The following is a 121,896-nucleotide window of genomic DNA, read 5'->3' as shown; positions in this document are numbered from 1 at the left end:
GTGGTGATTTGATTAATTAGAAAAGTTACTTTCTTGGTTTCTTGTTAATATCCAACAATGTCAGCTAATATCGCTTCAGAAATTAGGAGACTTTTGTTTTTTGTTTTATATTAATAAAAATCAAGTATATATCATATATTACATATCAATTAACAGGTACTATAGCTTAAAAAATGGGGAGTCACTTTTTTCCTTGAAAATGCATCATGTATTTCTTGAAAAATCAAGCAAAAACATCAATGGTAACATATCCAGCGCCCCACACAGTGGTTACACCAGACACCCCTGCATACACAAGCAAGAAGGACTAGCATATCCGCCTTGGCACCCGCTTGGAGAGAATAGCCATTCTAGCAGCGATCTGAATAGCCAAATCTGTTCTGAAAAGAGAGACTTGCCAGGGTGAAAGATATGCTAGCATTATAAAAAGTGGCATGATGGCCAAATCTCCATAAGAAAGAAATCCCAGTTACCAAATACTCCACCCAGCTTGTCGGATGATCCACTTGTCCCCAAGCACAATCATCATTTACAAGGCATTGCTCGATTTTGGAATGATTATTATTGCAATGTGTCACAGGTGGGTCTATCAAGCATTGCCTTCCCAGTTTTTTAGGTAGTTTTATGCCATGGGATAATCAAAGTGGAAAACAAACATCAACAGACATAATCACCTAAATATCAAAGTGATGATGCTCCTTTGTCAGTAATATATTTACCAGAGAGGAAGAAGTTACTGACCAGTGACATCTACCACATTTTGTGCGTCCAAATGGACTCAAATTATTTTCCAAGGGAACTCCCTACCTCCCAAACAAATAGTTCTACGAGCAGCATTCTATTACCCTTAACCAGTTAGATACAAGCTTCAGTGTTAGATAAGCAATTTCTGGTTGCTTAGAAAACAAATTAAAATCACAGTTGTTCTGAGGAGGCTTCTCTATTATATGGTTCTATTCGCATCAGCACATTCAGATTCCAATTCCCCAAATCCCCAGAAGTCATCATCATCTTCATTTATCAAGGATGTTGGCATTTTCCAATAATCCGCTAGCTCATTACTTTGACCTTCTATCAATAACTGTAACACCTGAACGGAAAAATCAACAACATTGCCAAGTGGAAAATCAATATCAATATTGCCAAGAGTTGAAATAATTTAAAGAAAAGATATAAGATAACAAATCCGGGTGTGCCAACGAGAACTTGAATTCTGAAAGATGAATCAAAACACCTCATTCATTGATGGCCGCCAGATAGCTGAATGTCTTACGCAGAGTGAAGCAGTTAACACCATTCTCTGCATCTGATGAGTGTCATATTGACCTTGAAGCCGTGGATCTACTAGTTCATGAATGTTTCCAGACTCCATTAAGGGTTTGGCCTGGACCAAATGCAGTCAAACTTGGCATAAATCCACTTATCCACCAACTATCTTTTGTTGCTTTTGATTTATTCGGTCAATTATATTCAACAAAGACGTTCAATGGTATTAAGAAGAATCCAAGTACTGAAACCCCTCAACTTGATTTTTCAATGCAAACAAATGAATTTGACACAGATATTATTATGATTTAATCTTCATTGTATTAGGCCATCACATGTCACAACTATACATGCGCACGTCCATGGGTTAGTAAATGGCCTTCTATGCAGAACTAGATAGTTAACTAGGAAAGGCATCTATCTTTTGATGGGGCATGCTTTTGTTGAGTTTGTGGGTAAAACATAGATGCTTACAGACAAACAATTGTACTCACCCAAGACAATATGTTCTGCTCAGAAGCATCAACTGGTCTACGACCTGAGATAATCTCAAGTAATAGCACCCCAAATGAAAAGACATCAGTTTTCTCATCGACAATCCCATGCAGGAAATACTCAGGTGCCAAGTACCTGTTAGAGAAATTTATCGCATTATATCACAACCCTGTAAAGAAAACAAGCCATTATGGGCATTAGTAATGTAAGATTGAGGTAGAGGTGGAAGACTAAAAAACTACGAACCCAACAGTTCCTTCAATTGGAGTTACAGAATGATGAGTCCACTGTTTTGGAAGCCATTTTGACAATCCAAAATCTGAAATCTGCAAAGGTCAAAACAACGATAAGATTATAAACCAAAAATTAGATATTCAAGTACTTCTACTATCAATGACAATCAGAATACAAGCATAGTTACAAGAATTATCATTCTTTGGAAACATTTTTGCATTGAGATGAAATATATACGAGTCAACAATATCCTAAACAGAGAGATATGTGCAGGTATCTTCTATTGTGCTTTTGTCCGATCAAATTGAATTTACCATGGTTTTCAAATGGGTTTCCTACCAAAAGATTGCATATGTGTTCCATTTTATTGCAAGTATACATTTGAGTTGGGTTACCTGTGGTTCAAAATCCGTGCCTAGCAAGACATTTGAAGACTTTATATCTCTATGGATGATGCGTCGCTGGCAGCATTTGTGTATATAATGCAACCCCCGTGCTGTTCCAATTGCTACCTTGTACCTAATTGACCATTCCAGCACCCTAGTCTTGGTACCTGTTTTTCATAGATAAATTTACTTTGCGATTTTAGAATACTAATGCACTGCTTGTCCATGCAATATGGTAATCAAAGTGGAGTTTCAGCAATTGATTTGAACACGAAATAAAGCTGAAAGCACTCCAAATCATGAAATTGTAAACAAAATACAAAAAAGTGTTTGTCAATTTAGGTTCTTGCTTTTCTGTTAGGAAAACCTAAACAGAAATCTAATCGGCAATGAGCTATAACTGTAAGTTTGCCCTTATAGAAAAACAATTTAAAAATGGTGGTCTCCATCTTGCGCTTCAGGAGATGATATTTTTTGTAAAACTCTGTGTAAGCTGTTGGCACGCTAGCTAGAAGCTTGATCCATCACATCTTGCCAGATTTCATGGCCATGATGGCAAGGGGCTAACATTTGCTAGGGGAGATATGACCACCATCGTTTAACCAACCAGACAAGCCTCTGTTAACTTCAGAAGATGATTTTGAATGCAATTGGAGGTTTTTCAGTAGCAGAATGAAATTAACACAACTAGTCATGCCTTGGGAAGATTGCACATCCACATCTTACAAACCATCTCAGGACAATTTGGATAATTACCATGAAGGAGCGAAGCCAAGCTACCATGTACATTGAAATGGAATATGAGATGAAGACCGTTCTCTATGCAGCACCCTATCAATGAGGCTATGTTGGGATGGCATACATGCCCAATAATTCCTAGTTCTGTTAGAAATTCGTTTTCTTTTCGTTCATCTGTGTTTGCTTTTGCCAGTCTCTTAACTGCGATCATCTGCCCATCAGATAAAACTCCTTTGTAGACCTCTGCATATCCACCTCTGCCCACCAAGTTATCTGCAGATACAAATACAGGAGTAAGACTTAATATTTTCTACAAGGATTTCCAATTAATAAAGCTTAATCTTCTTAATAATGCTTTCTAATCAGCCAAAGACATCTAACAAGCATATGTAAACTTCGACAGTAAACCAAGATAAGAAAGTTGATATTATTTGGAAGACCTCATGTCAGCGATCTTATAGCAGCAATATCTGTATTAAAATCTTTTTTGCAAAAATCAAAAGAATTGAATGATCTGGGATCTTTTCTTGATTGATGTTTTCAGAATTGCATGAAAAAGCATGTATGCAAACACTTAAAGAAGAAGCAATATAAAGGAGATCCTAGAGACAATGCACACAATATTTGATAATGGAGTTTGTCCAATGTGGACTACATCTCCGGGCCCTACTTCGATAGTGGGGAGGACGCTTCATTCATCTCAAGCAAAAGTGAAAATGAGTACATGGCAAAATACATCATTATACCTCCAATACTGGGAGTGACTTGAAAATGGGCTACTCAGATCCACAAACAAACTACACTAGTGAAATCCTCTCAAAATTCCAAGTAATTTGAGTATAAACTTGACTATATTCTATCACTGTCAACTCAGGCCCCTCAAAGAAGTTTTTAGATTCCACCGCAGATTCCTTCTAGGGATATTCCCCTAGGAATATTCTCTCAAAATTTGTGCCGCAAGGTTCTGCCCCTGGCCTAGTTCCGTCGCGCACAGGGTTCCTAACTGTTCTGGTTCAACAGCCTCCCGCCAGTCCTCTATTATGTTCGAATGAAATGAACGAGTTTAAATAATCCATGATTGGTAGACTAACCAAAGCCCTGGCGTTTGGACTCTCAGTTGGCATATGATATGTTAAAATGGTTTGTTGGCGGAGGTCGCGGGTTCAAACCCCACGGACCCCCATTTTGGTGTACACCCATTTGCTATATATATATATAGATATATATATCCGTCGAACAATATTACATAATAGTTTGGAACCCACCAAATTAAACTGTTGTTTAAACAAATTCAAATCGTTGGACCATTGTACCATAACAGTTAACCAAATTATTTTTTTGTTGGGCACATATTTTGATCTCGCAGCATAACCTTATGCACTAACCATTCATAAAACATTGTGTGGCATCCATTGGGCAGGGGTCCCAACGTCAAACCGACGGGCCTCCAACCCCAATTTTTTATTTTAAAAATACTCCAAACGACCCCTTAAAATATTTGTTCGACCACCCTATCTTTGACAATGAAGTTGTTGGCGCAATGGTCAGTAGTTCAGTTGGTTTGGAATGGTGTCGACAAGGTTGGGGGTTCGACCCCGTCCGTTACTCCTCTTTTTATAATTGGTCGACCTGAGTGGCTAACCACGAGGTGCATGTGGCACCCGATGATTGGGCCACATGGCGATCGCTGGTTAGTCCACATCACTGCCACCATGTGCCACTGAGGTCAACAAGTGGTGCCATGTGGCGTTGCTGGATGGTGCAATATCAATTTGTACTCCCTGTTGTGCTGCTGACAGGGCTGCCATGTGGCAACCTGAGGGAATGCCACGTGGCACCATGTTGTACCAATATGCAATTTTTTTTACTGTTTGTTTCAAACTTCAGATGGGCGTAACTTTCTCATATGAAGTTGGATTGAGGCGCCATTTGCGTCGTTGGATTCCTTGTGACGAGCTCTTAAACTTGGTATTGGTTTCCCTGAATTTTGAAGACTTTGTCTTTTGGGCCATTAGGGATACTCCTAGATCATTCCTCCCCACGAAAGGACTTTTGGTCCTCTAAAAGTATAAACAGTACTGCAATCTTGATCTGCATAACAAATGTCTCTGACAGACCACCTTTTCTTTCCTTCACCTTTATACTTTGGAACCAAGAATGATGAAGTCGACACCTATATCCATATGCAAATCTGTATCTGCCAATACATGTCCAACTTGCAAGATTCCAAACAAGACCATACTTGCCAAGATTTTATAAAGCACTCATGGTCAAGTTTTTACAATAGAACCCATACCCTTTGCAATCCAACTAAAGGCCAAAATATCACTATGTTGCATTCATAAGTGATGTTATACACCTCATCACTTTTACAAGTTTTTTCCCATCTATGGGGTTTTTAAAAGCAACATGTGATTTACAATGGTGGCCATACTCAACTACTTAAAAATGCTACCCATATCTTACCTAACCAAGATAATGGGCTTTCTTCTTGTTGTTGGCTTCCTTGTTGAACTACTTCATCGGCTGGTTCCTTCACAGGTGCTTTCATATGCTCTCGGTCCTTCTTTGGGCATATCTAGATGGAGCTTCCAACATGTGGATTTTTTATGTCCACCCCTGTTGCAATGCCTTTTCTTCCTCCAGACTTTCTTGACCTTCTTTTGTGTCTGCTTCTTGGGTGACATATCCTTCCTTGAACGGATGTCTTTGGTGCAAGCCCAATTGGGAGAACTTGCCTTAGCACTTCCCTTGAAATGCTCACTATCACTAGAATGTTGTGATGTGCTTTCAACATCTTGTACTGACTCAGCCTTGTCACTTGAAGATTCCCGTCTCCGTGGGTTTGGAATGTCTTTCAAGTTCCTCTCTGACATAGCCCAATCCTGCATATCAAGGTAGTTCCACCACTTGGATGGGATTCACAATATCTTGGCCATTAACTCCTAGGCCCTTTCGCTCATATCCCATCTTCTTTATTACCTTTGAACCAATGCTTGTAGTGTGCTTTTCAAATGCACCAAAATCATCATCATTATAATGAGAACATGAAACTAAAAAATCACTGACATTGTTTACCTCAGTTGCCAATTCTAAAGCAGGTGATGATGGCTTCACTAAGCCTTCATTGCACTTCAACTTTTCCAAGGCCTCCTTTGTGGCTTGTAATTGAAGTTGCAATCCCTGCTTCTCCTCTTCTGCTTCTTGTAGAAGTCTTCTTAGTTCAACATTCTCTACTTGAATGCTTTGGTTGATCTCCTCAAGTTCTTGGAGCCATGCATTCTTTGATGTTCTGCCCATCATTGGTCCAACACCTACAATCCCAACAGCTGTGATCTTCATCTCATCGCCTGAATCAAAACCCAGGTCATGTTGCACTATAGCAACAATTTTATACTTCCCTTTGCCACCATACTTCTTAGGCTTCAATTCTGGATGCAGTTTCCAACAATGCTCCTCATCATGCCCTTCTTTCTTACAGTGAGTGCAAGAGGGTTTTTCTTCCTTTTTCTTGGTTGTCGTTGTCTTTTGTGCATGGTCGTCTTGTTCATGCTTTCCCTATTTTCAAGGTGAATAGCTTTCACACTAGCTTCATCAAGAGTAGTGGATTCAAACATCAACAATGAATGCCAAAGGTAACTATGTAAATAGCCAATATATTTCATCAAAGTATCATGTGAGTCTATAGTAATATTTAATGTTAATGCTTGTTTCCTAAACTCTTTTGTGAAACTTTGAACAATCTAGCCTTTATCTTGTCTTAAATGTTGCCATCCATCATGTCTTTTTGTCGGTATCCCAATGGATAAAATTGCCCTTTTAATGCAGAAACAAATTCCAACCAAGAAAAGATGAGTTTACCCATATGCTTGCTACCTTTCTGAAGTTTGCTCTCCCACCATACAAGAGTGGTGTCTCGCAGTCAAAGAGATGCTAACTGGATCTTTGCCTCATCCTCTTTGATCTATTGTATTCGACAATATACTTCAATCTATCTGATCCAATTGTTTAGCTTTTCTGTATTAGATTCTCTGTTAAACATGGGCAAATCAAATTTTACATCCAACTTTATAAAAGGCTTTTTGGTGTTGAGATATCAATACTAGTAGGATTTAAGGTTTGATTCCTCTTTCCTGATAATTACTTGTGAATTATGTTGGCCTCTTTTACTTCTTAATTAGTTTATCTTTCATCAAGCAATTACCAAATTATATGTGTATGAAGATCACAAAAACAAGAGACACAAGATGTAGGCGCATAGCCAGGGCAAAACCCCTATAAGGGGAAAAACCAATAAATAACTCTTCCTTAGTAGATTCAATTCAAGATGAGACACTTCCAAACTTCTTAGACCTAGACAAAGACCTCCTCCAACCACCAAGTCAGCCCTTCCCTGCAATAGATGATCTTCACAAAATACTCCAAGTGACAGCTCCCCAACAACAACTTCAGTTCAAAATTTCGGCCCCCCAGCAACAGAACTTCGACCCCAGCAACAGAATTTCGGACCTGTAGTAAACATAGATTTTCGGCCCCAAAAACTATGCACGTGTGAGAGATAGATAACCTAGAAACTTTGATTTAGGTCTTCCCAGCAACTTCATCCTCTTCCAGCTACTTCACACTCTTTTTCTGCTTCACTTGCTTGAAGATCGAACTTGTTAAATGAATGTGACAAATAGGCCGAATCACCTTTCTGCTGGTCGAATTGCCCTTATGTAGGCCGACTTCTTGGGGACAAGGTCGACTTGGTGTGGAGGTGACAAATTACCTTTTTGACTCAAAAATAATTCTTTTTACATGATACAAAAGCCCAAGAAGGGTCTAATAAAAATGACAATGACTCTAATGACTCAAGACAAAACCTAGAAGCCTTCAATGGAGGCTTTGACCTAGAAAACTTTGACCCAAGCATGAAACCCATGCTTTAATAAGTCATTTTCTTTAATAATAAATTTTATTTTTAACAAGTACAATTATGAAGACCGAAGCTAGTTACATTCTTCAACACTCCCTCTTAACTAGGGAGGTATTCATAATTACATATATAAGAGTACATGGAAGATTTCAAAATGAAATGAACTACGAAGAGTTCTAGCACACTCAGTGCTACGGACTAGATTCCTGACCAGGGTAACCTATCCGGGTTCTTGACTAGGGTAATCTATCCTAGTGGGGCTACGATGGACTAAAGCTTTCATCCAGTCTAAGTACCATCACGCTTACTTGCTAACCATCAACCCAGGGATCTAGGTGCATATCCAAGGTCAGAGCTCCAAGACCAACACCACCCTCCCTCTTTAGGATCTAGAAATCAACACATAGGCTGTCCAGATGTCCTCCCAAGCATCCACCATTAGATGCTTTATCTCTCCCTAATAAACTAGATATATCCATTTGTCCAAGCATGCTTCCAAAGTATTCAACCTTCTTGTGGAGAGATTTACCTATACAAACACAAACCCCAATCAACAATAAACTTTCAAATATACATACAAGTAAACACAAACCTTCGGGGTCCTCAATCATCCTGATGCCACTTATTCATATACAAATTGTCGGAAGCTTTCTTCTTCTTTCACTTCTTTAGCAACATCAAATACATCCTCAGTACATTGCAAATCTATTTTGTAGTCCTTTCATTCATTCTTCGATTTCTTCTTCAAGGTATCCATCATGACTATCATAATATGCCCTCCCTCTCAACTGGGGAGATGTACTCTTTCTTCTATCCAGGCTCCCTCTCAACTTAGGGAGATTAACAACTTCATAACATTGGAGAAACTTCATTCTTTCAAGGCTTCATCTTTCTTATGGCATCAAGGTCATCTTGATCATCATCATTCTTATAGCTTCCTTTCATCATGCTCATTATTATAAACATCTTCAATCACAAACATCTTCAACATCTTGAAGATTGTGTACCTGCAACACATTTAACAACAAGTACAACCAAATACAAACATACAAAAGCATGAAGTTAACTATATCAAAGTCATATTACTATAATGGAATCATTTTGACTTTAGACACCAAATACCTAAACCTAGTTAGGTTCATAATTGATAAGAGACACATCTTTTACATACTAAACTTCAACTTCTTGCTAGGGTTTTGTCATAAACCCTAGACTCCATCTTTGAGACACAGAGCCTTAGATATCAGTAATTCAATCAAATAACAATTCTACTATACATCTAAGGTTTCAACACTATGCTTTTACATGTCAGACTTCTACTAGGGTTAGTTGCAAACCCTAGATTTTATCATCAAAACTAAATCATATCAAAAATTAAAAACAACATCATCATCTCCTAGAATATCAATCTCTACTAGAGTTTTACAGACTCTAGATTTTACAAACTAAAACATGAGTATCAACAATTAGGTTATCATACTCGCATATACATATCTAGGATTTCATGCACTAACATCTCATATCAACATTCATATGAACTAGGTAAACCCAGGACACAAACATCAATACATCAAAGTTAGATATACAACAATTTTATTCAGACTAGGGTTTCGAATATATACCTAGGGTTTCATTCCTAGGATCTTACTATAAAGGTTTTGTTCACGAACCCTAAATCACCAAACCCTAAAAATATAGGGTTTCATTATATAACCTAGACATTAACAGCAAACCCTAAAGGACTAGGGTTTTTACCAAGACATTATCAAAACCCTAAACTTTTAAAAGAATAGGATATGTTCTAGACTTTATCAACAACCCTTAAGTAGACAAGGGTTTCAATATTAGCATCGATATACCCTTAGGTTAGGGTTTTACAGTGAACCCTAAGAGTTCGAGTTCCACAATAATGATCAAATGATAATATAATGAGGGTAAATTCAATCTAATGACTAATCACCCTAACAACAATCTTTACTATTCAAAACCCTAGACATAAGGATAACGGTAATGTAAAGAAATTTTCAAAAGAGAATGAACATACCTTTTCTATGAAGATAACCTTGTAACAAAATTTGTAGGTTAATACATACCTTGAGTTGTTCTTTAACAAACTGTTATCACTTAGAAAATAGCCCGGTTGTAGAGGGAAAAAACTACGGTAACCTCTAACTGCTTTAGATTGAAAGTTGACCCTTCAATATGGAGAGTGATCACTTAGAAAAAAACCCGACTGTAGAGGGAAAAAACGAGGGTAACCTCTAACTGCTTTAGATTGAAAATTGGCCCTTCAATTTGGAGAGGGATCTCTCCTAAAACTCCACTACTCGCTGTCACTAAGCAGCAGACAATTTAGCTCATTGGCCAGATTTAGTTGGTAACACATGAACTTTGTTTCGAAGGAAGATGGACAAGGACCATTGGGCATGGAGTCTTCTGACATAAAATTTCTAGCTACAGGCTATATGAACAAGTTTAACAGAGGCAGGATAACTTTAGGTTTCTTAGACAAATCATCATCAAGTTATGATAGAAGACAGTAGGGAGTAAACATAAAAAACAGAGCAACTAGATGATTTCTATGAGTGACACTTAAGTTGAAAAACATATGAGCAATTTGGAAAATGTAAATCTGAGCTTACAGACAAAGTTCGAATTTAATCACTTATTTCCAAATGCAAAAGACTTATGAATCAGATTTATGGCTTAGAAGAAAAAGAATACACTAGAAACACTGACAAGAAACTTATCACACAAGAATCTCTGCAAATTGTACAAGTAACATTGTTCACAACAAATTCTATTATCTCAAAGGTATACTCAATATACACGGTTCTTCAAAATCTCCAACCCTTGGTCACTTGTCATTATCGGCTTTATAGAATATTACAAAACCATAACCAAGTTTTCAACAAAAACTTTAATTACAAGATTAAAAAATAGACAAGTATATCTCTAATTAAAACTACATGCATTACATTGTTTAATCATAAAACCAAAATATAAATATTTTGTATCTGAAGATCATGTTGTTGCTGGAGAGCTGGCCAAAATTAAGGATCAAACTGATGACTAATATCCTGCCAAGAATTTCCGAAAAGGCTTGCTTTATCATTATGCTCGATGTGTCAATTTCTCCCTTAACATATGGTCTTGATCCACAAAAAGGACATCTGGCAATTAGATCCTTCCATCTGGGTTGTATTTGTTCCACAATGCTTCTTGTTACCTTCAAAATAGCCTTTTCCTTCAGCACTGACGGATTTACTGACACCTTTTCAAATCGAGAGAAAAACTAGGATCGCTGACAGACTAGTTGTCAGCACTTCGTAAAAACCTATGCAAAATCGCGCTGACAATCCCACTGTCAATGCTCATAAAAAATGAAGCAGAAAAAAAACTGACAAGCTAACTGTCAAAGCCCGCTCAAGATGCCCTTGAAAACTGCTGGCAAAACAAAACTCTATTCTGAAAATGATCAGCCAAGTCTGTTGGTTGCCTTTAACAAGATACCAACCTTGCTTTGTCTCCCTTTCCTAGGTTTCTTAGCCTCTGTAGCAGGCTTCTTACTTTGCCCCCTAGGCCATCTTAGAACTGAAGGGCTTTTCTTTGTTAATGATCAAATCCTTTTGAGGTGTATCATCTACCTCAATGACCTATTCTGCCAACCTAGGGTTTTGTTTAAGTTTGATATTTAGCGTGAGTTTATTCAGGCGTCTAGTATGTGGTTTGCTTCCTTCTCTATAAATCTCAGGTAAAGTAGGCTCTACTTTCTCTGTCTCGGGTTCAGTAGCTTGAACCTATGTTTCCTCTGTTGACTTAGTGACCTCAACCTCTGCAAGAGAAGATACATGGGGAGAGGGCAAACTCTTCTTTTCTCTAAGTCTTCCACTTCTTCTTGTAAAAACCCTTTCCAATTCAGGAACTAAAGGAGGGGAGGTTTTGTTCACTTCTGGCTTCTGGCTCGAATAGATGAAGTCCCCTACTCTAGGGTTTGGGGTTGTTCAACAATTTTCTTGGTTCCTTTCTTTCTGCCTTTGGCCTTAGTCTTTGGTGTGACAGTCTCTACAAAACCCCCCAAAAGAGAAAGTGCTCCCATGTTCTATTGATTTTTCTTAAATGATTTTCAATTAACAATTTAATCAAGCCTTTGTGATAAATAAAATGAGAGGAAAATCTGGTTTTGCTCTGACCCTTGTAGACATTTGTTTAAGACTCACCAGCAAAAAGTAAGGGGCATTCATCTTGAGTTGTCCTGCAATGTGAGCGAGGAAGCGGAAATGATATAAATTGACTATGTTGAAGCGTCCCTCACATATGAAATATGACTGTGCAATCCTTAGGAGCAGGTGCCCTTCGCCCTTCAACCAATCTCTCTGTATCTCTAGAGTCTGAACGCCAGGGCCTATCCTTGTATTTGTCCTTCAAGAAAAATAGCACATCAATTCCAGCCAAAATGTGGCTTTTAAACCACCTTTCTCTGTCCATAGGGAGCCTTGTAGCCTCTGTAACCACCTCCTCTGTGATAGGGAAAGAAATCCCTCTGACAGTAACCCTCTAGCCATCAAATCCTTCAGCAAAAACCCTAACAACCCCGTCATGGTAACATGTACATCGAAAGAAAAATTCATCGCATCCAACCTCCCAAAACCGCTCTCAAGCCTCTAGATATGCTTTGAGAATGTTGAGTCCTTTGGGTTCCCCTTTGTGCAAATTTCCGCTCTTCCCCATAACCACCATCCAGAACAAAGGCAACGGAGATGGGAGTGGGATTCGATCGCAAGAATGCAGGATAACATTGTTTTACTTCGATAGATAAAACAATACAAAGGATTAACTATGCACAACTTTTAACTCATGGTAATATGATTACTTACACCATCCGGAAACATTTGAGATTTAACGTGCTAGTCAATCAGTCATACATAAACATGATGAATTACACGATTCATTTACCATAACGATTACTATCCAACAGTAAAAATATCCCCATGTGAAATTATGATATGACATGTTACCATTTGATTAGCTAGCGCTCGCTTGCGCCGTTTATCGCTCCTCTACTGACGTGTGCTTTGTGAGCGTTTGATATTGACATTTGAAAATTCAAAAGGGCATCGATACTCGAGTTGTCAGCATTTTATGTTACAAATTTAAAAATTGGCGCTGATACTCCAGTTGTGAACGCATTTTATTTTACAAATCTACAATAGGCGCTAAAAATCCATCTATCAACGCATTTTTATTTAACATTTTACAATTGGCGAGGCAACAAAGAACTCGCAGCTCCAGTGCCTGATCCATTGGGCCAACTTTTTATTCTGTACCACTACTTCAAGTAACTATTTTATTGACATGAAATAAAACTGCACACTATACTGAAACTTCAAATCAAAGTCTAACAAACACTAGTTTGGATCTTAGGGCCTTCACTCCGGGCTTCAAATCCTTTTAAGTGTTATCCACACCTGCAACTGCTTTGAAAATAAAATGGATATATACAAATGGAAAATGAACATTACTCTTTCAAGACAGGTAAGGTTTTAGAAAATGCCCATTTATTGGGCCTCCACTGATGAGCTCACCCTCTAAATCCTCCAGAATGAATGCATTCTTACCACGAAATGCAGTTATTTTGTAGGGGCCTTTCCAAAGATGATAAAACTTCTTGTGCTTCCCTTTATCTTCAATCCTAGCATCCCATCTCAAAACCATATCCTGAATTTTAAAATTGTTTGCTTTCACCTTTTTATCAAACACCTTTTTCAATTTGTCCTGGAACAACTCTGATTGATTGTATACTTCTTATCTCAATTCTTTAGCTTCAATAAGTTGATTGACTCTTCTTTAAAAGTCATTAGGCTCTGCATCATGCTCCTGCAACAACCTCATTACAGGTATACTTAAAGAAACTGGAAAAAATGCTTCAATACCATAAACTATTTGAAATGGAGAAGTGTTGATTGATCTTTTGGTACTAATTATGTCCGCCCATAAAGCAAATTTTAGCTTAGTATGCCAGGCCTTTTTGTTGTCTTCCAACAGTTTCTTAATAATTTTGATTAGGCTTTTATTAGATGACTTTGCCAAGCCATTTACCTGGGGATAGTAAGCTGTAGAATGGCCCAACTTGACATTATACTCTTCATAGAACTTGATCATCTTATGGGATTTTGAAGGCCTGAGCATTGTCTCGTATAATCTTTCTTGGGCGGCCAAATCTAGAGGAAATTTCTTTTAAAAACTGAATTACTACACTATATGTAGCTTTCCTAGTTGGAATTGCTTCAATCCACTTTATGAAGTAATCCGTAGCAGTCAAGATCCACTTATGCTGACCTGAAGAAGTTGGGTGAATTTCTCCAATGAAGTCCAATCCCCATTGTTGAAAGGGGGTTTCCACTAAGATAGGCTTGAGAGGTAATGACAATAGCTTAGCTTTTCCTTCAAAGATTTGACATTTGAAACAAGTTGCCACTTCCTTATGAACATCTGAAAATAAAGTTGGCCAATAAAAACCTGCCCTAAGGATCTTATTTATTGTAGCCTTCCAATAGTGGTGTCCTCCACAAACACCCTAATGGAAATATTTTACAACACTCTTTGCTTCATCTTCAATTAAACAATTTAGGAGAATTCATGATGGATCCTTCCAGTACAAATATCCATTGAGAGAAAAATATTTAATTGCTTTCATTTTCAGCGATCTTGCTCGGGTTTTGGTTGTCCTTGGTGGAGCCTCTAAATTCTGCAAAACGTAGATTATATCATTGTACCATGGGCATTGTTTTAGTTCATTAGACACTTTTAAACTCATCATGTCATCTGTGTCATTCGAACATATTGATAAAAAATCTATACCAAAGGAATCAACATTTGTCTCTGTCATCAGTTTTGCTAAGCCCTGGCCTTTAATCAGTTTTGTTGGCTTGATCTCCAAGTCATATTCCAATAGCTTAGCGATCCACTTACCTCTTCTTCCATCACTATTAGGCTGACTTAAAATGTCTTTAACTACGCCGTTAGGGACAGAAGCTTTAACATGAGAATGCAGAATATATACTCTAAAGTCTTTTAATGTCTTAACAAGAGTGAAGGCCTGTTTTTCCATGATATTGTACTTCAATTTTGCATCCCTTAATGATCTGTTGAAAAAAGAAATAGGTTGTTCTTGATTATCCCTGTTTTTCTGTAGCAGTACTCCAGAAATGGTATGTTTAGATGCAAAAGAAAAAACCAGAAATTTCTTTGAGAAATCTGGGCTTATTAGAATAGGAGTTTGTGTTAATGCATGTTTAATTCCATCAAATGCTTCTCGAGCTGAAGCAGTCCACTTAATCTCGTTGCCCTTTTTCAGCATGTTGGTAATTGCCTTTACAATTTCTGCAAAATTCGGAACAAACCTCCTCAGAAAATTAACCTTACCTAGGAAAGATTGTATTTCCTTTTTACTTCTTGGCAGTTCTAACTTTTTGATTGCTGCGACTCTGTCTGGATCAATTCTAATTCCCTCTTTGGAAACTATGTGACCCAATAATCTACCCTCCTGCATAGCAAAGTGTGACTTCTTTGGATTGAGAGATATGCTGAATTTTCTACACTTTAGAAAAATTTGTCTGAGATGTTTTACGTGATCTTGATCCGATGGCGAGAAAACTATTATGTCATCAAGATAAATCACTACAAACTTGATGACACCTAATCCGAAACGGATGAGGTGAAGCCGGACAGTCATCTAGAAGATGAACTGATCCGTTTTGTATTTGTATAAATAAAGTGCTAGCTAATGAATAAATAAACAATCAATGTTTTCTCTCGTTCAAATGAGGAGTTACCCTAGCCTGACATGGTATCAGAGCTCAGGTCCCAATCCCTTAAATTAGCTGTAACTCCTGCTGGCCACCTCTGCTCTCTGCGCTGCCTCTGACATACCTGTCTCTGCGCCTCTAAGCCTGAATACGCTGCCTGAGCGTTTATCTGACACACCAGCGCTGCATATGCTCTCTGCGCCCTCTGCCATTACGTTGCTGCCAATACGTACGTTGCTGCCAGTACGTTGAATCCAGCTGCAAGGCGCTTGACACTTCCTGGAAGGACGCTGCGAGACTCTTCTCATTACTGCGTGTTGGTGAAACTGAGGTATCGTTTTGTTAATGGAGGTATGAGTATGCTAAGTGCTGTGGACTGCGTTGTTTATTTGATGGACTGCGTTTTTGTAAACCAAACAATGTTGCTGTAAAATGTTTGGGCTATTGTTCAAGTGGACTGCGTTTTTTAATGGTGCGGAGTCCTTCATCCGCTGAGATAAAACACTCAGAAATTTGTTGCTGAAGACTCCTGCGTTTTTTTTTAAAGACTGTTCTAAATGGTATCGTTGCGTTTTTTAAAGACTGTTCTCGAGACTGCGTTGGATGGTCACCATACTCACTGGATATTCGTTATTGTTACATCGTCTTGGAATTAGAATAACTATTCGTTATTTACTCCGGATGTAAATTCTGTTGACTACTTTGATTCGGAACTTCAGATTTTGAGTTATAATCGTGCATGCATTTTAGACAGTCAATCAATTCAATCAAATGTTTCAATAACGCATGATAGAATGGCACTATAACAGTTGATGACAGGTTTTTATGATTTGGATGGTATGAAATGAGCATTATACTCTTCAGATTGCAGATTTCATTCCAGCATTTGTCAACAGGCAAAGACAAGGCCGAGTACTGGAGGAACCATTTCAGAGTGGGTATATACTTTAACTGAGACTGCGTTTTAAAAAAAAAAAAGAGCTGTGGGTATATACTTTAACTGAGACTGCGTTTTTTTAAAAGAGCTGTGGGTATATACTTTGACTGAGAATGCGTTTTTTAAAAAGCGCTGTGGGTATATACTTTGACCGAGACAGCGTTTTCATGTGATATATATATGATATATATGTGAGCAGTTATATGTATTTGAGCGCCCTTTGAACAGTGATATATGTGAGCAGTGAACAGTGATATATGTGAGCAGTATTTGAGCGCCCTTTGTTTTTTGAACAATGATATATATGTGAGCAGTGATATATATATATATGCTATGGAATGTTAGAAGAAAATAAAATGCATAAGGCTATCATATAAGAATTTTTTTTCCTAGCAGAAGTTTTCTATCAACAGAAGTGTTTCTGGCAGAGATTTTTTTTACAGAATGTATTCAATCATTTCTATGGTCGGAATAGTTCTCACTGGCAAGGAGAACTATTCTGAATGGTCCCGGATGGTAAAACACACCCTTATCTACAATGAACTGTGGAAAGGAGTGTGTGTTGGAGAAGAAGACAGAGACCCTGTGCAGCCCACATCAGACAAAGAACTCGCCATTTGGGAAAACAAGAACAGCAAAGCCTTTGCATTGATCGCAGCATCTGTAAATGAGGAAGTAAGTTGTCATATTTCATCCTATTCCACTGCCTTTGAAGCTTTACAAAAGCTGAAAGAACTCTATGATACACATTCTGCACTTGAAGTTGTTTAGTTCATGATTAAACTCTTCACCCTTGAACTGAAAAATAATGATCCTCTTACTCTTGCTTCTGAAATAAAGTCTATAGTGCATGATATTAAATCCACTAAGGTTGAGCTGGATATCTCTCTTATTGCCTTTCTCAAAGCACTCTATCCTACCTACTCTAACTATCTTGAGTCTTTACAAGCAAATGGAAATCTTAAATATATAACCTTTGACACTCTTGTGAAAAAGTTTGCTGAAAGAGAGAAAGCCTTTGGAAAGAAAACAGTCCCTGAATCTTCTGAAGAGACTGTTTGCCTTGCTCATAAAGAAAAGCAACCTGCTCAAGATTCTACAAGAGGAAGAGGTGGACGAAGAGGAAGAGGAAGATACTTCAGAGGCAGGGGGGGCAGACATCCTCAAGCAGAAAAGGCAGATCTGCATTGCATTCGCTGCAAACGAAATGGATCACATGATGCTTCTACATGCAAGCTACCATGGGACAAAGTTGAGCAGAGAAGAAATCAGCAGAAAGGTAAAACTGATGACACAGACAAAGGTAAAGCACCTGAATCCGCTCACTATATTGAGGCACAATGTAACATTGGAGTAAATGAAGACTTGTTTAATGCTTCACTTGCTTCTTCGAAAAATGACTGGTTGCTTGATTCAGGAGCAACCTGTCATATGACTTATAGGAAAGAATTTTTTGAAGATTTCACTAACAATGTTGATGGAGCAGTATACTTTGCAGATCAGTCAAAAATCAAGCCATCAGGGCTTGGCACAATCAGGCTTAAACTGCCTGGTCTTCCAGACTTTCTTCTGGATCATGTTCTATATCTCCCACAGCTGAAGAGAAACTTGCTGTCTCTGGTCCACATCCGCCAGCAAGGTCACTCCATTCACATGTTTGATGGCAAGCTTGAGGTAAGAAAGGCATCTGACCACTCACTTGTCATGAGGGGTATAGAAGAAGAAAGACTCCTTAAACTGCAAGGAACCTCTGCTCATGCACAACATTTTTCATATGTTTCTCATCATGATGAAAGTACACTTCCATCAAGTTTATTATGGCATGCTAGATTTGGACATTTAAACTATGATAGTCTCCGCTTATTGAAGAAAAATGGTGTTGCTGGTTTGCCTACAATTCCTAGAAAACATAAACAATGTGATGCTTGCATTCTAGGAAAGCACAACAAACAGTCTTTTCATGATTCACATTCAAGAGCACATAGGAAGCTTGAACTTATTCATTCAGATTTATGTGGTCCAATCCCTGTTTCTTCTGCAAATGGAAATAAATATATCATGACATTTATTGATGATTACACCAGAATGTGTTGGGTTTACTTATTGAAGAACAAATCTGATGCTTTTCAAACATTCAAGAATTTTCATAAGTGGATTGAAAATGATGCACAATTTCATATTGGGTCTATTCGCACTGATAATGGAAAAGAATATACATCAAATGAATTTGAACACTATCTTCGCCAACATGGGATTAAACATCAAACAACTGTGCCTTATAATCCTCAACAGAATGGTGTAGCTGAAAGAATGAACAGAACAATTTTGAATATGGTACGATCCATGCTTTTCTTCAAAAATGTAAAGACAATGTTTTGGGCTGATGCTGTTCTATGTGCTGCATATATAAATAATAGATGTCCATCTAGTGCTATAAGAAACAAGACTCCTTATGAATTGTGGTATGGACATGTTCCTTCGGTAAAACATCTCAAGATATTTGGTTCCACCTGTTATGCTTTAATACCAAAGGTACATAGAAACAAACTTGGTGCTAGAAGTCGTAAGTGTATCTTCCTGGGGTATTCAAACACATCTAAAGCATACCGCCTTTATGATGAAGTAAATAAAAAGTTTGTTTTATCTAGAGATGTCATTTTTCTTGAATCATCCAAATCTGACAGTGTTGTTGAGCGGCAACTTGATCGCTTGGATAGATTCACAAAACCAAAATCATTCCAAGAGTTTGATAATCAGATTCCACATCTTGAAGGGGGGATTCCTATACTAGATCAACATGTGGAATCTCCTTCTGAAGAACAATCTCCCCTGCATGACACTCCAACAACGGATGATGCTTTAAGTGATGTAATTGATAGAATTGGGAGACTCAATCTTGATTCAGACCCAACTCAATCAACAGAGCAGCCTGGACCATCTCAGAAAGGTCCCCCAAAGTGGCTGACAAATACACTTGAAAGTGTTCATCCTGATGAAATTGGAAAAACAGGAACCCGAAATTCAAACCGACAAGATGGAGGTGATGTAGATAACTCTAATTCACCTGTTGATATGGATGTTACTTATGATTGTGAATTGAACTTGTCTACAGATTTTGAACCAACTTCCTTCAAAGAAGCTGCTTCTCATGATGAATGGAAAGAAGCGATGCAGAAGGAGTATGATGCCCTCATAAAGAATGGCACTTGGAAGCTGGTTGATCCTCCATTTGGAACCAAACCAATTGGCTGCAAGTGGGTCTACAAGAACAAGTACAAAGCTGATGGCTCACTTGACAAGCACAAAGCTAGGCTTGTGGCAAAAGGTTTTGCACAGAAGGAAGGGGTCGATTATGAGGAAACTTTTGCTCCCACAACAAAATGGGCCACCATCCGGACACTCTTTGCACTAGCTGCTCAGAACGGTTGGAAAGTCCATCAAATGGATGTAAAAACTGCATTCTTGAATGGAGATCTAAAAGAGAATGTTTTTATGTCCCAGCCTGAAGGATTTGCTGTGAAAGGACATGAACACAAAGTATGCAAACTTGTGAAGTCCTTGTATGGCCTCAAACAAGCACCACGAGCCTGGTATGAAAAACTAACTGAGCATCTTCTGAAACTCAACTTCAATCATTTTGATCTTGATGATGCAACTTTATTTGTCAAGAAAGTTGGCAAAACAGTTGTATATCTTGTGGTATATGTAGATGATCTTTTAATGACAGGGAACAATGAAAGTTATATTGCATCCATAAAGAAAGAATTAGGAAATTTTTTTGAAATGACTGATTTGGGCTATGTTCATTACTATCTTGGCATTGAAGTAACCCAACATCCAAAGTCCATATTTCTTTCTCAAAAGAAATACATTGGAGATTTGTTATACAAATTTGGCATGACAGAGTGCAATCCCCTTTCTACTCCAATGGAACAAAACTTGAAGCTCACATCTACTGAAGGAAAGGAATTTGAGGATGCAACAAAGTATAGACAGCTTGTAGGAAGTCTCATCTACCTCACTACTACCAGACCAGACATTTCATTTGCTGTTGGAATCCTCTCCAGGTTTATGCAAAGGCCTTGTGAGGGACATTGGTTTGCTGCAAAAAGAGTTCTAAGGTACTTGAAGGGAACTCAAGACCTTGGAATCAAGTATACACAGGTGGACGACTTCAACTTGATTGGATACTCTGATTCAGACTTCGATGGAGACAAAGAAACTGGGGTATCTACTTCAGGATATGCTATGAGTCTTGGATCAGGAGCTGTCTCCTGGAGATCACGCAAACAATCAGTACTAGCAGATTCCACAACAGAAGCAGAATATGTGGCAGCAGCTGAAGCAACGAAAGAAATTGTGTGGCTCAGGAAAATTCTTGAAGATTTGCAGGTAAAACAAATACAATCAACTCCACTCATGATTGATAACACATCTGCAATAAAGTTGGCCAAGAACCCAAAGTTCCATGATCGTACTAAGCACATCAATACTAAATATCATCTGATCCGACATCATGTTGAGGCCAAAACAATCCATCTCTGTCATTGTTCCACAAACGAGCAAATTGCAGACATCTTCACCAAAGCGCTTGGAAGAGAAAAGCTTGAAAGATTCAGAATGATGCTTGGACTCACCAACATCCCTTCAGATTAAGGGGGGGAATGATGACACCTAATCCGAAACGGATGAGGTGAAGCCGGACAGTCATCTAGAAGATGAACTGATCCGTTTTGTATTTGTATAAATAAAGTGCTAGCTAATGAATAAATAAACAATCAGTGTTTTCTCTCGTTCAAATGAGGAGTTACCCTGGCCTGACAAAACTTATCTTTTTCATCTACGAATGCTATGTCCATCACCCTTTGGAATGTTGCTCCAACATTCATCAACCCAAAAGGCATTTTGGAGTACATGAAGGTGCCCCATGGCGTAGTGAATGTTGTCTTGTCTTGATCTCTCGAATTCACCAATATTTGGTTATATCCGAAAAAACCATCAAGCATGGAAATCCTCTCAGCCCCAACCACTTTCTGCAATATATATTCCATCTTGGGTAGCGGATAGTTGTCTTTCAAAGAAACCTTATTCAGATTTCTGAAATCTACACAAAGTCTGATTTCTCCACTCTTTTTCCTAACCGGAACCAGATTGGCAATCCAATTAGAAAATCTTAATGGTACAATGATCTTAGTAGCAAGTAATCTCTTAACTTCCTTTTCTATTAATGGCAGCAGCTTTGGATTGATCCTTCTAAGCTTCTGTTTGAAAGGCTTCTCATTCTCCTTGAGTGGAATAGTGTGTTGAATGATGTTCTTCTCATAAACCTTTAAATCTTCATACCTCCAGGCAAACACATCTGAAATTCCTTTAACAATTCAGCATATTGTTGCTTCTGCTCTGCCTTTAAAGAATTAGACACCTTAACTAACTTAGGATCATCTTTGTTCCTAAATTATAATCCTCCAACTCATTATCACTTGGCTGAATCCTAGGTTTTACAACTACATCATTGTTATCAAACAGTCTTTCTAGAGGGACCAAACCTCTTGGAATAAAATTGTTGCTTAGCTGAATAATTTCTTATCTAGCTATAGCATTCATCAAAACATATGATTTTTGCATTCAAGTCTGGTTCTTCATCTCCATTCTGATCAACAGGGGTATTTGTAAATTCATCAACCATCTCTAAGAATCTTTGGATATGTTGATCATCTTCAAAAATCTGCCAATGCTTGATGTTGTCTGGGATAGAGGGCCTATGCTTTACATTAATCTCATATTTTCTATTCGGATGAATGGGAATTTTAAAAGCACTAGCAACAATAGATAAGGAGTTTGCTATTGTGTTTTCTTCTCTAGAAACAGTAGAAATTTTATGTTCTAAAAATAAATTGTCAAACATATCCCATACCTCATTTCGATAAGCCCTCATCCTCAGATGTTTGGTTTGATATATGCCCAAGACCCGCTTGACAACCAACTCTGAGTATCCGAAGACACAAATCCTCTTTACTTTCTGCTCTCTCAGCAAATTTAGTCCAATGATCAGAGCTTCATACTTTGCAATGTTGTTGGTGCATTCAAAGTACAGTTTGAAAGAGTGCAGTTGACTAGTAATATTTGGAGGAATTATCCAAATACCTGCCCTTGAACCATCTTTTCTAGTAGAACCGTAAAAGTGCATGTTCCATATCTCGTCATCTTCAGCTGGTTGTATCTTCTCCTTCTTAACTTCATCTTGAATTTGATGTTGTTTCTCTTCTTCAAAGTAGAAATCATTATAGAAAATCTGAGAACCAAGCTTAGTGTCAACTGCATAAAGAGGATTTTTTTCCGGTTCAGCCTTGCTACTCACCACATATTTCATTTGGACCTCCCTGTAAAGTCTCCTTAGTTCTCCAAATACTGGGATGGATGCATAAGACATATACATCTGTAGGGTGCCTCCCAACCCAGCTGACCAAGACTGTCAAAGCAACATGCCAAACCTGGGTGGGATATTTGCTACTACCACGTCCATAACAATACTTTTCGCAGGAATTTGGGTGAGATTTACCACAAGATCTTTGATTAATCCCAAGCACTTGACCTTTCTCGAATCGAAAGAAAACAAATCTTTATAAGGCCGAGAAACCTCAAGCCCCAGATTGTCCATCACTGACTTAGGCATCAAGTTTTGTGATGATCCAGAGTCAAGCATGGCATTATGCAGGATCATGTCATGGATATTTAAACTAACATAAAATGGAGGGACATCATCATTCACACTAGTTACGTGAGGGTTGAATACAAACTCAGGAGCATCATCATTGATATTGAGAGAATCTTGTGCATTAATGTTTATCTGATCAGTCTTTGAATCCTTCACCATTGTAATGATTTGTTTCCTATATTGCTCATTCTTTAATAGTTCAGAAAAAGGAATAGGAATTTTTATTTTACCAATTTCATTCTCTAAATTAAATGATACCTAGGCCTTTTCCAACTCCTTCATATCCTTCTTGGCATCATCCACTTTTTTCAGAGCATCCTTGTTTGGGTCATCTACCTTTTTCGGAGCATCCTTCTTTGGGTCATCGACCTTCTTAAGTATGTCTCTTTTAGGCCCAGCTTGTTGTTGTCCTGTTGCAAGCTTCAGTGTTGGAGTTTTAATTGGAACATTTTTGCCCCTGAGGTTGTACTGTCTTTGAAGATCGGCCACTGCATTATTGTAACCCAACTGATAAATTTCTGAATCAAACATCAATTGACTGCCATCTTATTCTTCTACAGACTCAAAGGATTTATCATGCTCTTCTTTAGTCAAAAACACTTGAGTTTCCTGATCATCAAAACAATTAATTTGTTGATCTTCTTCTTCAGGCTTTTCATCGACAAAACTCTCAAGTAAAGGAGCTCTTACAGTCTGTTAATCTTCTGGACTTTTCTGGTCTCTTTGGCGGTTTTGAGAGCCTTGAGGTCTCCTAAAATTAGGGTTTGGGATTTGAGGCTAAGGCTTAGCCCTAGGAGGAGTTAGCTTATCCATTGTTTTCAACATAACGTAATATTTGACATCTGATGAAGAAGAGGGTTCATCTTTAATTACTACCTTCCTTTCAGTCCTCATTTTTTCCTTTTTAGCCAACAAGTTAGTTTCCACTCCTATGGCATTATTTTGCATGGCTTCCAGTGTAGCAGGGTTTCTTTCTCTTAACTGAAAAGCAAATTTTGCGTCGAAGGCACCGGGATAATGAAGAAGGGCTAGTCCAGGAGGTGGCTTGATCTCAACTGGAATAGAATTATAAACTCTGTTAAACCTAGCAGAAAATTCCTGCACTGTTTCCCCTGGGTTTCTCTTCAAATTTTCATATTCGGCTAAAATATGTAAAGGATTTTTCTTCACCTCCCATCTAGTAAGGAAACACTGCTCGAACTGTTGAAAATTTGCAATGCCTCTTGCTGGGAGTACTCTAAACCATTTTTTGACTTCTCCTGAGAAGATTTGTGCAAAAAGCCTTAATTTAACATCTTCATGATCTACCTCCTCTAAATCTATGAAGTCATTAAATTTATCCAAGTGTTGTTGAGTTGTAATGGGTCTTGTCCCATCAAACTGAAGTAAATGCTGACCACAATTCAGGGGAAAATCTTGTAGTGGAGTTGGGCGATTGAGAGGGGTGTATCTGTTAGGATATTCCGACACATAGGAAATAGTTAAGTTCAACTTGGTCTAGTATAGAGTTAGGTAAAGTGTGTTTCTTTACCGTTGTACATTTTGTAACTTACAATCCGACGGTCACGATATGTAGTGATCCGACGATTCACTCTCACCTCGGTATTACCGACACTTGATCCGTGGCTTGACACCCGATTGGTCCATGAGTTCTATTTAAAGCGCATGGAGGGTCATTGTTCGGGTAATCCGTGCATGAGAGAAGCTTATGTAAATTTTCATTCTTTGATTAATAAATTGCCTGTAGTACCCACGTTGGGACAGGCCGTGGACTGTTTCCCTCTTTGAGGGTTTTAACCACGTCAAAAATACTGGCGTATTGATCTGTGATCTGGTTGTGAGCGGTGTCCTTTTGGTGTTCTTTCCGAGGAACTTACCCTGTAAATTCCTACATGGTATCAGAGCTATTTGAGGGCCGCGTCCGTTGGTGATCCAAATCTGAAGCCGGTAGAACTGCATGCGGCTGTCGTTTCCTAGATCTGCTGTTTCTGACTGCTTTCGGGCCGGGAGGACTGCTCTGTTGCGTTCGGAGCATATGTTCCAGTGAGGAACCCCTTTCGTTTCATGCGAAAAGGTTTCTGGTAGCCCTAGCTGCGTCATTTTTCAGATCGGGAGGTATACAGTGTTTTTGCAGTTTACTGTTATTTTCTCTCTGCTTATTTCGGTTTCGGTTTATTTAGCCATTTTTTTTTAACCGGATCTATACCTTTCATTTCTGCGTATGCTCTTTGCCCTGCGACTCTGTGCGATCTGGGCAAATCAGAAACAGAAAGGAAGGATTTTTCTCATGCGTATGCTCTTTTCCCTGCACCTTAGTGTGATCTCGGAAAATCAGAAACATTGAGAAAAATATTTAGTTTTTCGGCTAAAGCTAACTTTGAGATTTTTTTTAAAATTTCTAGTTTTTTGGCTAAAGCTAACTTCGAGCCGCAAGGTTCGTTTTTCTTTGCATATTCGTGTTGGGTTTTGTGTTTTGTGTTTTGTAGGGAAAAAGAGCTTTCTCAAGGCAAGCACGCAAACCAAGGCGCCCCCCCCCCTCTCTCTCTCAAATTTTTTGTATAGATCAATTGGTTCAAAGCTATTTTAAAAGAGTAGAGGTCTTGGGTTCAAGTCTCCATTTTGTGGGGGCGGATTTTTTTTTTTTTTCATTCCCGCACATTCGCGCACTTTGCCGGCAACTTCAACAAATTTTTTTCAAAAAGCCATAACTTCTTCATCCGGAAGCCTTTTTTAGAGCCGTTTTTTTTTAAACAGCCTAATTTTTCGAGATCTATCCATTGGAACACTTACTTTCAGCATCTTCAGCTTCAGTTTTTAAAAAAAAATGGAAAGTCCATGCCAAGTCATTCTTGACAGCACTAACTACTTCCAATGGGTAGCCTACATGGAAGATTTACTTAGAAGTAAAGGTCTCTTCAGAATAGCCACAGCCCAAGAGAAGAAACCAAAAAATGAAGACAAGGCTGCAAAATGGGAAAATAGACAAGATCAAGCACGTGGTTTGATAGGGATGTCTATTTCTCCTGATCTTAGATTCCATATTGCAGAACTTGAGACTCCTCATGAAGCATTGGAAAAACTCGCTAAAGTTTTTGGGATTAAAAATGAAATTAGAGCCCATCAACTTGAAAATGAGTTGCTTACTTTGGATCCTAATAATTTTTCTTGCATTGAAGATTTCTTGTCCAAATTCAAGACCCTTAGATATCTCTTGGAAGGTGTTAAAGTTAAGAAAGAAGATGGTAACCTTATTTATTCCATCCTTACTAAGTTGGGACCAGCCTACTCTGTATTTGTTTCCACTTTCCATTCTACAAGGGAAGCTTTCATTTGTTAAGGAAAAGACTACAAGGCCCCTTCCTTTGACTCCTTTTGTGATTCCTTAATAAGAGAACAAGAAAAACTCTTACACCTTGGTCTTCTCAATCTTGGAAACTCTTCCACGAAAGCGTTAGCCGCCCAGCAGCAACCAAATTCAAAGAATCCTAAGAAGTCATATCCTCAAAAGAATGGTCCTAAACCAACTCAGCATCAAAATGAAAGATCATTTCAGCAAAATGATAAGACCAATAAAAACAAATGGAAGAAGACTGATAGACATTGTAACTTTTGTAATCGAGATGGCCACTTAGAATCTAAATGCTTTAAGAAGATGGAAGCCTTGGAAGCCGCAATGAAGAAACATAACATCCATGTGGAGCCTACTTCAACTTCAACTTTCGGAATGGCACTTTCTGCATGTCGTTGTCAATCATCTCAGTCTGGTTATGCATTAAATGTATCTTCTTCCTCTCCTTCTCATGAGTGGCTCATTGATTCTGGAGCCTCTTATCACATGGCCAAAAACCAAGCCATGTTTTCTTCTTTAAATGATTGTAACACCAAAAATATATATGTTGGTGATGATAGATCTCTTAATGTTGTCGGGACTGGAACTGTTCATCTAGACAATGGTCAGTTTAATGATGTATTATGTGTTCCAACCTTATCCTGCAACCTTCTATCTGTATATCAGATAACTCATTCAGGTGAAGGTAAAATTGTTGAATTTTCACCTCATGATGTTGTAATCAAGGATCTAAGAGATCCTAAACAGATTCTAGCTACTGGTATTGCTGATGATTCCACAAGGTTGTATAAGTTTCACAACTTTGGGTCATCAAATCTTCCCTCAGTATTTGTTGCTCATAATGATGAAGTGAGCAAACTTTGGCATGAGCGATTTGGTCACTTAAACTATCGCTCCCTTCAGCATCTATGTAAAGAAAATATGGTGACAGGTCTTCCTATGGTATCTTGCAGAGATGGTGTTTGTTCCGGATGTGTACTCGGAAAACATCATCGGGACAGTTTTGACAAACGTGCCTCTTGGCACGCCTCAGCCCCTTTACAACTTGTGCACAGTGATTTATGTGGTCCTCTTCCTGTTGCTTCATTCTCTGGCTGCAAGTATTTCTTAACTTTCATTGATGATTTCTCCAGATGCACTTGGGTATACTTCTTAAAACTCAAGAGCGAAGTATTTAACACATTTTTGGCCTTCAAAGCCTTTGTTGAAAAACAATCTGGACATCAAATTCTTAACCTAAGAACTGATAATGGTGGAGAATATGTTAAAAACACATTCATCAACTTTTGCACCGAAAATGGAATTCAAATGCAACATACCGCTTCCATACACTCCACAACAAAATGGTGTAGCTGAAAGAAAAAATCGCACCTTAAAGGAAATGGCTAATTGTATGCTGCAATCTAAAGGACTCAGTCTTAGTTTTTGGGCCGAAGCAATTAATTGTGCAAATTATATAATCAATCGCACTCCTACTAAAGTTCTAGAGAATATCACTCCAGAAGAAGCTTGGAGTTCCATTAAACCAGATGTAAGTCACTTTCGTGTTTTTGGAAGTGAAGCATGGGCCCATATTCCAGATGAAAAGCATAAAGCTTTAGAACCTAAGAGTGAGAAATGTACTTTTGTTGGATATTCTGAAGATGTAAAAGGTTATAGACTTATTCCATTTAAGTCCAAAAATGTTATCATTAGAAGAGATGTAAAATTTGATGAAAATAAATCGGCCTGCGAGCCTAGTCCGGCGGATGTGCCACCTCTTCCTCTCTCTTCTACTTTTGAAAACATTTCTTCTTCAGATGATGAAAGTGAGGATGATAATCCTCCCCCACCTTCTCAGGATCCTCAACTTCCAAGATGGGTCCGTGCTACTCGGGATGCAGCAGGTGATCTTGCCGGTGATCCTACAGATCAACGACGTACACGTTCTCAGTTTGAAAGAGCCTCTTCTTTACTGGCTCAAGCTCCAGTAAATCATGATCTTGACACTTTTGCAGAAGCTTCAGGCCATCCACATTGGGAAGCAGCTATGAATGAAGAATATCATTCATTGTTGACAAATGATACATGGGATCTTGTTCCTCTACCAAAGGGACGCAAACTTGTAAGATGTAAATGGGTTTACAGAACCAAGTATGGACCAGATGAGAAAATTGATAAACATAAAGCTCGTCTTGTTGCTAAGGGCTTTTCACAGGTTGAAGGCATTGACTACACTGAAACCTTCTCCCCTGTTGCCAAAATGAACTCTATCCGCCTTGTTCTTTCCCTTGCTGCCTCTTTAAAATGGGAAGTCCATCAGATGGATGTTAAATTTGCCTTCTTGCATGGGGACTTGCAGGAAGAAATCTATATGGAACAACCCATTGGCTTCATACAAACAGACTCCAGCCTTGTTTGTCGACTTAAGAAATCCCTTTATGGTCTCAAGCAAGCTCCTCGGGCTTGGTATGCCAAAATGGATAGCTTTCTTTTAGAATCTGGCTTTTCTAGGTGTCATTCTGACAATACTGTCTACACCAAGAAAGTGGGCAACTCTCTTATCATCCTTGTTCTTTATGTTGATGATCTTATCCTTACTGGTAGTGATCCCAACCTTATAAACCATGTGAAGTCTAGCCTCAAAAAGAAATTTGAAATGACAGACTTAGGACACTTACACTATTTTCTCGGTCTTCAAGTCTTGCAATCCAAGGAGGGTATTTCCCTTTCCCAGTCCAAGTATGCTTGTGATATTCTTCGTCATTTTCACATGGAAGACTGTAAGCCAGCCCCTTCTCCCTTTCAGTCTGGAGTCAAACTTTCAGTCTCTTGTACTTCTCCTGAAGTTGATGCTACCTTATACCGTCAACTTGTAGGAAAACTCTTGTATTTAACCCATACTCGTCCTGATCTTTCCATTGTTGTTGGCCTTGTTGCTCGCTTTATGCAAAACCCCCGTGAAAGTCATTGGAAAGCAGCTATAAGAATACTTCGTTATGTTCGAGGTACAGTTCAGTTTGGGATTCATTACAGTGCCAAAGCAGCTCCTCTATTAGTTGGTTTCACTGATTCTGATTGGGCTGGTGACCCTGATGATCGGAAGTCTATTGCCGGTTATGTCTTCACTCTTGGTTCAGGACCTATTACATGGGCTTGTAAGAAACAGGCTGCCATTTCTCTTTCGTCAGCAGAAGCAGAGTATCGTGGTGCCGTGGAAGCTAGTAAGGAAGCCTTGTGGCTTCGTCAGATCCTATCAGAGTTTGGCTTTGGGCAGCAGCATCCAACCACACTTTGGTGTGATAATCAAAGTGCCATTCAGCTATGCAAAGATCCAGTCCAGCATCAGCGCAGTAAACACATTGAACTACACATGCACTTCATCAGAAAGCTCATTCATGACCATGTTCTTGAAGTGCAATATTGTTCAACAGATGATCAGGTTGCAGACATCTTCACAAAAGCTCTCACAGAGGCGAAGTTCACTAAACTTCGATATATGCTTGGAGTTCAGGAAGTTGTCACTAAGGGGGGATAGGCTCTAGTGCCTCCTTCCTTCTCCTATTGTGTCATATTTGTAAATCCTTCAATCCTATCCCAAGTTGTTCTTAAGGGGGGATGTTAGGATATTCCGACACATAGGAAATAGTTAAGTTCAACTTGGTCTAGTATAGAGTTAGGTATAGAGTTAGGTAAAGTGTATTTCTTTACCGTTGTACATTTTGTAACTTACAATCCGACGGTCACGATATGTAGTGATCCGACGATTCACTCTCACCTCGGTATTACCGACACTTGATCCGTGGCTTGACACCCGATTGGTCCATGAGTTCTATTTAAAGCGCATGGAGGGTCATTGTTCAGGTAATCCGTGCATGAGAGAAGCTTATGTAAATTTTCATTCTTTGATTAATAAATTGCCTGTAGTACCCACGTTGGGACAGGCCGTGGACTGTTTCCCTCTTTGAGGGTTTTAACCACGTCAAAAATACTGGCGTATTGATCTGTGATCTGGTTGTGAGCGGTGTCCTTTTGGTGTTCTTTCCGAGGAACTTACCCTGTAAATTCCTACAGTATCTAGCAGCCATGATTGTACGAGATGTGGGTGAAGAAAATACAACAATAGGACTTTGGAAAGGAGATGACAAAGGAAATTGAATTGTTGCTAAGACAATTGATGAAGCGAGAATATAAGATCCAATAAAGGTAGATGAGGCAGAAAAAGGTGGAACAAAATATGGAGGAATCTGAGATCCAACAGAGATAGTTGCGGCAAAAAAAGGTGGAATGGAAAATGGGAAAGTAGCAGACTTAGATGCAGCTATCTAAAGCTCATGAACTAAATGTTCCAATTTTTCAAACTGAAGCCAAATCTCTTGGTCTTTTGGTAATAAATTCAATCCTTGATAGACAAAACTAGGAATAAAGGTCTTAAATTTTGTCTCGTCAAATACAATATCTGAGAGAATAGTTTCTGACTTAGACCTAAACAGAGTTTGCTCAAAATTAATATCAAACTGTATATCATCTATGGACTCGAGTTTTTTAGGTAGGAACATGAACTTCCTAAATGAATGGTACCCGATTCTTCTGGAGATCTTCTTTTTTCTGAACAACTTCTCTAGACTTGATAAGATTTTTGGTGGATTAGGATTTGGGTTCCTCTGTGTGTACACTCCCTTATAAGCCAAAACTTACCCAGTGGGATCGCCTTAAACCTCAACAATGGAGTCGCCAGAGCAAAATCTTGTAGCCAAAACTGATGTTCAAATCCCTTTTTGCTCTCAGAGATTTGTTTTAAACAATCAAATCGTTCGAGGAGAATGTATCTTTCGTCCCCGACAACAGGGCCAAAAAGCTATCACTTAGAAAAAACTCTGGCTGTAGAGGGAAAAAACTAAGGTAACCTCTAACCGCTTTAGATTGAAAGTTGGCTCTTCAATCTAGAGAGGGATCTTTCCTTAAACTCCACTACTCACTATCACTAAGTAGCAGGCAATTTAGCTCATTGGCCAAATTTAGTTGGTAACACATAAACTTTGTTTGGGAGGAAGATGGACAAGGACCATTGGGCATGGAGTCTTCTGACATAAAATTGCTAGCTACAAGCTATATGAATAAGTTTAACAGAGGCAAGATAACTTTAGGTTTCTTAGCCAAATCATCATCAAGTTATGATAGAAGACAGTAGGGAGTAAACATAAAAAACAGAGCAACCAGATGACTTTTGTGAGTGACATTTAAGTTGAAAAACATATGAACAATTTGGAAAATGTAAACATGAGCTTACAGTCAGAGTTTGAATTTAATCACTTATTTCCAAACGCAGAAGATTTATGAATCAGATTTATGGCTTAGAAGAAAAAGCATACACTAGAAACACCGACAGAAAACTTATCACACAAGAATCTCTGCAAATTGTACAACATTGTTCACAACAAATTCTATTATCTCAGAGGTATACTCAATACACACGGTTTCTACAAAATTTCCAACCCTTGGTCACTCATTATCGACTTTATAGAATATTACAGAACCATAACCAAGTTTTCAGCAAAACTTTAATTACAAGATTCAAAAATAGACAAGTATATCTATAATTAGAACTACATACATTACATTGTTTAATCATAAAACCAAAATACAAATATATGTATCTAAAGATCATGTTGTTGCTGGAGAGATGGCCAAAATTAAGGATTAAACTGATGACTAATATCTTGCCAAGAAATTCTGAAAAGGCTTGCTTTATCATTATGCTCGATGTGTCAATTTCTCACCTAACATATGGTCTTGATCCATAAAAAGGACATCTGGAAATTAGATTCTTCCATTTGGGTTGTATCCATTCCACAATGCTTCTTGTTACCTTCAAAATAGCATTTTCCTCCAACACTGACGGATTTACAGGAACCTTTTCAAATCGAGAGAAAAACTAGGATCTCTGACAAACTAGTTGTCAGCACTTCATAAAAACCTGGGCAAAATCACACTGACAATCCCACCATCAGCGCTCACCAAAATTGAAGTAGAAAAACGCTGACAGGATAACTGTCAAAGCCCACTCAAGATGCCCTTGAAAACTGTTGGCAAAACAAAACTTTGTTTTGCAAATGATCAGCCAAGTCTGTTGGCTGCCTCTAACAAGATATCAACCTTGCTTTGTCTCCCTTTCCTGGGTTTCTTAGCCTCTATAGCAGGTTTCTTACTTTGCCTCTTAGGCCTCTTAGAACTGGTAGGTTTTTCTTTGTTTATGATCAAATCCTTTTGAGGTGTATCATCTACCTCAATGACCTGTTCTGCCAGCCTAGGGTTTTGTTTAAGTTTGATATTTAGCCTGAGTTTATTCAGCGGTCTAGTATGTGGTCTTCTTCCTTCTCTATAAATCTTAGCTAAAGTAGGCTCTACTTTCTATGTCTTTGGTTTAGTAACTTGAACCTTTGTTTCCTTTGTTGACTTAGTGACCTCAACCTCTGCAGGAGAAGATACATGGGGAGAGGGCAAACTCTTCTTTTCTCTAAGTCTTCCACTTCTTCTTGTATAAACCCTTTCCAATTCAAGAACTAAAGGAGGGGGAGGTTTAGTTCTCTTATGGCTTCTAGTTCGAATAGATGAAGTCCCATGCTCTAGGGTTTGGGGTTGTTCAACAATTTTCTTGGTTCCTTTCTTTCTACCTTTGGCTTTAGTCTTTAGTGTGACAGTCTTTACAAAACCCCTGCAAAAGAGAAAGTTCTCCCATGTTCTATTGATTTTTCTTAAATGATTTTCAATTAACAATTTAATCAAGCCTTTGTGATAAATAAAATGAGAGGAAACATCTGGTTTTTCTCTGACCCTTGCAGAGATTTGTTTAAGACTCATCAACAAAATGTAAGGGGCATTTATCCTAATATGTCCTGCAATGTGAGTGAGGAAGTGGAAATGATATAAATTGACTCTGTTGAAGCGTCCCTCACATGTGAAATATGGTTGTGCAATCCTCATAAGCAGGTGCCATTCATCCTTGAACCAATCTCTCTATATATCTGAACGCCAGGGCCTATCCTTGTATTCGTCCTTCAAGAAAAATGGCACATCAATTCCAGCCAAAATGTGGCTTTTAAACCACCGTTCTCCATCCACAGGGAGGCCTGTAGCCTCGGCAACCACCTCCTCTATGACAGGGAAAGAAATCCCTTCAAAAGTATCCCCCTGGCCATCAAATCCTTCAGCAAAAACCCTAGCAACCCCGTCATGTTAACTTGTATCGGAAGAAAAATTCATCCCATCTAACCTCACGAAACCACTCTCGAACCTCTGGATATGCTTCGAGAATGTCGAATCCTTTGGGTTCCCCTTTGTGCAACTTTCCGCTCTTCCCCATAACCACCGTCCAGAACACAGGCAACGGAGATGGGAGTGGGATTCAATCGCAAGAATGCAGGATAACACTGTTTTGCTTCGGCGGATAAAACAATACAAAGGATTAACTATGTACAACTTTTAACTCATGGCAATAAGATTACTTACACTGTCTGGAAACATTTGAGATTTAACATGCTAGTCAATCAATCATACATAAACATGATGAATTACCTTATTCATTTACCATAATGATTACCTTCCAGTGGTGAAAATATCCCCATGTGAAATTATGAAATGACATGTTACCATTCTATTAGCTAGCGCTCGCTTGAGCCATTTACCACTCCTCTGCTAACGTGTGCTCTGTGAGCGTTTGCTATTGACATTTGACAATTTAAAATTCAAAAGGGCGATGATACTCAAACTGTTAGCGTTTTATGTCACAAATTTAAAAATTGGCGCTGATACTCCAGTTGTTAGTGCATTTTATTTTACAAATCTATAATAGGCGTTGATAATCCATCTATCAACGCATTTTTATTTAACATTTTACGATTGGCGCTGACAATCCCACTGTCAACGCCTTAATTTTTTTTTTGAGTAATAATAAAAAATCGCATTGCTGAACCTAAAACTATGAAGCAAAACAGAGATAACACAAACCTTGTAGGACATCAATTATTAAAAGATTTCCTTTGCAACAAAACTTCTTCCATGCTTCAAGTCTATCCTTTGAAGTCTCCTCCATAACCTTTGTGTATTCTATAATCTTTCCTACTAAGGAAAATACAAAGAGAAGGTTATTAGCATATAATACAAACAAATATTGATATGAGAGGGAAACCAAACATAACAAAGGAAACAAAGAACAAGATACTTATCTTTTGGTAAAATGGTGGAGGCTCCCTCCTAATCTGGTCCTTATGCATTCTTCAATGGTTCTATTCTTCCTTTTTGCAATTCCATTATGCTCGAGGTTGCAGGGAACAATGAGCTCCCTCTTACTATCTGCTTTTTACAATATGCAATCAATTCTTTTGAAGTGTATTCCCTTCCATTATTGGATCTCAAGGTTTTTATCTTTCTTTCAGTTAAGGTCTCCACTTTGGATCTAAATTCCTTGAACTTTTCAAATAGAGCCATGTCTTTCTAGAGTGATCATAAATGAAGGTCACATAATAAAGATGGCCTCCAAGAGATTTGTTAGACATTGGCCCACACACATCGGAATGAATGAGATCTAAGATCTCCTTGTATTACTGCTTGTAAAAGGTTTCCTTTTATTTTTTCCCAAAGAACATCCCTTGCATACTCCTTCACGATCTTCCTTGATGTTGGGGATGCCCTTTGTTAGTGTCAGTCAGTTCTGCCTGTCACCAGTGATCAAATATGCTTTTACCAAGTTTTTTTAGGGGTCTCAAAGTCAAATTTTATCATGTCACTAGGTTTTCAGAATAAAATTTGGTCACTGGTTAGTGTGTCTAGGGTTATTTCTACTCTCTCAAGAATTTCACATGCCGGTCACTTTCATCACTCAACTAAGTGTATCATCATTAAGAGACTATCATCATCATGTTAGTCATCACCATCATGATTTCATTCAGTTTAGTGTCTCCATTAGGTCATTAGGGTTTCAAGGTCACTAAAACTTTCATTTCATGCATAAAATCGGCAGAGGAGTGGTAATAAGCAAGTCTCTTCAATAAATTTTGATTTCAAATGTAATTTTATGTTTTTATATGTAATAAGTACTTCAAAGTTCCAAAGGCTGCAATTTAGAGTTCCAAAAAGATCCAATGTTTCAAGAAAGCCAATAAAGGTACGAAGGTTCAAATTTCAAAGGTTATAAAGTGTTAAGGTTCCAAATTCGAGTTTAAAAGGATCTCCCAGTCATCATCGTGCAAAGTCAAAAAGGAGAAAACTTTGTGAAAAATCGAGGGTTTTGTTGCATTTTGGGAGAGGTGCGACCCTTCTCAGGAGGTGCGACCTTTCTGAGGAGGTGTGACCTTTCTGAGCACTACTACTCTTTGCGCGACCTTTTTGGCAGTGCGACCCAAGGAGCGACCCACAACGCGACCCTTCTGGGAAATTCACAATGTGATCATCTACACCATCATTTCAAAGAATTTCATCAAGATAAATTGATTTCTTCTCAGGGCTTTCTCCAGCAAAGATTTTAGTGAATGAAACCTAGTTTCTCTTGATTTACCACTATCATCTATCATCCATGAAACCCTAACTTAAGATCTCCTATCATTTCACTACTCATTCACCATCGATTTCATCAAACCCTAGCCTTCCACTACGTTTTCACCTTTGAGAAAACTCCCACATCATTTTTATCAACATCATCTGGCTAGGGTATTATCCTTCAACAAATTTAATGGAGAGTGAACGAGAGAGTGAAAAGAAAGTGCACAAGGGAGGACATCATTCAAGGTTTGAGCCATCCAACCTAAGAGAAATCAATGCTTCTCCATTTGTCCAAAGATGTTTCAGAAATGTTGGTTCTCATGTCCCTTTAACAAGCCTTTTTGCCCAAAATTTCAACATAGACAAGGTTGTCATAACAGGTATAGAGTTTAGTGTTTCAACAGATATTATTTCTTCAGCCACAGGTATTCCCAATCATGGTGACACTTGGTTCAAAGGCATGGAATTACACCTTGATGATTATAAGATGCTCCTAAAACCTAATGTCAAAGAGACTTCTAAACAAGTTTTTCCTTTTAGACATCTGCTTAACAAGTATGCCCCTTTAATGAAGCTTATTATGAAATATTTTACATGTGAAGGCAGATTCTCCAGATTATATAGGTATCATGTTAGGTTACTTATGCACTTCACCTCTACAAGAACACTTAATTTGTGCAACTTTCTATTTAGGAGTGTGGTGAAGATGACTGAAAAAATTCACACCAGGGGACAGCCTCATATCACCAATTTGTTTCACCATAGCCTGATCAAGATTTCAGTCAAGCAAATCACCTGGGAAACCTTTATGGATAAACTAAAAACTTCTCCTGGTATTAGCCCCACTGTTTCTCCTAGCAAAACAACACCATCAGGGTCAAGGTCCACACGACCAATGGAGCATGGTTCAACAAGCAAACAGGTAGAGGTTTCAGAGGCACCTAGACCTAAGGTAACCAAGACATATCAAAGAGGGAACATGCTTGTGTTTGCTCCACAGATTGTGGAAGGGGCCAAGCCTTCTACATCAGCACAACAGGGATCACATTTGCAGGATGAGGAGATCATCCATCATGACATACACATAGTGGACTTGGAGTCCCAAGATGATCATAAAACTCTAAAACAGGTTATCAAAGAGAAGGATGCTGAAATCAAGAACCTAAAGGATAATTTGGCAAGAGTTGAGTTCATCATTTCCTTTCTAGAACAAGAAAACAAGTAGCTGAAGGCAAAGCAACTGCTTTTAGAGAAGGACTTGTTTAAAGCTAGTATGCAAGATGTGAAAGGTAAAAAAGTGGCTACCATTGAGGACTCAAAGAAGCATGAAGGACAGATCACAAGGAAAAGACCAAGAACCATGGGTCTCAAGAAGGCATTGCAGAAGGAAAAAGAGCTAAACCCTACAGATGAAGAGCTCACTTTTGATGAAATAATTGCCAAAGAAATCAATGAAGACAAGGAATATTGGCTAAGCAGGGTCAATGATCATCTAGAGAAACTCCTTGAAAAGGCCAACAGAGATAACAAGATACATAAACTCATGGCTGCTCGCTATCAAACAAGGAATCAGATTGCACAAATCAAAATTGAGAAATTGAAAACAAGACTGAAAGAAGTCCAAGACAAGCAAAGGGAGTCAAGAAAAAGGGGTAAAAGAGTGAAATTGGTGGCTAAAACACCCTTGGATGTTTAGCCTATCATCCATAGCAGCCAAGGAGAAAATTTTGAAAATTTTGGAGCAATCTGAAATTTTGCAGGAAATAGCACATAGAAGTGCCGCGCAGAGGTGCGACCCTTTTTCCTTGGACATCCAAATGAATCTTTCCTACATGGATGAGTGCATAATGATGAGTACATGCCAAATCTCAGCTTAGTTTTGCATGAAAGCTTCCTATTTTGATCAGAAACTCAAAAAACCTCACCTTTTTCATGCTTCTGCCATTAAATCTGGATTGGCGCAGCACTTCTGAGTAAGGTTGGAAAAATCAAGTTTTGGAGGCCTTCCCATGGGTATTTTTTGGAGCTTGATGGCTCATTGGAAAGTAGACACGTGGGGCTACTTGACCCAGCTTTCAGAATGCAGAATGGACTCCTAAAAGTCTGCCAAAATCAGCTCTCAACAGACGCGACCCTTCTGAAAATTCTTGTTTTGGTGCATGCTAGTGCGACCTTTTTGTTGGTTGGTGCGACCCTTCTGGTCCTGGCGCAACCCATCTGGTCTAGTAACTTTTAGAGCATCAAATGGTGGCAAATTCGAGATATTGTGATCTATTAATTTTACGTTAGGTTTCTTAGTTGGTTTTTGGCTCACTTTATGAGGAAGTTTGTGATTAACGAGGACATATTCTCTCCTAAACTTTAGCCTAAATTGTGGAAACTGTCTCAACTATCCTAGTTTTTAGGTGAGGACTCATCAAAGCCATTTATGATGAACCTTGAATAGAATTTTTGACCTGATGAGATGTCATATGTTGTATTTTCCTATATGAGATGGGGAAGAATCATTTTCCAGAGGTTGGACTTGAGAGGAGAGAACTATTGTAGCTTGTACTTGGACATTTTCTGGAAATCAAAGGATACAGTTTGCAGCTATTATCTAGGAATTCATGTGCAGTAAGTTTGTGATGTTGTTTTTCCTCTGTTATTACTTTATATGAATGATATTTATCTTCCTTTTCCATTCATCATCTCTTCAATAGTTTTCCTTGCAGTTTATAAATAGAATTCTTTTCACTAAGCTCTATTTTGATGGAAAATTATTATATGTTATTTTCACTCCTGCTTAACGAAGTCATGCTTCATGCTCATTAAGACCTTTATGTTTCTTTTGAACACCATACTACACTGACAAAACCTAAGATCCATCACAAAAGTACTGCTACCTTGCTCCTTCATATCTTTGTTGTTGTAACCCTTTGACCCTCTGACCTAGCTACTTGGTTTTTCTCCCTTATCCAGCAACAAAACCCTAAATTTTCCAAAACCCACCTGAGCCTAGCTATCTAGCCTAAAATCCTTTACATTCCAGTCATCTCTTGACTGTGATTTCATAGAGAGAGCCCTCTCTGGTTTGGTAGGGCTAGCTACCAAACTAAAAGCTTGGTCTGTGGTTACCTCCATCGATCTCCTCGCAGCCTGGGATATTGTGGAGGATAACACCCTTTACCATTTGACTAAGTGAGGGTATTATCTTGTAATGAATCCGCCCATATCTTATATGCCAAAGTTCGATAGGATTGATCTCCATGTGAACTAGGGCTTGAGGAGATGGTGTTATAACTCTATATAGTCTTCCTTCACGAACTTCAATAATCTTTGCCTTTTCAATACTTGAATCCTTTCCCCAAACCAAAGATTTACCATCTACAAAGGCAACCCTATCTCCTTTATCTTCTAAACAAGAAATGGAAAGTAAATTCTTTTTCAAACTTGGGACATAGAGTATGTTGTTGAGGTGTAGCTTTGCTCCACTTTCTAGCTTCAATGGTGTAGATCCAAGGCCTTTGACTGCATAATTGTTGTTGTCTCCTAGCTCCACTGCATGAGATGATGGTTCCCTTGATAGAGTATGAAGTTGTCCACTTTCTCCTGTCATATGTCTTAATGCTCCACTATCAATGATCCATGTGTTGTCATCATCAAGAGTACCTGTAAGTGCAGCCAAGAATCCTTCACTCTTGACTCTCCTAAATAGATTGTAGATGATCCTTCCAATCCAGCTTCCTGCAATTCTCACGATATTGATTCCCATCTTCAAGTAACTTTCCATAGAGGGAGTAACCTTTTCTTCCAAAACTGCTTTTCCTTTCTTCAAGTAATTGCCAACAAAGTGATCTTCAACCTTCTTTGACCTTAGCTCTGATACCATGTTGAGAAATCAATACTAGTAGGATTTAGGGTTTGATTCCTCTTTCTTGATAATTACTTGTGAATTATGTTGGCCTCTTTTACTTCTTAATTAGTTGATATTTAATCAAGCAATTACCAAATTATATGTGTATGAAGATCATAAGAACAAGAGACACAAGATGTAGGTGCACGGTAAGGGCAAATCCCCTATAAGGGGAAAACCCAATCAAGAACTCTTCCTTCTGTAGATTCAATTCAAGATGAGACACTTCCAGACTTCTTAGACCTAGACAAAGACCTCCTCCAACCACCAAGTCAGCCCTTCCCTACAAAAGAGGATCTTAGGATCTTCATAAAATACTCCAAAAGACAGCTCCCCAGCAGCAGCTTTAGTTCAAAATTTTGGCCCCCCAGTAGCAGAACTTCGACCCCAGCAACAGAATTTCAGAGCTGTAGTAAACACATATTTTCAGCCGCAGCAACTGCCCAGAAACTTCGCACGTGTGAGAGATAGATAGCCCAAAAACTTCGATTTAGGTCTTCCCAGCAACTTCGTCCTCTTCCAGCTACTTCACACTCTTTTTCTGCTTCTCTTGCTTGAAGATCAAACTTGTTGAGTGAATGTGACAAATAGCTCGAATTGCCTCTCCCCTTATAGTCGTTCTGCTGGGTCGAATTGCCCTTATGTAGGTGTTGACGGTGTTGGACCCGCCAACATTCAGGGGATCTCCCTGATATGAAGTCCCAACTAGACCTCACACCGTTTGGAGTAGGAGTCCCAGCAGTGGGCGGTAATGTTATGTCTTGACTGTAATGAAGTATGGTAACTTCGATGAGAGCAAGTGTGTGACCCTGCGAAAAGTCAAATGCGATGCATGAAGGGAAAAGTAAATGCGCCCCTTGGAAGCCTGTAATAATATGCAGCTTGAAAAGAACACACGAGCATAATAACATGATGAGTTAAGATGCAGAACAGTCCACAAGTTAAAGTGATGAATTAATACAACAACACGCATTTAACAAGATTCATACAAATGCAAACGAAATAGTTCATAAGCATAAGTGTAACTTAAATAACATACATTGCAAATACAACAAGAATAGTCCTACTATATTCACAACATATGCATGAAAGCGTGTCGGCTCTGAGTTTTATTATAAGTGAAAGTTCCATTCATACATACACCATTGACGAACCACTAGCCCCAATAGTGGAACATTAAAGTCAAGAACACCTGCTCCTCCAAAGAAGTATACTCGCTCTATGCTACGGAGAAGCCAAGGCTCTTCACAATACTCCCAAGCTCCTTTTAAGCCTAAGCCTAGCCAAAAGCTTGGCTCCCAAAAGCCCCTTACATGAGTTATGAGGTTCTATTTATAACAAGAGGGGGTGACTCTTCAACTCCCCTTTGTGACCTTTGGACTACCCTCATGACTCTTCAACTTCTTTACAAAATGACTCATTACATTACATCATGACTCTTCACATTCCAATATTGACACTTGGAATTTCACTTACAACATAATTACAAATAATATTACAATTTACACTTATACAAAGTAGGGTAGAGACAACTTGACAACCTAACAAGACAAAACACTATGATGCTTGAGATTGGGAAAACTCTAGCTCAACAACTTCCACTTGATGTTTCTCGGTAACATATTGGTGCCAAGCTCAGTATTGTGTGATGACATCCCCAAACTGCGTAATGGTGTCTGGCTGGAAGCGGACTCTAGCCTCCATGGCATCCGAGTACAATGAATTGGAACTAGTTTCAACCTCATTCTAAAGCATGAGCAACATTGTTCTAATCTGGATATGACCACCAATGTAGTTCTGCATGTTCTGTCTGTTCAACTCCAAATCTTCCTTGGTGGCAATCTGTCTCAACTGCTCCAAGTACTCTTCGATCTCCTATTGGACTTGGTTCTTGGGTTTGGCTTTGGTGAGTGAACCGACTGATGGGATCTTGTGTGTTTTCACCAAGACATCCAAACTACTGAACAATTGTACATATGAGGCCTGAATGCTACCAATAAATGAGGCGAGTTGCTTGTTGTTCTGAATCAACATCCAAACTTTCGCTCTCTCTAACTCTGCCTGTGGCTTCATTTTCTTCACTAAGTCAAGCAGTGCCCCTTTGTATCACATTGTCCATTCTTGCACATAGGTAATGGCAACTTGTATGTTCTTGAGAGTTTTAACAAAATCTTTGCTCTGTTGTTGTAGGCCATGCAAACAAACAACTGCTTTATGTACGGTCACAAACCCCTCATAGAGGTTCCGCATGGTTTCTCCAAGTGTTGATACTTCAACAAGTATCGCTGCTCTCATCTCCTCCAAGTAGACTTATGCGGAAACTACATTATGTGCTGCTACGCAGAGTTGTTTTGCCTCTTGCCTAGCAGCCTGTAAGTTTTGTGCCAATCATTCTCGGTCATCAAATACTGAATGCTTGATCTCATTGCCCCTGCAAAGGCCAAGTTGGCTTCGGCAGTGGCATTTGGATTCTTCCTGGTGTCCGCCACTATCACTCTTTCTCTAACGAATGCAAGTGATGCGTGATCATCCGAAAAATGCTTTCTTCATGCTTGTACAATCCTCTTTTGGAACTCATCGAATGATAGATTGTACACATCCATTATCGGATCATCGTCAAGAGGAACGACATACCCTTCCTCGCTTGGGGCTGGCTCTGCTGCTGGATGTGGTGGAGACTGAACGATGACCTGTTGTGCGCACAACATTAGATCAACATCTTCCTTTTGCGGCTCTCGTTCCATCTCCATGTCTGTCACTTCAATCAAGTGCTCAATTTGCTGAGGCAGGTTCTGTTCCTATTCCTCAACCTATATCTGTTGACTTTTGGTAGCATTGGATGTGCTCTAGCCTTGAAATATGGAGGAAATGCTAAGGCACATGAGATCTCCAAGACCCAGAAATCGTTTTGAGAAATTCCACCCGGATAAGGATTTATTAAAATAATTATTATTTTTAATGGGTTCCTAAGTCTAAACTTAAGAAAATAAAAATATTAATGGGTATTAATAAAAATAAGGGTGAGAAGCTTCTAAGAGACGAGGATCAAGTCTGTTTTAATCTTAACCGTTGATTAGAGACTTAATATCGGTCGTTGATTCATCAACACGAAAAGTATAAGAGAAGACTTGAGGATCATTTGGAGACACACCGGCAGATACTCAGTATCTCAAGGAAAATCAATTCCCAAGAAAGAGAGATCGATTTCAGAGGGAGAGTTGCAGGGTGGAGGAAGAGGAGGGCATCAACAGCAGTGAGTGATTGAGGAGGAGGTGACGCAGGGATAATGAGAGACAGCGTAGAGAGAGACACAGTCTAGAGGAGAGACGTAGCCCTCACGCAAGCTGACGCAGAGGGACGCAAAGCCACTCAGAGCCACGCTGAGCCACGCTGAGTGACGTAGAGGTGATGCAGGAGTGGTAGAAGGGTCTCCAAAGTGTCAAAAAGTTTCAAAGGGAAAGTCTCAGGTGTTTTCTTTCAGTTTCTCTGTAAAATCATTCTTTGTAAAAGCGATTGTTGCTGAAGATTAATAAAATTATAAAACCCTCATCTGTTGCACCGGTTTTCCCGCATTGGGTCTTTTCGAGGACAATTGTCCAAAAACAATTGTGTTGATGTGATTGGTTCTTGTGCATGTATTTTCTCTGTGTAATTATGTGATAACTGCAGTAGAATTTATTTTAATATTTGCTAAAAGGATTTCGTAAATAACTTATTATGAAGAATAAGTAGGTGAAATAAATCAGTTGTTGTAGTAGAATTTCAGTTTAGAAATTTTCACATGGTATCAAAGCAGAGATCCGGCAACAGGAGAGAAGAATCGACTATGGGTCAAGAGCATGATGCAAAGGCATCAACTCAAAGGGACTCACGCAGATTTCCAGAAGAATGCACAAGGGACATGGATCACGATTATTCTATGTTAGCTTCCAAATTGGAAGAAGAAGTCGCTTGCCTAGCAAGCTCTGCCTCCTCTGAGGTTTGGTATATAGATAGTGGAGCTTCCTGGCATATGACAGGAATTCGAGAATGTTTTTCAGATTATCAGGAAGAAAGAATGAATTTTCAGATCACCATGGGAAATAAGGCAAAGTGTACCCCTATAGGAAGAGGTATTGTAGTCTTTCAAACCGAAGCAGGAGAGCGGCTTCGAGCAACCAATGTGCTGCATGTGCCAGGATTGGGGATGAACTTACTCTCCGTATCTCAACTTCAAAACAAGGGCTATGACATTTTCTTCATTAAGGAGAAAGTATATGTCAAACAACTGAGTTGGAAATGGAAGGCCCAGATTGGAATTAGAAGTAACAGGATGTACAGATTACAGCTAGAATCACCAATGGCACTGATAGGCAACAATGGAGACAAAGATTTGAATGAACTATGGCACAGGAGGATGGGACACTTACACCATGGGGCTCTGAGAATTCTCAGGAAAACAGTATCAGGAGTTCCAGAACTAAGTACCGAACGAGATGATGTAAGCAGAGGATGCGCTTTAAGCAAGTATGTCAAAGCAACGTTTTCCAGAAGTAACAATAGAGCTAAGAGAGTGCTAGGATTGACACACTCACACATCTGCGGATCGATGTCCACAAAACCTCTTAGTGGTGTTGAATACTTCATCACCTTCATCGATGACCATTCCAGGAAGACTTGGATCTACTTTTTGAAAACCAAGGATGAGGTTTTTGGTCGATTCAAAGAGTTCAAGGCTCTAGTGGAGAATCTGACAGGAAAGAAGATAAAAGTGTTGCGCTCAGACAATGGTGGAGAGTACGTTGACAAGGACTTCACCAATTTTTGCGCTAAGGAAGGCATCAGAAGAAAGTGGACAACTCCCTACAATCCGGAGTAGAATGGGGTAGCAAAAAGGAAAAATAGGACTATTGTGGAAGCAGCTAGGGCAATGTTGTATGATCAGGATATGCCCAAATCCCTTTGGGCAGATGCATGCATCATGACAGTTTATGTCCAGAACAGGACTCCTCACAGGGCATTGGGCAAAATCACTCCGAAAAGGATCTTGACTCTTAACCATGAAGACACCTGAAGTCAGTCATTTCAGGATATTTGGGAGTTTAGTGTATTGTCGTGTACTTGAAGAAAGGAGAAAGAAATTAGATCAAACTGCTGAGAAAGGATATCTTGTGGGATATAGCGAGAATGCTAAGGCATATAGAGTCTATCTTCCAAGGAGTAGGAAGGTAGTAGTTTGGCGGGATTTACAGTTCAAAGAGGACAGAGCTTACAGGAAATCTCGAGAAATGCCTTCTGTTAGTGCTTGGAATTCACCTAGGCTAAGATAGACAAACTCTCAAGGCTACATCAAACCATTTCACCTCGTAGCTAGCCCTACGAGGTATGAGAAGGCTCTCTCGGGTCAGATTCGGTAGATCTTTCAATATGATAAGCTGACCAATTAGGAATAAAGATTTTAGGCTAGTAAATTGATAAGGGAGGTTGATTTAAAGATTTTTGGGGTTTTTAATGGCAATTGGAGGGAGTGCAATTCAGGGTGCGGGGATTGGGCTCAGTTTTTGCAGGGGGATCTTTGGGGCAAGGTAGGAGTGAGTGCTGATGCCTTAATCTGAGATGGATGATCAGGAATGATAGAGGAGGAGCTAAAGAGGGCAAACAACAACTTTGAATCCTCTTTAGACAGTGGAAAACATAGATATTGAACAAAATTAAAAGCTGAGCATGGCATGCATGAATTCAAACTTTATCACTTCATCTGTTCAATTAGCAGCAAAGAAAGAGATGGAACACATAAACACACTTACAATAACATGTAGAGAACACACCATCAACACAACAATCCACAAGAATCCACAATGATGTCTGCAAAACCCTGGCCTTCCTTTTCCTTATATTGCAGTAATAGATGTACAATATACAATAATACTTCTCCCACAAGAGTCCAACCATGAAAATGAGCAAGAAAAGGCATAATATAGATGATCTAACTCCTTTCCCCACCTCTAGGGGTCGAGCTCAGCTTCCTAGGAGCAGTTTGAACTAATTCTAAACTTAGCACTAGATAATAGGCAGTCAAAACAACTTGCCTCTAAAACTTAGCTAACTCATCCATGCATTAAATATTCACTATTTACATCAAGGAAGCTTCTAGAAGGGTTAAGAGAGATTAAATCTATCAATGTGTCATGAAAATTATCCATACATACATCATTTACAAGTACAAATGATCAACCAAGGTAAAAAACAGAGTTTGCAGGCCTGAAAAGTCAAAACTGGCAATTTTAGCTCGAGTGGTCGCGCCCCCTGCTCGAGTGGTCGCGCCCCTTTGCAGCACTTTTTGAGTGGGTTCCAGTTGTCCAAATCAAGTGCAAGATGGCTCATTGGAAAGCTCTGTGTGTCTACTTTCCATCCCAAGTGGAATTTCTGGATTTGGAGTTGATTTGACCCCTCAAAAGTCAATTCTCCCAAGGTCACTTTCTGCAACTCAAAAAGTGGGCAGAAAGTCAAAATTTTGATGTATTTTGAGCTTTTGGAGGCCCAAATCTCAAAATCAAGTTGACCCCAAGTATAGGTAATTCTAGTTTTTGCATGCCCTTTCCAAAAATGTCAACTTTTTGTGATTCTGAGCAGTCCTCCCGAGTGGTCGCGCAGGGGGTGAGACCACTCCAATGGCCAAAACCTGTCAATTTCCCAAAAAATTCACAAATGACAAAATTTTCTCCAAATTTCTTGAAATTTGGGCTGGGAGTCCCCAATCAAGTACCATGCTCAGTCAAAGAGGCTTTGGCCAAAATTTGGAGTGGATCGGGCGTTTTCCTTCGTTTTTGTGCTTTGGCCAACCGTCCTTGGAGCACCTTCGTTCTCGCCGGTAGTTTTGACATTTCTCTCAAACCATGACACCTGTGTAAAAAGTGAAAGAGGTTTTTCTTCCTTGGCATGTTGTGGACAAAAACCTCTCTCAGTTTTGCAAAATTCATCTTTGATTGCTCAGAAACAGCTTTTGAGTGAAACTTGTCCCGATGTGTGAAACAAGGGATTTTGTCGAAATGGAGCGAAATGAAGGGGATAGAGGGCTTCTAAATTCTTGGGAAAATTTTTGGGAGTGGGAAGGGATGTTAGGAAGCAGGGGAAAGTGGAATCTCAGAGATTGAGTGAGGGGAAGGGGTCGAAAAGGGCAAAACACAGGCCAAACCTAGAAAATTGCCAGGTTGTAGCTAGAAACTAGGGTTTGTGCAAAAATGAGGAATTTGGAGGATCTGAGTGTTGGGAAGTGATTGATAAGGTACTTTAAGGATAGGGGAAGGTGTATGAACATCAGGATATGAGTTTTGCTGATTATTAAGCCGCCCAAGAGAAATTGCCTTCAAAACCCTAGGAGAGGGAAATGACCTTGCCTAGGTGCAACTGAAGCATGAATAAGATGTAAAATGACTCATTAGACACTGACATGATAATGACAACCCTCTGAATGATGATAGGCTCAGCTGAATGATGACATGGACTGACATTTGGGCAAACCCTAGACCTAATGCCTAGTGACCAAATTTTGGCTTGAAGACTCACTGAAATGACAAAATTTGACCTTGACACTTCAAAATCACTTTGTAAGAGCATATTTGATCACTGTAGGAAGGCTGAAAAGACTGACACTAACACCTTCCAAGGAGCAGTCAAAAGACGATCCATTGGTCCAACCACTTCGACCAGCAGAAACTAGTACCATAAATTCTCCTGAAGACAAAGCTTCAGAACAGGAGGAATCTCAAGAAGAGGAAGAGTTGATAGATGTGCCCACTACCAGTGGAAGAACGAGTCGGGAACTCCGACAAATTCTACGGGATGCAGAGGACTTCATTGGTGCACCTAGGAATAATAAAAGGGAGTGAAGACAGCTAGACAGATACCAGGCCCTAATAGCTCAGGTTGGGGAACCTTCTAGTTTTCAGGAGGTTGTTCAGCATCAAGTATGGGTAGATGTTATGGTGGAGGAATACAGTTCTATAATGGTTAATGATGTCTGGGAAGTGATACCTAGGCCTCAGGAAAGGTCAATAGTAGCTTCAAGATGGATCTACAAGGTCAAATATGTTGCAAACGACAGTGTGGAGAAATACAAAGCCAGGTTTGTGGCTAAGGGGTATGCTCAGAAGGAAGGGATAAACTATGACCCAGTAGCTAGGTATACTTCTATTAGAACCGTGATATCTCTTGCAGCACAAATGGGGTGGGAGATTCACCAGATGGATGTCAAGACGACGTTCTTGAACGGAGTAATAGAAGAGGAAGTATACATTGAACAGCCAGAGGGTTTTGAGACACATGAGAAGAAATCTCATGTATGCAAATTAAGGAAAGCCTTGTATGGGCTTAAACAGGCACCTAGAGCATGGTACGGTCGAATTGATGGCTACTTGCAGAAGATGAGGTTCGTTAAGAATGACGCAGACCCTAATCTCTATTATCTTGTCATAGAGAATGAGCCTCTAATCCTAGTGTTGTATGTGGATGATCTTTTCCTGGTAGGATCATCCAGGCTCATCAAAGACTACAAGAAGAACCTAGCCACAAAATTCAACATGAAGGATTTTGGAAAGACGCATTATTTCCTGGGGTTGGAAGTTTGACAGTAGAAGGGTGAGATCTTCCTTGGACAAGGGAGATATGCCACAAAGATCTTGAAGAGATTCGGGATGTAGGACTGTAGACCTATGGCTACTCCAATGATCACCCACTGGAAGAAGATTGATGCGTCAGAAGATAAAGACATTGATCCCACCTTGTACAGGCAGCTTATAGGGTCCTAATGTATCTGGTCAATATCAAGCCAGACATTTGTTATGCTGTGAACACCCTCAATTAGTTCATGGTGTAACCCAAGAGGGCGCACTGGGCAACAACCAAACATGTTCTTAGGTATATAGAAGGAACAGCCGAGCATGGACTATTGTACACCCAAGGCAATGACATCAGGTTGAGTGGGTTCACTGACGCAGATTGGGCTGGAAGTTCAGTAGATCGGAAAAGTACAACTGGGTATTGTTTCAACATTGGATTAGGAATGACCTCCTGGTGTAGTAGGAAACAAAAATCCGTGGCTCTGAGCTCAGCTGAAGCAAAATATATGGTAGCTAGCACAGCTTCGTGCGAAGCCATATGGCTTAGGAAATTGCTTGTGAATCTATTCAAGAGAAGGATGGAAGCAACCAGGATTTTGTGTGATAATAAAAGTTGCATCAAGCTCTCTGAGAATCCAGTATTTCATGATCGGTCGAAGCACATTGATATCAGGTGTCACTTTGTCAGAGATTGTGTCCAACAAGGAGCAGTACAATTGAGGTACACTCCTACAGGAGAACAGGTGGTAGACATACTCACCAAGGCTCTAGGAAGAACAAAGTTTGTTTATTTCAGAGAGAAGATGGGGATGGTGAAGAATCCTTTCAGTAGCAGAAATGGACGAGTGTCGGGAGTCGCAGTGCATCAATTAGCAGTGGCAGTGCTATGGGCAGCATGTTGAGAGGGATCTACAGTACAGATGTGGCAGTGGCAGTGGCAGTGGCAGTGTCATGGGCAGTAGTACAGGAAGCAACAGTGCAGGGGATGTGAGGCAGCAGGCCAAGCATCAGCACAGGTATCGATGCTAAAGATCAGTGTGATGTTTCTATGATGAAGCATTGCTAGAGCACATTCCTCGCTAAGACGGAGTGTTGATTTTTGGTAGCATTGGATGTGCTCTAGCATTGAAATTTGGAGGAAAGGCTAAGACACATGAGATCTCCAAGACCCAGAAATCGTTTTGAGAAATTCCACCCGAATAAGGAGTTATTAAAATAATTAATATTTTAATGGGTTCCTAAATCTTAAACTTAGGAAAATAAAAATATTAATGGCTATTAATAAAGATAAGGGTGAGAAGCTTCTAAGAGACAAGGATCAAGTCTGTTTTAATCTTAGCCATTGATTAGAGACTTAATTTCGGTCGTTGATTCATCAACAGGAAAAGTATAAGAGAAGACTTGATCATTCGGAGACACACTGACAGATACTCAGTATCTCAAGGAAAATCGATTCTCAAGAGGAGATCGATTTCAGAGGGAGAGTTGCAAGGTGGAGGAAGAGGAGGGCATCAGCAGCAGTCAGTGATTGAGGAGGAGGTGACACAAGGATAGTGAGAGACAGTGCAGAGAGAGACACAGTCCAAAGGAGAGACGTAGCCCTCACACAAGCTGCCACAGAGGGACGCAGAGCCACATTGAGCCACGCAGAGGTGACGCAAGAGTGGTAGAAGGGTCTCCAAAGTGTCAGAAAGTTTCAAAGGGAAAGTCTCAGGTGTTTTCTTTCAGTTTCTCTGTGAAATCATTCCTTGTAAAAGCGATTGTTGTTGAAGATTAATAAAACCCTCATCTGTTGCACTGATTTTCCCGTATTGGGTTTTTTCGGGGACAATTGTCTAAAAACAACTGTGTTGATGTGATTGGTTCTTGTGCATGTATTTTCTGTGTAATTATGTGATAACTGGAGTAGAATTTATTTTAATATTTGTTGGGATTTCGTAAATAACTTATTGTGAAGAATAAGTAGGTGAAATAAATCAGTTGTTGCAGTAGAATTTCAGTTTAGAAATTTTCACAGTATCGACATTGTTTCTTCTGCCATTGCGCCTTGCCTTTATTGTTCTTTTCTTCTTGTTCTCCCCTCCACAACTCCCATTCTTCCTTCAGCTTCTGTTTTGTTTCCTGCAACCTCGGTTTTGCTTCCTGCAACCTCTACTTTTCTCTCTTCCTCCGCTCTTCTCTCTGTATCCTCTACTTCCTCTTTGCTTCTGCTGCTAAAGTTGCTTTCATGATAATAGGATCTGCTTTCATCTTGCAACTTTGTTCTCCCTCTGGATTATCGACAATCTTCCTCTTTCCCTTGTCCTGCATGGGATTGTTCCCTTCTGTTGTTGTTTTTTCCGGAGTTGCTGTCCTCTATGGAGCAACCTGTGAAGTCCCTGCTAAACTGATCGGCTCACGAAGTTTGGAGGCATTGTAGCGATTCTTCCAAGGGTCCTCCTCTAGCTAATGAAATGCCTCGTTGATCCACAAAAAGTGAATTCTCGCACAATGGTCTTTGCAAATACCACGGGGATCATACAGATTAAAGTCTCAAGTACCGAATGCAAACCTCACTATCTCCTTTCCCTTTTTATTCGCTACTTTCAATTTCTTTATCTCGTGTAATCCAATTTGCAGAGGAAGAGTGGGCCATGGTGCTTTCTTCTCCCTGTGCAAAGTTGCTGACAAACCTGTGGCGAGATGATATGACACTTCTTGCATGACAAGCTTGTCAATGGCATACCTTGGTAAAACATGCAGAGGCTTCTCTCCACCAAAGACCCTAAGGAAGGTGCCACCTGGTAAGGCATACCAATCTGCAAACTCTGTTATTGCCTCCATTACTCCTGTACATGCAAGGTGGATCTTCTTCAAAGATGAGCTTGTAAAGCGAGATGATGAAGTGGTCAATTAGTTGTTCCATTACTCCTCGGTGACTGTAATCCGAAAGCAGCCTGCGGTAAATATGCACGGCAATTTCTCGAGGTGTCCATGTCCAGTTCATGCCAGGGAATTGATGTTGTGCACAAATTGCATGTAGTAAATATGCAAACATATAAAACCTTGCTTGCTCACCATTGGGAGGACTCCGGGCCTGTGCTACATGGGCTCTCAATTGTCGAGCCAACAGATCTAACCAGTTGAACGACTTCCCCTCATTCACAACCTAGTTCAATAAGACTGCCCACCCTTCAGGAAAGGTCTTTGTGCTCTGTTGACCATGGATCTTGAAGCTAAGATAACCAAGAGCTGGTAGGCCTTCTTGAGAGACTTTGTCTTATATGAATGGGTGGGTGTCTATCAAAACTTCGATGGCTCTTTCACCCAGCCTTTGACAATGTCTCGTGTATTCACATAGCTGTTGGTGGCATAGAAAAATGAGTCCATGAGCTTCACTAGCTCAGGCAAGTGATACATGCGTTGATAATCTTCTACCCGAAAGGTAGCAAGCTTTTGTCCACTGGCACTGCTCAATGTCATGGTCTTCTCATCAATGTGTGAGACAATCCAACTGATGACATCTGCACATGGGAAGGTTAGATATCTGCATGCAACCTTGTGTAGTCCTGACTGCCAGATATTGAGATAAACCTATCGGTCCTCTAGATCTGCCTCAAGGCTCTTTGCTGAAAGAGCTTCATTAACTTGTTGCCATGTTAGTGTTGACCCCTTTTCTATAAACAGTTGAGTGTCTACATACACTGGCAATTCTATTGATGTTTGTTCAATTGCTTCCCCAATACTGCTTTTAGTGGTCTCTTTTGAAGCAACTCTCTTTGGTGCCATGGTAGCAACGACTGTTGGATCAAAGTGCTTCACAAGTATGGTACCTATGGGACAAAAAGGACACTCATGGCAAGCAAACATTAGCTTTAGCAAATCTACCTTCAAAGCATGATCAAGCAATAAACTGGACCACTGATAGGAGGGATTACGTAATTTTCATCAACAAGCAAGGGAGACGGGCTGTGAGAACTGCGCATTGCGCAGTGCCAGCAACTAAGGTTGACGCCTAAGGCTTGAGATTATGCAATGCACAATTTAGTCTGGGCAGAGACTGGGAGAAACTGCGCATTGCACATTATCAGTGGCCAAGGTGACAGGCTGAGGGTTGGAACTGCGCAATGCGCAATTGGGCCAACCTGTATTGCGCGTTGCGCAGTTCCAGAGGCCAAGCTCTCGGCTTGAGCCTTAGGATTGCGCAGTGCCCAGCTGGGCAAGGCAAAATTTGGCCAAGGAAAGTGCAGATTTGCCCAGTGGAAGTGTGAAAAACAAGCAGAACTTAGTGATGATGTGAGATTGAGTGAAAAACTGACTAAGTATGAGTAAATCAATGTAGATCAAGTGCAAAAACTGATCAAACAGAAGGAAAATCAAGTATGTGAGGAGAGTCGCCGCAACAACGACCATCGGTGCAAAAACAAGAAAACCAATGCAACACTTGTGAAAGGCAAACGAAAACTTAAAACAACACTTCTACAAGTTAAAATAAGTTGAAACGCCAGCAACCATGAAGAGAAATAAGTAAAACAACACTCACACAAGTGAAACGACAAAAAGCGACAGAAAAAAATGGCAAAAGACGACAAAAGCGAAACTCACCTGGAAAAGCGACGACGACCGCACCGAAGGTTCCTTGATCTCCTCGAGAATGCTAGATCTCCAAGATTGAATGTGCAAATGAGCTCTAGAGGCGTCGATTAAATAGATTTGAGCGAATTAGGGTTTATGACGTGCATGCCTAAAATCAAGGAAAAAGCGACACTTGGCGGAAGTTTCTAAAAATAGCGGAAGTGTCTTCTTCGGGATACTAATAATAGATCCCTATTTTTTAAGGATGCTTTTTTGCTTTTTGGAGGACTTGCCATGCACATTGTCGGGAAAGAGTGCACAATTCTGGGGAACTGGGCAAATTTCTGGCTCAATGCACTGCGCAGTTTCTAAGCTCAGTGAGGGATTGCGTAGTTTCTCGGCTCAGTGTTGGGTTGCCTTCCATGATTGCACAATTTCTGAGCTCAAGGCCAACTGCTAGTCTAAATTGCGCAATTCCAATCATCAAGGTTGCTTACCCTCAAGGTTTGTGCAGTTTCTGGAGGCAAGCCCATAACTACTATGAGACCAAGTTGGGAGATCAGCTTGTGACTTAGAAAAATGAGTTAAGTGTGGAAACAAGCAAGCACAAGCACAAATGAAAAGATAAGTCTCAATCGAAGCATGAATACCTGAATAAGTGCAAGATAGGCTCCTATGGATAGGAAGGAAGGCTCCAAAATCAAAGGATATGCAAAATTTTGGAGGGTTGTTGTAGCCACTACAACAGTAGGCCAACTTCTTGGGAATAGGGCCGACTTGGTGTGGAGGTGACAAATTACCTTTGTGACTCAAAAATAATTCTTTTTACATGATACAAAAGCCCAAGGAGGGTTTAATAAAAATGACAAGACTCTAATGACTCAAAACAAAACCTAGAATCCTTCAATGGAGGCTTTGCCCTAGAAAACTTTTACCCAAGCATGAAACCCATGCTTTAATAAGTCAATTTCTTTAATAATAAATTTTCTTTTTGACAAGTACAATTATGAAAACCGAAGCTAGTTACATTCTTCAACGTTTGGAAGCATTTCTATGTTGTCTATTAGAATGATGAGAAGAAGATAAAGAGGTAGAACATTCACTAGAAAATAGAGATGGAGGTTCAAGAGGTTTTCCTCCATTTCCCTGATTTACCGAAGCATTGTCCTTTGCCTTCTCTTTCTTCTCCATTTCCTTCTTTAACAATTTCTTTTCATAATCTACAAACAATTTATCTACCTTATTTGCCATGTTGTAGAAAGCTTTATGAAAAGCTTGCTCATCCTCGATACAGGCATCGTCATCTTCCATTTTCCTTCTTCATGTTGCACGTTCAATCTCTGGGTCGAAAGACTTAAGTTTTCCTTCACGGTTTTTGAGCTTGGCCCTGGTTATCATTTACACTCGCAATTCACATCAACAAGAAGACCGCTCTAAAACCAACACAATCCGGTATCTTTTCTTCATTGATGTTTTCAGAATTGCATGAAAGAGAATGTAAAAACCATGAATGCAAACACTTAAAGAAGAAGCAACATAAAGGAGATCATAAAGACAATGAACAAAATATTTGATAACAGAGTTCGTCCAATGTGGAGAACGTCTCTGGGGCTTGCTTCAATAGTGGGAAGGCTGCTTCATTCATCTCAACAAAAATGAAAATGAGTACATGGAAAAATACATCATTATACCTCCAATCCTGGGAGTACCCTGAAAATGCGCTGCTCAGATCCAGAAACAGATTGCACCAATAAAATCCTTTCGAAATTTTGAGTAATTTGAGTATAAACTTGACTATATTATGTCACTGTCAACTCGGGCCCCTCATAGAATCTTTTAGATTCCAAAGCAGATTCCTTCTAGGAATATTTTGGGAATATTCCCCTAGGAATATTTTGGGAATATTCCCCTAGGAATATTCTCTCCTCGAAATTTGAGCTGCAAAGTTTTGCCTAGTCTTGATTTTGTCACGCACAAGGTTTTGAACTGTTCTGGTTTTGTGGTCTCCCGTCGGTCCTCCGGTCCGTTTGAATGAAATGAACGAGTTTAAATAATTAGTGGTTGGTGGACTAACCAAACCTGGGCGGTTGGACTCCTGGTTGGTATATGGTATGTTAAAACAGTTTGTTTGTGAGGGTCACGAGTTCAAACCCCGCAGACCCCATTTTGGTATACAACCGTTTGCTATATATATATATATATATATATATCCGTCGAACAATATTACATAATAGTTTGGAACCCGTCAAATTAAATTGTTTGTTAAACTAATTCAAGAATCAAATCGCTGCATCGTTGTACTGTAATCGTTAACCATGTTAAATTATCGTTGGGCACATTATTTTCATCTCGTAGCATAACCGTATGCATTAACCATCCATAAAATAGCGTGTGGCATCCATTGGTCGTGGGTCCCAGGGTCAAACCTGCGGGCCTCGAGTCCCCATTTTTATTTTGAAAATATTACAAATGACCCCTTAAAATATTTGTGCGAGCACCCTAACTTTGACAATGAAGTTGTTGGCGCAACGTCAATAGTTTGATTGGTTTGGAATGGTGCCAATGAGGTTGGCGATTTCAATCGTTACTCCTCTTTTTATAACTAGTCGACCTAAGTGGCCAACCCGAGGTGCCACCTGGCGCCCGGTGATTGGGCCACATGGCGACCGCTAGTTGGTCCACATCACTACCACCATTTGGCGATGTCGGATGGTGCGATGTGAATCTATATTGTCTATTGTGCTACTGAAGGGTTGTCACATGGTAGCCTGGGGGAGTGCCACGTGGCACCCTGTGGTACTAGTCTGCAATGTTTTTTACTGTTTGTCTCAAACTTTAATGGGTGTAACTTTCTCATACAGAGTCAGATTGAAGCGTCGTTTGCACCGTTGGATTCCTTCTAACGAGCTCGTCGACTTGGTCTTGGTTTCGCTGAGTTTTGAAGAATTTGATTTTTGGGCCATTAGGGATCCTCCTGGATCACTAAATAGAAGAGGAAAATTGCATCATGCACTTTTTAGTTTCAATCAATCATTTGTGGTGCTCCTTAACTATAAATATTTACCATAAGCATAAATCAATTCAACTGAATAGAAGAGGAAGGATTTTGTTTTACACTAGTATAGATCCATTTTAACTCTGGATGCATACACACCCACACTCATGACCCACAAGGCTAATGAGAGGGGATTTGAACCTCAAGCTACATACTTCGCATGCATACACACCTCCACTCATGGCCCACAAGGCTAATGAGAGGGGATTTGAATCTTGAACCACATATTTTGCAAGCACCCCCACTCATCGTCCACAAGGCTAATGAGAGGGGATTTGAATCTCGAACCACATACTTTGCAAGCATATTTAACCCCGTTCATGGCCCACAAGGCTAATGAGAAGGGATATAAACCTCAAACCACATACTTCACAAATACTTCAAATCATGACCATTGCTAATTGAGCTACCCTTGGGACATGGTAAAATAGATCTTAATTTATAACTATTATTTATATTTTATATATATTTCATATTTCTCTCTCTATATATATATAAATATTCTTATTTCTAATTACATGTTTACTAATTAAATTTATTGAAGTTTATATGATTATTAATTATTTGTTTTGAAATATCATGGTTATGAATATAAATCATTATTATTTAGATTTATTTTAACGTGATTTGCATCTTATGAATTTTTTCTAGAAAAAATTGATTGTAATTTTATTAATGAAATTAAATTCCAATATAACAAATTGAATTGAATTGATTTATTATTTTTAATACTTTAACTTTTTTTTACTTTTTGGTCAAGCCAATATTATGTTTTATTATTATTATTCTTATTTGATCTAAAGCTTCATCTAACGCACCACTACAATATCTCCCCCATACTAGACTGTGAGCGACACAATTAATATAACTATTATTATTAAACAGAAAATGAAAAAGAAATACACATAACACCTTCTAAAACCACAATGACATATTCCTAATTGAGAATATAACTACTATTGCTGTCACACAAGTATCTATTTTGATTCAGAAAATGAACAGAAATACACATAAGTTCTCCAATAACTCTCCAAAAACTTCAGCCAGTATAATCAGGAAAGTGATGCTTTCTAACCAACAGCGTTGGCAAATATAATCAGGAAAGTGATGCCTACATAAACCAATACATGATTTGTTGACATAATAAATGCATGTTCCCCAGCCAGGATTATAATGTTAAAGTTTTCTCCAACCTTGATTTCTTGCATAAGCCAATATGTTTTTAAGTTTTCAACTCATAGATGAAGAAGCCGCAGTTTCCAAGTGTTGTATGGGGTAAAAAGGTTCCAAGTGTTGAAATTTCTAAGTCTATCCGTTAGAAATTTAATCTGTATTCTTGTGGTTTATTTCTTCTACTTGTTATTTACGAACAAGTTATTTAAAACATATAAATAACGAAATAAACACAATACAGTCTCAACATCTACAGATCAACAGCTGAAAGAAAACAAACACACAAGAGACACCGTTATTTTTGGACAACTCGTCCCGGAAAAACCCAATGCGGGAAACCGGTGCAACAATTCTGAGGGTTATGTTATTATGCAGTATTTCCTTGAGTACAATTGGGTGCCAAACTGGCTCACCAGACAAAGAAAAACAACCGGTATTAATACCTCTCTATTCGGAAACAGGTATTCAGAAAACATGTCCCATGAAACCCTCTCCAGCAACTCTAAAGCACTGCGCTGACCCTTATGGCCTCTGCATCAGCCTTAGAACCCTCTGAGGCACTGCGCAGCCTCTGGAACCCTCTGCATCACTCCTGTTGCCTTCTGCGTGGATGACGTAGGCCCTCTGGCCTCTGCATTGTCTCCGTTGGGCTCTACGTGGCCTGCTCTGGCTTTTGCGTCTACCTCTCTGCCTCTGTGCTGGTCTCTCGGCACTATCTCTGCCTCCCTGTCCAGTACTCACTGCCCCTTGCTGCTAATCACTGATTTGACTTTACTTAGCAACCCCTCTCTAGTAAATCGAATGACTGATCCCTCTAGTGTATCTTCCAACTGATCCTCAAGCCTCCTCTTATACTTTTCTTGTTGATCCTTCAACGGCCGAGATTACATCTCTAATCAATGGCTAAAGATTAGATTTGGCTTGATCCATGTCCTTTAGAACCTTCTAACCCAGTTTTATATTAATACCCATTAATATTTTATTTTTCCAAAGTTTAGACTTAGGAACTCCATTAAAATATTAATTATTTTAGTATCTCCTAAACCGGGTAGAATCTGCCAAACCATTTCTGGGTCTTGGAGATCTCGTGTGCTTTAGCCTCTCCACCAATTTTCATGGCTAGAGCACATCCGATGCTACCCCAAATCAACACTCCCTCTTAGCGAGGATTGTGCTCTAGTAATACTCCTCACTGAGCATCACACTGATTATCCGGCACTGGTACCTGTGTTGATGCTAGGCCTCCCCACCCAACATCCTCTACACTGTTGCATCCTGTACTACTGCCCATGGCCCTGTCACTGCCACTGCTGCATCCGTACGACAGCTCCCTTTGCATCTGTGTTGTTGCTGGTCCATCCTCCCAACACTGAGTTGTTGAGTATACTAGGCCTGGTGACAGAGATACTATTTTTTTTGGAGCAATTTAATATGCTTGTGACTGCATGATTGTTTGTCTGGAGAAAGCAGCCAACATAAAGAATTTGTGGCCACTTGTAATATCCCTTATCAGGAATATACCTCAAACACAAGCAAACTCCAACCAAATATGTGCAAATGATATAATAACCCAGAAGTGATAAAATAATAGTGGAACAGCGTACAATAATGTAAATCGGAAATATAAGCAGATACACAAGAAATGCAGCGAGAAATGCTAAGCCATTTTATTATACTGAGCAATAAAATGAGTACAAGAGGTGATTAGACAGATGGAACCTCGACTTGCACAAGGCAAGTGAAGAAATAGTCTCAGAATGACAAGAATGGCCTCTCTACGTGGATGTTGCTGCTGCTACTGCTAGAAAACAAATGATGATTTGGGGCTGCTCCCCTCCTCGGAAAAAGCTGAAACTCTGGATTCGGGCTCTACTCAAGAAACCCAGAAAAACCCAGAAAGCTTTCCTGGAATGGTCGACCCCCAAAAAACACCCTCTTGGGGTTCTGCGCAGTTTCTCAATGCCCTGCGCTGCCACTGAAGAAAATCCCTCTAAACTCCGCCTGAAACACTGCAAAAAATCCTCCAATGAGACAAGAGCTGGACCCCTGCTCAATCTCCCAGCATAACTCCACCTGCAAAACCCCAATCCAGCACTACAACTAAAAAGAACTACGTCCCTCTCCAAGTGCTACGCAGTCCTCCAAAATGCTGATGAAACTACTGCTGAAATGCTAATAAAACTACTGCTGAAATACCGATGGAAATACCTTGCCCGAGCAGGCACTCGAAGTCCCCCGGGGCTAAGGGTGAGATCTCTGAACGGAGACACTCGATGCACTAAACAGTGCTGCAGACTAGCTATACAGCCAACGTGCTCAGAAGTTGAAACGACTAGCTCAAAATGCACGTAACTGAATGATCCAAAATGAGGGGGCTCCTCTCTATTTTATAGCCTCCACCTCTCACAATCACTAGGCTCACCTCCTCCTGTGTGCTTCTCCTCTTGCCACGTGTTCTTCCCTCCTACGCAGTGTCTCCATGTGTCTGTGTGGGCTCCATTTCTGCGTCCCCCTTTGGCCCCCTTAGCTCCCCTTTAAGTCACAACGTTGTGCTACCTAGGAAGTAACTTTTTATTCTAAAGTGAGTTATGTCCCCCTTCCTCACTTTTTTATTTACAAATAACTATAGAAGGCAAAAATTGAACAAAATTGAATATTCTAATTAGCCATAGCTAATTAGGAATATTACAGTCTCCCCCGGCAAAATGTAGAGATGGATGCTACAAGATCCTCTCACTCTCCCAAGTGGCATCCTCATCCGGCAAATTCTTCCACCTCACCAAGAATTCCCAGACCGTCCTGCTCCGCAGCTGCCTCTCCCTGGTATCAATGATAGCCTCCGGCTGCAATACCAAATGCCCCTCGTCATCCATGGGTGGTAGCTCATCTGTCACTGTCACCTGCTGCCCCAATGCCTTTTTCAGGCATGATACATGAAAAACGTTATGAATCTTGCTGCCTTGGGGCAGCTCCAGCTCATATGCAACCTGTCCAACCCTGTGTATCACCCTGTACGGCCCATAAAAGCGGGGCTTGAGCTTCTCAGCCCCCTTCTGCTTTAGTGACGACTGTCGGTATGGCTGTAATTGTAGGTAGACCATGTCCCCTACCTCGAACTGTCTCTCCACCCGACCCCTGTCGGCATACAGCTTCTGTTGATTCTGTGTTGTAGCCATGTTATCCTTAAGAGCTCGGAGAATATCCTGACTCTCTTGGATCCAAATCTTGGCTCTGGGAGCCTTGCTATCACCAAACATCACGTCAGCAAAAGATAAAGGATGATACCCATATAAGGCATAGAATGGTGACATACCAATGGACATGTGATGTGAAGTATTGTAGCAGTACTCCCCTAGATGTAGCCACCTCAACCATGCTCGCTACTGCCCACTGACATAGTTACGCAAGTAGCCCTCTAACCACTTGTTAACTATCTCTGTCTGCCCATCCGTCTGTGGGTGATAACTGGTACTCGGTGTCAACTCCGTCCCCACCAACCGAAAAAGCTCCTGCCAAAACCCGCCCATAAAACGGTTGTCCCTATCACTGACGATGGTCTTAGGAAGACCATGTAGCCTGAAGATCTCCCTGAAGAACAGCTTGGCCACCTGTGCTGCTATGTAGTGTGCGGATATGGCAAAGAAATGCGCGTACTTTGTCAGTCGGTCAACGACGACAAAGATACAATCCTTGCCCTATACCGTGGGCAATCCTGTGATAAAGTCCATCGAAATGCTCTCCCATTTCCCCTCTGGAATGGGTAGCGGCTGCAATAAACCCACGGGATGGCTCATCTCTCCCTTGTTCCGCTGGCAAACATCGCACTCCCTGATATGCTGGAGTACGTCCTCCTTGAGGCCCTTCCAGGAGAACCTCTCTAATGGCCCTGTAGGTTTTGGTAAACCCCTGATGGCCTGTCAATGGTGAATCATGTGATGCCTGGAGTATCTTCTTCTTGAGTTGAGACCCCTCAGTCAAGAAGATCTGATCCCTGTAATAGATGATCTCATCAATCACCCTGAACTTGTCATCTGCCCCCTGTCCGTCCAGAATCTCCCATGCAAACCTGTCTTTGGAGTACACTCTACTAAGAGTCGAGCCCTCCAGTCTGTATCCAAGCTCATAAGAGACAATGTGGTTGGTCTACGTGAAAGGGCATCTGCTACCACGTTGTTCTTACCCTTGACATACTCAATGTCAAAGTCATATGCTTGGATCTTATTGATCCACTTCTGTTGCCTCTCCTGCAATTGCTTCTGCTCCAAAAAGAAATTGAGGCTGTTGTGATCAGTCCTCACCCTGAACCTGTTCCCCACCAAATACTGCTGGTACTTAGCCAATGCATGCATGATGGCCAGCATCTCCTTGTCGTATATAGAATATGTTAGTGTCGGTCTTGAGCCCTCCATCGGTGATCAAAAGCTCTTTGCATGAGCATAGGTAGGTGTCTCATCAGTATCAGTTTTGCATCCCGTTAGGCATGCCATAAAACTGATGGAGGAGCTGGTCCTTGTTCCCTTCTCGGCTTTGCTGGATCAGGTCGTATCATTTAATGAGCTTGTGTTACACTTGTTTTATTTTTGTCTTGAAGTCCCAAGTCTTAGGTCTAGGGTTTTGGTCAAAAACCACTGCAAGGTCATGAGTCAGAGGTCTAATAGTCCCCAGCTAGCCGGAAGGAGGTATGTTAATATGTTCTATTGATATTTTTCATCAGGTACGGCTCATTTATACCTTGGATTTAAAAACCCTGTTTTTAAACCCAAGGTCATGTAATATTTGTAAAAAATAAGGAAAATTTCAAAAGTCTTCAAAATGCCGGCAATAACCCTGGTCTCCTCGCCAGAGTCCATCAGATGGTCAACCTGCAAAAAGAATGAAGTTAAAGCGCCTCAAAAGCTAAATTCAGGACAAAGCAACTCAAAAAGCAGTGTTAAAAGTGAATGTCAAAATAGAACATTAGAGAGTGGGTTTTGTAAATTAATTTTTTCAAATTGAACCTACAAGAGGTAAATTTCCCTCTAAACATCTTCATTATGCCTCTATGAGCTAGCAAAGAAGAGCAAGAGGGCGGAAAGAGAGAAAGAGGGCGAATTGCAGAAAAATTAAGGAGATTTCTGGTGCGCGACCACTCGGGCAGTGTGCGCGACCACTCGGAGCCTCCTCCACAGTTCAAATTTCTAACGCGCGCGACCACTCGGAGCCTGCGCGCGACCACTTGGGCTCCCACTCACAGAACCTTCCTAAATCCACTCAAATCGCGTTTTGGTTTGCTAATTGCTCGAGGTAGGCCTCTCTAATGTATTGAATGTTTGAAACATGGATGATGAGCTTGTGTTCATGCATTTTTACCATCAAAAATATGAAGAGAAATAGGTTTAGTGATTGTTTGTTCATGTAGGCAATTTTGCTAAGGTTGGTGTTTGCTTTCAAGGTTTTTAATTCCTCTTTATTCCCTCCATTACTCCTATTAGATTTACAATTTTCATAATGTGTCTCTATCTCATCACATTTGCAATGAATATCAATTCCCCATTCCCTATACCTAAAACCCTAATCCCTCTCATATGCATCCCTTAAACCCTAATTCCTTCCCCACAGCAATATTAAAAAAAATATATATATAAAAACACAGCAAGAATCAAAATAGTGATGTGTAAAAGGAAAGAGCAATTGCAATGGTAAAAATAATAAAACAAAAAAGACAAAAAACAGAGGAAAAGATTACCATGTGTAGCCAAGCCATTGCAAGAACAAAAGAAACTTATTGCTGTGCATAGTCCTCACAAATACAGTGAAAAGAAGGCTGTGTTATTCAAAGCAAAAATAAAGCAAATACAGTTGTACATATTTATTAAAGGACATGCTGCTCTGAAATATTGTTTGCAAAATAATGTTGTTGTGTCTCCAAAACCAAACCCTACGCATCCTTTTCCCTTCTATCCCCCTAATACCCTTGATGCAATGCATCTCCTTTCTCTTTTGAATTTGTTAAAGTAAAGCCCTCCTCCCCTTATGACAAATGTAAATTAATTCCTTATTTCCCCTTAGCATCAAAAGTACATCAATCCCTTGGAAAAACAGAGTATGCCTAATAATGTACAGTCAAAGGACAAAATCTAAGAGCTATCTGTTGATGCTAGTAATCAGTGCTGCCCCATCTCTTGTATTACATGCTACCCCTTACCCCCTGTTGAAAAATGTATTGTCCTTTCCCTTGGTGACCTTATTACATGTCTTCCCTAATAAAGATATTTCTTTGCAAATGATTTCCCGATGATGAGAGATGAGATAACGTTTGACATTTTGTGAATTATTCCTTAAAAGTTCCCTGTTTTTATATATTTTCCCGTTCCTTATGAAAAAGTCCCTCCCCTAACATTTCCCTCATGATTTTTTCCCCTTGAAAACAGCATACTTCTCAGCATTTTGCAGGCAGGGCAGCAGTCAACTTTGTCTATTTTCTCCACCTTGCTCAATAACACCATGTCAACCACTGAAACTAATGAGCAAGGTGATGACCGGTCTTCTTCTACGGAGGTTGAGGCATAGCAGAGGCCTCGTAGGGGTGGCAAAGGTGGTCATCATAGGAGAGAAGAGCCCACATCTTTAGCAAAATTACAGGCTTGCCCATTGGCAGTGACTTGTTTCCAATACATGTCATGTTTCCAGTTTTGCGAGAGGCTTGCCCAGATTCAGCACCACAGGGAGTTGGCCCGGCTATTTGTTTTGCGCCTTCATGATGGGCAGGTTACTCTTGCAGGGGTGAATTTTGTGTTTTCTCCTGAGATGATTTCAGAGGCTACCGGGATACCCAATGTGGGTGAGGTGTGGCCAAAGCGCAAATGGCTGGATTTTGTTTATTTTGAGCCATATGTCAGGCCAGCATTCGTACATCACTTGTCAGGGAACTTTCCTTTCAGATTCCTCCGAGAGGAGTATGCTCCGATCATGCGGCTTATCATGCGTTACTTCACATGTGAGGGAAGGTTTTCACGAGTCTTTGCTTGTCACATTCGCCTGTTGATGCACTTTACCCGAGTGAGGATGATGAACATCCCGGTTTACTTCTTCCAGGACATTCAGAGGATGGTGTCCGTGTTTCAGAGGCAGTCCCCAGCTCAGCAGTATAGGAGTTTGTGCCATCATGGTCTCATCCAGCTCATTGTTTCCCATCAGTTGAGTCAGCAGGGCATTCCATGGGCAGACTTCATTTCTCATGAGTTCTTTACAGTGCCACCACAGCCACAACCAGAGCCAGAGGCCATTCATGAGGCGGGAGGTCCATCACACCAGCCCGATATCATTGTTCCGAGACATGTTAGAGGGGTCATAGGACCTTATTTGCAGCAGGTCAGCGAGTGTTATCTCCACATCAGGTGGAAGGGGCCTCGCATTCTTCATCAGCAGAGGCAGTACGGGAGGGCAAGCAGCCCATGGTTGAGGACGAGAGAGTTGGCGATACACATCATGATTTCATTGACCTTGATGCTCGCTCCCTCACTTCAGATTTGCATGAGATCATCAGACAGAGAGAGGAGGAGAACCTCGTGTTGCAGCAGAAGCTCGAAATGGCTCAATGGACCATCACTTATCTGGAGCAGCGCAACAGACAATTAGAGGCGGAGAAAGAACTTGATGAGCTATGGAGGATCCGCGGTAATCGAGGTTTGAACCGTAGGAGGCCCGGGGACCCATTGCCTGCTGACCGGGAGTCTTTGCTCATTCAGGCAAATGCTCGCTTGGAGAAACTGTTGGAGAAAGCCAACCAAGACAAAAGGCTGCTACGGAACATGAAAACTCATTATTGGGCGAGAATGCATGTTTGCAAGGCAAAAATGAAGATACTCCAAAGGAAGTTGTCCGAGGCCCGCAAGAGGAGGAAGAAGACCAACCCGCTCCGTATCTTGGCTGAGGCCTCTCTTACTCACCATGATACTCATTAGCCTCCTCCTGGCAGCAAACTCAAGAAATTTTGAGAGTTTTGAGGCATTTTTGGCATTTTTGAGAATTTTACAGGTTTTGGCCATTGGAGTGGTCTCACCCCGCGCGCGACCACTCGTGGGGACAGCTCAGAACGGGGAAAACTCTACATTTTTGGAATTTTCATGCAAAAATACACTTTCCTATGGATGGACTTCAAATTTTATGGAGATTTGGACTTCCAAAAGCTCAAAATACATGCAAATTTTGACTTTCTGCCCCTTTTTTGAGTTGCAGAAAGCTGCCTTAGGAGAAATGACTTTTGAGGGGTTAAATCAACTCCAAATTCAGAAATTCCAGTGGGGTTGGAAAGTAGACTCATAGACCTTTCCAACAAGCTATCTTGCATCTGATTTGGACACCAGGAAGGCCTTCAAACACAGCTGCCAATGTGCGCGACCACTCCAAGGGAGGGGCGCGACCACTCAGGGAAATTTCACCATTTTGACTATTTCGGCCTGCAAAACACTGTTTTTACTTTGGTTGACTTTTGATGTATGTAAATGATGGATTGTTGGGTAATTTTCATGGCACATGGATACATTTACTCTCCTTTAACACTTCTAGAAGTTTCCTTGATGTAAATAGTGAATATTAAATGCATGGATGGGTTACCTAAGTTTTAGAGGCAAGTTGTTTTGACTGCCTATTATCTAGTGCTCAGTTTAGAATTAGTTCAAACTGCTCCTAGGAAGCTGAGCTCGACCCCTAGAGGTGGGGAAAGGAGTTAGATGATCTATATTATGCCTTCTCTTGCTCATTTTCATGGTTGGACTCTTGAGGGAGAAGCTCTATTGTATATTTTACTTGTATCTCTGCAATTTGAGGAAAAGGAAGGCCAGGGTTTTGCAGACATCATTGTGGATTCTTGTGGATTATTGTGTTGATGTTGTGTTTCCTACTTGTCATTGTAAGTGTGTTTATGTGTTCCATCTCTTATTCTATTGCTGCTAATTAAACAAAAGAAGTGATAAAGTTTGAATTCATGCATGCCATGCTCAGCTTTCAATTTTGTTTAATATTTATGTTTTCCACTGTCTAAAGAGGATTCAAACTCATTGTTTGCCCTCTTTAGCTCCCTCTCTTTCTTCCTTGATTATCCATTTCAGCTTAAGGCATCAGCACAAACTCCTTCCTTGCCCCAAAGACCCACCTGCAAAAACTGAGCTCAATCCCCACACCCTGAATTGCACTCCCTCCAATTGCCACCAAAAACCCCAAAAACTTTAAATCAACCCTCCTCATCAGTTTACTAGCCTAATATCTTTGATCCTAATTGGTCTGCTCACCCCATTGAGAAAATACCTTGAGTCTGACCGGAGAGAGCCTTCTCCTTCCTCGTAGGGCTAGCTACGAGGTGTAATGGTTTGATGTAGCCTTGAGATTTGTCTATCTCAGCCTAGGTGAAATTTCAAGCACTAACAGAATACAACCTCTCGTGCGGAAGGAGCTTCCGACTCTCAAAGGCTATAGGGTGACCTCCCTGCATCAATACTGCGTCGATCCCCTCTCCCGACACATCACACTCCAAAACAAATGGCTGTGTAAAATCTTGCAATGCAAGCACTGGGCAGCTGCTCATAACCTCCTTGAGCCTGGCAAAGGCTCGTTGTGCTATATCCGACCAACTGAATGCCCCCTTCCTCGTCAAATCTGTTAGGGGTGCAGCAAGCTGTGAGAAACCTTTGACGAACTTTCGGTAGTAAGTACAAATGCCAATGAATCCTCGAAGTTCCGTCACGTTTCTTGGCTCCGGCCAATCTCTGATGGCCCTAATCTTCTCCTCGTGGACCCTCACTCCGTCCACTCCAATGATGTGTCCCAAGTATAACATCTTCGTCAACCCGAACTCACATTTGGAGAGCTTGGCATAGAACTGCTGCTCCTCCAAGATGCGTAATACTGTCTCAATATGCTGGAGATGCTCCTCCCACGTCCTACTGTAAATGAGTATATCATCAAAGAACACCAACACAAACTTCCTCAGGTGACTACGGAAGATGTGATTCATGCAAGACTGGAATGTAGCTGGGGCGTTGGTTAGCCCGAAGGGCATCACCAAAAACTCAAAGTGCCCATAATGACATCTAAAGGCGGTCTTGGGAATGTCCTGCTCCCTCACGCGAATCTGATGGTACCCTGATCTCAAATCAATCTTTGAGAAGAACCGTGCTCCTCTCAACTCATCCATCAACTCATTGATCCTGGGTATGGGGTACCTGTTCTTCAATGTCCTCTTGTTCAAGGCCCTGTAGTCAATGCACATCCTCAATGTACCGTCCTTCTTCTTCACCAACACCACAGAAGAAGCAAAAGGACTCGTGCTCGGTTGGATGTGCCCAAGAGCAAGCAACTCCTGAATGGCCCGCTCTATCTTGTCCCAATAGGCCTTGGGATGCCTATAGGGGGTGGTGATCACTGCCTAGATGCCCTGCTCAAGCTCGATAGTGTGCTCGAACCCCCGATCCGGTGGTTGTCCTAGTGGAATCTCTCCAAACACTATGGCATACCGATCAAGGATGGACTATATCTCTGGATGTACCGTTTGCCCTGTAGTCCCTGCCTCTGATGCATGCAATTCCACTGCCCATTCTATGTCTCCCTTCCGGAAGACTACCTCCATCCGATGAGCCAAAACAGTCTGAGGCGGATATGTGTGCTGTCCCCGTATCTTCTCATGCCTCTCTGTTTTCTCATCATCCCACTCCATCTCTAGGGTCTTCCATTCTGTCGTGACCTTCCCTAGAGTGATAAGCCACTGAACACCCAGTATCATGTTGGTGTCCGGAATATCGACCACGAAAAAGTGGTCAGTCAATGTGTAGGTGCCCATCGTCACTAAAAGCTCTGGGACATAACGAGCACACGTCATGGCCTAATCTCCTAGGACCAATACTGAAAACCTATCGAAGCTCTCTGTCTGAATACCTCTCTGCTCAACCATCTGTGCATCGATGAAGTTGTGGGTTGCCCCACTGTCAACCAAAACTGATACGTGCTGGCCACGTACTGTCCCTCGTACACGTAGCGTCAGATACTTGGGAACTCCTCGCAACGCTGCAAGGGCCCCTCCAGTGGGTGCAAAAGATGCACCACCTGCTGCTGGTGGTGGAGGTGGCAAAGGTCCCTGTATGGCATGGCTATCTCCTGCCTCCACATCCTCCTTGTCATCCTCTTCTCCACTGCTCTCGGAGAAGACCTCAATGAAATGTGCCTTGCCAGCAGCACATCTATGCCCTGGTGCCCATGGCTCCTGACATGTGAAGCACAACCGCTTCTTCTTCAGCTCCCTCTTGACATCATCGTCAATCTGCACTCGTCCTGGATTCCCCTTTGGAGGTGGAATCCTCACATCCTTCCCCTTAGACTGGAAAGTCTGTCTCTGGGGGTAAGGTGTCCGGGTCCTGGGTAAGACATCCTGTAGGTCCTGGGTCCTGTTGATAGCATCCTGAAGGGTGGTCAGTCTAGCGGATTTGACTAGACCCCGAAGTGGCTCTGCTAACCCCTCAACATACATATAGATCCTCCGTGCCGTGGATAGGTCTGGCACCATCACGGAGACCCTCAAGAAATCTGCAATGTAGGTCTCTGGGCTCCCTATTTGTTTGAGCCTCATTAGCTCAACGAAATGCTGCTCTAGATCCCTCCGATCAAATCGCTCCATCAGTCTCCTGGTAAACTCGGCATACGTCGTCACTGTGGAGTGCCCCAGTGTAACCATCCCATGAAACCACCAATCCTGGGCCTCGCCATCCAAATGCAATGTTGCCACCTTGATGGCCTCTGCCTCCGACATCTGGTTAAGCTGGAAATAAATGTCCAGCTTCTCCACCCAAGACTTTGCCGAACTGTTTGATGAGCCATCAAACGTAGGCAAGTGGAATCTACTCGCTGCACGGTGGGTGTCGCCATCATGGTAATGCCGGTACCCTCTGTGATGGTCGCGAGGTCTACTATCCCGCTGGAGCTGAACAAAATCCCTGAATGAGAGGGCTTCCCTGAACTCCTACCCATAGGCCTGGGACTCTGAAAAATAATTGCCCATATGTCCGGGCTCCGCCTCCTGCTGGGCTACGGCCCCCGTGTCTACTCCTAAGAAAGTGGGCATGGTAGAGCGTGTAGGGGCATGTGACGCCACTTGTTGCGCAGTATCACGCTGCTCCGGCAAATGATGGGATGCACCTGATCCCTCACCAATCTGAAAAACTCATGGGCTCTCACGCTGTCTGGCCTCTATTGTCGTGAATCTCTGCCCCATCACCTCAATTTGCCTCGACAGATCCTACACTGATTTGAGGAGCATATCCGCAAATCTCTTCCCGTCCTCGTCGGCCATCTGTTCTGCGTCCACTACTGGCTCTCTCTGTTCTGTGTCTACCACAAGCTCCACCTGTTCTGCGTCCGCCACAGGAACACAATCTCCCTCCTCGTAGGTATTCTCCAACCTACGTCCAGTGTCTCTGTACCTCCTACCTTTGTAATAGATGTAGGGTTTTTCCCCTGGTGTCATAGATTGCTAGCTCCACAGGTTGAGCCAAATCTATGCTCTGATACCACTGTAATATCCCTTATCAGGAATATACCTCAAACACAAGCAAACTCCAACCAAATATGTGCAAATGATATAATAACCCAGAAGTGATAAAATAACAGTGGAACAGCATATAATAATGTAAACCGGAAATATAAGCAGATACACAAGAAATGCAGCGAGAAATGCTAAGCCATTTTATTATACTGAGCAATAAAATGAGTACAAGAGGTGATTAGACAGATGGCACCTCGACTTGCACAAGGCAAGTGAAGAAATACTCTCAGAATGACAAGAATGGCCTCTCTGCATGGATGTTGTTGTTGTGCTGCTGCTGCTGCTAGAAAACAAATGATGATTTGGGGCTACTCCCCTCCTCGGAAAAAGTTGAAACTCTGGATTCGGGCTCTACTCAAGAAACCCAGAAAGCTTTCCTGGAATGGCCAACCCCCGAAAAACACCCTCTTGGGGTTCTGCGCAGTTTCTCAATGCCCTGCGCTGCCACTGAAGAAAATCCCTCTAAACTCCGCCTGAAACACTGCTTGAAATCCTGCCAAAAATCCTCCAATGAGACAAGAGCTGGACCCCTGCTCAATCTCCCAGCATAACTCCAGCTGTAAAACCCCAATCCAACACTACAACTAAAAAGAACTGCGTCCCTCTCCAAGTGCTGCGCAGTCCTCCAAAATGCTGATGAAACTGCTATTGAAATGCTGATAAAACTACTACTGAAATACCGATGGAAATACCTTTCCCAAGCAGGCACTCGAAGTCCCCCGGGGCTAAGGGTGAGATCTCCGAACGGAGACACTCAAAGCACTAAACAGTGCTGCAGACTAGCTAAACAGCCAGCATGCTCAGAAGTCAAAACGACTAGCTCAAAATGCACATAACTGAATGATCCAAAATGAGGGGGCTCCTCTCTATTTTATAGCCTCCGCCTCTCACAATCCCTAGGCTCACCTCCTCCTGCGTGCTTCTCCTCTTGCCACGTGTTCTTCCCTCCTGCGCATTCTCTCCATGTGTCTGCGTGGGCTCCATTTCTGTGTCCCCCTTTGGCCCCCTTGGCTCCCCTTTAAGTCACAATGTTGTGCTACCTAGGAAGTGACTTTTTATTCTAAAGTGAGTTATGTCCCCCTTCCTCACTTTTTTATTTACAAATAACTATAGAAGGCAAAAATTGAACAAAATCGAATATTCCAATTAGCCATAGCTAATTAGGAATATAACACCACTTATAAAGGGAAAGACAATACACCTGTAGCGGATGTTGCATCCTTGTTGAATCAAATTTAAAGAAGGGTTGAGTTGGGGTCTTTCCTTGAAGGCACTTGCTCAATCTATTAATTAAAAGTACACAAGAAGTCGTGCCAAATTCTACAGAAGTATATATTTCCATTTGGATGCTTGCTCAAAGTGGTCACATTTGATAGGTCATCGACACCTTGAACGCAGAGACATTTTCAACAGTCAAAAGCCATTTCTCATATTTAATTTACATCTGGAAAGTGCTATCATCCCAAGAGGATGGGACTCATAAGGGTCCAATCTATATCTTCATCAAAGGCTGAGAACCAACGAGGACTGCGTGCCAAATAAAAGGAGGGCGAGCTTTCAGCCTTCAAGCCTGAAGATTACGCTATGGGATCTCTCATTACAAAGTCTGGATGTTGAAGTCTGCATAATGGGTTTGTTCCAGGTTCTTCTGCCTCTGTACCTAGTTCATGAAATATTTGTTTGTTTAAAGTCCTTTGCTATGCAAACTTGTGTCAATATTGTGTAAATTTTGGGCATGAGATTTGTAATATTCAGAGTATTTGTAGTGTCAACTTGAAGCACATATTCAAACATCAAAATTACTGCTACAACAAAACCCTCCACACTTATCACTTAAAATTCCATTAAACTCAAATTTGAAGTGAGGTTCAGGGGTTATCCACTTTTGTCATGTTTTTGAGTCTTTTAAAGTCAGTGTCATTATGAACTAAGTGCATTATGACACTGGCCAGGGTATTGAGAGTAGCTTGATGCATTGTCCATTGTAGTATGGCTGCTAGTTTATATGTTGTAGAAACCTGAGCGTGATGTCGTATGAGTGATGTATGCTGCCTTGTGTTAATCAAAGTTGATATGCAGAATTGTTATATTCCATAGCCTTGTATATGTTGTGAAATGATGGAGTTTTTGAAACACCTCATGAACCAGCAAAGTAATACCTCCATGGGCTGCAAGATAGACCAAAAAGCAAATCTGACTAACAAGCCTTTCTCAAAAGAGATCCACGACATTCTTACCCATGAGCAGCGAAGAGATTTGCAGAAGGAGCCAGAGATTGGACACAAGATCCTTGCGCTTGGGACAGATTTGAAGTGCATGAGGGTCACATGGAAAGTTCTTTTCAAACTGGATGAACTAGATGCACTCCTTGCTGAAGTGAACCAGTTAGAAGGGAGAAAACTGATTTGGGCGCTAAAACCAGCTATGCTTGCTCTCATACAACCCAAGTTCTTGGGGGAACCTTGTGAAGGGGTTAAACTTCCAGTTGCATCTTGTCTCAGTCACATCATGAGACTAACCGCCCCTAGAGCTCCTTACAATGATGATGTTATGAGGAGAGTTTTCAAGCTGATAGTGGACACTTTTCAGGTCTTAGACAACAGTATAGGCCCCACCTTTGGGAAGAAGCTTGAGATTTTACGAGTTATGGCCATGAAATCATGTTTGATCTTGAGTGCGATGGTTTGATCCTGCAGATGTTCCAATGCTTCTTCAGCATTAGGAAACATCATTTTGACACAGTCATAGCGCACATGCAATCCATCTTATCATCATGTATGAGAGGCCATGATGCCATATGTCGGGAGTTGCAATCTCGATTGTTGTCTGTTTGGAGGAGAGATCAGTTGGTCTCACCTGTTGCTTATGGTCTAGCTAAGAGGTTGGTTGAGCAAAACATTGGGTTGCTCAGGAGACAGTTGACCAAGGAGGAGCAGCTCAAGTTTGGGGGCTCATGCAGCAAGAATGAGATGTGGAGGAAGGCACTTTGCTTCATCTGTAAGAGACCATGGGGACCTGACCACTCATGCTTGAGTGACACTGAGGAGATGACAGCAGTAGAGCAGGGAGATATTCTCTATGTTTGTTAGGATGAGGACTCTTTGTTGGACGAGTCCATGGGTTCATACGATGATACCTTAGAGGAGCGCGAGCAGTCATATGGAGTTGATGACAATAACCCAGATATGCAACCATGTGTGGTAGAGGGATACGTGGAGCAGCTGATTGTTCCCATGTGGGAAAGAGATCAGGGAGCAGATGAGCGGCTGATGAATTAGCATAGAGAGCACATAGAGGAGCATGAGTCATGGCGAGTCATTGACATCAGGCCAAATTCATATGATGAGCAGTCTGTGGGTCCTAGGAGAGACATTCATGATGGTGTGTCACCAGTGATGAGTTAGCATGAGCAGCATATGATGGAGTGTGAGTCAACTGAGGAGGATGGGGCGCACAATATGCATGATGAGCCTTTTTGGGAGAGCCAGTTAGAGGTTCATATTGAACCCATGATGATGGAGGATGAGCATCCACCCTTGGGGTCAGTCGTTGATGAGGAGCAGACAGATGTACAGACAGCTGGCAGGGTGACGATGTCTGCTGACACTTGTCCTCAGGAGATGCTGGAGTATGACAGGACAGTTTGGCAGGAGATTGGTGGATTGGAAGAGCATGGAGTTTCCTATCAGGCGAGGGAGACGGCAGTGCATCCATCTTTTAGGTCTACCCATTGATTGGGTGCAAACAGGGGTAGTCGCAGCTAGCCGAGTTGCAACATTTTCAGATAGGAACCCTCTCCAGGAGTACATAGATAGGGCTTGCAGCGCAGGTTGGCTACTTGTACCCATTGTTGATTTGGGATAGCATCGGATGTACTCTAGCCATGAAAATTGGTGGAGAGGCTAAAGCACATGAGATCTCCAAGACCCATAAATGGTTTGGGCAGGTTCCAACCAGTTTGGGAGATATTAAAATAATTAATATTTTTAATGGAGTTCATAAGTCTAAACTTAGGAAAAATAAAATATTAATGGGTATTAATATAAAACTGGGTTAGAAGGTTCCAAAAGTCATGGATCAAGCCAAATCTAATCTTAGCCGTTGATTAGAGATTTAATCTCAGTCGTTGAAGGACCAACAGGAAAAGTATAAGAAGAGGCTTGAGGGTCAGTTGGAGAATACACTGCGGGGGACTAGTCAGTTCGATTTCTGGAGCGAGGTTAGCTGAGAAATTCGAACTAGTGGTTTGGAGAGCAGCAGGGGGCAGCAAGTGCGGATCGGAGAGTCGGGAACAGCACCAGGGGAACAGCGCAAAGGTTGAAGTGGTAGACGCGGAGCCTCTCAGGCAGATGCAGAGGCTGCAAACTGCGCAGTCACTGGAGGGCCTGCATGGGTGACACAGAGAGGCCTAGTGCTGACACAGAGAGGCAGGGGCTAACGCAGAGGTTTTGGGAGAGACGCAGAGGTCAACCAGGTTGACGCTGAGACTGGGGGAAGTGCTGAAGAATTTTCTCTCTGTTGGGTAAGCCAGTTTGGCACCTAGTTGTAATGAAGAATTGTTGAATAATAAAATCCTCCCTTGTTGCACCGGTTTTCCCACATTGGGTTTTTCTGGGGACTGATTGTCCAAAAATATTTGTGTCGATGTGTTAAATCTTGTGCATGTGTTTGTTTCTGTATTATGATGTGATATCTGCAGCAGAATTTATTTTTATGTTTACTGAAGGATTTTCATAAAAAACTTATCGGGAAATAAGTAGGTAAAATAAATCAGTTGTTGCAGTGATAGAATTTTCACATGGTATCAGAGCAAGTAATCAGAGACAGGAAGGGAAAATCAATTATGGGTTGAGACCATGATGCAAACGCATCTATGTCAAGAGACTCGCACAGATTTTCAAAAAATTGCACAAGAGAAAGTGATTTCGATTTCTCTATGTTGGCTTCCAGGCTGGAAGAAGAAGTGGCTTGTGTGACTAGCTTTGCATCATTAGAGGTATGGTATATAGACAGTGAGGCCTCTTGGCATATGACGGGAATCCGGGAATGTTTCTCAGATTATCGGGAGGAGAAGATGAACTTTCAGATCACCATGGGGAACAAGGCAAAATGTACTCTAGTAGGGAGGGGTACCATAGTTTTTCAAACAGAAATGGGAGAGCGGTTTCGTGCTACCAATGTGCTGCATGTACCAGGATTGGGGATGAACTTACTTTCCATGTCGCAACTTCAAGGCAAAGGCTATGACGTTTTCTTCATCAAAGAGAAAGTATACGTCAAACACCCACGCTGGAAAAAGAAAGTGCAGATCAGGATCAAAAGTAACAGGTTGTACAGACTACAACTAGAATCACCAATGGCACTAATAAGCAGTCATGGAGACAAGGATTTGAACGAACTATGGCACAGAAGAATGGGACATTTGCACCATGGGGCTCTGAGAATTCTCAGGAGCACTATAACAGGAGTTCCAATCTTAGTACGAAACGAGATGATGTATGCAGAGGATGTACTCTAGGAAAGTATGCCAAGGCAACATTTCCTAGAAGTAAAAACAAGCCCAAGAGTGTACTAGGATTGATACACTCAGATATCTGCAGACCCATGTCCACTAAAGCTCTTAGTGGTACCGAGTACTTCCTTACCTTCATTGATGAACACTCAAGGAAAACTTGGATTTATTTTCTAAAAACCAAGGACGAGATTTTCTATCGATTCAAAGAGTTCAAGGCTCTGGTGGAGAATCTGACTGGGAAGAAAATAAAAGTTTTGCGCTCAGATAATGGTGGAGAGTATGTCGATAAGAACTTCACTAATTTTTGCGCTAAGGAGGGTATCAGAAGAGAGTGGACAACTCCTTACAATCCGGAGCAGAATGGGGTAGCAAAAATAAAGAATAGGACTATTGTAGAAGCAGCTAGGGCCATGATGTATGATTAGGATATGCCAAAATTCATGTGGGCAGAAGCATGCAACACAGCAGTCTATGTTCAGAATAGAACTCCTCATTGGGCATTGGGCAAGATTACTCCAGAGAAAGTCTTCACAGGGAAGATGCCTGAAGTCAATCAATTCAAGATATTTGGGAGCTTAACATATTGTCGCATACCCGAGGAAAAGAGGAAGAAGCTGGATCAAACTGCAGAGAAAGGATATCTAGCGGGATATAGCAAGAACGCTAAGGCATACAGAATCTATCTTCCAGGGAGCAAGAAGGTAGTAGTTCAACAATATGTGAAGTTCATGGAAGAAAGGACTTTCAGAAAATCTCAAGAAATGCCTTCCGAGGAGCAGTCAAAAGAGGAACCGTTGGTCAAACCTCTTCAACCAACGGAAGAAAAGAATTCTTCCTCGGGTCAGGAAGAATCACAGGATGAGGAGGAGCTAACAGAAACACCTGCTGGCAAAGGAAGAACAAGCAGGGAACTTCATCAGATTCTGCGAGATGCAAAGGACTTCATCGGTGTGCCAAGGAACAATAAGAGGGAGCGAAAACAACCAGATAGATATCAGGCATTAGTAGCTCAGGATGGGGAGCTTGCCAGTTTTCAGGAGGCAGCTCAACATCAGGTTTGGCTGGATGCGATGGTAGAGGAGTACAACTCCATAATGGTGAATGATGTCTGGGAGGTAGTGCCAAGGCCTCAAGACAGATCAGTGGTAGGTTCGAGATGGATCTACAAGATTAAATACACTGCAGACGGTAGTGTTGAGAAATACAAAGCCAGGTTTGTGGCTAAGGGGTATGCTCAGAAGGAAGGAATTGACTATGAAGAGACCTTCACCCCGGTAGCCAGGTATACATCTATTAGAACCGTGATATCTCTTGCAGCACAGATGGGGTGGGAGATTCATCAGATGGATGTCAAAACGACATTTCTGAACGGTGTGATAGAAGAAGAGGTATACATTGAACAACCAGAGGGCTTTGAGACACATGAGAAGAAGTCTCATGTATGCAGATTGAAGAAAGCCTTGTATGGGTTGAAACAGGCACCTAGAGTGTGGTATGGGCGAATCGATGGCTACTTGCAAAAAATGGGATTTGTCAAGAGTGACGCAGATCCAAATCTCTAATATCTGGTTGTAGAGAATGAGCCTCTAATCTTAGTATTATATGTGGATGATCTCTTCCTGATAGGATCATCCAGGCTCATGGGGGACTGCAAGAAGAATCTAGCCATGGAGTTTGACATGAAGGATTTGGGACAAATGCATTATTTCCTAGGGTTGGAAGTTTGGCAGCAAAAGGGGGAGATCTTTCTTGGGCAAGGGAGATATGCTACAGAAATCCTGAAGAGATTCAGGATGGAGGATTGTAGACCCATGGCTACTCCAATGATAACCAACTGGAAGAAGATTGATGCATCAGAAGGCAAAGGTGTTGATCCCACCTTATACAGGCAACTCATAGGGTCCCTGATGTATCTGGTCAATACCAGGCAGACATTTGCTACGTTGTCAACACCCTCAGTCAGTTCATGGTGGAGCTGAAGAGGGCGCACTGGGCAGCAGCCAAACATGTTCTCAGGTATTTACTTGTATACCAGGGGTAAGGATATCATATTGAGTGGGTTTACTGATGCAGATTGGACAGGAAGTTCAGTGGATCGAAAAAGGACCTCTGGGTACTATTTCAACATTGGATCGGGAATGACCTCCTGGTGCAGTAGGAAACAAAAATCCGTGGCTCTGAGCTAAACTGAGGCAGAATATATGGCCGCAAGCACAGCTTCGTGCGAGGCCATAAGGCTTAGAAAACTGTTGGTGAACCTATTCAGAAGAAAGATGGAGGCAACCAGGATCATGTGTGATAATCAGAGTTGCATCAAGCTCTCTAAGAATCCAGTGTTTCACGATCGATCAAAGCATATTGATATACGGTGTCACTTTGTTAGAGACTGTGTCCAATGAAGAGTTGTACAGTTGAGCTACACTCCTACAAAAGAACAAGTGGCAGACATCCTTACCAAGGCCCTTGGAAGAACCAAGTTTGATTATTTCAAGGAGAAGATGGGGATGATAAAGAATCCATTTCAGTAGCAGAAATGGGTATGATGTTGCAGTGAAGTAGCAGTCAGCAGTAGCACGATGCAACATGATGAGAGAGAGTTGCAGTGCAGATGCAGTGTTGGGAAGATGCACCAGCAGCAGCACGGATGCAGAGGGAGCTGCAGTACAATGTAGCAGTGGCAGTGATAAAGCCATGGGCAGCAATACAGGATGAAGCAGTGCAGAGGATGTTGGGCGAGGAGGCCTAGCATCAGCACAAGGACCGGTGCCGGATAATCAGGGTGATGCTCAGTGTGGAGTATTACTAGAGCACAATCCTCGCTAAGAGGGAGTGTTGATTTGGGGTAGCATCGGATGTGCTCTGGCCATGAAAATTGGTAGAGAGGTTAAAGCACATGAGATCTCCAAGACCCAGAAATGGTTTGGGCAGATTATAACCGGTTTGGGAGATATTAAAATAATTAATATTTTTAATGGAATTCCTAAGTCTAAACTTAGGAAAAATAAAATATTAATGGGTATTAATATAAAATTGGGTTAGAAGGTTCCAAAAGTCATGGATCAAGCCAAATCTAATCTTAGCCGTTGATTAGAGATTTGATCCCAGCCGTTGAAGGACCAACAGGTTTAGTATAAGAAGAGGCTTGAGGGCCAGTTGGAGAATACACTGAGGGAGACCAGTCAGTTCGATTTCTGGGGCGAGGTTAGCTGAGAAATTCGAACTAGTGGTCTGGAGAGCAGCAAGTGCGGATCAGAGAGTCGAGAACGAGAACAACACCAGGGGAACAGCGCAGAGATTGAAGAGGCAGATGCAGAGCCTCTCAGGCAGACGCAGAGGTTGCAGACTGCGCAATCATTGGAGAGCCTGCGTGGGTGATGCAGAGAGACCCAGGGCTAACGCAGAGATACCCAGGGCTAACGCAGAGAGGCAGGGGCTTATGCAGAGAGTCTGGGAGCTACGCAGAGGTCAGCCAAGATGACGCTGACACTGGGGGAAGTGCTGAAGAATTTTCTCTCTGTTGGGTAAGCCAATTTGGCACCCAGTTGTACTGAAGAATTGTTGAATAATAAAATCCTTCCTTGTTGCACCGGTTTTCCCACATTGGGTTTTCTAGGCACTGATTGTCCAGTAATATTTGTGTCGATTTGTTAAATCTTGTGCATGTGTTTGTTTCTGTATTATGATGTGATATCTGCAACAGAATTATTTTAATGTTTACTGAAGGATTTTCATAAATAACTTATCGGGAAATAAGTAGGTAAAATAAATTAGTTGTTGCAGTGATAGAATTTTCACACCCATTTCAGGGAGAGAGGCATGACTTTCTCGATGGATATTGTTGACCAACCAGATAGGGCAGCATGAGTACCCATTACAAGGAGAGAGGCAGGACTTTCTCGATGGATATTGCTGACCAACCAGATAGGGCAGCATGAGTACCCATTACAGGGAGAGAGGCAGGACTTTCTCGATGGATATTACTGACCAACCAGATACGACAGCATCAGTACCCATTACAGGGAGAGAGGCAGGACTTTCTCGATGGATATTGTTGACCAACCAGATAGGGCAGCATGATTTGAGCATGGACTAGCATCAGCATAGTAGACTTGTTCCTTACATAGGAGTCCATGACTTAGATTAGCGGGAGATCATGAGTTGGAATCCTATTGATGGAGTATCATTCTTAGTCGAGAGCAGTGTACAGCAGGAGCCCTTAGAGGTGGGGAATATTACATGCTCCATTCGGCAGCAGAATGTGGTTTGGCCACTCATCAGTATCTCAGCGCAGCATCAGTATGGTGAGACTGACCTTGGGGTATGCCAGGGATTGGATTGGAGAGAGGTGATGAGCTGGTACATAGTTGGTAGGGTAGCGTTCACAGCCGAAGCTACAGCACAACAAGGGCCATGTAGCATTAACACTCCTTGGTGGCATTGTGATCGAGGTGGATCTACTGGCAGCAGGTTGAGTCAGAGATGGACATGGGAACCAGGTATTGGAGGATTTAGTCATGTTTCAATAGCTTGGAGACGTGACGTGGACCAGTGGTTCATATGGGATCCGGACATTGGGTTTCAGTGGCGTTAGGCCACCAGATTGGTGCACAGATTTGTATTGCTTGAGGACAAGCAATCTTGGGGCAGGAGGACTGTCATGTCCCCATTTTTATTCTTCTTCATAGTACGGCCAGGGTGGATTTCCAGGGCAGGGATGCCCAGGTTAGTGGAGTAGGTTTATGTCATCAGGGGTTCCGATGGAGTTTTGAGGAGTTTTTATGGGGTCTGATGGCATTCGCTTGGCATGTTCATCATTATGAGCAATTTCACACATCTTGTTTTTGGTTCCGTGACTTTTTGATAATTCCCGTAAAACGGAGTTATTATTGGCACAACTTAATTAATTATGCTCGAGGTGGCATTCTAGGGAGATTAATTGATGGAACACCTCAGTGTAATATCTTGTTGGAACTGAAATGGGAAGATCTACAGGATGGGATATTGAGAAGTGACTTCCAGTGGCCGAAGAGAGTATGGTGGATGATTTACCATTTTCCTTAGTTAAAAATGACTTTAATTAGTCATTTAATTAAGGAAAAATAATTAATTAGAGGAAATGGGCCAAAAGTGACTTAAGTAAAATAAAATAAAATAAAAATGGGTCACTTAAGATAAAGTCAATGGAGGAGCTTCTAGAATAATAATAAAATAAGATGCTTCTAGAGGCTTGGAGATCTATCCATCAGATCTATAAAAGGAGGAGGAGAAGATCATTTGGGACATCTTGGTTTTGACATTGTTTCTTGTATGTGAGGTTGAGAACCCAATTCTCTACTCTAGCAGTAGCCCCAGGACGGAAACCCTCGGGTGATTTAGAGAAATTGGGCGAGCACCCATCTCCCCTTGGTGGGTTCATTCAAAATCCACATGTGTAGTGATTGTTTTTTTGTTTCAATTTGGAGACCAGAGGGTCATTCCCAGCTATTGTATTGGCATCTATCTATATATAATAAAGCTGGATTTTGGTTGCTGCATTTTTCATTGTTCCTCATGTTGTGATTTTTAATGAGATTTTATGCAATTTGTGGGTTTATGGTTTCAGTCAAATTTATGGTGTTTGGGTTTCCATGGCAATTTCCTGTTAAGTGCTAGATAATTTGATTTGAAGAGTTTGTTTCAAATTTCCTGCGTTTGGGACATTACACAAGACGACCCCCTTGTGGGCAAATTAAATTATTTTTGTAATATTTTATGAATTAAAAATTACTAAGTCTCCAACTTGTGGATGATTAGTAATATTTTATTGAAGGAGAGTCCCATTAGTCGTTAACTAGTCGTTATAATTTTTTTTTATAAAGGATACACTCTTCTCAATGTAAAATTGTAGTCAATTGAGACAAGTGCTATCATAATAACAAGCTCACATTTTGCAAGCCCTTATGTAGATTTTATTTGTGCATTGTGTGGAATCATTATTGTCTTTATTTTCTTTCTTGATATATTGTTTTAGGGCAAATTAAATCTGATTGTTCTTGATGATAAATAAAATTATGCTAAGACTAGCGATTTTTCCATTGAGGATGGATCCCGTGCCCAAGACATCTACAAGATTGATAAAGATTTTAAATTATATGGTCGGAGGGATAGACCATGAGAACTTGCAATGAATGGTCTAATTCAAAAACCCATCTTTCAAAACCAGAATGGCCAGAAACAATGAGGGTTGCAGAGTCTTTGAACTAAAAAAATGGTTTAGAAGAAAAATAAAGGAAAACAAAGTTTAAACTCAGACAGTTAAGAATCTGAATTCAAACTTCTGCAGAAAGAATGGTGAAAAAGGTTAGAAATGTGAAGGGATTTCCGGCATGGTGGAGTGCCCATTAAGAGATTTAAATCAGAAATATGAGTACCAGGTCAAGGTAAATTCATAATCAAGACTTAAAAGCTCTGCTGCTACATACACTCATACCAGTAGAAGAAAACATCAATGAATGATAAAAAACATGGAAAGAGAAACAATATTGCAATGTACCCAGTGCTAGAATCAAGTTGGCTTCTTATTATTCAGTTTCTAAGAGATTTCTTCATTACATGTTTTTTAGCATTTAACAACTCCGAACCTTTACAAAGTCACTATTTTGGACTTTTATTCTTCCCCTAGTCTAACTGTCTCGATCAATAACAAAAATGATGCTTGAAATAGTTATAAAATTGTTTCCATTTTGAGGAGTTTTTAAAATAATAAAATTACAAAAATATTAATTTAATATTATATATATATATATATATATATATTAAATCAAATGTTACCCTTTTACAAAATATGTCCTATGCCCATTAGATTTTACATTGTTGTTAAATAAATTAAACCTCTACTCGAATTTACAACAAACACAACAATGTTTGAAATATCATGAATAATGGTGCGGGCCCAGGCTTTCGTGGCATCCACATCGAAGGTGAGGTGGAAGACACATTGGATCCTTTGGCGGTTGATGGTGCATGGGTTCCAGGCTAACGTCATGCACATATCGAAAACAGTGAGTGGTGTCATAGAAACTAAAAATAGCTTTGCAACACCCCTTGTGGCAGTTTTGGAAAATGTAAGGGTGGGTGTCACAATCATTACAAGCTGTTGATTTGTTGATTAGTGGTTTTGACGAAACCATTTTGCGACACCCCTCCGTCACTTAACTCTCGAGCATGTAAGCCTGTCGCATGCCATCAGATTTGGGCATGAAAAATTTTGGTCGTTGATTACTCGTCACTTCTTGCAAACCCTTCCATTTGCCAAACATTTCCTCTGCAGCCCCTCGCCTCTTTAATTCTTCTTCCAAAACCTCTGCAGGTTTCCTATGTAACTTGACCCTCTTCGACCTGACAGTTTAGTATGGGACAAAAGAGGTTGCATGCTAATGTACCAATCAATAGCACCCACCCCACCTTGGCACGCTAGGAATGCCACCAGAGACTCATTTATCTCCTCAATTGTTAAAGCATCCAACGACTAGAAAAAAATTCCAAAACGCCTCATCCTTCTTGTAGATTATCCATCTTGGACTAAAATTCTCCTTCAAGATTGTAAACGCTTGATTCTACTTGAGTGAGCTTATGTTTCACGAGCTTTCCCTGAACGTGTATGATAAGATTGATGTTACTCTCAAGGTCTTATGGATAACCCTGGATGTTAACACCATGCTTCTGATATCAAACCAAGTTAGTGATTCCCCCTCCTCCTTAGCTTGTTTAATGGCCTCTTGCTCGGTCGTGACAACGTCCGGAATCTAGGGTGTTCGGTAAGGTATTTGACGATCCATGTCAAGACACTTGTAGTCGTATCGCGTGTTGCAAAGAGGACACCAATTGCATTGTCTGCAATCTAGTCTTCATTAAGAGTTTGCCCATTTTCGTCCTGAGACTTCATCAAAATTTCCAGCAAGCCCTTCTAAACAGGCACATTAGCTGTTTGTCTCTCCTCAATAATTTTTTTCAGTATTTCTCTCAATTTCTTTCTTGTCTTGAGCGACTTAATCTTAATTGGGCGTTCATTTAATTTTATTTTGTTGGAAATGATCCCACATTGTTAAGCCGAAAGCACTCCTCGATATTTTATATACAGTATTGTTGGTAAGCTTTGTCGACGCGTTGTGCACTTATATTGGCCCCATGGTGGGCTCCTCACTTGGTTTGGCACCTTGTGTGTCGAGCTTCCTTGTGATTGTAATTGGTAGACTTCAATGGCAAAATGGCATTAGAATAAGCACTTGGAAAATGGACCTCATGTCCAATAATTTTAAAAGAACTTCTTTGCATAAAAGGCCAAGAGCGTGAAAAAACTTATAAAAACCAAATTTTTGCCCATAACTATAAATAAATAAATAAAATGGAAAATTATAAGCTCTGTGCTTCACATAAAAAGAGGTAATTTGTTAAACCAGATCCATAACATCATCAACATATGATGCTTCTAGTTTGCCAGTCTTCCCAAATTTAATGACCTTTCCTTTAATTTTGATCCCCTGTTGGATTTATCCTACAATTTTTTTTATATTTTAATTGTGCGGGATTGAGCTACAACAGAGAGGCTACTTAGTCATGAGGAGAGAGCTATTTAGGGGGCAACCCCACTTGAATTTTCTTGGTTTTGCAGGTAAATCTATCTGAGCATTTGAACCATCTCTGGAGGTAGCATCTGAGCTTCAACTTGTTTAAGGATTTTGCATCTATCGCACATAGAGATCGAAGGTTGGAGTCGCCAGTTTGAGGAGAGGTTGCCCCTAAGCAGACTTGAAAGTCACCAAGAAAGTTAAGTTTAAGCAATAGTGGGGGTGATTTCAATTTTGGACCAAACTCAATCCTTTGAAATAAACCAACTATAACGACCTACGGGGATATTGACTTCGCATTCTAGCAAAGGTGAGGCATAAGACATAGGTATTAAACAAAAAACATCCTTATTTCAAAAATAAAATCTCTTTTTTAATTTCTACAATTAGTTTAGGTTCTTTTGCTTGCTGATTTTTGTTGATTTATCTTATTTGCAGCTTTTATCTTGGGAAAAATAGAGCTAAGTGTTAGATGTTACCAAGAAAAGGTACAAGGTTTATTTCCAGTTATTTCTACACTTGTATCTAGCCTTTGGTGTTGCAGAACTGAAGTGTTTTAGGGTGTCGTGCGGGATCTGCAATTTACAATGTCTAATATTCAATGCTTATACAGTTGACAGCTAGGATATTGTCTGCTATGAAATCAGGTAAAAGATAGGAAGAATGAGCGCCATTTTTTCAGTCTTTTATAGGCAGAAAACCAAGTCTGACTTGAGCCCCACAAGCAGACTCATCTACATTATTTGACCTGCAAATCACAGTTATACTTTCATTTCAAATGTTTGACTTGGGCATAGATGATACTGCATACTATAATATTCAATGTCTATAGAGCTGACAGCTAATAACTCATTTCAAATACATAGATGATACTGCATACTATAATACCCAATGTCTATACAATTGACAGCTAGGATATAGTCTGCTATGAAATCAGGTAAAAGACAAGAAGAATGAGTACCATTTTTTCAGTCTTTTATAGGCAGAAAACCAAGTCTGACTTGAGCCCCACAAGTCAGACTCATCTATATAATTTGACCCGCAAGTCACAGTCATACTTTCATTTCAAAAGGTTGACTTGGGCATAGATGATACTGCATAATATAATATTCAATGTCTATACAGCTGATAGCTAATAAATCATTTCAAACTGCATACTATAGTACCCAATGTCAATACACTTGACAGCTAAGATATTGTCTGCTATAAAATCAGGTAAAAAATAGGAAGAATGAGTGCCATTTTTTCAGTCTTTTAGAGGCAGAAAACCAAGTCTGACTTGAGCCCCACATGTCAGACCCATCTACATAATTTGACCTGCAAGTCACAGTCATAATTTCATTTCAAAAGTTTGACTTGGGCATAGATGATACTGCGTACTATAATATTCAATGTCTATACAGCTGACAGCTAATAACTCGTTTCAAATACATAGATGATAATGCATACAATAATACCCAATGTCTATACAGTTGACAGCTAGGATATTGTCTGCTATGAAATCAGGTAAAAGATAGGAAGAATGAGTGCCATTTTTTCAGTCTTTTATAGGCAGATAACCAAGTTTGACTTGAGCCCCAAAAGTCGGAGTCATCTACATAATTTGACCGGCAAGTCACAGTCATACTTTCATTTCAAAAGTTTGACTTGGGCATAGATGATACTGCATACTATATTATTCAATGTCTTAGTATATACATCTGACAGCTAATAACTCATTTCAAATACATAGATGATACTCCATACTATAGTACCGAATGTCTATACAGTTGACAGCTGGGATATTGTCTGCTATGAAATCAGGTGAAAAATAGGAAGAATGAGTGCCAATTTTTCAGTCTTTTATAGGCAGAAAACCTAGTCTAACTTGAGCCCCACAAGTCAGACTCATCTACTTAATTTGACCTGCAAGTCACAGTCATACTTTCATTTCAAAAGTTTGACTTGGGCCTAGTCAGACTTGGAGGAGCTCTCGGTAAACTAAGTCCTGAAAACAGATCACATCTGGTTGGTTCTAAATGTTAATGAAGCTGCGATGTTTCCGCAGACATTATACAAACTGCTAAGACCGCAGAAATTGGAGAACTATGACAACTTGGTTTTCTCAAAGAGCAGAATCAAACTCTCGAGTGGAGTGGATTGGAACTAGGAAGAGTCAAAGGAATACTTGTCCACTAAAATCACCCAAAACTTACACCTGACTCCAAAACTAGAGATACTCTTGCATAGCCCGTACCAACTGTGAGAGGCAAGCAATATGCACTGACTTAGGCAGCATTTATTGCAGTATATGACAAATGTACACCATGCCATTGAATGTATATGCAGATATCCAACTCTGTAATTTGTACATATATTGCAATAAATGCTGCTTAGCTCGGTGCATATTGCTCATCGTTACAAAACCAGAGGTAGTTTATAGGGCATTACCCCCATACAAAGCTTTGTCATTCAGAAAACTGACCTTTGTGAGTGATCATCCTCCGTTCACTCCAATAACCCACTCTGCCAAGCCTAAAAATCACTCAAGATTTACACCCGACTCCAATCTGTCTTAGACTTTTCACTGAAATAATAATGACATTTAAAGGTATCTCTATGGGTTTTGAACCTACAAACCCAAGCCATCCATGCTCTAACATGCCATTTTTCCTACATACAACGTTAATATCATGAGTTTAATTTCTCGCAGAAATAAATGCCCATAAAACAAAATGAAAAAACAGAGCATTTACTATATCATTATTTACATTCATACCAGCATGAAAGTTATTGGTGGCACCAGAAATCTCATCATAAGTAAAACATCTCCATGAAGGCTTCCAGACCGGGACCGGTAGAGGGATTTCATCGATGGCTTTCACATTCAGCTCAATGTATGAATCCCCGTTGTACTTGGAACTACGACGCCCCCATAATAACTGCTTCACAGAAGTGCTGTGAATGAAATACCTCAAGCTTGTGCTCTTCCAGATGTTCAGACAGTTTTTTGCTTCAACGAAATCCTCCTCGACTTCTTCCGACAAGGAACGAGAAGTTTCGACAAGTTTACCACACACATCATGATTTTCTTTGTTGGGCTTCTCCGCTTCCCGCGACCTGGAGTGCAAGCCCATCGAAGAGGTCTTGGGATTCGAACTCGTGACAACCGATCGCCACCATTAATCGCACAATGCGTCGAATTTCACCCCGAACTTTGACACCCGCAGCGGCAACAGAGCAAGCCTGCGACGTATACACAAACATTTATGCATATACTGCGGCCATGACGTATAGGCATAAACGTATATTTCCAGTGGTTTTCATTTCACCTTGTTACTTTCACCACAACACAAAGTTAACTTCTAGTGTGTCGAAAAACTTTTGAGTGCACGAAACACTAAACGATCGGTATTTAATCATCTTTGTTGCGTAGGTAGGATGGTGGATAAAAAATTTAATAAATTAATTTCTTATAGAGGGTTTTTAATTTCTCTCTGCCTTGACCAGTGTTTAAAAAAATGAACATTGTGAAGATAAGAACTAATTCTCATGAGCTTTGAATTGAAACGTGGCTTTAGTCTATCTCTAAAACATTTTGGGATAAAAGAATTTGTCACGTTTACTATACCAAGAAGGTAGAAGATGAAAAACATTTTCTCTTGGATTCTCTTACTCATATCCTATCTCATTTCCTTAACATTTGTCATAATACCAACCTTCTTGATTTGCTACATCAGCGAAACTATTGTGATCTAGGAAAGCTTCCTTCTCTTCTTTTTGATAATATCTCTTCTTTTTGATAATAGAAATAAAAATTTAAAGGGTCTCAATTAATCCCCTATCTTTAAGTCCATATACCATATTGATTTTAGTGGACATTAATCATCATCATTAATGATTTATTAATTATAATATAAATATATATGTTACTTAACCTTTTTTTTTTAATTTATAATTTATATTTTTACAAATAAAAATAAATTAAATTTAAAAATGCTATTCTCTTACCATTATGGAGAAATAATGTTAATTGATTTTATTAAAAACATTGATATTTATTAAAAGCATTGATAATCATTATAAAGAATAATAAAGTGATGTTTTTCTTTACACATATGTAAATTTTTAAATTTACATTTCATTTTAGAATGTGAGGCATTCAAAAATATGCGGATAATATATTTAACGAGGGGTTTGTTGAGAAGCTAGGAGCATTTATTGTGAAGCTTCAAAAAAAAAACCTGAATACATCAATCAGAGGAAGAAGCAATCTATCACATAAACAATCTTTAACCTTGTACACGTTAAAATAATTTCTTTTTTTCTTTCCTTATTCATAATAAAATTATATTATATCCTTACTATAATAAAATATATATATATATAATAAATAAATAAATAAAAATACATAAATAAATTATATTATATCATCAATGTATGCATAATAAAATTATATTATATCATCATATAAATATAAAAGGTCGTTTTCACAAAAAAAATTAAATATAAATATTTAATGATTATTAAATTTTAAATTTTGATATTAATTTATTAAAAAATAAATGTAAGTAATTTTATTCCCACATAATTACATATATTCTTCATTATTTTAAATTAAAAATATTTAAATATAGATAGGATATTATTTTACACATATCATCTTATTGTGTGATGTAAGTAAACTCTTATCAAACTTTATTACTCTTAATTACAACTTCATATAAATAATAACAATGTTATGTTATTTCTTTTAAATATTTTTCTTTAAAGTATCAAACACTTAAGATATCATGAACTGGACAAATAAGATATCATTTTCCACAATCACATGTATCTCGAGTCATTGTATGACATCACAATAAGCTCGCTTCTTCACATGAAATATGTCTTCTGTTATACATAAAGCTGATCATTACTTAATTTCTTTCACCAAAATATGACAAAATCCTCTTGAGAAAAAGAGATATTTATTTTTATAAAGTCGACAATATTTCTTTCAACAAAATATTTAAAAAAAAAATAGTAAAATATTGGCAATACTTTGAGATGAGTACGAGGATTCGAGATAGCGATAATATCATCGGTTAGTGAGAAAGGGTGATGCTTGAATGGGCCTAGTACTAACAAGTCGAAATCAAGTAATATTTAGATGGGTAACCATTTAGCATATATTCCTGGAAACGATTACCCTCAATATTAAAATTGAGAGATAATCATTTAGACATAAAAAGAGGACAAGGAAACGAAAACCAATGTGATTAGAGATACATAATATATTAATCAGATGGATTATTAAATACTAGTGAAAAATTATTAGTTTGTCCTATTAATATGTTACTTGTGAGTTACTCATAAAATCATTGATAACTCACCGCTAAATTAGTTGAAATCTATATTAAAAGGTTTTTTTTTTCACTTTTAATCTATTTTTTTAAATGAAAAAAATTGTATTTTTATTTTAAGATAAAAAGAATTTATTCCATGAATGATATAGCATTATTATAAAAGCAATCTAACTAAGAGATAAAATGGTTTTTTTTGCATTTGATAAGGTGAATTTTAATCATAATTCAGTCCAATATTTTTAAAAATTGGAGTTTAAATTGTTCAATCAACAAAATTTGAGTGTGTCAAGGGTTTTTAAGGGCGTTGAATCCATTCATACATTCAAAAACATATTTTAGACAACAACAAAAACATAATCTTGCTTGCAATTGTATCGCTAAATTCGAGTGGAAAAAAAAAAAATCTCGCATATTAGTTAAATGTGCCTTATTGTAATAAGTCTATCTTAGCATAGATTTGTTCAATGATCATTAAGACCTTGAGCTTATGATTACAAGTCCAAAAACAATAAAAAATAAATAAAAGAAAGCTAGATCAACAAAAATGCCACCCATAAGACCTTAAAAGGCAGTTAAGAAAGAACTTAAATTGTACATCAAATTAAGAGTTGAGGAGGGGGGTAGAATTCCCTCTTTAAATGTATTCCTCCATAAGAAAAGAACTAGCATGAGGAAGTAAAGTGAATTTAGATAGCTCATGAACCCTAATATTATGTTCTTTATAAACATGGAAAAAGGAAGTCTCTTGAAATAGAGAAGCAACCTCCTTGATTTGTTCTAATAATGGAAATAAAACAAGATTTTGAAGCTTGCAAACACCTCTTACCCATTTGATCATGAGCTTTGATTCCCCCAAAACTTGGAGCTTCCTCGCATTCTTTTCAACTTCCAACTATAATAAGTGTTTAAGAGCATGCAATTCAAACTAGTTTTTGTGACCAAGGTCCAAGTGCTTCTTGGATGTATAACAATGAGAAGGATAATGCAACTTGCACCAAAAAGACTAAGATCCCCTTGGTTTGTCTCGTAAACAAAAAAAAAACCCATGGGTAAGATTGATCTATCTCTAATAATTTAATTTGTCTTACACGCTTTGAGCTAGGGTGTGTCTAAGTTTGTCCACCACATGTAAATATGATCTTATAAAACATATCCAAGGGAGTATAATCCATGTTCTTAAAGAGGATGTTATTCCAAGTTTTTTTTTAAACCTTGAAGACATAATTGGAAGTGCTTAATGGTTTGCCATTATGGGTTCCTTCATCCACTTCTTCACATTTTTTTCAAGGGTAGGACTATTCTAGGAGGGATGTGCTAAAGAGATTAATCTCATGATTTGCAAATAATGAAAAATTTGAGGCCCAACCAAGCTCTCTTTTGCAGGACATAACAAGTGGGGGATTTTTTGCTAAGAGCCTTCGAAAAGAATAACTCAGCCTTCAATTGAGCCTAGATAGCTTACAATGGTTTCCACCACCGAAGTTCTACTTGAGGCTTAATAAAAAACATTGTGTGATAACTAGTATGGGTTGTGTATACCCCTAGAGGGTTTTGGGACCACACTAGTTCATATTCTTGCAATCTTAATTTTATAGAATAAACAAACAATTAATTCACCAATGAGTCCCATTTCTTAGCAAATTTCTCTTCTAAATCTAAATCTCTTGTCTACATCCAATATTTTCCCATTACCTTCAATTAAAGCATTTTCTAATGCATAATGTATTTGAATCAAATATTATTATGGATCCATGAATCTTCTCCTACTTGAATTTTTTCCCATTGCTAATTTTCCAAGCTAGTCACTGGCCTAGTAAGGGGAAAGAAAAAGTTAGAGCTTTCCAAATTTTAGAAGCTCTTCCTACTAATTTCAATGGATCATATACAATCTTCAAGGGAATGGGGATGCATGCATTTATCTTTAATAACATATTTTTATATATTTGGACTTTTTATTACCCTCTTTAGGCTCTTGATAGTCAAAACTCTCCCTTATGATGAATATTCTCAAGAAACCAACTTTCCATAGCTTTTGGATTGGTAATTCTTTGCCATTTAACCAAAAGGAGGCACGTTGTCATTGATGTCAATATGATGACAAACCCTAGGTGCATTGTTGAAGTAAACCCTAGGTGCCAAGAGCAAACCTAGGTTCAAACCCTAGCATTGTTGAAGATAATAACCCCGGGTGCCAAATGCATTAATGAAGCCATATGATGAAATAGCAATATATGAAGCCTTGCCAATATGATGTCAATCCATTAATGTTTGATGACTACATGTTGCCCTAGCCCCAAATTGTTGTTGATGATTCCCTAGCTCTATATGATGTCCTAGCCTTGTTGAAGATGCCTTAATCCTAATAAATAAAAGAGCACATGTTGCAGCCCTTATCTTGGAAGCCCTAACATGGAAGAAACCCTAGCATGGAAGTTGTCCTACAAGACAATGGATAAATATGAAAGCCCTAACATTGTACAAGTTATGTGATGAAACCATCAGTATTTCAATATGATGACAAATTATCTTGTGCATTAATAAAACCCTTGTAAAATGATGTATAGGCCAAAGAGCCAAATAAACTTGTAGAAATGTCAAGAAATTTTTTGCTGCTATTGAATTTGAACTGAAAACAAGAGACACAAATTTCTTCTACTATTATGCAAAAAGGAAAACACGCAACAAAAACACATGCAATAACATGCAACCATCAAAACATAAGGAACACAATGATGTTATAGGGGAATCCAACTGGGAAAAACCCCTTCGTTGCTTTGCATTAATTCAGATGAGAATGTGGATCAATTACGATGACTGGTTCACACATGAAGCACACCCTACACTACAATTTTGATCTCCTACTCACTGACCTTCTCTAACCAACACTTAGCCAAATTAGGCCTTGACCTTCCTCCTATTTCCCTGTGCAATCTTCGACCAAATTGGCCCTTAAAAAAGTAGGAGAATTCCCTATTTTCTTGCGCAAATCCTGAAGGAATTGACCACCTGCTCCAATGCAAAACCTGTACACTCAACTAGTATACAATTGACAATTACAATGTGCCTTTTCCTCCACTCCAACTAGGAAATTCAAATTCCATGCATGACTGGGACTATTTTTAGTAAATTGATCAGTTAACTGAGAGATCAGTGAGTTAACAACAATCATTATTACTCAATTGAACTCTTATTGACTCTACTAATGACTAGAGCTTATATAATTGAGTTTAACTAACAATAACTCCACTAGATTGCTAAATTTTAACAATCAACCCATGCACAACTCTACTTCTAGCCTACAAACTCGAATTTACTGATTTAACTAGGAGACAAGTCCATGTCACTCTAGCTAACTGCAATCCAAGTCATCTTGATAATGTGGGAAATCAAATTTCTTTATTTGACTAAGGCACAAGTCAAATGAAGTATTCTCATGCTACAATTTTAACACTCCCCCTTAGCAAGAAAAGGGCTCTACATCACCCCTATCCTGCTTCTTTGTAGGAATGTATTGTAGCACAATTAACAATCCATCTTACTGTTGTTGTTGCTACTACAACAATTGCAACTAAGAAGCATCCAAAATCTCGAATCAATTGTCTTTGAGTTGTTACTAGCTTGCAATTGTCACTCAAGATCTGGCCACATCAACTGACACTAATCCTTCTGCTACTGAATATTGTGGGCCCCTGTAGCAAGGGTAATGATCCATTAGAAGATTATACTACAATTGTTGTTTCTCTCCTATGGACCCTGCCCAAATCTTTGCAAATATAGGACTAAGGCTCTACATCGCCCCACCTCGTTGGTGGAGGTATGGCTACATGCATGGTGAAATCTACCTCTAGATTGTAGATAATTTTAACTCAAACACCAATTTGTTTTACTTGTCTAGAAAAGCTTTCCCCTTACTAAACATCACATCATATCCACGGTCTTCAAGTACAACTACAAAAACTAGATTTTTCTTTAAACTAGGCCATACATTACATCCTTTAGGTGAATATGGAGCCTAAATCCCTCTTGAAGGTGATAGTGTCAATCCCTTTGGCTCTATACCTTCCATCATATCCAAGCTTTATGTGTAATTATAATTCCTTCTCCTCTAGGCTATTGAAGAACTCTTTACTTCCTGTCATATAATATGAGGCACCAAAGTCTAGGTACCACTCACTCCCTCTTACTGTGCTTTCCATGCAAGCAATGAGGGTAGATTCCAACTCAAATTGTGATGTGAGATCATCTCCTCCTGCTCTTGTTTGTAGGCTCCTTATTGGATTTCTTGTGTAGAAGCTTGGTTGCATAGTGTCCATACTCATGGCAGTGAAAGCATTTAATTTTACTAAGGTCTCTCTTATTGCCATGGTTCTAGTTGGATCTTGCCTCGTGGGCCTTCTTACCTTTGACATTCTTTCATTTGCCAACTAGAGCATTGGTGGGTGTAGTATAAGGTATGTTGATAGACCATCATTTAATTGTCAATCCAGGGTCCATGGAATTCAAGACGCAACACTGGAAATGTCAGAGAAAAACTTTAGTAACCTGCAAAACAAAACCCTAACTTGTCTAGAAATTGCTCACACCTTCGGATTCATGTGCTAGTTAATCCTTGTTCTAATTCTGCACTCAAAATAAGTCTTTAGAAGTGAAACCATAAAAACCAATCTTGCAATCTATCAATAATTGTGTGCAAACCCTAGTTATTAGCAATTGAAAAAGATAAAGTAAAATCACTCCTTACTCTATATAGTAGAAATCTTCCAAGTTCTTGAAAACAATACATAAATTCTTATACTAGGTTTGACAACATTATTAAAAGAAAAATAAATACCTTGATCAATCTAGACACTAGCTACTTCACTCATTAACTTATCAAGCAAACTGAGATTACAAACTAGATAATTGATAAAAGGAAGTCTCAATCCATTCAGTTCGAAAGAGTGCTTAAAATCAATCAAACAAATATCCAATCATTCTTGCACTGGGTAAATCTTCACTTCCCAATCAACCTTGTTCATGTACTGAACACACTTTGCACTATAGTCTACTTTACCATTCACTTTCTATTCACTATATGATGAAAATATTATTGTTCTAATGTGCTTCAAATCATTCATGAAACATGAAATTAAAAAGAACCTTGCTCAATCCAAAACCAAGCAAATAAATCATTCAAGCCCTTTTAAATGAATCTTAAAGAAATTTTATGACAGAAACTAGCAAGTCTTAACAGTCAATCAAATCTTGTGCTATGAAGGTAACTACTACAAACTTCAAGGCTTCTCACAACTACACTCAAGGCATCCGAAAATATTTGTCCTAACTTAGGCACAAACCAAATGATTTAAGTGCAAATGCACTTTGTATCCTTCTATTGTGCATTCATAATGAGAAAAGAAATAACCATAACCAAGTCTCAGTGCACAACACGTTCTATAATGAATACTAGTAGTTTTGAAATCAAAGAAGAATCTCCAAGTTATTTAGGATATCCCACAACAAAGGAGTACGCAGGGGACTCTATTCCTGCACTCCATTGTTGCATTCCTGCACTGAAAAACAACATGCAAATAAACCCACAAATCTCAGGTCTTCAGGGTTAAAATTATTTCAAAGCATGAATATATTTGGAATAAGGCCAAAGCAATCTTGTTTTACCTATTCCCGATAATGGAAAGGTTTTGAAAGGCCAACCTTACCAAATACCAATGTTATAAATTTGAAACCTCAAAGTTCATCATAGATTTATGGTAATAAGTTAATCAAAACACATAGTATCGTGAAAGAAACTCACTCGAATGTTTATGCAACATACAAACTTAAATCACAACCTTAACTCAATAAAACCACTTGACAGTAAGCTTAAACCTTCATATGCTTTCAATTCTCATCGGTGTTGCCATAGAATGATACACAATCATCAAGAAAGATTCAAATCCCTATTATCATTAACCTTTGAAGGAAGATCTAAACATAACAGGGTTGCAATGCTTCAAAAAAAACCTTCTCATATCCGAGCTAATGAAAAGCCAATTCATACTCTTTCATTACAAGTCTGCAAAGCACACATATAAACTCTAGATCTAAATTAATACAACTCAGAAAACCAAGTTTTTGTATCAATGTTTGCAAATCTTTAGAATGTTCAGATCTATTGTCTAGATCTAAACTGATATATCCCATAAATCACACTTCCCACACATTAACATAACAAAGTAATCACAAAGATCTTATGTTGATTCTTATATAAACTAACACACAAGATTACACACACCACAACAGTAAATACAATATAAAATACACACACACAACGAACTGACTAAGGGACAAAACGTTGGGTTTTCCGGGTCCTAGCCAACCATCTCGTTCCCCTATAAAAAGAAGATTAGCTATAGCACTTCAACAATTAACACAAGGTAAAACAAAGAATAAGTTGAACCTGACATTCATACTTTATTAATGAAACCTCAGTCTTTAATACATCACAAGCTTCAATAGTCCAGCTCCAGTTGATCATAGGAAGGGGGTATAACCCCCATCACTTAGCTTAGCAGCATGAGAGTACAAATAATGGCTTGTTGTCCCCCCTTACCAAGCCATGATTTGGCTTTTATAAAATTTACAATTACATGATAGCCTTTGAACAAGCCAAAACAAGCACAAACTGAATAAGGGGGGATCATAACAACTTCTCATCCAAAGGAGGCCTACTAAAACCAATATATAATCAAGGAGACACAGATTTGATACGTAATTTCCATTCTTTTTCAATTTTGAGTATGATCCTAGAATTATGGAAAAAACTGCACTTTTTACAAAAATTGCCTCAAAGAACCCTTTGTAACTCTCAAACCATGACAAATTTTGGAAAGTTGTTCATAGCAAGCCTGATTTTCCATATTGTCAACATAACCCGTGTTTTGGAATTTTGAGATTTGCCCTCATCTACATGGAAACTGAGGAGAAAGTTGGCAGTTTGAAAACTGTTACAAATTTGGGGTTGTAGTATTAATTAATTTCTAAAAATCCATCCATATGACTTGGGTGCATTTTGACTCATGTGGAAGTGTTAAAACATCATTTTGGACAAAAACCATCTTCGGTTTTTCCCGAAAAGTTGCCAATGTATGAAAGCCCCAAATTGGTGCAACAATGTTGCTCTTTAGTGTAGGAATAGGTCAGTGAAAGATAAGTGCACTTTTGATTGCCAAATAGGCTCCCAAATAGTTTCAAATGAGTGTTTGTACTACCAATTAGCATTTTCCTTCGTGACAAGCTTGAATGATGCAGTGGTCTAGATATACCTGGTCTGAGATCCCTATGCATTGCAGGAACAAGACAATCTACATTAACAACATTTTAATGAACATTAGTCTTAAAAACTACATATAATGAAGGTGTTCTTAGATAAAATACAAAGAAAACACAAATCTTCGCTATTGCATCAAAATAATGTAGAAGTGCAAGGTAGAAGTTCATAAGCCGGTAAAACAAGGGAATAAGCAAGACATCATATGGGTGAAAAGATGCATTAAGTACAACAATTTCAGGCATCACATCCACCCATGTTAATCAGCTTGCATGTCATCATGCAAGTGAGTCAACTGTTGTAGTGATACTCCCTTGCAAAAAACCAAAATTAAAATATTTATGGGTGACCTTGCACTTGCAATAATGTTCCTGCAACTTTGTATAAACAAAAATTCCTTTTCTTAGATATGGTTGTTCTGAGAAGGGAAATACATGTTGGTTTGTTTTTGGACTTTTCATTCATTAAGATTGATTTTCAAGAGAATAACTAATTCTAGGGCTACCCTAGGAATGCTAACAATGTTGTCACTGCAAAGATAGTGTTATCATGAAATAACCAACCATCAAAATTTCCACAAAGCATCTCAAGAGCAACCCTAATCAGTAGTTCTTCATCTCAATATCCTCATTACAAATAAAAGTGACATAATTTGAAAGCCATGGTGTTAAAAAATGGATGGAAATAGGGAAAAAAAATATGAAAAAAAAAAAATCTTCATGTTGTGTTGTGCAACAACCCCCCATTTATTTATATATAAATCTCTTAGGAAATTATTATATAAATAAATGGGGACCCTTTAAAATAAAAACATAGGAAAATAACATAGTTTAAGGTTTTAAAAGGACAAATTTGATTTTTTTGAATAAATAAATCCAAATTCATTAGGCCCGAACAACTTGAATAAGCCTACCTTAAAGAAATCCTGACATATCGCATTTCACAAAGTCTCAATGAACAATGCCTCGTTTTATCCTTTCGAAACTTGCGATGCAATAAAGAATAGCCCTCGAGAACCAAACATGTTTAAATCTCAAAAGGCTTAAGTATTGTCGAGAAACTACTTCATATCAGAACATTCCCACATCACAATTTTATAATGAACACAATATATGAAAAAGCCCGAGGACCATTCTGATGGCGATATGCGATAAACTATCTAGACCCAATAAAACAATTAACGCAGATTATAAACATGTCGCATCCGGATGGATCGCAAATTAGCAAAAGTCTTGCCACTTGTTTCACCTCTAATCTTCTGATTGCGATAAAGCTACCTATTAAAAGGCGCGCTTTAATAAAATCATAAGACTGAATAACGTAAAGGAAAAGTTGTGCTTGTTAATCATCAGTCGGGCCCGCTATAATGCCACGTCATTTCTCATGATTTCGCAATCGCGAAAAGCCTTCAGCTATATCCATTCTCCTCTACTCCAAGACCTCTGATTGCGATATTGCGATCATCGCATCGCACACCTCCCATACCCAATGAATCGATATAGTGATATCATTATCGCATATTGGAAGAGCACATGTAAATAGGTTTTATATACTGTTTGAAAGGTTTTTGTGATGCGATATATTAATACGATAATAAATAACCACGTGAAGCCATGATTTCAATTATTAAAGAATTCTAACTGTATTTATGATTTAAAATCCCAAGGTGATTTGATGGCCTATATAGATTTGATTGCATTTAAACTATGTTTCCCGTCATTTCAAGCCTTGTATATTCAAACGCTTCCTCATTTGAGACCCATTGCTCTTCATTCCTTTGTGTTTCCAATTTGCAGGTTTAACCTGAGAAGAAGTTGTGTAACAGGATGACTAAGTCAAAGAAAGGAAAGAAAACCATGGATACTTCACAATCTACACCTTCTGCTCCCGATGTAACAGAAATTCCCATACTTTTCTCAAATACGACATGCACAATCGACAGCGGAATATCCTCGTCGGAATCCATGTACCAATTACTAGAGATCGAAGGTCCTAAGATTATTCAAAGAGTGGCGACAATAGATGCTACTTCCTCTTCTTAAGCCTCCCACTATGAAGTTGCAAGCTCTTTTCTTCGCAAAATTACTGCTCAACCCAAGATTTTGCCTTATACTGATATGATAAAATGGATAATTGAGAATATTAACATTGTCGATCGGACATTCCTTGTAGGAATTTACAGGGTAAGTTCCTCAGAAAGAATACCAAAAGGACACCGCTCACAACCAGATCTCAAATCAATACACCAGTATTTTTGACGTGGTTAAAACCCTCAGAGTGCAAGGAGGGAAACAGTCCACGGCCTGTCCCAACGTGGGTACAGACAATTTATTAATCAAAGAATGAAAATTTACATAAGCTTCTCTCATGCACGGATTACCCGAACAATGACCCTCCATGCGCTTTAAATAGAACTCATGGACCAATCGGGTGTCAAGCCACGGATCAAGTGTCGGTAATACCGAGGTGAGAGTGAACCGTCGGATCACTACATATCGTGACCGTCGGATTGTAAGTTACAAAATGTACAACGGTAAAGAAACACACTTTACCTAACTCTAACCTAACTCTATGCTAGACCAAGTTGAACTTAACTATATCCTATGTGTCGGAATATCCTAACATCCCCCCTTAAGAACAACTTGGGATAGGATTGAAGGATTTACAAATATGACACAATAGGAGAAGGAAGGAGGCACTAGAGCCTATCCCCCCTTAGTGACAACTTCCTGAACTCCAAGCATATATCGAAGTTTAGTGAACTTCGCCTCTGTGAGAGCCTTTGTGAAGATGTCTGCAACCTGATCATCCGTTGGACAATATTGCACTTCAAGAACATGGTCATGAATGAGCTTTCTGATGAAGTGCATGTGTAGTTCAATGTGTTTGCTGCGCTGATGCTGGACTGGATCTTTGCATAGCTGAATGGCACTTTGATTATCACACCAAAGTGTGGTTGGATGCTGCTGCTCAAAGCCAAATTCGGATAGGATCTGACGAAGCCACAAGGCTTCCTTACTAGCTTCCACGGCACCACGATACTCTGCTTCTGCTGACGAAAGAGAAATGGCAGCCTATTTCTTACAAGCCCATGTAATAGGTCCTGAACCAAGAGTGAAGACATAACCGGCAGTAGACTTCCGATCATCAAGGTCACCAGCCCAATCAGAATCAGTGAAACCAACTAACAGAGGAGCTGCTTTGGCACTGTAATGAATCCCAAACTGTACTGTACCTCGAACATAACGAAGTATTCTTTTAGCTGCTTTCCAATGACTTTCACGGGGGTTTTGCATAAAACGAGCAACAAGGCCAACAGCAAAGGAAAGATCAGGACGAGTATGGGTTAAATACAAGAGTTTTCCGACAAGTTGACGGTATAAGGTAGCATCAACTTCAGGAGAAGTACAAGAGACTGAAAGTTTGACTCCAGACTGAAAGGGAGAAGGGGCTGGCTTACAGTCTTCCATGTGAAAATGACGAAGAATATCACAAGCATACTTGGACTGGGAAAGGAAAATACCTTCTTGGGATTGCAAGAATTGAAGACCGAGAAAATAGTGTAAGTGTCCTAAGTCTGTCATTTCAAATTTCTTTTTAAGGCTGGACTTCACATGGTTTATAAGGTTGGGATCACTACCAGTAAGAATAAGATCATCAACATAAAGAACAAGGATGATAAGAGAGTTGCCCACTTTCTTGGTGTAGACAGTATTGTCAGAATGACACCTAGAAAAGCCAGATTCTAAAAGAAAGCTATCCATTTTGGCATACCAAGCCCGAGGAGCTTGTTTGAGGCCATAAAGGGATTTCTTAAGTCGACAAACGAGGCTGGAGTCTGTTTGTATGAAGCCAATGGGTTGTTCCATATAGATTTCTTCCTGCAAGTCCCCATGCAAGAAGGCAGATTTAACATCCATTTGATGGACTTCCCATTTTAAAGAGGCAGCAAGGGAAAGAACAAGGCGGATAGAGTTCATTTTGGCAACTGGAGAGAAGGTTTCAGTGTAGTCAATGCCTTCAACCTGTGAAAAGCCCTTAGCAACTAGACGAGCCTTATGTTTATCAACTTTGCCATCTGGTCCATACTTGGTTCTGTAAACCCATTTGCATCTAACAAGTTTGCGTCCCTTTGGTAGAGGAACAAGATCCCATGTATCATTTGTTATCAATGAATGATATTCTTCATTCATAGCTGCTTCCCAATGTGGATGGCCTGAAGCTTCTGCAAAAGTGTCAGGATCATGATTTACTGGAGCTTGAGCCAGTAAAGAAGAGGCTCTTTCAAACTGAGAACGTGTACGTCGCTGATCTGTAGGATCACCGGCAAGATCACCTGCTGCATCCCGAGTAGCACGGACCCATCTTGGAAGTTGAGGATCCTGAGAAGGTGGGGGAGGATTATCATCCTCGCTTTCATCATCAGAAGAAGAAATGTTTTCAAAGATAGAAGAGATAGGAAGAGGTGGCACATCCGCCGGACTAGGCTCGCAGGCCGATTTATTTTCATCAAATTTTACATCTCTTCTAATGATAACATTTTTGGACTTAAATGGAATAAGTCTATAACCTTTTACATCTTCAGAATATCCAACAAAAGTACATTTCTCACTTTTAGGTTCTAAAGCTTTATGCTTTTCATCTGGAATATGGGCCCATGCTTCACTTCCAAACACACGAAAGTGACTTACATCTGGTTTAATGGAACTCCAAGCTTCTTCTGGAGTGATATTCTCTAGAACCTTAGTAGGAGTGCGATTGATTATATAATTTGCACAATTAATTGCTTCGGCCCAAAAACTAAGACTGAGTCCTTTAGATTGCAGCATACAATTAGCCATTTCCTTTAAGGTGCGATTTTTCCTTTCAGCTACACCATTTTGTTGTGGAGTGTATGGAACAGTATGTTGCATTTGAATTCCATTTTCGGTGCAAAAGTTGATGAATGCGTTTTTAACATATTCTCCACCATTATCAGTTCTTAGCTTAAGAATTTGATGTCCAGATTGTTTTTCAACAAATGCTTTGAAGGCCAAAAAAGTGCTAAATACTTCGCTCTTGAGTTTTAAGAAGTATACCCAAGTGCGTCTAGAGAAATCATCAATGAAAGTTAACAAGTACTTGCAGCCAGAGAATGAAGCAACAGGAAGAGGACCACATAAATCACTGTGCACAAGCTGTAAAGGGGCTGAGGCGTGCCAAGAGGCACGTTTGTCAAAACTGTCCCGATGATGTTTTCCGAGTACACATCCGGAACAAACACCATCTTTGCAAGATACCATAGGAAGACCTGTCACCATATTTTCTTTACATAGATGCTGAAGGGAGCGATAGTTTAAGTGACCAAACCGCTCATGCCAAAGTTTGCTCACTTCATCATTATGAGCAACAAACACTGAGGGAAGATGGGATGACCCAAAGTTGTGAAACTTATACAACCTTTTGGAATCATCAGCAAGACCAGTAGCTAGAATCTGTTTAGGATCTTTTAGATCCTTGATTACAACATCATGAGGTGAAAATTCAACAATTTTACCTTCACCTGAATGAGTTATCTGATAGACAGATAGAAGGTTGCAGGATAAGTTTGGAACACATAATACATCATCGAACTGACCATTGTCTAGATGAACAGTTCCAGTCCCTACAACATTAAGAGATCTATCATCACCAACATATATATTTTTGGTGTTACAATCATTTAAAGAAGAAAACATGGCTTGGTTTTTGGCCATGTGACAAGAGGCTCCAGAATCAATGAGCCACTCATGAGAATGAGAAGAAGAAGAAGATACATTTAATGCATAACCAGACTGAGATGATTGACGATGACATGCAGAAAGTGCCGTTCCGGAAGTTGAAGTTGAAGTAGGCTCCAGATGGATGTTATGTTTCTTCATTGCGGCTTCCAAGGCTTCCATCTTCTTAAAGCATTTAGATTCTAAGTGGCCATCTCGATTACAAAAGTTACAATGTCTGTCAGTCCTCTTCCATTTGTTTTTATTGGTCTTGTCATTTTGCTGAAATGATCTTTCATCTTGAGGCTGAGTTGGTTTAGGACCATTCCTTTGAGGATAAGACTTCTTAGGATTCTTTGAATTTGGTTGCTGCTGGGCGGCTAACGCTTTCGAGGAAGAGTTTCCAAGATTAAGAAGACCAAGGTGTAAGAGTTTTTCTTGTTCTCTTATTAAGGAATCACAAAAGGAGTCAAAGGAAGGGGGTTTGTAGTCTTTGCCTTGACAAATGAAAGCTTCCCTTGTAGAATGGAAAGTGGAAACAAATACAGAGTAGGCTGGTCCCAACTTAGTAAGGATGGAATAAATAAGGTTACCATCTTCTTTCTTAACTTTAACACCTTCCAAGAGATATCTAAGGGTCTTGAATTTGGACAAGAAATCTTCAATGCAAGAAAAATTATTAGGATCCAAAGTAAGCAACTCATTCTCAAGTTGATGGGCTCTAATTTCATTTTTAATCCCAAAAACTTTAGCAAGTTTTTCTAATGCTTCATGAGGAGTTTCAATTTCTGCAATGTGGAATCTAAGATCAGGAGAAACAGACATTCCTATCAAACCACGTGCTTGATCTTGTCTATTTTCCCATTTTTCGGCCTTGTCTTCATCTTTGGGTTTCTTCTCTTGGTCTGTGGCTATTCTGAAGAGACCTTTACTTCTAAGTAAATCTCCCATGTAGGCTACCCATTGGAAGTAGTTAGTGCTGTCAAGAATGACTTGGCATGGACTTTCCATTTTTTGAAAAAAAAACTGAAGCTGAAGATGCTGAAAGTAAGTGGTCCAATGGATAGATCTCGAAAAAATAGGCGGTTTTAAAAAAAACGGCTCTGAAAAAGGCTTCCGGATGAAGAAGATATGGCTTTTTGAAAAAAAATTGTTGACGTTGCCGGCAAAGTGCGCGAATGTGCGGGAATGAAAAAAATCCGCCCCCACAAAATGGAGACTTGAACCCAAGACCTCTACTTTCTTAAAAAGTCTTTGAACCAATTGATCTATACAAAATATTTGAGAGAGAGAGAGAGAGAGAGAGAGAGAGAGGGGGGGGGGGGCCTCGATTTGCGTGCTTGCCTTGGGAAGGCTCTTTTCCCCTACAAAACACAAAACACAAAACCCAACACGAATATGCAAAGAAAAACGAACCTTACGGCTCAAAGTTAGCTTTAGCCAAAAAACTAGAATTTTTAAAAAAAAAATCTCAAAGTTAGCTTTTAACCGAAAAACTAAATATTTTTCTCAATGTTTCTGATTTTCCAAGATCACACTAAGGTGCAGGGAAAAGAGCATACGCATGAGAAAAATCCTTTCTTTCTGTTTCTGATTTGCCCAGATCGCACAGAGTCGCAGGGCAAAGAGCATACGCAGAAATGAAAGGTATAGATCCGGGAAAAAAAAGGCTAAATAAACCGAAACCGAAATAAGCAGAGAGAAAATGACAGTAAACTGCAAAAAAAAACACTATATACCTCCCGATCTGAAAAATGACGCAGCTAGGGCTACCGGAAACCTTTTCGCGTGAAACGAAAGGGGTTCCTCACTGAAACAGATGCTCCGAACGCAACAGAGCAGTCCTCTCGGCCCGAAAGCAGTCAGAAACAGCAGATCTAGGAAACGACAGCCGCATGCAGTTCTACCGGCTTCAGATTTGGATCACCAACGGACGCGGCCCTCAAATAGCTCTGATACCATGTAGGAATTTACAGGGTAAGTTCCTCAGAAAGAATACCAAAAGGACACCGCTCACAACCAGATCTCAAATCAATACACCAGTATTTTTGACGTGGTTAAAACCCTCAGAGTGCAAGGAGGGAAACAGTCCACGGCCTGTCCCAACGTGGGTACAGACAATTTATTAATCAAAGAATGAAAATTTACATAAGCTTCTCTCATGCACGGATTACCCGAACAATGACCCTCCATGCGCTTTAAATAGAACTCATGGACCAATCGGGTGTCAAGCCACGGATCAAGTGTCGGTAATACCGAGGTGAGAGTGAACCGTCGGATCACTACATATCGTGACCGTCGGATTGTAAGTTACAAAATGTACAACGGTAAAGAAACACACTTTACCTAACTCTAACCTAACTCTATGCTAGACCAAGTTGAACTTAACTATATCCTATGTGTCGGAATATCCTAACATTCCTAACTTCAAGGAAAACAATTATTGGGTCCTTTACAGCTAAAGACTTGAAGAAAATGTACCATATACCTAACCCATAGAAGGTGTATGACAAAGCCTTCCCTAAGCACTTTGCAAGCGAGAATGATGTAGCATCAGACCCAATCAAACAATGGAGATCCTACCCGAACAAACACAAGCATGAGAAATCAGGTATGTATTCTATATCTTCTCTTGTCGCTCCCTATTCGTATATCGCAACTACGATGTGTAGGTTGTTTGGACACACTAATACAACTAAGTTATCAGTTAAATGGGTTCCCCTTATTGACACAACAGTTAATTTTTTTATAATGGATTGGAGCACTATCCTTTCTAATACCATCACCTTCCAAATCCAAGAGTTTAGGCAACACCGATATGTCACTACTAGAGTAGTTCCACCATTTTTTATGAGTGCATATATTATGGATGCGGTTTGTTTCACAACCAGTTTCCCAACCATGGGGTGGAAATGGACCCTTCAAGATCCCACTCCCATCCATATATACCATAAAATCACAGTGGGAATCTAATTTCCACACCCATTTCTATAAAATTTGCCAAGGAGTTATGCTACCCATCCACCAAGTCGTTTTTGACAAAAGGGCCCCAAGATTGTTTGATGAGGCCAAAATTGATTTCATACCAATAGGAAGGTGGTTTGGAGAAGAGATTTTTACCTATGTCTGAGTCTATGGAAGCCTAGCACCTCCCCATGTTCTCCCATTGTATGTTGCGGATAAACTACTTTCTAGAGAGATTGTCTATCCAATTGTAGGGGATGGGCTAACAAAGACCTTAAAGGAATCCAAGAAGTATCTCTGGCCTTCATTCCCCATCCAATGCGGTGTTTATGCTCTACATGATTTCAAGCATGCTATGCTTGAAATCGATAATATTACATGCTTGAAACTTGCCACCATTCCTGGCAGACAGTTTGACCCTAACAAAGTTGCACATAATTTCACTGCCCAAGTGAAAATTAGACAGTTCAGTCATGAAGATGATGAATATGATGACCTATTTGAATCTGCTGAACTATTTTCACAAGTGCATCATTTGGCCACGTTAAAACTGGATCCATAAAGGCTAGCCCAATTCCAACAATACAGAGGAAAAAGACTGCAAAATGTCCCTTTGGATTTGTTGAGGATCCCTCAACCGATTATCCAAGAGGAGCAGGATTCAGAGAAGGGCTCAAACCAAGAGTCAGAAAAGGGCTTTGAACAAGGCTCAGAGCATAATTTAGAGCAGAAATCAAAACAGGCTTTAGAGCAGAATTCAGAGAAGAGTTCAGAAAAGGATTCTGAACAGAAATCAGAAAAAGTTTCCAAGGATATTGAAGTGGAAGATAAATCCACAGAAGTACATACTGATGAAACTCCCTTCAAGAATCAGCTAGATGAAGCATGGAAACAATTTGATCAGCAACTTAGAGGACAACAAGGGGCATAAGATGTTGAAATGGAGAAAACATTCAGCACACCCCAGAACACTGGATAGAGCTCATTTACTGATAGAGCTATTGATAAAGTTATCGCTATAGAAGAAGTTGAGATCATCCTAGCCTTCCCTTCATCTGAAATCGTCCTCAAAGTGGAAGAAATCCCTCCTCTTGATGTCTTTTACAATCCCAAACATCGGGCTGTGGTGAAAAGACAGAGGAAAAGGAGAAGAACAGAACCATCATTAGCAATCATTCCTGGTGATGAACCTATGGATATAGTATGGAAGGATACTCCCATTGATCCTTCAGAGAATTTGATAAAATTGTCACAATTTGTAGGTGCTTATGCATCTGCTACGATTGACAAGGCAGTTGAGGTTAGACAATTGGTCAGAGAGAAAGAGGAGAAAATTTAGCAGTTAGAGTAGCAGTTGGCAGAAGAAAGACAAAGTATTGATCATCAAATGAATGCACAAATGTCTCAACTACAACAGAGCTTTGATCAATTAAATCTCCAATATTAGGCAGAAACCAGTACTAAGGATGTCCAAATACAATAGCTCCAGTTTTCACTTGATCAGTTGAAAGAAAATCCTAAAGTGGAGGATTTTATAAAAGAAGCATTGGAGCTAAATACTTTGTTATCAAGGAAACAAGCAACGTTCTATCAAAATTTGTCTATCATCAATCCACTGTGTATTACAAGTGATTCACTGATGAATCAATCATCCAATCTGAGGGTGACTTTCAATGATATTGATGATAAAATCTCGAGATTCATAACATGGCAGGATACTCCAGAAGGAAGAGCAACAGATCTTCCAAGAATAGAGGAATCACACAAGGAAATCCTCTTTACTGATTGGGACATTCAATTGAAGCAGGCAGAAAGAGCAGTTTCCAGAGCAACTGATGCTGCAAATAATATCATTGAAACTATCAATGATAATCTGCACAATGCTAACTTGATTCAAGAATGCCCACCTGGTAGTCTTCCTGATATCAAAGTCCTGGAAAGGCAATGGCAAGAAACTTCAAAAGCAAGGGAAGAGGCAATTAAACAACTGACCAAACTCGATTGGGAAGTGTATTGGAAATATTTGGTGAAGCCACACAGTCAGTGGCTAATGCTACACTGCCTTGCTGACTCATCCACCCATATGCTTCCTACGCTTTCAGATGCAGTGTATACAGGACAACTACGCATGAGGACAGGTTAGCCTCCTGAAGTTAAGCCAATGATGGATATTTACGAGCTCAGACAGTGAATGAAAGAATAGACACAATTGCATTCTTGAGCTCATCATTTCAACAGTTTCTATTTTTGTATTTTTGTCACTTATTTTAAGGAGAGTTGTTTTAACCTCCTCAGAACTTTCATGTAATGTCTATTTTTATACTTTATTTTTATTATATAAACCCTTTCATGCCTACAAAGAAAGGGTCCCCAAATTTTATAAAGAAAAACTTTGGAAGCTTGCACTACTGTACTTTTAAAGTTTGTCTTAGTAGAACGACTGGATCAGAGTCCTGAAGTTTTGTGAAGAAGGCTTTGGAAGCTTGCACTTTTGTACTTTTGAAACCATCTTAATGAAAAAGACTGGATTGGAACTATTTCTTTCATGAGTAGAGTCATATACATTGGGTACTTTTATCATTGTATATTTGTTTTGTTTATGAATTAATAGTCATTTCTCTTTGTATTGTTTGTTATATGTATCTCTTTTAATGCATTTCTGTATTAATTCACTTCTGAACATGCTAGAATTGTCATCCTTAATACATATATGAGCAATTTCTGAACATTATTTGATGCGATATGTGTTTCATCAATTATTTTGATTAACTATTTAATCAAAATAATTATCTTAAAAGATTTTCATTTTTGTAAGTGTTTGATCAATCTTTATTATCATACACTAAGGACAATTATTGTAGATCGCATAAATATAAATAAGTCCCAAGTAATAGATAGATTAATATACATGTATTCCAGTTTGAAAACCACCCCATATATCACTTATTTTTTGGTCATCAACACTCTATCCATCCTATCACATTTTTATTGGGAAACTGGTCCCATTATATCTAGTCAGAGCCACTATTCCAAACGGATAAGGGATGATATTCAAGTCCTCGACTAGGTGGTTTTCCCCCATGTTGTTGCAACGATTTTCGAGGCTTCAACATTTTGGCACTAGAAGGAGGGCCATCGACTATGAATGGCAAAGAGAACTCAATCTAAATTAACAAGCCATTCCAAGAGTCACTCCCCCTCAAGATCACCTCCAACTTCTAGATCTTCATCCAAAACTCCTATTTCTAGATCAGAAGTTGAGCAATCACCTCCTAAATCTCCTAGTACATTTCTTGAAGCACCCTCTTCAGATTATAATCTTGAATCACCTGAGGTCTAGACTTTAATAAATAAATTTGGATAAATCTATATTTTATCAGAGAAGTTTGTGCCCTCTAAAGCTTCTAAAGGAGGTGTAACTTCTATTTTACAACCTACTCGGATTCTAGCTCATTCTTAAAGCGAGAATCTTGGGGTTCCTCCATTTGAGTTTCCTCTTCCTTCTTTCTGAAAGAAGACTAATAAATTTGAATCACAAACATCAACTAGTGAGATTTTGTCAAATTCTCCTCCACAAACACCTTCATTCCCTCCATTCATTCCTGTTAATACCCCATTTTCTCAAAGTACTGGTGCTAGTTCATCCAGCACTAATACACAACCTACCTCTTCTTCCACACAATCACCCTCAATATCCACCTCTTCCCAAACTCCAATAATGGCAGGAAGACAATATCAACAACAGCAGCAACCACCACCACCAGTCAGACCATGGGCAAATCCTGGAGTTATGCAAATGGCAACACCTCTCCATGATCTACCTAAGCATCCTAAAATATGGCTACCAAAATTTAATCCTGATGATGGATTACCTGCTGAAGAGCATCTCCATAATTATATGTTGGCCATTAATCTTAATGGAGTAGTTGAAGAAGACTGTGTAGTAATATTATTTCCCTACACCCTCCAAGGATCAACAAGTTCATGGTATTTTTCATTACCACCAGGGTCTATTACTAATTGGGACATGTTTGAAGAACAATTCTTAGCTAAATTTGGTGATGACCGCACAATTGCATCCCTTATTAATGATCTTTCTAATTTAAAAGCTAAGTCAGGTGAAAAGATCAAAGATTTCAATTCCAGATTTAATAAATTGCTAAACAAAATCCCAGCCACATCAAGCCTTGGTGTTGATGTCCAGATTGAGTGGTATATTTCTTCTCTTCCTTCCAATATAGAGATTTTTGTGGATAGAGCCAATAAGGCTACTTTAGTAGAAAACATGTCTATAGAAAAGATAATAGTTGCATTGGAAAAGAAGACGGACTAGGAAGCTAGAAAGACGAAAAAGGTCACATTTAAGGAGGAATCAAAGAAGAAATCCCCTAAGGATCCTTTTGATCTTGAAGGCTTGCAAAAGATCCTTAAAACCATGTCAAATGAGATGGTAGAAATTAAGAAACAGGTAGCTGAATCCTCTTCTAAGAAACCTTTTAGATCCTTCAAGAGGAATCAGACATCTAATCCTCAACCTCCAAATACAATATCCAATGTTGAGTCTGATTTAGATGAAGATGATGAAGAAACTACATTATCTGATGATGAGACTGAAGATGAAGAATTGGTTGAAGTACATGGGATGTGGGATTTTATCCTACCTACTTCCGATGATGAAGATGAGCAAGAAGCTTTACCTGTTAGCACTAGGAGTAAAGGCTCTGCTGATTCAACACAATCAACCCAAAAGCAAAAGCCCTCAACCTTTGCTACCAAGGATAAAGTGGTCAGTAAAAAGTCTTCTCCTACATCTCCTCAACCAACCACATCCTCATCTAATCCTCCATCTTCATCCAAAACCTTGGTAGTTGTTGATACCATGGAATATAACATAGTGGAGGACATGAAGAAATCTAGAGAAAATATCTCTCTTCATGAGCTCAGTAAGCTTAAACATCAGTAGAAGCTATTACTAAAAGAATTGAATGCAGTTCCTGCTTCTCCTCTTCTAGCCGATGTGTTATCCAAAGCTTCTAGAGGAATGGGTAATCCTCCCAATGATTCATCAAATAAGGTTGATCCCACTGATGTTATCTTAATTGGCGATATATCTAACTCACATACTCCCCATTTCCTCTTGACTTATGAAATCTTCAATAAAAATCTGCACAATTGCTTAATAGACTCAGGGGCCTCTTCAAACATAATGCCAAGATCAATTTGCACAAAATTAAATGTTTCAGCCCAAAAGTTTGTAGTCCACATTGTCCTTGATAGGACAAAAGTTGAAGTCTTAGGGAAAATGAATTCAGTCACCATTAGACTTTCTTATAATCCAAAAGTTTGTCAAGTAATTGACATACTCGTCGCTGATATTCTCGAATTTTATGGTTTAATTCTTAGTAGAGACTGGTCTAAGAAACTTCATGGCTATTTTTCAACAGATTGGTCTCACATGTGGCTCCCTTACAACGAAAATCCAAATCAAATCAAAATTGACCAAGAAAAACATTTGAAGCATACAGTGACTCATTTTGAATATGAAAATGAACCAGTAGCTTTTAACAATAATATCATTGGAAACTACTCTGCTGAGTCATTTTTAGGAAATTTCAATGCACAAAAGTCACCTTTTTTGTATAACTTTGTTACTTCCCAGATTGAGAACTTTTCTCAAATAGATTCTTCCAGATGTATAAATCTTGTAGATAAACCATTAGTTAAAACTTTATTTTCGACATTATATTTTGATGAATCTAAATCCAATGCTAGTGCAGGGGTCAGTTGTATATTATTTAGTCCAGAAGGATAAAAAACAATGCTATCATGTAGGCTGGAGTTCGAATGCACAAATAATATTGCTGAATATGAGGCACTAATTCAAGGTTTGTATAAAGCAATAGGTCTTGATATCAAATATCTTCAAGTATTTGGAGATTATGAAATTGTTATCAAACAAGTAAGAAACACCATTCATGCAAGTGCTGACCTTCTGGCTATCTAGCATCCAAGCTTATACCATCAGAGGATTACAGTCCAGATAGGTTTTCCATAGAATTAAATTTTCGACCATCCATTCCCGATAATGTCACCAATTAGCGAGTGTTTAATGACGACGAAGATATCCTAAGATTTTTAACATCTGAAGGATCATATGATGATCAAATAATTGATGAAAGTGAACATGATAATCAATTGAAATAAAAGTCCAATGAGAATCCCATACCTAAATCTGTGGTAAAACTTGAAGATCTTTATGATCTAAAAGACATATTTAAGAAGGTTATTAATTCTAAACTCCAAAGTTTAACCTTAACATTTGAACTAGTAAACCTCAGAACTGATATCAAACCACAAAACATCAATCTTGAACTTGGTCTCTCACCTGATGAGAGATTAGCCTTTATTCATTTGTTTAAAAAGTACAAAGATATATTTGCTTGGAGCTACGATGATCTTAAAACATATGATACCTCCATCATACAACACATTATACCCATGATATCCAATGACAAACTAGTACAACGTAAATTAAGGAAAATTCACCCCAATCTAGAAAGTCAAATCAAGTCTGAGATGAATAAACTCCTTAAAGCCAAGATTATATTTCCTGTTAGGCATTCAAAATGGGTTTCAAACTTAGTACATGTTAGGAAGAAGAATGGTGACATTCACATCTATATAGATTTTAGAAATCTTAATAAAGCTTGTTAGAAGGACAATTTCCCATTACCAACTATGGAACAAATACTACAATCAATAGATGGTTCCAAATTGATGTATTTTCTTGATGGATTTTCAGGATATAACCAAATCTTGGTCCACCCAGATGATAGGTTAAAGACTACGTTCAAAACTAAATGGGGAACCTATGCCTACCAGAAAATGCCTTTTGGTTTAATAAACACAGGGGCAACCTTCCAAAGAGCTATGGATATAGCTTTCAAGGGCTTGATAAACAAAATTGTTGTCATTTACTTGGATGACATAACTGTTTATTCCAAGAAGAGAAACAACCATTTACATGACTTGAAGCAGATCTTTGAACGCTGCAAGAAGTATGGAATTTCATTAAATCCAAAGAAATCTTATTTTTCTCTAGATGAAGGTAAGATTTTAGGATTTATTGTATCCAAAAAGGGCATTTGTATCGATCCAGATAGAATTAAAGAAATCTTTGAAATATCATTGCCCCACAATAAAAAATCTATGCAGTAGTTTCTAGGTCAGATAAATTTTATTAAGAGATTTGTCCTTGACTTTTCCCAAATTGTTTTACCACTACAAACCATGATTAAGAAAAAAACAATCTTTAAGTGGGGACATAACGAAAGGGAATCTTTTGATTTAATCAAACAAGCCATTATGAATTGTCCCTCTTTAACAACTCTAAAAGTTTCCAATCATTTCATCTTGTACACTTTCGATTCTCAAACATCTTATGTTGTTGTTCTAACACAACTTAATGATCAACAAATTGAAGCACCCATCTCTTTCTTTAGTTCTAATTTTCAAGGTGCTGAACTAAATTATTCAGAGGTGGAGAAGCAAGATTTTGTTGTTTTCAAATCTGTAAAGCACTTCAGGCCTTTTCTCCTAAAAATGCACACTAAAATAATAGTCTCATTCTCAGTAGTTAGACAATTGCTTATAAAAAAGGAAGGAGTGGAAAAAAGGGCAAATTAGCTAACAACCCTGAAAGAATATGATATTGACATTAAACCAGCCAAAATTGTCAAAGGACAACGTTTTTGCAAGTTACTTACAGGAGCTTCCAACCTACCAGCAAATGAAGACTCATGTAGTATTGTATACATATCTGAGGTAAGCCTAAACGATTCTGAATCCCAATATGTCGATCTCATGTTCTATTTAAAAAATGGATATTCTTCCCCTGAACTCAATCACAAAAGGAAAGGAGCTTTAAGATTAAAAGAAAATCAATATACCCCTGATCGGGGTGTAGCAAAACAGAGGAGGTGGGCTAGCAAAGATGGGAAGTGGAGATGTCATACATTGTCCACACGAGCGTAAGGACAAGGATAAATTCGGGAAGTGGAGAGAGAGGACAATGGGAAGGGTAGGTGGAAGGACAGGGCAGGGAAGGAGCAAGCCTTGAGAGAAGGCAGGTGGAGCCAAGAAGGGAAGACAGCGAGGAAGGTAGGGGAGCCAGCGGAGAGCGGGCAGAATGATGCCAGCAAGTGGCAGGACAATGAAGGAGGACTCACGGCAAGAGCAGCCGGAGGCATGCGTGAGTTAATGAGAGCCAGAGCGGGAAGGGATGGAGGGCCATCATCCCGAGGGGATGGCATAGGGAAAAGGGCGGCGAGTAAATGTGAAGGACATGTGGTAGATACACTGAAGGACAGAAGGGAAAGGGGGATAAAACAAATGGGCAGAGAGCCAGTTGGTAGTTACATGCAGAAGGCAAGAATGAGAGCAGAAGCAGAGAAAGGTGGTAGAAGGACGATGACACAGCCCGGGGAAAGCAACAGTGCCAACTCTGGTAGACGGTATGTTCTTCTCCTGTCCCTAAACCTCAAAAGTATAGTGATGCCAAATTATATAGTCTTAGCGAAGGAAACCTAGAAAGGTATGGACTCTGTAAGAGTCAAAAATAGGAACTCTTGGAACACCACCTGGGTCAAGAATGTAGATAAAAGAATGAGAGAAGAAAGAATCAAAACTTTGGCTCTGAAGAAGATGCACAGAGAGAAAGGAGAAAGTCGGGGAGAGAAGAGCGAACCTGGTAAGGAAGTTCGTCTGAGGAATCTCGCTTCTGCCAGGTGGCGCCTGAGGCTTGGAGGAGATGCCATAAGTATCTGGAATAGGAGGAATCCACCATGGAGACCTCAGGAGATGAGACACGAGATACCGCGGCCCCTGAGAAACCTACTTGGAAATTCTTGAGCAAAAATGAGAGGAAAACCAGAGTTTCAATTAGAACAAAGAATGCAGAGAAGAGTGAGAAGGGAATGAAATTACCTGGTGCAGTGCAGAACAGGGCCATGGTCCTTCCATTTAGTTCCCCCGATAGGCTTTCTATGGTTAAACTTCCCCGAAGTGTCTAGAACAGAAATATAGTCCCCTTAGTGGTGTCCCCGTGAGGATGTCTTTTTCGAACCTTCTGGGCGATGGCCGACAGAGCGAGACTAACTGGAGAAAAGAAGAAGTGAGGGTTAGCAAAGAGAAAAACCAAGAGATGGCAGGGGAAAGCTGAAGGGAATTCTAAGAAATCTCAGGCCGTCTGGTCTTGAGCGGGACACCAAACATGTCTCAATTAATTGTAAAATTGATTGTGTGTTATACCAACAGAATATTGATACTTTTCATGGTTATATTATAGGTTTAATCATAATCTGTGTCCAGTATAGTGTGAAGGCAAGCAAACGGGGAGAAGCCAACAACAACAGCGACAACGACAGAATGGGAAGAGATGGAAAAGAAGCGACCAAGAAGGGCAATAGAGATACAGGTAAAAAGAAAGCCAGGGGGTGGGAAGCTCCAGCAGAGAACAACGTAAGAGAGGGAGAAAGACAGGACGTGAGCATATGAAGACCCTCATTGACGTGTACAAGGAGGGAATCCACCTAAGGTCAGAGCCCAAATATCTAGTTGGGAGCGAGAATTAAATGACAGTATTACCAACCAAGACATTCCCATGGAAGAATGGGAAGACATGGTTCAAGACCAGGGCAACACCTGCGGATGGCACACACTCTTCAGGAAAATGATCCAGCAATATTGGGTCATGAAGAATGTCGTGGCCCGGGCCATGACTATCAACAAAGAACAGGCATCAAGCAAAGGTACGAAGGCACATGAGGGCACCAAAGAGAAAGATCCCATTAGAGCAGAGCTACTAAGGGAGATAGCGGCAATCCAAATACAAACTTATCAAAACAACCTAGCACTGGGAAGGATTGAACAAACTCTATAGGATATGAAGAGAGGCGAGATGTTGGGTTCTAGTGCCAAAACCCCAACCCCCGTGACTTCCTCGGACAAGGAGTAAAACTGTGATCCAGATAAATTTTGTTTATGTTTCATGATGAATAGATTTTACTTTTCAAAGTTGATTTGCAGTATAGATAATGCTGTTAGCTTGATAATGTTGTTTTAACGTTGACAGGTGGCCAACCTGGTTTCCTACGGGCAGGTTGAGGCCACCTGGAACAAATGGAAAAAACTGATTTTTGCTAGTTAATATAAATAGCGAAAGTACTACTAAGTTTACAACAACAACAAAAAAGCAAATCAATATGAAATCATTAATGATGTGTTTTTTCCCCTAAGGAAAAATCGTAATTTTCATTGATATTAAGAAAATTACATGTTGTATATGTTGTATAGCATATGCTGTAAGTTGGGGCGACTCGCCCATAAAAAAATATCAAAGTACAAAAATTCTCCTTGTGGGAGTGTTGTTAAAGTATCTGTCAATATATACATCAAGATGTTATAAACAATAAATATGTATTGGTAGATAATAAAAAATATAACCCATAAAACTAGGCCCATCGAGCCCTTATGCTCTGATGTCCATATAAGTTCTATGATGGTATTCGTAGTGATCACTGTCCCTTTGTTCCTGAATCGTCCATGTACCTCTAGGTCAGATCGGAGCTTCCTTGAATAGCTGATCAAAAATCTGGTTGTGTTCCCTATATATGTGACGGTAACAATGAAGTCAAAAAGTGCTTTAAGTCTATGTGCCTCATCCAATATGTGCCTTAGTGAGAATGCATGACAATTAGAAATATTATTGAACCAATTGATTATGATCTTTGTGTTGACATGGTGAATTTTCGCTATACCAACAAGTGGAACTAACCCGATCACAGACCCTAATTAAATCAACAAAATAAAACAGCTAACCACTATGTATCAAATCCTATCTAAACTACTTAAGCTACTCTAATTTAGTTCTAACTATCCTAATCTATCATGCACGAGAAAAACAAAAGGAGGTTAAACATCATATATAAATCCCAAGTCCAAATGAATCAATTACTGGTCCACATAAGAACAAGGCTATATTAAATCCAAATCGCAATGCAATCACTTATACAAGAATATACATTCCTGTCCATACAAATAACACTTGCAACTGATGTTTAACAAAGTCTGGAATCAACAACCTTTCATGAATTATCAATGCTATTGAATTACATTCAAATAACCAAGAACAACCATGAACTACAAGTTATCAATATGCATAAGGAAAATCACATTTGTCTTTATACCAGCAACAACACACTAATTCTAAACATATCAGAGAAAAGGGGAACAAATTTGAAACAATAGGCTCCTTCTTGAACCAAACAGTCCTCTTTATTCACAATAAATCAAAGTTGTTTTTCTCCAAACAAAAATCCCTCCTCTCCTATCCAGAGGTAATACTTATGCAGCCGGGAATGACCCTCGGTCTTCCATGACCTTTCATTTCCCCTCTTTTCATTACACAGATCAGCATATACAGATGAGAACGGTTGGTGAAACTGTTGACACGTCGAGGTCACCTTTGGTGGAGCGTTCTACTCCCTGGGGGAATGAATGGATGCCTTTGGAATAGAGAAGGACTGCGTACCATTTCTTTGCACCTATGTGGAGTGGCTATCATTCTCTGTCATTTCCTGAAGGAAACTGAAGATGTTGCGCTCATCATCCCACATCTGGCATACTTTGTGATGTATCTGGTAGTGATGACATCTTGATGGATCAGCCTGTCATGAGTGCTTCCACTGAAATGAAGGAGTGCCTCCATTATGCACTATGGCGATCCCTCTTCCCCTTTGCAGAGTGTGTTTTGTAGTATCGACATCGGTGGTGTAGAAGTGTCATCTTGATATAATTTACCTTTATTCGTTACTGGGTTTGTTCGAATTTGCCTATAGAAATAATTCATATCAGCTATGATTATGCAAATATAATAAAAATGCTTAAAAAAACACAGATCTTGCCTTCATTAAGTGTTTATAACATCAAAAGGTGACACATTGCTTCAGCGAAGGGAAAAGAGACTGACGTTTAAGAGTAAACCTATCAGAAGGGAAAAGATCAACGGCGTAGGGCGGAAGTGGTTTTTCGTACCCCAAGTGGTATTTCAGAAGGGGTCTGAGTGGTAACCGGTATTGTAGGGAAGACCTCCGATTCCACTCTTCAAGCGACACATAGTAGCTATGAGGAAAGAGGATACCGCTTTTCGGGCAGGTATTCCTCGAGCAACTCGTTCACCTGAAATCTGTGTGGACCGTTGGATCCACGAAGGGTAGATCAACAGTGGAGGGGCTTAACACAAGAAAACATAGAAAACCCCATGGCCGGGCTATACAACCAGACTTGAAACATTATAGATGGGAACCTATATCATATCGGGTCCACCATATGGGTTTTTACATTAAAAATCGCAACCACAATGTTTTACCAAATACATAGGAATATATGTGAAAACCCGCAGCCGGGCCGTACACTTGGACTTCAAAATTTATCTACCGGAGCCTATAATCATTGGCGGGTCCGCAATATAACACTTTCCTTTGAAAATCGGGTCTAGAGCGTTTTAACGAAAATACAAAGGAATACATGGGAAAACCTGCGGTCGGGCCGTACAGTGGACTTCAAAATTTATGCATCTGAATTGATAATTATCGGTGGGTCCAGAATATCGCAACATGCCTTATATAAAGCTCTTGGGTTCTGCCGATTGCGATATGTGATTGGGGCTCCGGACCCGATAATATATATATCGCGGTTAATAGTCCTGGCAAGTCCGCAATGTAAGCCTTCCCTTTGAAAAAACCCGACTTCAATGTTTTTCGAAAAATACAAGAATATACGGGAAAACCCGCGTCCAAGCTGTACATCTGGACTTGAAATATTATATGCTCGGATCTATAATGATCGGTGGGTTGAGGGTATAACGATGTGCCTTATATATAGACCCTAGACCCCACCAATAGCGATATGTGATATATCTCCGGACCCGATATATATAGAATATGGTTAATAATGCCGTCGGGTCTGGAGTATAGTGGCGCACCATATACATATAAGCCCTGGGACCCCGCCGATTGCGATATGCGATATGGCTATGAACCCAAAATATATAGAACATGGTTAATAATGCCATCAGGTCCAGAAGAGAGCAATGCGCAATGTTAATTGCGATAGGCCAAAAAAGGGGTGATTTATGTGTATTTTTGAGTGTTTCTATTATAAAGAGTTATAATGGAGATGAAGGCGCGATGGAAGGTTTTTGAGGGTTGAAAGGTGTTGATGGAGGATATGAATGAAGGAGTAGAAAGTATTATAAATGGATCATGCGGCATATGTTTAAAAAGGGGGGCTTAGCCATTAGGAATTGGAGATTTGTCTTGGTCAACGAGTTAAGGCCTCTGGAATAAAACAGATCATTCAGAGAGGTGGAAGATCAACTTTAGGGGACCCATTCAAAATTTCTACCAAGGCAGGTTTTGATAGGGTGGTAGTTGTGGCCACAACAAATGGCGAACCGTTGGGCGAACCAGTTATCTCTGTTTCCAAATAAACCTCAGATCAATAAAACATCAGGGTGTTAAGATAAACTTGAAATGCAAACTGTACAAATGAACAGGCATGGGTTCCACTTCAACATTAATTTCTTCAGGTGGGATAAAGACAAATAGCTTCTACTTACTGATAGGGTTTTGACAGGCATTCTCCAATGGTGATTTTATGGAATTTATTGACCTTCCTTTACCTGTTTCCTACTTTCAAAAATCCTTTCGGGGCCATCATTGGTCTGTCAATACTTGTTTAGGTGTGTACCTCAACTCTTTATTTCTCATCAAACTTGATGTAGACATGTTTATTTGCACTTTATATGAGAATTTCAGTGCTATATTTTCATTGATTGAATGGGACACAGTCATGGATCATGCCATATTTTTAAACCGCTTAAGCAAGGTTGGGCTTGCTGTGTCAACCGGTACTCTGAGCCCAACGACAATCCTTACTCTAACCGGCTTCCCAAAAAACCTGTCCTTCCAGATTGGCACAAGGAATTGACATTTCATTTTCTTTTAAATAAGTCCTTCCAGTTTCAAGCACAAGGAATAGAGCACAATTGAATTTGCCACATGGTATATGACAATGAGTTTAGCCCATGAAAGGAGATTTACTTGTAGATAACAGGTATTGGACAATTTAGTGTGGTGGATGGGACCAATGGAGAATGACTGCAAACCTTACATGCAAGTATAAGCTAGGTTTGAGTGGGATTTATTCAAAATGCAGCGTCCCTCCATGCCAGTCTAGTTGTAGTTACACATTTTTTGTTTTATAAAGATGCCCCTACATGCTCCAAATATCCAAGTTATCAACAAATCTTACCCAGTTCTCAACAGATGCCAATGAGTGGCTTGGTTTGAATTCCACAGCTGATTTTCAAGTTCTCATGGGCTGATTGAAAGTTTGTTTGATTTGCAAGGTAATGATGGATTTAGAAATAGCAGAATCATCAATAGGTTAATGAGGAAGGGAAAGGCTGAAGGTGGTGAATGAGGGAAAATCTGAGAAAGGTAAGAACAAGACGGGAGGGCTGAAATCAGTTGGCTGAAAAGGACTGTAATTCAAAATAGCAGGAAAATAAACTTTGCAGAAAACAAAAGGAAAAGACAGAAATGCAACTAAACTAACAGTAAAATAAAATGAATTCTAACCTACTCAGGAGGTAACCACCATGTGGTGGCTACTGGAAGTATCTCTTCAGATGTTGGCCATTAACAGGGAGTTTTTCAGTCTCTCCCTATAAAGTTTTCAACCTGTAAGTTCCTTGACCAATTTTTTCAACAACTTGGAATGGGCCCAGCCATAAGTGTTGGAATTTCGTGTGTTTACCTTTTGGCTCATTTAACTTGTCCCATTTCAGGACTAGCTCTCCTACTTGGTAATCTTTATCTCCTGCCAGATGGCGATCAAACCACCTCTTCACAATCATTTGGTGATTTTTGAATTTAATTCTAGCTTTATCTCTCAATTCCTCCAATCTCATCAGTTGGTTGATCCTTTCTTGAAGCAAGGCTGAAGGGGTTCCTCTTGAAGCTTGGGAGAGCTGTAAAGAGGGAAGGGTAACGTTTGGAGGCAAGATGGCTTCCTGTCCATAGACGAGGAAGTATGGGGAGTTTCCTAAGGCCACTTTAGGGGTGACCCTATCGGCCCAAAGGGCATTAGTTAGAGTGTTGTGCCAGTTCCTCTGGTTGTCAATGACAGATTTACGTATTATGCGTATGAGGTTCTTATTTGAGGACTCTGCAACTCCATTTCCCTGGGGGTAATAGTTTGAGGCATACCTGATGTGAATTGATTTATCAATAGCAAATTCAGTCAATTTCAGTGATGAAAAGTAAGAAGCATTATCAAATATGAGAGCGTCAGGGATGCCATACCTGTTGATAATGAATTTCTCAATAAATGATATTACCTCATCTTTGTTCACCTTTTGAAGCAGGATGACTTTGCTCCATCTGGTGAAGTAGTCAGTCACTATGAGTATATACTTACGCTACTGTGAAGAGTTTGGAGTGATCTCGCCTATGACGTCTAGGCCCCATTGATGGAATGGTCGATAAATCATAACAGGCCTGAGGGGAACCGCTGGCTTTCTTTCTCGCCCTGCGGTGGTTTGATACACCTTGCATTTGCGAGCGTAGGCATGCGAGTCTGTAAACATGGTGGGCCAATAATATCCAACTCTTAATATTTTGTGAGCAGTGGTCTATCCGCTGTAGTGACCACCTGCTGGGCCGTCGTGCATTTCTTTCAATACATGGTCAGCGTCATCCTTTTCCAAACACCTTAGCGAGATTCCATCATAATTTTTTTTTGTATAATGTGTTGTTGGCCAAGTGATACTGATTAGATTTCAATTTGAGCGCTCTCCTCTGTGATGCATCCATGTGTTCAAGACATGATCCTTGTGTGAGATAGAAGCGTATGTCGTAATACCACGACTCAGGATCCAAAAGGGCTTCTGATGCTTCACATTCATATATCAGCGCTTCATTAATCCATAGGGGCTCCTCCCTGCGTTCTACTTGTTCGTTTTGCATGCTCTACGCTTCTGGTTCTTCGGATGCCCCTTCTCTATCCACCAAGGCTTCTGCTGCTAGCCTGCACAACCCCTGCCCTCGGACTATCTTTGCTGGCTTAATCTCGAGGTCGAATTCTTGAAGTGCAGTGATCCAATTCCCT

At 39.7% G+C, this 121,896-nt stretch overlaps 1 protein-coding gene across 2 annotated transcripts; it reads right to left on the bottom strand.

Annotated features, from left to right (window-relative positions):
* Positions 1 to 528: 528 nt before the first annotated feature.
* Positions 529 to 87,673, bottom strand: LOC149185546 (putative receptor-like serine/threonine-protein kinase At5g57670). 2 transcript variants are annotated; one of them, XM_089412428.1, is made up of 7 exons: positions 87,084 to 87,673; positions 3,138 to 3,392; positions 2,391 to 2,548; positions 2,008 to 2,087; positions 1,761 to 1,896; positions 1,235 to 1,384; positions 529 to 1,090 (listed from the first exon to the last, which is right to left on the bottom strand). In XM_089412428.1, the coding sequence occupies exons 1-7, from the start codon at positions 87,439 to 87,441 to the stop codon at positions 944 to 946; spliced, it is 1,284 nt and encodes a 427-aa protein (XP_089268554.1). In that variant the 5' UTR covers positions 87,442 to 87,673; the 3' UTR covers positions 529 to 943. The 2 variants fall into 2 exon arrangements, with proteins under 2 accessions (XP_089268554.1, XP_089268555.1); XM_089412429.1 differs by lacking the exon at positions 3,138 to 3,392.
* Positions 87,674 to 121,896: the final 34,223 nt, after the last annotated feature.

Source organism: Pinus tabuliformis, chromosome 3_1 (genome assembly GCF_031772625.1).
Source record: "Pinus tabuliformis cultivar Carrire ecotype Pingquan chromosome 3_1, CPIR1, whole genome shotgun sequence".
NCBI classification, from domain to species: domain Eukaryota; kingdom Viridiplantae; phylum Streptophyta; class Pinopsida; order Pinales; family Pinaceae; genus Pinus; species Pinus tabuliformis.
The sequence above is the reverse complement of the archived record's forward strand: the minus strand, read 5'-3'. Positions and strand labels throughout refer to the sequence as shown.

What these genes read in the sequence shown, in the direction of transcription:
- LOC149185546 (XM_089412428.1), bottom strand. Translation starts at nt 87,441, where the DNA reads ATGGGCTTGCACTCCAGGTCGCGGGAAGCGGAGAAGCCCAACAAAGAA. An exon ending in CTTGGCTTCGCTCCTTCATG is followed by an intron (nt 2,549 to 3,137) that starts GTAATTATCCAA and finishes TATGAAAAACAG; the next exon opens with GTACCAAGACTAGGGTGCTG. An exon ending in CCAATTGAAGGAACTGTTGG is followed by an intron (nt 1,897 to 2,007) that starts GTTCGTAGTTTT and finishes TTTCTCTAACAG; the next exon opens with GTACTTGGCACCTGAGTATT.